The sequence below is a fragment of the Rattus rattus genome, chromosome 5 (assembly GCF_011064425.1).
Source record: "Rattus rattus isolate New Zealand chromosome 5, Rrattus_CSIRO_v1, whole genome shotgun sequence".
In the NCBI taxonomy this organism is placed as follows: domain Eukaryota; kingdom Metazoa; phylum Chordata; class Mammalia; order Rodentia; family Muridae; genus Rattus; species Rattus rattus.
In genome coordinates, this window is record NC_046158.1 from 8,088,158 (window position 1) to 8,209,303 (window position 121,146).

Here is a 121,146-nt window from a genome sequence, read left to right on the forward strand (position 1 = left end):
AGACTCCCTGATGTGTGCATTCGAGTGCCATGTATACCAAGGAAATCACCAAACTAGGCTTCGGTTATCATGGAGGATTCCCGGGGAAGTTAAAGCTTACACATAAACCTAAAGGTGAAGAGAAGCTGACAGCTAGGTGGTGGAGGGAAGAGGGGTTGGGGATCCACTGCGACAGGAACAGTATGAGATCTGTTTCTAAGGTCATGTTTCTATCATAAGGAGAAGAGATTACAGCTGAAAACCGAAAGTGTTACTACATTGGAAGAGGGTGTTAACTGAGGCTCCATAGAGTTTAGTATTTTGCCTTTTTTGGGGGGAGAGCTGAGGACTGAACCCATGGCCTTGCGCTTGCTAGGCAAGTGCTCTACCACTGAGCTTAATCCCCCCCCCCCATGTAGTTTAGAAGCAGCTTTGTAGGCTCAGTCAGAGGTAGGAGCACCACGTTCAGCAAACAAAACATACCGACCAAGTCAGACCCGCATAGAACCAACAAGTGGTTAGCCTATGCTGCAAATTTTGCTAAGCAGGTGCTATACATACGTCCCGATATGGGATGCAATGTGCAACTAATATTTTACTGTCATCTCTGGAAGATAACAAAAAGGGCTCGGAAGTTTGTGTGTCAGACTCACAGAGGTGTGAGGATAGGAAGCTGTCAATTTGTTAATTTGCAATTACACTCAGCAGTAAATGAGCATGCTACTTAGTCACGGTCTCCTTTCTGGAAAATTAAACCATCAGATGATGCTTGGAAAACAGGGATGACAAAAATACACATTGCAAGTTTTTCTCAGTGTGTAAAAAACTGTGAAGAGTCTCCTGGCTTCACCACCCAGGGTAGTGTAGTGGCAAAATGTGAGGCCGAATTGGAAAGGGTAGGCCAAGAACTACAACTCCTTTAGTTCAGTTGCTTTTCAGCGCACATTGCCAGTGTCTTTGTTAGCTGATGGCTCAGTGTGCTCAGAAGGGGATAGACAGTAGTTTAGCTGTAGAGTGCTGCTGCTCCAGAGGACCTAAGTTCAGTTCCTAGCATCCATGCTGGCAGCTTGTAGCCACCTGTAACTCCAGCTACAGAAGGTCAGGCACGATCACACACACACAGACATACACACACACACACACACACACACAAAGACATACACACACAGAGACATACACATACACACACAGAGACATACACACATACACACACGCACACATACACATACACACATACACACACAGATATACACATACATACACATACACATAGATACACACACACACACACACACACACACACACACACAGAGGTTTGGGTTCCTGGATGGGTATTCCAATCCAAATAATCATAAATACTTCACATCAGTTTGTGCTTTTCCTTTTTAAAATGCTGAACTGTCTAAACTTTGCAGATTTATTCTGCTTTAAATTTTTAAGAGATTAAAAATATATGGCTATGAGTGTTTTGCCTGTTTGTGAACCACATGCATGCCAGAAATATGTGTCAGATTTCCTGGAACTGGAGTCGCAGGCCATTTGGCCTCTTGCAGAGGAGCCAGTACTCAACCACTGAGCTATCTCCAGCCCCTATTGTGGCTTCCTAATCCAACAACAATGAGCTCTCTGACTGGGAGAAATCACTTTAGAAATCTGGGGTCTCCTAATATCCTCCAATGCACTTTCCAAAGTTCCTTCTCATAGCCACCTTCCTGCCCCCAGGATGCATCTCCTGCCTGAATTAGGCTGCCTTGTCTGAATCCACTTTTCGTCTTCCTAATCTATTCCTCCTCACAAGAGAAGTCTTTACCAGAAGAAGTGTGTCTGCCTCCTGCCCTGAGCTCAGGTCAGAATGCGTGTGGTGTGAGGAGAGCACTTGGTGCCCAATGACACAAGCCCATCATTCTTACACAGAATTCCCTCTAAGGGCGTTGTGCCTGGGCCATGGTGGCGCATGCCTTTAGGGACTACATAGAAAGATGAGAGAGAGAGAGAGAGAGAGAGAGAGAGAGAGAGAGAGAGAGAGAGAGAGAGAGAGAGAGAGAGAGAGAGAGAGAGAGACAGAGAGACAGAGAGAGACAGAGAGAGAGAGAGAGACAGAGAGACAGAGAGACAGAGAGGGAGGGAGGGAGGGAGGGAGGGAGGAAAAGAGGGAAAAATCCCGTGTTGCACACTGTGTCCTCAAGGGCAGGAAAGCTGCACCCATGAAATCTCAACAATACCAAAGTGGACGGGGAAAAATCTCACAAGGGCCCATCCCTAGATAAAGAGCTTCCGTCAATCAATGGCTACTGAGAGAATTCGCCTTCTCCACTGCTAAGACCCCTGATATCCAGTCTCAAGTGGTCAGCCCTAAATACATACACACAGAAGCAAGGCTAAAAAGACTCAGCAGACCGTTTTTGTTCGACAGCCGAAAACCACCTCACGGATGGGAGGCGGGCCAGAAGGCTCCTTGGACACGCCTTCAAGCTCTCATTGGACAGGACGTCCGGAAGAACCCGGTCAAATCCTGGTTGGGTCACACCCTCGTCTCGTCCCTTTGTCCAACCCTCTTCTTTTTAAAGTAAAAATCCTCTAGGCCGCTGTGGGGTCGCAAAATGAACCAGGTCGCCCTGGTTCCTGGAGGCCTTTGAGTCTCCCTGATTTAAGGAGACGCGAAAGGTAAGGAGGATCGGAACAATTCCTTCGCGGAACCATTGAGGTGAAGCCTAGAGGAGCCATTTGAGAGCGGACCGCGGCGGGCCGGGACCGGACTGGTAGGCATGGCGGCGGTGGAGTCGGATGCGGACCCGAAGGCCGCCATCCCTGTGGACCTGCAGCGGGAACGGCGACTGGTGTGCGTGGAGTACCCGGGCGTGGTGCAAAACGAAGATAAGATGCTACAGACTCTGGGCGGCGAGGAAGGCGTCTCTCGAGTAAGGAGCTGGGAAACTCCAGGACCGCGGGAAAGGAATCTACGTCTATCGAATGGGCGGGACCACCTGGCGGGAGAGTGGTTTCCTTGGCAACGGAGAGTTTAGGCATGCTCTAGGACCTGTTGTGAACAAGACATTGTTTTCTTTCTGTCCCCAAATGTGAGTGGCATGCTTAGCATTTGTCCCAGAACAGTGAGCTGCTCTGACCTTACTGCTCTCGGTAGAAAACCGAGGCACGGAAGGAAAGAGTTAAGAACTTTTGCACCACCTGTAGTTGAAACTAAAAGTGATAGAATTCGCTGACATTGTGTTCTGTGGTAAGCACGTACATACGAGTGAACAGGCCACACAACGTGAAACTCTGAGGGATCTTGGGATATTTCTTTAGAATGATTTCCCTCAACATCTTAGCACAAGTAGATTCTGTAGTTAGTATCTGGCTTTCCATTGATAATTACACTCAGACTTCAATTTGGTACATTTATTACCTGTTCATGTATTACATTTATTGGCCCTGGGACTGTAAACTCAGAGCTGGGACCTCTCTTGTTCTAATATCTGCTCCATTTTCTTTTTCTTTTTCTTAAAGGATTTATTTACCTTATGTATGAGTACACTGTTGCTATCTTCAGACACAGCAGAAGAGGGCATCAGATCCCATTACAGATAGTTGTGAGGAATTGAATTCAGGACCTGTGGAAGAGCAGCCTTTGCTCTTAACCACCAAGCCATCTCTCCAGCCCTCTGCTCCATTTTTTGATGAGTGTGGAAAAGAGCTGATGGAGCTAGTAGAGTTTCCATTATTCACGCTATGACATTGAGGGAATCCTTATTCTCCCTTGCCCCAGGGATGCCTGATAGCGACCTTTCTACATTCTACTTGGTTTTCTGGAGTACTCCTGATGTACTCCAGGCCATGTCTGGGCTCATCCCTGCTCTATTAGGTCAGAGCTGTGTGTTTTATGAGAAGGAGAGTTGAGCCTTATGTTTAATTGTGTAAACAGGTGATCGTGAAGGCCAGAAGAGGGTGTTGGATCTCTTTGAGCTGTGATTACAAGTGACTGCACTCTGCCCAGTGTTTGGGTGCTGGGAACTGAACTCCAGTCTTGGGAACTGCAGCGAGTGCTCTTAACTGCTGAGTGGTCTCTCCAGCCCCCAGGCTTCTTCTGACTTTCATGTTTTTCCTCGATTGCTACTGAGCACTTCATGAAGGCCCCTATCCTAAGTATTGGGAGTCAGGAGTTGAACTTGTGGGCGAGACGAGTGGATTGGGCCAGCGCACGCTGTTGGTTCACACACACACACACACACACACACACACACACACACACAGCTGACACTCACTGCATGTCTCTTACCAAATGTGGGGCAAACATCTGTTCACATGTAGGTGGCATGTGTTAGTACTTACCAGGAGTTAGGCACCACTCTTCTAATTTTAATACTTGTAACACTATGGTGCATGAGCTGGAAACTAGTCTTTGAGTTTTTGTTGGTTTCTCTTTCCTTTAAGGAGAAGGAACTGGGGCCTGGAAGGCCATTGGTAATAAAAATGACTGCCAGAGACTATCAATTGAGTCCTGGAGCAGGTGGGTAGTTTTTGGCCTGCGTAGCCCTACCCTAGTCAGTTCTGAAAGCTCTGCCTGTTCGGAAGTAAGTAGGACAGTAACCCTGCCTGTGGTATGGTACTAGGAGAGTCCCTTTGTGTATTGCACTTGATAGGTGATAGCACTTAATCTCTCTCACTTTGTAACCTATTGGAAGGAGGCTCTTTGACTTCATTCTCTTTACTCTTTAAACATGAATAAACTTGGGTTGAAAAAATGAGTCCTGGGCTGGAGAGATGGCTCAATGATTAAGAGCATTGACTGCTCTTCGGAAGTTCCTGAGTTCAATTCCCAGCAACCACATTGTGGCTCACAACCATCTGTAATGGGATCTGATGCCCTCTTGTGGTGTATCTGAGGACAGCAACAGTGTACTCATACATAAAACAAATATATCTTTAAAAACTGAATTTAAAAAACACCCATATGCATAAAATTTTTAAAAAGTGAGTCCTACTTGGTCCACAGAATCAACTAACCAGGGCTCGTGGGAACTCACAGAGACTGAAGGGACAGTCAGGGAGCCTGTCTGGGGCTGAGCCAGGTCCTCCGCATGTGTGTTATGGTTGTGTAGCTCGGTGCTCTTGTGGGATTCCCAACACTGGGAGCAGGGGCTGTTGCTGAGTCCTTGCCTGCTTGGGACCCACTTCCTCCTCCTGGGTTGCCTTGTCCATTTCGATATGACTCTTGTGCTTAGTCTTATTGTATCTTGTTATGCCATGTTCAGTTGATATTCCTGGGAGTTCTGCTCTTTTCTGACGGGTAACGGAGGAGTGAATATTGGAGAGAGGGGAGGTGGGAGGGAGGGCCTGGGAGGCCAAGAAGGAGGGAAAACAGCAGTCAGGATGTACTATATGGGAGAAGACTAAATTTAAAAAAAAAAAAAAAAAAAAAAAAAGAGTTTACTGGCATGAAGAGCTGGAAGTAGAGCATGCTCCCCGGGCCCTTCCTGAGTCGCTGTCAGCTGGGCATCGTGGGAGAGGAGCAGAACTCTGCTGGGTGTTCAGCTGCTTACCGCTTCCCTGTCTCCCTGGGCATTGCCACAGATCTACACTGACCCCACCAAGAGGCTGGAGCTCTACTTCCGGCCCAAGGACCCATACTGCCACCCAGTGTGTGCTAACCGCTTCAGTACCAGTAGCCTGCTGCTCCGTGTCCGGAAAAGAACAAGGCGTCGCAGAGGTGTCCCGGGAGACGAGGCCCACCCCCACGTCACGTTCGATCTGGAAATCCTTGGCACCATCTCCACAATTTACAAATTCCAGGGTAACTGCGACATCTCTAAGTGTACTGGGTGATCTCAGGGTAGCTGTGACATCTCTAGGTGTACTGGGTAATCTCAGGGTAACTGTGACATCTCTAGGTGTACCGGGTGATCTCAGGGTAACTGTGACATCTCTAGGTGTACTGGGTGATCTCAGGGCTCCATGTGAAGCCACATGGAAGTGGGATAGAGTGTGCCTGTGCCTGAGGCACAGCACAGCCGTTTCCCATTGTGGAAGCAGCCATTAGTCAACAGTCCTTTATGGATTGTGGGCACACTGCTTGGTGATGAAACACATGACAAAGCAGCATGGGAGAAAAGGGCTATTTCACTCACAGCTCCATATAACAGTTCATCAAAAGCAGTGAGGAACGCAAGCAGGGCGGGAGCTGATGTAAGAGGTTGGATGCTGCTTATTGCCTTGCTTCTCATGGCTTGCTCAATCTGATCTTACAGAAGCCAGGACCACCAGCCTAGGGGGTGCCACCCACAAGAGCTGGGCCCTCCCTCATCAATCACTGATTAGTAGATGTTACACAGGTCTGCCTACAGACTGATCTGAGGGAGGCATTTTCTTAATTGAATTCCCTCCTCTGTAGTGTGGAACAAGTTGGCATAAAACTAGCCAGCACACAGGGTTTCTCTGCATAGACCTGAGTGTCCTGAAGCTCTCTGTGTAGACCAGGCTGGCCTGAAACTCACAGAGATCTGCCTGCTTCTGCCTCCTGGATGCTGGGATTAAATACCTGTACCGCCATACCTGGTTTTCTCTCTCTCTTTTTATGTTTATTTTCTGTTGTTATATGTGGATATTCCACATGTAAGTGCATGTAAATGTCTGAAGGAAGGGTCCAATTCCCTGGAGGTGGAATTACAGGCAGTTATGAGTCATCTGATGTGGGAAGTAAATGTAAGTCCTTGGAAAATCAGGAAGTGTTCCTAACCCCTGAATCTTGTCTCCAGCCCCAACATTTTATACACTTAAGAGAAGCTAACAGGCTGGAGAGATGCCTTAGCAGTTAGGACCACTGGCTGCTCTTCCAAAGGACCTGGGTTCAATTCCCCAGCACCCACATAGTACTCAAGACCCTCTGTAACTCCAGTTCCAGGGGATCTGACACCCTCACACAGACATACATTCAGGCAAAACACCAATGCACATGAAATAAAAATAATGATTAAAGAAGAGAGAGAGAAGCTAGGAATCTAGAGTTCTGTGAGAAACCTTCCAATTTTAAGATAAACTGTTGTGTGGGACCAGATCAAACTATTGGTCAGATCTCCAGTCTGAGACAACCGTGTTTTGGGATCTTCTCCCAAGCTGGCCTTAAACTCTACGCCCACTGAGCCTCTATATCAGCCTCCCAAATGGTGCAGTTGCAGCACCGTGACACTGTCTGCCTCCCCAGCAAGTTTCCCCAGCTGACTGGATGCCTTGTTAGGATCCTCATTCAGAATTGCTCTTTCCAGGAACTGTGGGGAGGAAGCAGGAACTGGAAAGGCAGCGCCCAAGAACATTTACTTTGGAATTGTGGTTTATAAGCCCTGGCTGCCTGTTACCAAACTTTAAGTTAGCGTGTACAGTAATGAGCTTCCCTGTAAGGTTTTCACACAGGTGTGTCACTGTATTTGTTCTCCCACACACCCCACTCCCCAGTTTCTCTAGCCCTTATCTGTGTACTAGGGCTACAGAGCCAGCATTCAGTAGGCTCTGGAGAAGATTCACAGAGACGGTGGAAAATCTGAAAAGACTAGTGAGAAAAGAGAATCCAAAGAGAGAAAAGGAGCAGGAGTGGAGTCTGAGGCCAGCCTTGGTTACAGGAAAATCATGTCTCAAACATGGAACAAAGGGAGACTAGGACCTGGACCTGGGGTCCCTTGGGCTGGGCATTGATGTACATCACCCTGAGTGTTCACCACGAGGATTGTCCTTCCAGAGGGAAAGTTGTTCCTAATGTAGCACAGTTCTGTTTCTCTAATTTGCCAACACCCTGCTGCGCAGTGTGGCTCTGGACCAGCAGCCCCTGCAGCATGGCGGAAATACTGAATTAGAAGCAGAGGTTCACTGTGTTTTATGGACTAGCTCCCTGGGCTTTTCCCTGCTGGGCCATGGCTTCCCTGTCTCCCCCAAGCCATTCTTACTGCACAGCCCATTTGGCACCTCCCTGAGAGGGTTTGGGTGTCAGCATAGCAGCGCCAGAGCCTGAGGGAGAGTCTGCCATCTGCTCTCTGTCTTTCCAGGAATGTCTGACTTCCAGTACTTGGCAGTGCACACAGAGACTGACGGCACGCATGTGTCCATGTACGACAGAGTGCTCATGTGCAAGCCTGAGAAGGAGGAGTTCTTCCATCAGGAGCTGCCACTCTACATCCCCCCGCCCATCTTCTCCAGGCTGGACACCCCTGTGGACTATTTCTATCGCCCTGAGACACAGCACCGGTAGGCAGCCCCCAGCCTCACCCAGGCCTCAGAGCAGCAGAAGGCTTGCAGCCAAGGCATCAGGATTAAATTCAGAAGGGGAGCGCCCTAAGCAGTGGCCTGGTGGTCACACACTGGCTTCATTCCCAACATACAGTGAACTAGTGGGACTCAGAGCACCTGATGAGAAGTGCTCTCTGGTTTTGACCCCCTGGTCACTGCTGACAAGCCTCTCTTTGGACCTTGCAGTCACCGGTAATAGTGCTACCTGTGAAATGCCATATTCGAGCATCCCACACCAACCCAGGGGCCTTTTTTGTCTTCTCTGTCCATCTCATGGCCTCCTGGTTCCTGTCCTAGCAGAGTGCCTTCTGCCATCTCCCTGCAGAAGCTCAGCCTATTTGTCCCCTTAGCTACCTCCCTGTCTGCACACATGGCTGGAGGGAGCTGCCAGCACTATCCAGCACTCACCTATCTGCTGGGCCCTCCCTCTGAGCTGATGATGGCTGTCTCTGAATCCTGCTCACTGAGTACGGGCTGTGTTCTGTGTTCTGAGGATGGGCTGCAGGTATCTCAGTCAGCGGTGGGTATCTCTTGCACTCAGGGTTGTAAAGTCCCAAATAAGACCACATGCAACTCAAGCGAGATGAGTCATTTAGTTTTACACAATCTGGACAGAATGGGGCTGTTGAAAAGGCAGGTCTCAGGCATTGTCAAATGTGGGCTTTTCTCTGGAGGCATCTGTACATTGGCACAGAGGAAGAAGAGTTCCTGTGTATAAGAGCCAGGACTGACTAATGTAGAAGAAATTAATTTGAACACTCAATATGAGATTAGTAGTGCTCACCAGCTGTGGTGAGGTACGGAGCCTGCATTTGCTCTCTCTCCTCCCAACACTTGACAGTTCTTTGTCATCCCCATTTATAAAGGGTGTAGATGAGACTTGGGGTCTCCAGGCTACACAGGAGGCTCTGTGTCTGGCCTTGCCCAGTCCTTGGGCCTTGCCCAATCCTTAGTCTCACACTGTTCCTACTATTACGCTTGTGATATTTAGAGAAAAGGTCTATCTCTGTAGCCCAGGCTGGCCCAGAGCAAATCGCAACATCCAGGCTAGCTTCAGAATTGCAGCCTCTCTGGCCTTAGCTTCCCAAGTGCTAGGGTCATAGGTTAAAGTCACCATGCCTGTTACTTTTTTAAAATGACATACGCAAAGACAGCCTTTCTCGTTGTGCTGTACGCTTCCCAGGGCAGTGCTTTGGCTGGCTTTGCTCTCTCCTATAACCAGGGTTCTGGGCCAAGTGCTGCCAATGGCTGGGGCCCGGTGGCAGGAGCCTTGGGAAGCAGGTCAGCACACAGATAAGCCAGAAGAGGAAGGCAGCTTGGAAGCCAGCCTGCGGTTGGTCTCCCGTGTTCTTTGAGGAGACTGTTGGCTGTGCGCAGTCTTCAGAAGGTCCAGCTCGAGGGCTGACATGGCACGTGGTGGGTCCTGGGCAGGTGCTGGAACATATACTGTGGTGTAAAACAAGTGGTAGTGTGAGGGACAGCAGAGGCCTGGGATGGTCCAGGAGGTGTGTCCAGGGTGGCCATGTTTGGATGGGGTAGGACAGAAACTCTGACACAGTCCTGTGGTGACCCATAGGACTTGGTGTCAACAGATTACATGGCAGGGAGGTTTGTTCTAGGTTGGAGGCTGGGAAGCAGGGCAGAATGTGAGCAAATGCATGAGTGCATTAAATGCATTGTGAGGGCGGCTGGGGTCCAGAAGCCATTAAGGAGCTAGCTGTAGGGGTTGGGGATTTAGATCAGTGGTAGAGCGTTTGCCTAGCAAGCGCAAGGCCCTGGGTTCAGTCCCCAGCTCCGAAAAAAAGAAAAGAGCAAAAAAAAAAAGGAGCTAGCTGTAGAAATGAGTGATGGAGGACCAAGGCAAGAAAGTGTTCAGAGAGAACATTCTAGACTAAACCTGGAGCCCGTGCAGAGGAGGCATGAGGAGCTGCCACCTCCAAAGCCTCTGTGTGTGTGTGTGTGTGTGTGTGTGTGTGTGTGTGTGTGTGTGTGTGTGTCACACACAGAGAGAGAGAGAGAGAGAAAGAGAGAGAGAGAGAGAGAGAGAGAGAGAGACAGAGACAGAGAGACAGAGAGAGAGAGAAGAGAGAGGAGAGAGGGATTGATTGATTGATTGATTTGGGCCTGGCCTGGCTTTTAAAACCTCAGAACCCCTCCAGTGGTACACTTCCTCTAACAAGGCCACGCCTCCTCATCCTTCTAATCCTTCTCAAAAGGTTCCATCCTCTGAATAAGCATTCACATATATGAGTCCATGGGGCCCATTTTAATTCAGGTTAAAATCCCTAGGCTGTTGCAGCAGGCTTAGATCTCACCCCAAAAAGCATATTATTCCCTGCTTTAAAAAGCTGCTCTGAGGAGGATTTGGTGGTGTATGCCTTTAATCTTAGCACATGGGAGGCAGAGACAAGGGAATTTCTGTCTGTGTGTTCAAGGCTACCCTGGTTTTCAAATCCAGTTCCTGGACAGCCAGGGCTGTTAGAGAAAACCCTGCCTTGAAACAAAAAAGCCCACATGAGCTGGAGGTGCAATAGTGTATGCCCATACTCCAGTTCCCGGGAAAGCCGAAGCAGGGCACTCACCTGAGCCCAGGAGCTTCGGACTAGCCTGGGCAACAGAGAGTTTGTCTCAAATAAGTACAACTGCTGGGATTATAGATTCACACGCTGGTAATCCCAGCACTCAGAAAGTTGAGGGTCACAAGTTTTAAGGCCACCCTGAGCTGACTTAAACGAAAGCAGAGAATGGTGGTGGTGCACAGTTTTAACCCCACCACTCGGGAGGCTGAGGCAGGCAGAACTCTGAGGTTGAGGACAGCCTGGACTACAGAGTGAGTTTCAGGACATCCAGGGGTACACACAGAAACCACGCCTCAAAAAACAAAAAAGGGAAGAGGCTTCCGTGCCTTTCGTGGTGCTCTTCAATGCCTTCTTCCAGGGCTGTTTGGTCTGTCGCTTTCCCTGCTCTGCTGGTTGTTTTCATTGTGAAAGTAAGTTGTGCTTGTTAAGAAACAAGTGTTAAGAAAAGAATCAACCACAGAGCATAAGTGCCACTGCCTTCCTGCTGAAACCCTTCCACTGCACTGTCGAGTGCCTGGCGGGAGAGTGTGAGCCCCGCATTGGGTAGGATTATTTATCTAACTAGAAGTGCGTGTGTGCGTGCATGCGTGCTTGCGTGAGTGTGTGTCCGTCCATCCATCTGTCTGTGTGTGTGTCTGTGTGTCCCCATGTGTTTGCACCACTATGCTTGACTGCCTCGCCTCTTTTTCAAAATTTCTGATGTGCTTACAGAGTAAGCTTACTCTTACAAAGTACCTGGCACCTGTAGTTGGAAGAACACTACACAGAAGACTAAAGCCCATGGGCTGTGCTCTGCACAGAGGGGCTGGTAGGCAGCTGTCCACACTTCTGGAGTAGGTCGTGGCTTGGGGCCAGCTGTCTTTGGGCCCATGGGTATGACCCTTTTTCTTCCTTATGTGATTGGGCAGATTCCTAGCACACGGAAAGAACCTGCTTTTCTTCCCAGGCACTATTGATTTTGGGGACTTGTCTGGCCAGGGGAGGAGGGCCTGGCTGTCTGCCCTCTGGGGTTGGATGTCCTATAGGCTGGGGTTACAGAGGGGAGGCTGGCAGGGTGTTGAGCCCCTTCTGCTTCTACCAGTGGTTCTCCACAGATTTAGGGTCACTGTGGTCAGTAGAGCTAGCCAGAGAGAGCCCTGAGGTCCTTCCCTTACGCCCCTCTCTAAAATGAAGGCCAGCCACCTACTTCTCTTCTTGAGGGTGTTGGGGGCTGAGGGGGAAAGTCTTTAAAGCAGGATAGGAATGTACCTACCTGGTATGGCTCCTGAAAGGCACATTTGAAAAGAAAAAAAACCCACAGACTTGACCCCTTGTTTCATATTTTGTTTGCCAATGGAAAAATCACTTATTTGTTTTTTAAGTTTACGGTTGATATGCATGTGTGGAGAAAAGTAGGGTAAAGTGCAAACTGGATGGGGTTGAGCAGGATTGCTTGAGCCTAGGAATTCTAGACCAGCCTGCGTTCGTAGCAGCATACTGTTCTTATAAAAGGGTGACGGGGCTGAGGTGGCCCAGTGGTGGCAGCATTTGTTGCTCTTCCAGAGAACCAGAGTTTGGTTCCCAGCACTCACATCAGGTGGCTCACAACTTCTGGCCTCCTCAAAATCCATACATATGTTACACAAACATATAGACACGTCCACATAAAAAGGAGATGACTGTGTGGACGGGACTGTGGCATCCTGGACACACAGTAAAATGTACTTGTGGTGCTGTGGGGTAGGACTGGTATGGGGGAAACACAGGCTGAAACTGAGGGTTCCTGAAACTGCTGTCTCTGGGCCTGCGGCTTCTGCCAGCTATCCTTAAAGAGTCGCCCTAAGAACCTTAGGAGCCATCTCCTGGGCAGGCTCTATGCTGCTAATACAGGTAAATGCGTGTTCGCAAACTGCTGCTTTAGCCGGGAGTGGTGGTGTTCGCATTTGATCCCATCACTCAGGAGGCAGAGGCAGAGGCAGACAGATCTCTGTGAGTTTTAGGCCAGCCTGGTCTACAAAGTGAGCTCTAGGACAGCCAGGGCTACACTGAGAAACCCTGTCTCCAAAACAACAACAACAAAAAAAAAATCAAAAAACTATTTTTTAAGGTTCTTGGCAAACTGAGGAAGGTATAGCTCTCTGCCCCTGTGTATGAGAAACACTGCTCACCCACCTCTCAACCCTCCCATGCACACACAGATCACCGCCACACAGGGTGCAGTTCACTTGGGTCCTTCGTGGGTTGGACGCTATGGGGTGGATAGATAGGACCCTGGCTTACCCTCTGGGCTTTGGTGACACCATCTGGCTACATCCTTTTCATTCTTCTGTGCTGCCCAGATGCTTCTGAGCCAAGTTGCTGTCTGCTCAGTAGAAGACCAGTTGGCTCAGGTAGCTGCAGCTAGGCTTCTTGGGGCTAAGGCCCAGCTTCTAGCAGGAGAGATAAGTGGGTCATGTAAGTAGGCAGAGTCCACCACGACCCTGTCCACGTGCAGCTGATGGGCATTTGGATGGTGTCTCTGCACTGGCCAGATGTTGTGTGGCTCTGCACTGGCTGGCTGGTGTCGTGTGGGGCTAGATGAAGTTGCAGTTGAGAGACCACCAGCCTTTCGATGGTGCCCTTTCCCATACCCAGCTCTGAGACATAGGGGCCTTGCCCTCCTTCAGGGCCACGGGCCCCAGAGTTTCCGAGAGCCACTGCAGGCTGTTACAACCCAGTCTTACCCTTGATGGAAACCTAAGGGCATGTGCTTTTCCAGTAGGTAGTAGTGGGCGTCCCTCCACTGAATCCAGAGAAAGGCATGTGGGTGTGGTCTACTGGTGATTCCTGCTGGATCCTCTGCCTGCCTGACCAGGCCTGTGCCTCACAGGTAATCTAATCGTCTCTCTCTGCCCACAGAGAAGGCTATCACAATCCCTCTATCTCAGGAGAGAACCTGATTGGACTGAGTAGAGCCCGGCGCCCTCACAATGCCATCTTTGTCAACTTTGAGGACACTGAGGTCCCTGAACAGCCGTTGGAGGCTGCAGTGCAGACATGGAAGAAAGCCTGCACCAACCCCATCGATCAGAAGGTGGAGGAGGAGCTGAGGAAGGTGAGCTCATGCCCACCTAGCCTGCTGGGCCACCGCACTGCACCACCACGGCTGGCTCCGTTAGCACCTCCAGCTGTTACATCTAAAAGCTGTGTCAGAAGCTGGACTTGGTGGCCCAGCCTATTAGCCCAGGAGCAGGGGTAGTTGGCTGGTAGAGTGAGATTGGGACTAGCCTTGACAATTAGACAATTACTGTAAGTAAAATAAAAAGAGGGCGGGAATCACTGTGCTGGGGCAAGGCTGAGTGCTCAGGACCTCAGAAGCCCCGCATTTCCAAAGTTGAAAATGGTCCCTAGAGTTTTTAAAAGTCCCTTAGGGGTGCCAGAGGTGGGTCGTTGCTGAGATGTGGCTAGAGTGTGGCGCTGGTCTGACAGTCTGTGTAGACCTATTACTTGTAACAAATGCACGGAAACTGGCCATGTGCCAGGCTATGGTGCCTTCACCCTGGGTGTAACTGAAAGCCTGTCACAGGACACTGCCTTCTGGTTTCCAGTGCTCTGTGGCAGTGGCTGGATCTCTGCTGGGTGTACTGTCCTAAATAGCAGGTTCACATGGGGCTTTCTATTTTGAAGCTAGAGTCACCCTGCTCAAGGACCAGGTCCTTCAGAGACTGCAGTCCTTGCTGAACCTCAGTAGTCACCTGAGGCTTTCCCTGTGGCTCACAGTGCCTAGTACAGCCTCCCCCAGACCAGGCCATCCCCTCACCTCCTTCAGGTCCCACCTCCAGCACGTGCCTTCGAGGCTGGCAGTGATCAGGGCTCTGGGGTTTCAGCGTGTGATGCTCAGCCCTGGTGCTGCACTGTACTGTGAACCATGTAAGGTCGTGTCCAAGAGGTATAATCCATGCCTCTAAGGGATTGGGGTAAGGAGGAAGGGGTCATGAGTGACTGGTCAGTGTGGTGGGTTCCAGATACACAGGGACAGCTGATGTAGAAGCCAGTAGCTGTTGGTGTTTATCTCAAACTCTGTCCTTGACTTTCCCCAGCTCTTTGACATCCGTCCCATCTGGTCACGAAATGCTGTCAAGTCTAACGTCAGTGTCCATCCTGACAAGCTTAAGATCTTGCTTCCCTATATGGCTTATTACATGGTAAGTCTAGTCTCTCCCACCAGTGTGGTCCATGATCCCTGCTGGGACATATTAGAGCCATGCCAACAGAAGGCATACATACTTCCTAGCATCCCTCTTACCTGACACCTTGAGAAAACTTGTTAAAACTATTTACAGAGCTGGGAAGATGGCTCAGTGGGTAAAGTGCTTGCTACAGTGGCTTGAGGGTTCCCAACACCCATGTGGTAGCATGTGCCTGTGACCCCAACACTGAGTAGGTAGAGTTGGGCAGGTCCTGGGGAATTGTATCTTAAAAATAAGGTGAAGAGTGAAAGAGACAACCAACCACACCCTCTAGTACTTGATGCACACACACACACACACACACACACACACACACACACACCACACCACATCACATCACATACACACACACACACACACACACACCACATCACATACACACACACATCACACACACACATCACATCACATACACACATCACACACACACACACATCACATCACATACCCCACAACCATGCGCACACACACACACACAGAGACGTATACCCACACATGTGAACACACACCAAGACCTATACACATGGACGCCAAAAAAGAAACAGAAAGATTTCAAAGCCCCTAGGTCTACCACAACTTTCCAATCAGGCTGTGTGTGGATGACTTTAAAGGAAGAAGTATCACCTGAGTCTTAGGTAAGCCTTCTGTGCATAGTGATGTTGTAGTGAGAAATTCCTGAGGGCCTGGCACTCACTGCCTTCATTCCTCCTGGAGGTGGCAGTAAGAGTCCATTCTTACTTCTGAGGGAAAGCTGGGCTCAGGGCCTTGACATGTCATGTCTTCGTTCTGCAGCCAATGAGTGGCAGAGTTACCTGAGGCCTCCCAAGAGAGGATGGAGATAGGGGTGGGGGTGGGGTGGTCCAGAGCTTCTTACAAGTTCAGAAGGAAGGGGGTCCTACCTGCCAGCATAAAACATAACCATAGAGGTTGATGCTGGACAGAGGCACTGTTGGCCTCTAGCCTGGAAAGCCACCTTCTCTCACTGAACATGACTTCTTAGTCTAACTGTCATGGGAGAAACAGTTGGGTACCACGAACAGTGGTAGAAACTCCTGATCTCACTTTATCCTCATAGAACCCCATCAACGGGTGAAGCCTAAGGCCATGCTTTCAGAGCTCAGGGGCTCCTGCTGCCTCACTATAGGGCTTGGCCCCACCTATGGACTAGAGGATCCTCACACTCAGTTTCTTTTTGATCTCCAGATAACAGGCCCATGGAGAAGCTTGTGGATTCGATTTGGCTATGACCCTCGAAAGCACCCAGATGCCAAGATTTATCAAGTCCTTGACTTTCGAATCCGTTGTGGAATGAAATACGGTAAATATAAGTTTACTTTCTGTCCTTGTCTCTGTGTCCACCATTTCTAGCACTATCCTTACCAAAACAAACAAACAAACAAACAAAAATAAGACATCTGTGTGTGTATCTGTGTGCATCTGTGTTTTGAGTATCAGCAGCACGTGTGTGCAGGAGAGCGCTCCTGTTCATACACGTGGGAGCCAGAGACAGGGTTAGGGTCCTTGTCACTTTCTACCTAGCCCTTGAGGCAGAAGCTCTTTATGAACCTGGGGCTCACACTTTCTCAGTTGGCTAGAAGCCACACAATCCTGTCCCTGTCACACACCCAGGGCCTGGATTGGTAGGCATGCATGCAGGGTGTCCATCTTGCTGTGGAGGTGCTGGAATCCCAACTTGAATTCTTACGTTTGCACAGCACCTTTCCAGCCACCATTTCTAGCACCCTCTTCTGTTCCGGAGCTGAATGGGGATGGCTCAGCAGTTAAGAGTGCACACATGCTTACCGAGGGCCGTGTTTAATTCCCACCACCCATGTCAGACAATTCGAAGTGTCTGTAGCTACAGTTCCAGAGATACACCGCCTCTGGTCTCCATAGGCACCTGCATTTACATACACATACACATATACTATATAGCTAATGTTATATAATAAAACACTATATGCATTATATATAATTATGTATAGTATGTGTTTGCTTGTTTATTTTTAAAGAACCCATTTCCAGCAGGACAGAGTAGCACATACCTTTAATCCCAACATTCACAAGACAGAAGCCGTCAGATCTCTATGAGTTCAAGGCCAGCAGTCTTTATAGTGAATTCCCAGACAATCAAGGCTACATGGTGAAAATCTGTCTCCAAAAACTGAGTCTACTCCTGTGGAGCGACTAGGCTAGAAACCTTTCTGTGTCCCTAGCCGCGCCCACTACCGAGAGCCTATGGAACAACATAAAGAGCTTGGGACTGGAAACGCTGGCCCTTTGCTGGCTGTGCTATGCCTCTAGCCCATAAGCAAAGCCTGACATGGGTCCTCCTTAAGTATCCAGCCCAGGGTGCCAGGGAAACCACACAAGGAGATCAGTGCCAGATGAGCTGGCGTCCATCCTCCTGTAGGTGCAGGTGGAGCTGGCCACCGTGAGGTGGGTCCCCGGCCGCTTCCCAGATGGCTTTGGCACCCACTCCTGACACATGGCTCTTGCATGCAGGATATGGCTCCAGGGACATGCCCGTCAAAGCGAAGCGCAGCACATACAACTACAGCCTCCCCATCACCGTCAAGAAGACACGTAAGTGGCTGAATCGTCCACATCAGGATCCACAAGGGAGGTGGGCATCAGACTACCAGATGGGAGGGTCTGCCAGCCCTTCCTTACAGGCAGATGCAGAAGGTCAGGTGGGTGATCCCCACGCCTGTACCAAAGCACGGCCTTGTTTCCATGCAGCCAGCCAACCTGTCACCATGCATGACCTGAAGCAGGGCCTGGGCCCATCGGGAAGCGATGGCCCACGGAAACTGACCTACAATAAGTACAAGCTCAAGGTGAGTGCTCTCTGGCTCCGTGGACGCTCAGGTGGGGGCGCTGAAGTGTCACTGCAGGGCTGGGCACTTCTAAGTGACGCTGGGGTCTTCGACTCAGCTCTTCCTACCCAGTGCCTTTGCGTTACTCACCCCTTAGGACCCTCCACAAACAAAGTGAGAATCTGGGGTGCCATCTACCCAAGGTCATGGGCAACTAGAGCCGTCTGGGCAGAGGTGGTGTTGAGTCCTGAAGAGGGAAATTTGACCACAGCAGATATATGCAGCTGCCCCTTGGGAGCCTGGCTCCCTGAGGCCTATAACTGCTACTGGGATATGGGGGTCAGACATATACATGAGCAGGCCAAGCGAGAACATCTGCGGATCAGCTGTGGGGTGAAATGCATTATGGGATGCACACAGCCCTCCAGGGCTCACACTTTCATCAGCACAGCCCAGCAGGAGCTAGCATACTCCCACACCTCTGACCACTCCACAGTCCTGGGGAAGGCCAAGCAAGTGTGTCTCTACCCTGGAGTCACTGCTCAAGTAGCTGTGTCAGAAAATTCAAGTTGAGCAGAGACAAGTGACATGAGGAAAACAGCTATCCCCTAGTGCCATCATGCCTTGGCCACCGGTGTCTTGGGGGCCTTGTCCTTGACTCTAGGGCTATATTCCAAGTGGAAAAGGGGGGAAATGATACTCATTAAACCCTGCCTTCCTCCCCCAAAAGTGGCCAAGGGAACATGCAGGGTCCATAAAGTGACTGAGTAGAAACAGCCAGTGAGGAGCAACCTGGCTCCTTTTGGAAGATGCAGAAGGCAGAGCCCAGCATGGATCCCATGCTGTAAACTGAGGAGGGCCTTACTGCCTCCATCCTCCTAGCACCTCCTGGGGAGAGAGCTTTCTTTCTCCACATCTGCTGGCTGCCCTGGGCCCGGGGACAAGCCAACCCCTTAGACTTCCACGAAAGTCACAGCATGGGTGTCCCCTGCATTGTTAGACCTGGGGTACTCTGCAGCCATCCCATCTCTTCCCTCTTCCTCAGGATTCGGTCTACATCTTCCGGGAAGGGGCTCTGCCACCCTATCGACAGATGTTCTACCAGCTGTGTGATTTGAATGTGGAAGAGTATGTATGGGGCGTCCTGTGCCCAGGGATAGGCCCTGGATTCTGGGTTAGAACTCGCTCAGGACTAATGTTCTCTACAGCTCTTCCTGCAGCTGGGCTCTTAGGGAAGACTTGGCCACTGGGACGGGTGCAGCCTATGTATGCGTAGGTCCTGCGTATGTGGGCTGTAAGGCTCCTGACAACCGCAGGCTTGCACTGTGCCCTGTAGAAAGCAGCCTTGCTTGCTAGTAGCAGTCACTCCTTGCATGTGTGGTTCCTGATCCTGGGCCCCTTCAGCCTGTTTGTTCTCAACCACAGCTAAGAAACACCAAGAGTGGGCAACAGCACTAAAGGGGACACGCCGAACAAGGCAGCATGTGGGTGGGACCCAGGGAAAGCTGACTGTTAGCAGGAAAGCATCTCTGGGGGATACATCCAGCTTTGTGTAGGGTTTTATTTGGGGGGGGGGTGTTCAGAGACTACAGAAGTTAGGGAGCCCAGCTGAGACCATTCGCCCCTGCAAGCTCTCCATCACCCACTGCCTCTGAGACACCTGTCTGAGCACCGTTTCCTACGTAGAGACCATGTACAAGTCTCCCATTGGCCCCCTGTTTGCACAACCCCCCTGCCCATAGCCCTGTGTTAGAGCATCCCATGAGCCAGCGCACATGGAGTCCCACTCTGGGGCTCTGAACAAGCTCCCCACCGAGCCCTGTCCAGGGATTCTATCCATGCAGCTTTCTCGCCCACAGGTTACAGAAGATTGTTCACCGCAATGATGGGACAGAGAGTGTGTGCACAGAGAAAGATGGGTGGTGCCTCCCCAAGACCACAGACCACCTGAGAGACACTATGTCACTCATGATTCTACAGACCATCCGCTCCGAGAGGCCTGGTGAGAGCCACTGGCAGGGAAGCCTCAGACCTGTTCAAAACAGGTCTGACGAAAGCTGACAAGAAGCTCCAGAGACCTTCCTACTATCTCTATGGTAGAGGGGAGGTCTGTGAGCCAGCACTCAGCAGTGACACTGGACATGTGCCGACAGGAGGGAGATGCGACCTTCCCATACAGGAAGGACAGCTCTGCCCATCCTTTCCCATGGGGCTATGTGGCCCATGGCTCTGCACTGCATTCCTCAGCCTGTTGCTCAAAACAAAGCCTGAGCTAGCCCCTAGGGCACTGGAAAGTGAGTGTTTGCAAGGCAGGGATCTACAAGGGGACCTGAGAGCAATGAGAAGCTCTTGGGAGGGACTCCTTCCAAGCCGGGTAGCAGGCATCTGAGTAGAGCGGGCTTCCTGGCGGTGTTGGGGTGTAGGCTTCACTCTTGGGAGCCCAGGGAAGGCTTTGAAGCTTTTCTGGGAATAATGGTGTATGCCCTCTAGGTACACTGGGCCCCAGGCTGCTCATGGTTCTCTCCAGAACATGGATTCAAACATGCCTTACTTGTCTGCACCCCGCCCTCTTGGTCCCCGCCCTCATGCTTTGCGTACTGTTTGAGCCAGCTTCCTGTCACGGTGAGTGGGCTCTAGGCCACCTAGAAGCCTGCGTTGGAACACAGCCTTCTTTCCTTCTCGTGCAGCTCTGTTCTCCAACACAGGTAAGGCTGATCATGGGAAAGAGCAGCTGATGTTTGAATCTGGAGAGGAGGAGGAGGAGGAGGAGGAGGAGGAAGAGGAGGAGTTCAAGCCCTCAGATGGGAGCGAGAATGAGATGGAAACAGAGATTCTGGATTACGTGTGAGGAAGCACTGCTCCCGGGTGGCCAGGTGAGACCGGCAACTGTCCTCACAAAGACGCCAGAGCAAGGTCACGGAGGAGCCTAGAGGCTCCTCTGAAGAGAGCTGCTGTCCTAACCAGAGGCCCTGGCTCTGGCTATGTCTTGCTGCTTGGTACTATCTGCTCTTCTGTCCTGGGTGGAAGACTGCCATACAGATGACCCAAGGCTAAGACCAGCAAAAGCCCGAGGTAGATGTGGTAAACCTAGGGCACCCATCCTGGCCCTAGGGGTCTTGTGAATATAGTGACAGGGGCCTGAGGAGCCTGCTTGGCTAAACTGCCTTTTTGTTTGAGCACCATCTGTTTGGGGTGGCCTTGGTATAAGCCAAGACCAGCCCTAATTGTCCTGTTAATCAGTTTTCCTGGGTGTCTCAACATGGGGGGAGGTAAAGTTGGGAGTGCTTCTTTTGCTTGAGGCTTTAGCACCTCATTTCTTCCTTCCCTCCTTCAGGACATGCTGGTATGCCATGGTGGGACAGTTGGGACAGGCTTATGTCCCATCCAGAGTGGTGAGATGAGGACACTAGGCTGTATGCAGCCTGACTTCACCAAAGGACCAGCTCTTCAATTCCCTGAAAACACCCTGTCTCACAGCTTCCTTTTGTGCAACCAGAGACTGTCAAGTCCCTGCCAAGTGGGCCTCCATGGAAGGTCCCCTGTGCGTAACCTCCCCAGGGCAGCAGCACCACTTCCTGAGGGTGCTGAGCCAAAGATGGGCCATTGCCTTGTCTCTTTGTGGTCTCAGTGCCTTGAACAGCCTGGCACGCACAGTCCAGACACAGCCATTCACAGCCAAATGCCTTGAGCCAGCCCATCCTCCTGACAAGATTGAAGACCGTTGTTTGACTTGGCTCAAGTGATTCCCCAGCTCACTGGGGATCAGCCAGCCAGACCCGAGTCCTTGCTGACCCTGCTTCCTGCTGCTTCAAAGAACACTCAGCCCAAAGGCAGGAAGGAGCTCTTCCCCAAAGGCTCGCTAGCCTTGCCTGTCCCCAGAGGACTTCTTTCATAGTGGCTGCCAGGACACTTCAGCTGGGGGCTTTCCCACTCCTAATGACTGCCCATCCTTGTCCTTGGGGAGGAGACCTAGGTTCCGATCCCATCTCCCCAGGAATACTTTGACTCTGGATCTGAGGAGGGTGCTGAGGGAGGGACCCTACGCCCTCTAGAGGCCTCACCTGCACAGAGCCCAGGGCAATGGCCGTCTTGCCTTGGGTTGGCCAGACTAGAAGGACTTCCTGAAGTCTAGCCACACTTAGTAAAGTATTGTAATTCTCCTGAATTCCCATGTAAATAAAAGTGCTTTTAGTAAAAAAATAAATAAATAAATAAAAATAAACCCCCCTCAGAAGCAAGCACTGGTTCTCCATGTCCTGGCCACTGGCGTCTGACTTCATATTACTGAGTCTGTGTATTGCACCCTATATTGATTTGTTTTCCATTTGTGTTTTTCTGGGCGTGTTTGAGAAAGGCTGCACTTGTCTCCAGCAGAGCTGTAGTACTAAGAAACAAAAAGAACTACAGTACTTTGTGGCACTTGCTAGCCAAGACTCTCAAGAAGCGGAACAGTCAGGATTTATTGTAAGCAGTTGGCTCCTAGTTAAGGACAGGTCCACAGTCTTGGGGCATGGTATGGGGTGGAGATTCAGTCAAGAGCTGCAGTCAGATGCAACCTGCTGGCTGCACAATCCCACCCCCACCTCTGCTGCCCACCTTGTCTCAGCCCTGCAACAGGCTGTGCAGGCCTGTTGGAGGCCTAAGTGGTCTTGTCAGCACCCACTGACTTAAACAGCATTTCATCAAGAGCGCCTCACAGAAACATCTAAGATACTTGACCAGATGTTTCAAAGGTTGTCCTTGGTTGGCAGGTTTGTTTGAGACAGGCTCTCCTGTGTATCTGTCCTGGAACTTGCTGTGTGGACAAGGCTAATGTTGAACTTAAAAGGATCCTCCTGTCTCTGCTTCCTGGGTGCTAGATTGAAGATGTATACCCCCATGTCCACTTTGGCCAAATAACTGGGTACCATATTAGTCAGATTAATACATGAAATTGATCACCATCCTTGACACGATTCCCAGTTATTTCTAGTCCTTTCCAGTACCCCCCTCCCCAGCCTCTCAAGGCACCTGCATTCATGTGTATATACTCTAGAGACATAAATATACACATAATTTAAAATAAACCATTGGAGTGCATATGGTTTTTTTTTTTTTTTTTTTTTTTTTTTCTTTTTTGAGCTGGGGACCGAACCCAGGGCCTTTGCGCTTCCTAGGCAAGCGCTCTACCACTGAGCTAAATCCCCAACCCCGAGTGCATATGTTTAACAGTTGGTAAAGTACATACAAAGTTAGGGTCATTTTAGCCTCCGCTCCCTGTCCCGGGTGAGTTCTGCAGGCTGGTGTCTGAAGGAACTATGCTCACAGAGGCATTCAGTGACCCATGCTGGGCCTACTGCATCCTTTATGTCTCCTGAGAACTGCACGCCTTTGCCCTGCCTGGCAGGCTGGCAGCAGGCCTGGCCTTGGCTGTGGTGGCAATTCTGCTTTATTTGTCATCAAGGTTGGTGGGGTTTGGTTTTTGGTTTTGTTTTTTTTTTTTTTCCGGAGCTGGGGACCCAACCTAGGGCCTTGCGCTTACAGGCAAGCGCTCTACCACTGAGCTAAATCCCAACCCCTTTTTTTTTTTTTTTGCTTTTAGGAAAATTTTCTCTTGAACACATTCACCTGCCACTCTCCAAACCTACTTGCCTACGTCCTGGTGTGTTTGTGAGGTGGGGTTAGTTTTCTTTGTGGTCCCTCTGTCAGTTCGCTTTGAAGGCCCAGCCTTAAGATTGTGGGTTCTGAGCATCCAGCTGTGGCCCTGGAATCAAACACATTTATCCAGTGTCTGCAACAGCCAGCACCACAGGGCTGTGTGACAGAGAAGTGTCCTTCTGGGTATGTCACTGTAGAGAGTCACTCCGGTGCTGGTGAGTGGACATGGGGGCTCCCCTTCCTGATCAAGCTGGGTACAGAGAGGCCTCTTCTGCCCTAGGCCACCCACCTTGCTCAAGCCAGCACTCCCCAGTACTGCCTTTAGCACTGGTTCTCAGAATCAGCCCCAACATGTGTTTGGGCTGCTACCCCACCTCTGCTCTGTCCCAGCTTCCTACCTGCCCCCCTCCCCCACTCATCTGCACACCTACTGTGTGCCATGGAGACCTGCACACTGGGTTGGGCAGAGCACATGGACACACTAGTGGATGTGGTTCTGTAGTTCCCCCCAAACCCCATGCTCTGGCACAAGTGGAGCTATGATCTGAGCTGGGGACTTGAGCTCCCATAGGGGAGCAGCTACTGGCCTGGGAAGACTGGCTATGCCTGACCAGCTGCTGTGCCTTCTGGGTCTATCATAAAAAGCCGTTCCAAGGCAGCTGGACACCTTAAAGGGAGCCTCTTAAGACTTGGTTTATGGGCTGGCACCAGGATAACCTTTTCCTGGTAGCTAAGGTACACATCCCTAGGATCATGGCCTTCTCTCTGATGACCTCTTACTGGCCTTTGCTTCCAGGCCCATTACTTTCCTCTCCCAACCTCACTCCCTCCCTCGCTCGTTCCGTGCCTCTCTTCCTTCTAGGATTTCTCTCTGCCTGGGTGTGCTTGGTATTCCCAGGGAGCCCCACCCACCCCTAGTGAGCACAGACATGAAACATTACCCTTTCTCTGAAGGTGCCACCAAGCCCTGGTAAGTGAACCATGCCAGGTTTTCTCGGGGAGCTCCCATCTGTGCCACCATGTCCTCCCCCTGCCAGGATTCTGCCTCCTGCACCCAACTCAGCCTGCACTACTCCATACCTTAGTGCACTACTCCGTCTCTTGGGCTCTCTGAGTTACCAAGCATCAGCCACACCACCAGTGCCCAGTAGCACGCAGCCACCTCTGGCTCAGGAGTCCTTCATGGATTCCCCACTAAGGTAAGGAGCATTCAATGTCTCAAGATGAAGCCCACCCATTTTCCTGAAGGTGACACTAACTGAACCCTGAGAGGACCATGCAGAGCACCCAGCACTCAGCCAGCCCTCCCCCCACCCTTCCCCTACACGCAGCATCCATGCCACCTGCCTCTGCTCCCAGGTGGGCAGTTACCCACACAGGTGCACTCCGGGTTCCCAGGGCCAGCCTGGCCTGGGAAAAATGGCCCATCCCACACCTGTGTGTCTGTGTATACATGCTATGCACACACATGACCTTGGTTCCAGCTCCATAAATACTGGAGAAGAGGCGAGAAGGCTGCCTAGAGGCAGACACTCACTATGGGGCGCCTGGAGGTTCTGTTTCTTGGCCTCACCTGCTGCTTGGCAGCTGCTTGTGCTGCAAAGGTAAGCAAGTCAGAGACCTCCAGGGGACAACGGCTCTCTCTCTCTCATTCATTAAGATCTGAAAACTGGGACAGAGCCTGGAGGATGGGGACAGAGAGCACAGAAAGGGACTGAGTAAGAGGTCAGGGAACCCAATAGCACTCCGAGCTCTGGTCCTGCCCGAGATACCCCGTTTATCTTGTTCACATGAAGTCCAGTGCATCATGCAAAACTGCACCGGAATCAGACTCCAGCAGTGTGTTTATATAAGGACGTCCCATGCACTGTTTGAAAATTATACTAAGAAGCCCACTATTGCTCTGTGGTTTCAGGTGTGTCTAAGTCTGGCAAACCTCTCCACAGACCCTGACTTTTCCTTTTTCAGAGCCCCCCACCCTCCCAACAGAGAAGCAGCTTGCCTGACATTACACAGCAACCACATCCTGTTCTTGAACAGGAATCTGAAATGTCTGTTCCAAATCAGGGCCCTGGCTCCCAAGTAACTTCCATTTCCTGCTCCTCCTGAGAAGGGCCGAGACCTACCTGCTGTGTGCAAGGCTCTCCTCCAAGAGGAGGCTGCAGCAGCTCTTCTGGGGTGCCTGTAATGCCTGCCCTTTAACCGTCCTTCTCGGGGGTGTGAGGATGAGGACAAGTCACAGAAAGCTCAACAGGTGCAGGAAGATGGCACAGGTCTCTGCACAGGGACCCCAGCAATTCACACAGCTCTCCAGCTGTTGATTCTTCAGCCCTTGTCTTGCTCTCTTGGGCCCTGGAGCCCATCCTCCCTCTCCTGGAGCCTGGAAGTTGGGGTTCTGGTCTGGGGCTCCTGCCATGGGAAGGAAGTTTTCTTTCTTGGAAGAGATTTTTTTAGGGTGTTTGAAGAACCTAAACTGTCCCCCTACTACTCCACTACCAGCACGCCCATCCTGCCACTGGTCCAAACTCAGGCACTTAAGTCTACCACTACCACACAGACTCACTTCTGAGAGGTGACCTCTCTCTCTCTCTCTCTCTCTCTCTCTCTCTCTCTCTCTCTCTCTCTCTCGCGTGCACACACATGCGTGCGTGTGCGCACACACACACACACACACCTAAGCTGGCTTTCTGACTCCTACCTGCTGTGTGCAAGGAACACACAGTAATCAGGAGCCTTAGATGCCCCAATGCTCTGTGTAGTCTCCCTGGTTCCTCTCTTTCTCCAGTTTTCTTACCCAGTTAGGTCCATCAACCTGGACTTAAAGGGCTGCTGGGATCCCAGCTTGGGCCACCTACTTCCCCCTACCTGAATGCTCGCACAGGGGGGAAGCAGGTACCATCACTGCTGCCAAGTGAGCAGAACCTCCTGCATGTGCCCTGGACCGATGCAGGCAGGGTAGGAGGGGACATGCACTGCACAGAGGTTAGGCAGCCTCGTCAACAGAACTTCCGGTGGCAAAGCCTCTGCACGTCAGTTTGCAGGGACAGTGGGCAGATGAGAACCTGACTCCAGGCCTCTGGTTGAGGCTGGACACCAAGAAGCAATGCCGATTGGCCCTGTGAAGACTTGAACATGGGGCCACCAGCTCCATGCCCATCTTGCTAGGCAGATGGGAGGGGTGAGGGAAGGAGAGTGGGACCTCAGAAACCCGTGGCTATGTTAGAAACATCCTGGAAGCATTGAGCATCCACCACTGTCTGTAGATAAACAGGCCTTCCCTCTGACAGCCATCAAGCCTTAGGGGAAGGTGCTGTGGCCCATCTTACCTACCAGGAAACTGAGGCCCCAGGTTTTAGCCCAGATCTAGACCGTCACTCCAGTTGAGCAGACGTGTGCTGAAGTGGCCTCAGATAGCTAAGGAAGGATGTACCAGAGTCTGAGAGGAAAGGGAAACAGCCCCTCCAGCACTTGGCAGGGGATCTGCTGGCACCCTTGAGCTCCCTCAGTCAGCCACTCAGGATTCAGGCTGGCCCATCTGACGCTGTCCTGTCTCACCTACAGTTGGGTGCTGTGTACACAGAAGGCGGTTTTGTGGAGGGCGTCAACAAGAAGCTCAGTCTCTTGGGTGGTGACTCTGTTGACATCTTCAAGGGCATCCCCTTTGCTACCGCCAAGACCTTGGAGAATCCTCAGCGTCACCCTGGCTGGCAAGGTGGGTGCTGGGTGCTGGGTACTGGGTGCTAGGCTGACCTTGGCTGGTTCTCTTCACACCTTGTCCTTCTCTCACTGTAGGGACACTGAAGGCTACAGACTTCAAGAAACGATGTCTACAAGCCACCATCACTCAGGACGATACCTATGGGCAAGAAGACTGCCTCTATCTCAACATCTGGGTCCCTCAGGGCAGGAAGCAAGGTCTGGATCCCAGTTTCCCAGAAGATCCGCCCCACCCCCAACCCAGAGCTCCAACCCTGTTCTGGATTCAATTCAGTGCTGCCAAGCTGAACAGCCCTGAAATCAACATTGAGGGGAGGAGGGGGGCGCTCACTGTTGATCCTCACAGCCCAGGCTGAGCACCTGCTCCAATAGGGTTAGCCAGCTGGCTGGGGAGAGGGCCTGCTGGTGTCTTAAGTCCCCGTCTGCCCCTTTCAGTGTCTCATAACCTGCCTGTGATGGTCTGGATCTATGGAGGTGCCTTCCTCATGGGGTCTGGCCAGGGAGCCAATTTTCTCAAGAATTACCTGTATGACGGGGAAGAGATCGCCACTCGAGGCAATGTCATTGTGGTCACCTTCAACTACCGTGTCGGACCCTTGGGTTTCCTTAGCACCGGAGATGCTAACCTTCCAGGTATGTGGGAGCCTCTGACCATGAGAGCAAGAATAATAAATATGCAGGACCCTGTGAACTCTGACCCTAGCAGATGGATGCACTTCAGAAGCTTCCAACTTGACAGCTGTGGAAAGGCCCAGAACCTTCTACACAGAGTTGGGATACTGGAGCTAAACTGTGAGACGTAGGAGCCTGAGGCAGCTATCAGGAAATGAGAGGGGACAGACAGAATGACAGAGAGGCAAGTTGAGTCCCAGAGACCGATAGGAAAGCCAAAGTAGACACAGATGCCAAGGAAAGACAGATAGGAGGAAGAAACGTGTGCAGAATGGAGTCCGGCCAAGCCACTGGTGGTTGTACCTCCCATGCCTCCCACCCATCCCACCTTTCTGACCCCTCCACCCGTCCCTCCCCTCCCTCCCCTGGTATTCCCCTTTAAGCTCAGCCTCCTGGAGATCCACCATTTGCCCTCCTGGGCACTGGTTGCTTCCTGTTCACACTGACTCTGTGTAATGTGAACTCATCTCTAGGCTCCTTCAGCTGTAGTGGAGGGCCCTCCTGATGAAGGCTCTCCCCTCACCCTCAGGTAACTTTGGACTTCGAGATCAGCACATGGCTATTGCCTGGGTGAAGAGGAACATTGCAGCCTTTGGAGGAGACCCCGATAACATCACCATCTTTGGGGAATCTGCTGGAGCTGCCAGTGTCTCTCTGCAGGTCTGAGGCCCTCTGGTGTGGAGGGTCTGACCCCAAGGTTAAGAGGTTAAGGGAGGGAACCAAGGGGGCCTAGGATAATGGTCAGAGCAGGGTGTAGCTGGGAGCCCTGGACCCAGGTACAGCCTGCTGATAGAACTTCTGGGTGTTGCAGACCCTCTCTCCATACAACAAGGGCCTCATCCGGCGAGCCATCAGTCAGAGTGGTGTGGCACTGAGCCCCTGGGCCATCCAGAAGAATCCACTTTTCTGGGCCAAAAAGGTGAGCACACAGGGGCAGGAGTAGGCAGCGTGGGGACCTGTTTCATTTCCATGCCACCCAGACCTCCATGCTGTCCCAGACCTTCTACTTGCCCTTAGTCATTCCAAGCCTCACCACCGGCCTTCTCTAACCTCCTGCCTCTGCCTTTCCCTAGATCGCTAAGAAGGTGGGATGCCCCACAGAGGATACCGCCAAGATGGCTGGGTGTCTGAAGATCACAGATCCCCGGGCCTTGACACTGGCCTACAGGTTGCCCTTGAAAAGCCAGGAGTGTGAGTGGCGCTCCTGGGCGGGAGGCATGTAGGGTGGAGGAGGAAGGCCCTTGTAAGACAAGGCTGAGCTCCTGGACAAGACAGAAAGGTGCCACACTGGGCCTGCCTCTTCCCTCTAGCAGGCCCCAATGGTAAAGAGGTGTCCCCCAGTACTCCAGGGACTTTTAAGAAGCCATATATGGCCAGGCACACACCCGTAATCGCAGCAGAAAGGAGGCAGAAGCAGGCAGATCTCCGTGGGTTCAAAGCTGGTCTGTTCTACACAGTGAGAGGACAGCCAGAGCTACACAGTGGGACTATCTTAAAAAAAAAACAAAAGAGGAAGTTAGGGAGGGAGGGATAGAAGGAATGAGGAAAGGACAGAGGGAGGGAGAAGAGGAGAGGAGTCAAACATTAGGTCAAACAGCAGAAACCCATACGCAGTTTCTGGGAGATATGTGGACCCAGACCCAGGGCCACTATGCTGGATGGCTCTGAAGCTTCCTTGTAAATGTGGCAATCATTTGTAAATTTCCGAACACCTCCTGTGGCATTTGGTCCTTCCAGCTGGGGCATGAAGAACCAGCCTGCTGGCCTAGGACACGGGACTTGTTCTCTGCTTACCCTTCCGAAGCAAACCAGGCAGTCTGAGCATCCACACCTTCCACCTTTCTTTTTTCTTTCCATGCCATAGACCAAGCCCAGAGTCTGTGCTCTGCCTCCGAGCACCTCTGCCACCCAAATGGGCGATTTTATTTGGAGAGCCACTGAAGAAAACCTGGCTGTGCTGGCCCCAAGGGAAGCCAGGGTGTCTGCAAGTCTAGAGGGCAGGCAGGCCACACACAGCGGCCAGCAGGCCACCGTATCCCTGGTGTAGGTTCAATAAGGAAAGGGCGAGCAGCCGTGGGTGCTCAAGCAGGAGGACAGACAGCCGTGGTCCTCAGAGCAGTGGGCTCTCCACGTGGTCGTGAGACAAAGTCTGGGAATGCACCCGGAAGTGTGCCAGTGACATCTAGCAGGTTACACTAGGGACACTGCTTAGCACCCCACACGGAGACAGTCACCCCTGTCACTAGCTGACTGTGGCCAAAGGTCCCTGGGGCTGGGGTTGAGGAACCTTGGTCTGGTAAGAAAAGAAAAAGGTCGGGGCTGGGATTTAGCTCAGCGGTAGAGCGCTTTACCTAGGGCATAGGCCCTGGGTTCGATCCCCAGCTCCGAAAAAAAAAAAAAAAAAAAAAAAAAAAAAAAGAGGTCAAGTCTAGTACAAAAGGCCAAGAGGAGGAAGAGGCAGGCACTTGAAGGTGTTGGCTCTCCCACCCAGACCCCATTGTGCACTACCTGGCCTTCATCCCGGTCGTCGATGGTGACTTCATTCCTGATGATCCCATCAACCTGTACGACAACGCTGCTGACATTGACTACTTAGCGGGTATTAATGACATGGATGGCCACCTGTTTGCTACCGTTGACATGCCCGCCGTCGACAAGGCCAAGCAGGATATCACAGAGTGAGCGGGGTGTAGCGGGGGCAGGATGAGAGGGAGGGAGGAGGGTGCTGTGTTGGGGAGAGCAGGGGCAGACGTGCTCCGGTCCACACCAGGGCAGTCCTCCATGTTTGATCATTCCCATGCAGGGAGGACTTCTACAGGCTAGTCAGTGGACACACTGTCGCCAAGGGGCTTAAAGGCACGCAAGCCACCTTTGACATCTACACTGAGTCCTGGGCCCAGGACCCGTCCCAGGAGAACATGAAGAAGACAGTGGTGGCCTTTGAGACTGACATACTCTTCCTGATCCCCACAGAGATGGCTCTGGCCCAGCACAGAGCCCATGCCAAGTGAGGTTCTGGGAAGGGGTTGGCTGCAGAGGCTCTTGAGAGGGCTGCCTAGGCTTCTTGGCTAACTAAACAATGACCATAGCTCTGGGCTTCCTATCAGTCAAGGTTAAAAGTGTAATAGGAATGGGGTTGGGGATTTAGCTCAGCGGTAGAGCGCTTGCCTAGGAAGCGCAAGGCCCTGGGTTCGGTACCCAGCTCCGAAAAAAAAAAAAAAAAAGTGTAATAGGAGTATATACTTTGTCTAATCATGTGAGAAATGTGAGTTTAGGTGGAAAATGAATGACCCTTGACCCTGGATTATGGGAAGAAGGAGGCTTCTGAATATTGTAGGGTGGAGACACGAACATTGAATGTGGGCTATGGTGTTTCTTTCCCTTACTATCAAGAACTTCAGTTCAGAGCTGGGGGTGGTGCCACATACTTTTAATCCCAGCACTCACAAGGCTGATCTCTGTGAGTTCAAGACCAGTCTGGTCTATATAGTAAGTTCAAGGCCGGCCAAGGCTACATAAAAAGACCCTGTCTTAAACAAACGAACAAACAAACAAACAAGCCCTAGTTTTTTGGTGAGTCTCACGGGTCCCCTCAGGCCCTGCTCTGTTCCTCCTGACTTCTCTCCAGGGCCCACCTCCCAAGGGAGGCCCCTACCACCCAGCTGCCTCTGCTTCCCACAGGAGTGCCAAGACCTACTCTTACCTGTTTTCCCACCCTTCACGGATGCCTATCTACCCAAAATGGATGGGGGCAGACCACGCTGATGACCTCCAGTACGTCTTTGGAAAGCCCTTTGCCACCCCACTGGGCTACCGGGCCCAAGACAGGACTGTCTCCAAGGCCATGATTGCCTACTGGACCAACTTTGCCAAGAGTGGGTAAGATGTGTGGTGGAGTCCAGGACCAAGGGCAGCAGGCTTGAGGGCTCCTGCATCGCTTTGGCCCTGTAGGCCTGTTCTCTCACTTGGGCAAACTTCTTATCCTCAAGCCTCAGTAGCTTGCACATGAGCAGAAGAGCTTCAGCCCTAGGCCCAGCCCCAGGGCCGAGCACATGCTCTCCACGACAGCCTCGAGAGGTTGGCTAGGATGGCCAAGCTGTCTGTGCAGAGCTGTCTGGGAGCACAGGCCTCCAGTCTCATTGCAGGCCCCTGCTCATTCTCTTCTTACTCTGCAGGGACCCCAACATGGGCAACTCACCCGTGCCCACACACTGGTACCCTTATACCACGGAGAATGGTAACTACCTGGACATCAATAAGAAAATAACCAGCACCTCCATGAAGGAGCACCTGAGGGAAAATTTCCTCAAGTACTGGGCTGTGACATTCGAGATGCTGCCCACTGTGGTTGGTGACCACACTCCCCCTGAGGATGACTCAGAGGCTGCCCCCGTCCCACCTACAGACGACTCCCAGGTTGTTCCTGTCCCACCTACAGATGACGCTCAGACAACACCGGTGCCCCCAACAGACAACTCTCAGGCTGGTGGCTCTGTGGAGGCTCAGATGCCTGTCGCCATTGGCTTCTAAAGTCCTATAAACCGGGGCTAGAGAGATGGCTCAGGAGCTAAGAGCACCCACTGTTCTTCTGAAGGTCCTGTGTTCAATTCCCAGCACCCACATTGCTGCTTACAGCTGTCTGATTCCGTCTACTGGTGTGCAGATGTACACGCAGACAAAGTGCCCATATATAGAAAATTCGTACATAAATAAAGTCTTATAAGCCTTGGTCCCAGGGTTCTCCTCTTATTAGCTCTCCCTCAAGAAAGCCTCAGCCATCACCATCTGGTATCTGGTTTGCTCCTAAAACAGCCTGGAGGAAGGAGGGACACCCTGTGAATGGTGACAGGCACTTGGCCCATTCCCTCCGAGCCCAAGGCTGCACGAGTCAAAGGACTCTCTTTGGGGATGGGTCAGTAGCAGTGTAGTGGGGAGCGAGGGGAGGCTTTTTCAGGCCACGAGCAACACCCTGGGATTCTGGAGGATCCCATCTATGAAGGGCATCCTGCAGCCCTGGCCAGCATGTGTGGCAGAGAGGCGGGGCCATCTGAGGCACAGGCAGCTATAGAAAGCTGGAACCTGCTTCATAGGCCACAGGGATGCTAACGGGAAGAGGCACCCTATGGCCTTAAGCACTGCACTCTGGCTTTCCCAAGCATGGTGCAGCAGGAGACGGACCCCTAAGGTTATCTGAGGGATTCCCACATGTCTGCAGGTAATCCTCCTCCTTAGACTTTTACAAAGGACTTTGAAGTTTACTTGTCCCTAAACTGTGACCAAATTCTCCACAGGTGTGGGGCGGCTTTCTCTTGGTCAGGAAACCATCCTCTCAAGAGGCTTTTGTCTGGAACCCAGGTCTTACAGTATTGCCCACGCTGGTCTCAAACGCTGGGCTCTTGGGCTCCTCTGCCAACAGCTTTCTGAGAAGCTGGGCCTAGGAACTATAGCTTAGAATAATTACGTACATTAAATGAGATAATTATGTTTCAAGCCAGAGTTTTGCCCTCTCTCTCACTCAGGTTAGCTTCCAACTCATGATCCTCCTGCCTCTGCCCCCACATGCTGCCATCTCAGGGATGCGACGTTGTGTTCAGCCTGCATGTGTCAAATTCCTAAAACCGTGCTAAACAGGTCAGCACGGCGGCTGAGTGGGGAAGGTGCCTTGTGGAAGCCTGACATTTAGTGTTCCAGCCCCAGAATCCACACAAAGGTGGAAAGAGAGAACCCGCTCCATCAAGTTGTCCTCTGACGTCCACACAGGTACACTCCCCAGTGAGAAATGCTCATTGGCAAGGTGTGACAGCACACGTGTCTCAGGCTAATTGGACCGTTTTCAGAAGAATTACACATGTGTCACTGTTGTAAAAACATAAAAAAATAAAAAGGGTATCTTTTATCCCCACTAGATCCGGCACCACAGTGCCTCAAGATATCTGCTGGATATCTTAAGCCTCAGTCAGCAAAGCCTCTCATCGCTTTGGTCCATCCCATATCACACTGCCGAAGGCCTCTCTCTAAGCCTGGCAGCCATCTCTCTACCTCTCTAGTTCCCAAGGCAGGTGTCCATGCCAGAACCACACATCCCAATTCTGTGGTGGCCCAGACCAGCCGCCCCACACTCCATTACACTTAAATTGCTACATGAAAGAACACGCAACACAATAGCCTCTGATCCAATTGGTAAGATATAATTGCCCACCTAGACACACAAAGCCCTGCACACATCCATCCCTTAAGAACATTCATAACAACCTGTAAAGGTACAGCGGGGAATCTTTTTTTTTTTTTTTTTGGTTCTTTTTTTCGGAGCTGGGGACCGAACCCAGGGCCTTGCTTCCAAGGCAAGCGCTCTGCCACTGAGCTAAATCCCCAACCCCTACAGCGGGGAATCTTAACGCCAGCCTCCATATTCTCTCTTGGCGGCTTCTCCTAGTCTCCTCCTCTCTTCCGTTCCTTTCTCCTCTTCCTTAAAACTTTCTCCCGCCCATCTTTTCTTCTAGTCCAACGACAGGCCTCATTCTATCTTGTACCTGCCTCACTGTGACATCATCCCACATGTCATCAATGCCACTACCTGCTTCTAAAACCCAGATAGGCGCTGGACCCTCTGAACAGCAAGCTTCCGCCTCCCTTCCCCAGCCCCTTGTGACCCGCTGTTTCGGCATCGTTTCAGATGCTTGTGTAGGGTGATGGGGGAAGCACTCGAGACCTGTCCACGGTCTCCAGCCCTGCTCCTGGCTGAGCACACCCCTGGTCTCTGGCTGGTGTCTGAGGATGCTGGGTACTCCTTTTGACTGATGCATAGTTGACAACGATGCTCTTGCTTCCAAATCGGAGCGACTCAGGTCCTCTACTTTTCTTTGCTGATCTAACTAAAGGCTTGTTAGTTTTGTTCATCTTTCCAAAGAACAGATGGTTCTCTATTCCATCCCTCTCTGGCGTGTATTTTCCCCATGTTCGTGCATGTGGTGTGTGCATTTGCATAGGTGTGGTGCATTCATACAGAGGCCAAAGGTTGATGTCAGTAACCTTCCTAGATTTTCTTCTGTGGTCCAGATCGAACCCAGGGCCCTTCCCCATGAATACAGGACATGTCTCCGGCACCCAGATCCTGCTTGTTTTTAAAGATTGATTTATTTTTATGTGGACGAGGTTTTACTTACATGTGTTCATGTGCCACATGTGTACCTGGAGGCCAGAACAGGGCACCAGATTTTCTAGAAGATACATGTGGTGGTGAGCCGCCATGTGGAATCCAATTCTGTCCTCTGCAAGACCAACGCACAAAAGCTCCTTCCAGACCCTCTTTCTAAAAATTATAAACACGTATTAACTCGTTTAAGAACACGCGCACACATGTTCTGACTTTTCACCACCATGCTGGTCCTAGGAAGCAGACTTGGGTTGTCAGGCTTAGTAATGAGGGCTTTCACCTGCTGAGCGTCTTACTGGCTTATGACCTGCCATTCCCTTCCCTTTAAAGTTCTATTAAGTTCGTTCTATCATCTATCTATCTATCTATCTATCTATCTATCTATCTATCTATCACCTATCATTTACCCATCCATCCGTCTATTGTCTGTCTGTCTATCTGTCTATCTCCTATCATCTACCCATCCATCCGTCCGTCCGTCTATCTTTTTTTTTTTTTTTTTCCCCCGGGGCTGGGGACTGAACCCAGGACCTTGTGCTTCCTAGGTAAGCACTCTACCACTGAGCCAAATCCCCAACCCCCGTCTATCTTCTATCTATCTGTCTGTCTATCTAATGTGCACGAGTGTTGGCTGCATGTGTTCCAGTGCCTGAAGAGTCAGATCCCCTGGAGCTGGGATTACAGGTGGTTGAGAGCTGTCGAATGCGGGTGCTGGGAACCAAACCCAGGTCCTCCCCAAGAACAGAAGCCTGCCTCTGGGCTCTGTCCTTCACACACGTCCCTGCCCCCTCCCCATATGTGTGTGGTCTTAGCTGTAGAGCCATCTCTCGGCCCCATCTCACTCCCCAATCTCCCATCTCTATAGAAACCATTGTCTGACGCCAGCCGTTCAGGAGCCACGGGGGATGTAGCTCAGTGGTAGAGCGCTTGCCTAGCAAGCGCAAGGCCCTGGGTTCGGTCCCCAGCTCCGAAAAAAAGAAAAGAAAAAACAAAACAAAACAAGAACAACAAAACCAGTGACCAGGCCATAGTAGAAACGGGATTTTAATATAATATTCAAGTCTAGCATTTTCTATTTACAACAAATAAATATTGCCCCACCCCAATCAGTAAACTTTTTACGTTTTATACAAATATCCAGTCGTCTTCCCCTCCCCACAAACCTCCCATTGCATGTAGTCTTGTACACCCGGGACGCAGCGGTGGTGAATGGCACTTTCAGTGGTATGGGGTTCAATGCCAACCAGGCGGTCCATGAGAGGGCTTCTCTCTCTGATCCATGGGAGGGCTTGGGCTCAGGGTGGGCGAGACTCCTTCACTCTATAGGCCCTGAAGGTGGAATCTTTGGTGCAGCCTAAGAAAGGCTAGGACCTCCATGAAGGTCCCAGGCCAGTGCCTATGGGCACAAGGAGAGAACGCAGTTGGCAGCCCCGCTGGGTGTGTGGGTGTCCTGGAGCATCTGGGAGCATGGGTGGCAGTGATCTGCACCTGGGGAGGTGACAGGAAAGTGTGGTGGACATTGTCCAGGGCAGGCGAGGCTCCATGCCCAGCTGGCAGCACCCCTTGGCAAAGTCAGCTAGTCCTCTGGTTGCAGAGAGCAGAAGGCACCTAAGGCGGTGAGCGGTCCCCGGAGGCCAGGTCAGCCTGTCAGTGGCAGGTGTCAATCCCGGCAGCAGGACAGGTTCGGGGTGAAAGTGGAGTCTGGGAGTAGCCTGGGCTGGCAGGAGGGCAGAGGTACCTGTGTGGCCTGGGCCACTCTAGTCTGTAAGTGCTTAGTCCCCAGCCAGCCAGCCAGCCCCTGGGAGACGTCCTTAGAAGATGCCTCTGGCAATCCTGAGTCCCTTCTGCTTCATTCGAGGGAGAGTGGAGCTGGCTCCATGCTTGACTTTAGCCCCCTTAGTGAAGGCCCGCTTCTTTAGGATGAAGTCATAGTTGGCGGCAGAGTTCATGGCATAGAACACATTGGCGTTCTCTGGAATTTTCAGCTCTGGTGAGAGAAGGACAGGGAGGGGTGCTTATGTGGCTGGGATGCCCCCACCACTGGAGAGCCTCCTCCCAGCAAGTCCTGAGGGTCCTCCAATCCAGCTCCAACAAGGACTGTGACTCCATTAGAGACTGATGACAGCCTAAGGAAGTCTCCCCACACCACCCTGTGGCTGTCGCTCCTGACTGGGACCTCCAGCCAGAGCAGGCTTCCTGGAATCCACACTGCCTTCCTTGGTGCTCCACTGCTACTCAGAAAGGCTTCAAGGACCAGCAGAGGGCAGAACCTTCCTCTGGGTTCCATTCCCACTAGTCACCTCTGACACAGAATCTGTCCATCCTTGCCAAGCTGGACTTGCTGCTCCTGCCGACCCTGTGTCTGTCTAGCTCCTTAGCCTCTGAGGCCTGCTTTCTGGGTGGGTGGTCTCCTCACCCTGAGCATATAACTGAAACAGTGTAAGAAGCTGAGAGAAGGTTTACACTATAACATCTAGATGTCCTGGAAGTTACTGCAGATGGGCAAATAGTGGGGGTGTTCAGCTTACATCAGCAGTGTCTGCAGCGACAACATGCGTGGGTGGCCTCTGTGGTGATGTCTCTCTCTAGCATTAACCTGCTGGGCATAGACACAGAGCCCCTGAAATTCTCCAAGATCCTTGAGAACGGCCTGGTTCTTTGATTTATCTTTTTAATTACGGACATGCGTCTATGGAGGTCCACAGGAGGTTGTCAGCCAGCTGGTGTGTGCTGGGATCTTCTGCAAGAACATTACACACTGATGGCATTATAAGTGGTTGCAAGTCTCCGTGTGGGTGCTTAGGAACTGAACTCAGGTCCTCTGGAAGAGCAGCAAGTTCTAACCGCTGAACCATCTCTCCAGCACACGGTCTATGCTCTCTAACCACCGAGCCAGCACCTTAGCCCAGGCTTATTTTTGACTCTATCTTTCTCCTGTCTAGAAGACTGACTTGTCTGTGTGCTTTTTGCATCTTATGTGTGGATTTTTTAAAAAAAGATTTATTTATTACATATAAGTACACTGTCACTATCTTCAGACAACCAGAAGAGGGCATCAGATCCCATTACAGATGATTGTGAGCCACCGTGTGGTTGCTGGGATTTGAACTCAGGACCTCTAGAAGAGTGCTCTTAACCACTGAGCCATCTCTCCAGACTGCGTGTGTGGATTTTTTTTATAAAAGACTTACTTATTTTTATTTTATGTGCGTCAGTGTTTTGCCTGCATGTATGACTGCGAAGATGACAGATCTCTACAAACTGAAGCTAGACAGTGATGAGCTGCAATGTGGGTGTTGGGAATTGAACCTGGGTTCCCTGAAAGAGCAGCCAGTGCTCTTAACTGCTAAGCTATCTCTCCAGTCTCTCGTGTTTGGATTTTAACACGTGAATATTATTCCTGATGTGCCTGATTTCTTATTGACAATGTCCCCTCAGGCAGACCCATGCATGAGCCTCTCTCAACTCTTGCCTCCTGTGGGGAGGCCCAGCAGCAGATGCTGGGTCAGGGAGGAGACCCTGGGTGCCAAGGGCTGCCAATAGTTTGCGGTGAGCACCATGGCCACACTTGGCTGCTACTGTGCGTTCTAGGGTCCTGGCCTTGGAGCTGGGGCAGGTGCTGGTGCTGACCTGCCCCTCGGGCACTGGCCTGCAGTTTGACGGACTTACTGTGGTCCTCTGAGATGATCTGCAGCAGCTCATAGTCCTCGGGCTCGTCCTCATCTAGGTTGTGTTTGTCCATGGCTTTCCGGATGACGGTTGGAGCCTTATCCTGGCTGGTCACCTGAATTAGAATGGGGAGCAGGCTATCAGGACAGGGTACAGTGGCCTAAAACAGCCTGCCACCAACTCCCACACAGCCTTGGGGAGCTGTGTGCCCTTGAAAGCGAGAGGATCTGTTGATCCGGGAGAAGCAATAGTTTCCACTCCATGGTAAGGAGGAAGCAACCAATGCTCACCAATGCTTACTGCCTCCTATGTCTTGCCCTGCCCTGAGGCTGTGATGGTGGTAGCACAGGCTAGCTCATGGGGCTCGGTCATGGCCTCTCCCAGGTGAATGAGACTTAGCACCCTCCCAGCTCCTGGCACAGGGGGGCCAAGGCTCCATTGGGGTGGAGTACGGTAGGGCACCTGACCCAGTGCAGCAGCCGTCTGCAGTCCAAGCCCTGGCAGGTGGGAAAGGTCCTCCCTGTGTGCCCATCCATAATCTTAGTGGATCCACTGGTTCCATGTTCAAATAACATCCACACCTTGACGCCTGTGACTCTGCCCATGGCCATCAGCCTGCTTTGGCCCCTGCGTTCCTGAGCCTGGACTGCAACGGCCTCCTTTTTTTTTTTTTTTTTTTTTTTTTCGGAGCTGGGGGCCGAACCCAGGGCCTTGCCCTTGCTAGGCAAGCGCTCTACCACTGAGCTAAATCCCCAACCCCTCCTTTTTTTTTTTAAAAAAAAAAAATTTATTCATTTATTATATATAAGTACACTGTAGCTGTCTTCAGACACACCAGAAGAGGGCATCGGATCTCTTTACAGATGGTTGTGAGCCACCATGTGGTTGCTGGGATTTAAATTCAGGACCTCTGGAAGAGTAGTCGGTGCTCTTAACCGCTGAGCCATCTCTCCAGCCCTGCAACCGCCTCCTAAGCAGTCGGCCTCTGCCTTGGTCACCACCAGCCTCTGTTTCAGCCTCCAACAGAAAGTCAAGGGCCTTACAGGTCAGTGGGGTCCTGACTGACTCTGACTCCCTGCCCTACTGCCTCGGCCCTGGTGCGCTGTGGGCCATAGTTCCCTGGGGGCCTGGGTATCTGTGCATGTCAGCCGCTCAGCCAAGCCGGGCCCCATACGGACAGGGGCTGCCACTCACCAGGATGCTCTTGTACATGTTGCCGTTGTCCACGTCCAGGCTGACCCTGATGATGCAGCAGTCGCCCACCTGCTGGTTGTAGAGTGGCAGTGAGGAGCTGTAGCTGCAGACCCCTGAGACAGAGCGCTTGTGGGTGCGTGTGGTAGACACCGGCGTGGTAGAGGCTGACGAAGAGGAGGTGCTGCTGAGGCCGAGCTGATGCCAGAGGTCTCTGGGGACGACTGGGAGGCTGACTCCCAGAACTGTGGGCGACAGCAGTGTCAACAGCAGCCTGAATCATGAAGGGCCCCGAAGGCCAGCAGCCAGCTTTGGGGAGGAGGGGCCGGAGGAGGAGGGAGCATGGGTGGTCACCTTCTTTTCCTGGCCATCAGGAGACTCTGGGACAAAGCTCATGTTGATCTCCTCCACATCAGAGCTGGATGAACCAGCTGAGTGCACACTGAGTGCGTCCGTGATGTCCCCGCTGCTGAGGTAGGGGCTGCACCGGAGCTGGTCACATGACTTGGAGTGTGCACTGCTACTGGTGCTGAGCTCCGTGCTGGGAGCCTGGCGGCTGCAGGAAGAAGCTGGCTTACTCTAGGGGTCTTCCCAGGGATGCCGACTCTCACTGCTCTCAGTTCCAGCCCACCAGTCCTGCCTTCCCTGGATATCTGAGGGATCACCCCATCTCACAGAGGTGAAAACCAAGGCCCAGACTGCTGATTCAGCTCCCACCATGGCTGGCTGGTGGGTGCTAGGGTGGGGCCCAACACATACTCGCTCCAGCGCTTGACGATGGCTGTGCTTTTCTTGCTCCTCAGGGTGTTGCTGGCCGACTCAGACGGGGGCTCCAGCTCACACGACAGGTTGTAGCTAAGGTAGAGGTGGCTGTGAGGCTACCAGGGGCCAAGCTGGGGCTCCCATCGGGGCTAGCAGCTATCAGCAGGCACCAGTGAAGACACCATGACACCCCCCACCAGCCAGCGCCCTCACCTCTCAGCCTCGCTGAGCCGTCCCATGGCTCGGAACCAGGCTCCAAAGTGCTCCTCGGGAACAATGCTGTAGTTGTTGCAGGCCGACTGGAGCAACTTGATCTGGGCGATGACTTCGAACTCCTGGATCAACAGTCAACAGCGTGGTGATGGGCCTATGAGGGTCTTTATCTACTCCCCCACTTACACCCACTCAGGCCCCTCCCTGTTTTCACAGTCCAAACAGCCAGTGTCTGGACTTGCACGCAGGAGGCTATCCTGGATGTTATCACCCCAGCTCCCTTCCTATGGAATAGCCTCTGAAGAGTGTCCCAAATATCACCATAAATCAACACGTGCCTTGCCCAGTCCATGTCCCCCTCCCCATCCCCTGAGGGCGGCAGCTCCTCACCTTCCTCCTCTTTTCAAAGTTGATCAGTCTCCCCTAGAAGACAGACAGCCAATGTCCGTAAGAAAACAGCCACCTTCCACCACTCAAGTCCTGCCTACCTTCTGCACTACCACAGACACCCACTAGGGGGCAGGAAGCATCCACACCTGGTTCTAGGCACTAGCACAGGGGAAACCTGAGGGCGGAGGGTAGACATTTCTGTCCAACCCACTCTGTTAGAAGCCCCTGCTTGGCCCACATGCTGTCTGACCTTGGAGTGCCAAGCTTCACTCTCTTGCCCAGAGCCATCATCTGAGGGTCATACACAACTACTCTGGCCAACCCTCTCCTCAGTTCTGCTGTCAGAACTCTGGAAAGTCCCCAAAGGGGCAGCTTTCAAGCTCTCAAGAGAACCAGGGCTCAGGGGTCAGTAGGGGGCTCTGTTCTCCCAGGCCTCAGGCCCTGCCCCTCAGACCCCACCTCGGTCCCGGGTTCACTCACATATAGATAGTCCTTCATGGCTGTGTCCAGCATCACCAGGTCAGTGAGGAATGTGCCCAGGTAGGGGACAGTGCCCTGGATGACACCCTGGGGCATCAGGTGGGAAAGAAGCAAGCCTCAGGGCCCTCTCCACTACTCACCTGACCCCAGCCCCACCAGGGCTTTCCACGTAGAACAACCCAAGAACCTTTGCTGCTTCCTTCCCAGGGTTCCCTGCTGCCCCCATCCCAGGCTAGCAACATCTATGACCCCTGCTCATTCATACCCTCCCCAAAGAGCTCTGCCAAGCCCCATCTCTGATAGAGCAACTGGTTCTCGTCCCCAAAGACATAGCTGGTCACCTTGCCACGGGAGCTAAGGGCCAAGGGAACCCCTTCCTCTCCCAACCAACAGGTCACTCACTGTCTCCTTCTGCCGCCTCTGGGTTCTTCTAGGGTTCATCTCCAGCGTGGCAAACTTGGAGGTTCCTTCCTGCCAGAGTCGAATACGAAGTCAATGAGAATTTCTTCCTCTCCTGAGCCAACCTGTGCTCCAATCCTGGGCCTGGCTGGGCCAATGTGTCTGGCTGCCACATTGGTATTTCTAAATCAGTGTCCTATTCTAACACACACGGGGTAGGGGAGGGAGACCTGGGTCTGGCCTTGGTGCACCTCACCTTCGAAGTTCTTGGGGACAGAAGGGCTCAATTCCTGGTCCCTAGTGCCATTTTGACTGGCTTCCTGCAGCCTGGTGACCTCCTGCACACCCCTCATTTCCCTCAGACCTCATCGCCTCCTGTGGGCTCAGACCCTCCATTGGCAGCATCTTGCATGGAATCCCACGAGGACCCAAAGGAGTGCAGCCTACTGACTGGCAGGATGGTCTCTAACTGAGCTCTGTCATAACAGGAGACGGATAAGGTGTCTCTAGCTCCTTGCTCCTTAGCAGGTGCTTTGTTCTCTAAGGACCCTGGGCCCTGCAGGGCCACCTTAGCCTGACCTGTTCAGCAAAAGCAGGACCCACTGATAATACTGTTTTTGTTTTTATGTGGAAGCTTCTAGGGTGAGAGAGAAAAGTGACTTCATTAGTCCCTGATATGTCTGAGCTGCCTGGGCACCTGTGGCCTCAAGGGACACAGCAAGTCCACCACCGTTCCTCATGCTGGCTAGCAGTTGCTGCCTCAGGCCAGAGGGAGAGCCACCTATGCAAGCACAGCTGCACCTTGGGACCAGATGTTTGGATGGAGGATGACCCCCATCCCAGGTAGCCTCTCCCCTGGGACAAGCCTGGCACCACAGAGACAGAACGGGCTGGCTCAGGGAAGTTGCCCCCTCTTCCATTGGCCATCGGTCTGCCAGTGGCTAAGGCCCAGCAGGAAGCTGCAGACCTGCTAATCCGGCTGCTTCATCTTCCCGCAGCAGCCTGGCTGGCTGTCCCCACTACATCAGATCACCAGAGGCCTACCGTTCCACCAAATGCCTGCCACCTGTCCAAGGAACAAAGCCATCCTCCCCTCCTGTCCAGTCCTGACAGGACTGGAAGTCGGCCAAAAGCTTGCAGTGAGGAACTGAAACCCTGCCATCTCCTGCCTGCCCCCCCTTCCCCGACACTGTGGCTGCCACCTCACCTTGATGAGCAGCTCTCTGCTCAAGGAGTAGTTGTTCTCATCAGAGAAGATTTCTGACAGTTTCTGGAACACTCGAAAGCTGCCCCTGGAGGAGGCACAGAGTGAAGGCAATGGTTGGGAAGAGCGCGCACCAGGGCAAAAGGGTGGGGAGCCCGTTTTCCCGTACAGCAAAGATTCTGAGCTGCTGGAGAAGAATCCTAAACGTGGTTCCACTGAAGACCACCTGAGTATGCAAAGCTGTGTTTTGCTTCTAGCTGGACAGCTCTGTGGCTGTGTGCAAGCACGAGACACTTGCCTGGCTCTAATCAGGGTGTGCACCCATCAGTGGACCCCTCCCTCCATCTTTGCTGCTGGGCCTCGCTGAAGGCAGAGACAGCCTGGGGTACAGTAGGGGTTGGGGACAGGGAGGCCTACCTGGAGACCTCTTCCCATGTCTTCTTTAGGCGGTGGATGGCGTTGCTCTGTAGGGCAGAGAGGATGGCGTAGAGGGAGGAGAAGTTCTTGAGCACCCTGCACTCCTGGGGACAAGGAGTCTGTGAGTGGAGCCCATGGACGAGCTTCCTTAATGGCAGGAAGCTCCCATAGGGCATGTCAGGGACACACGCTCACACAGCACCCAAGTGTACAGTTCCAGGAGTGAGTGCGTGCAGGCTGTGCGGCCCTGAGGTCCCCAGGACCCCCCTGTAGCCTACCCTGGCCACCTCGATCCAGTGTTCCACCACCCGGGCCCTGTCCGAAGCCTTCATACTCTGGTCCCCGAGGCAGGTGGTGATGACACAGTTGGCCACGTTGTTGAACTGGGCGACAGTGGCGCGGATGGTGGGCGCGAGGTGCTCCTTGCCCTTCTTGTCCCGCTGGGACCAGATGGAGCCCAGGCAGTGGTAGGGCACAACTTTCTTGAATAGCTCCTAGGGAGGGGATCAGTGTCACTGGGCCCTGCACAGCCCAAGGCAAAGGCTGCAGCACTTAAGAGTGAGGATGCGTCTGAGCCTGTGTGACTCTCGCCCCTCCATCTGACTTCTGAGGGCACCCAGCGCAAGGCAAAGTAGGAAAATGAAGGGGAGAAGAAACATACACACAGCAGTGGCTCCTGCCTCTCATCTCAGAGAGCATCTGCTGCCCCTCCCCAGTGGGCACGTCACAGCCTGCCCTGTGTCCCAGTCTCCCGTGCACGGCGAGCACTTCACAACGCTGAGGTTAGGGGTGGAATGGAGGAGGGTGGCCCAGGCGCACCTCAGCAAGCACTCCTCCATCCCTAAGAGGTCAGCACGCAACACGCACTCACACACGCATTCACGCGCGCGCGCACACACACACACACACACACACACACACACACACACACACACACACACACACACACTCCATGACCACCATGGGGGTGGGAAATCAATGCTTTGGGTTAAGTAGAATGCCCTAATCACATGTTTGTTAAGAGTGGAGCTAGGACTTGCCCTGGGACAGAGGCTCTGAACCAGAAAACAGGTCTAGACAGCAGAGGACAAAAGGAGGCCTGCCCCGCCCCGCCCCCGTGAGCCACTCACTGCGTCCATCAGCGTAAACTGTTCAGCCACCAAGTCTGGAGGGAACAGCAGGAGGTGAGGCTTTGCACACAGTCCATTCTCCGTGGTTTCAGGCAGAGGCCAGGAAGGCTCTAATGCAGGAGCGGCGGGAGTGGGCTCGAGGTGGAGGCTCTGTGAGACAGTGGGGTCCAGCTCTGGAGCAGGTGCGAGGGTTGGCTCAGGGTCTAGAGGCGGCTCCGGAGCTGGTTCTAGCTCAGAGGCTGGTGCCACCACCGGGCTGGATGCCAGTACTGGCACCGGGGCTGGCTCTCGTACTGGAGTGGATGCCACCGCTCGGCTGGGCGTCAGAAGCAGGGCGGGAGCTGGTTCTAGCTGTGAAGCTGGTTTCAGAGACAGCACTGGAGCTGGGGACAGGGCTGCAGGAGAGAAGATGTCCACTATGGCAGCCTTGTCCAGAGCATTTTCAAGACAGAGAATCACCAACTACCAGAGAACAAAGCCCTGTTCCCACGACAAGAGGCTACCCCAGACTATGGTATACTACCCACTGGGTGGGTCCCGGGCTGGCTCTTGCTCCTGGCCCAGTGGTTGGAGCCTCTTTGTGGTAGAAACAATTACTGACCCCTCCTAGCAGGTTCTGTGTAGCTACCCCTGGCTCCTCACCCTCAGGCTCAACCTCACTGGGCTCCAGGTCCTCCAGCTGGGCCAGGAGAAGGTGAGCACGGCGCTCCAGGTCTGAGCCAGGCATGTTGAGCTGCACGTAAGCCACCAGCTGCTTGAGGCAGGGAAAGTCCGGGGGCTGACAGAAGTCCTCGGAGTATTGGTCCAGCCAGGTGCCCAGGATGGAGGAGATGGCACTGGGGACGGGCAACAGAGTCAGAGGCATGGTTTCTCCTCCCATCCTCCCACAGCACCTGATGTGCCCCCACCCACGTAACTAGACAGAGGCTACAGAGGATCCTACAGGAGAGAGCGAAGGCTCATCAATGGAATGGGGGGCTCTCCTGGTTCTTTAGGGAACCGTCCCCACTCCTGCTGGAACACAGATGCCTCAAGGGCCTGTCCTCGAGTCTGCCATTCACCCAGCGGCGAGGGTTACCTCAGCACCTATTTTTTTTTGAGCTGGGTGTGGGTTGCATTTTCCTGAGGGACACGGGGACCAGCTAAACGCCCATTCCTAAGGAGTGAGGCTGCATGTCTATTGAGATAGGCTATACAAGGGAAGGATTTTCACAGTGACTGCTTCTCTCTCTGTCTCATCTGTCTGTCTGTCTGTCTGTCTGTCTGTCTCTCTCTCTCTCTCTACACACACACACACACACACACACACACACACACACACACACACACACCCCTCCACTCAGCTCCTTGAAAGTGCAGTATCATCCTGAACTCTATCTTCCTTTGGATACAGGAAGAGCCTTAGACCTCAGCCCAGCAGCAGGAACCAGATGTGTGTGGGGCCTATAGTTTGCTCGGCCCTTGTTCCCCAAACCTCCCCTCCGGACTAAAAGCCTACTTACTTTTTGAGTTGGTCCTGTGGTCCGCCGTCCTCACTGGAGTAGGGAAGGATGCAGCCATATCTAGAGGAGGCCGTGAGGGCGTCACATCTACCGTACCTGCTTACGATGTCTAGTGTTACTGGTCAACTCCCTGATGGGAATGGAGCCCAGGGAGGCAGGGGCTGACTCTCTGCTCTCGTCACAGAGTTAAGTGCCTGGCAGCATGGCTAAGCACAGCAGATGTTCTAGAAGCTCAGGCATTTCAGCAGACCTGGGGCCTCTCAGTCGACTACCACAGGGCCATCCTTGCTCTGTGTATATCTAGGTTGAGGCCTCCTTCCTTTCTAGGTAGGGAACCCACTTAGCCTGAGGCTGAGGAGAGAAAGCTTCTCCACAGAGGAAGGGAAAGTCATATAAATCCCATAGGCCTGGACAGCCCAGGCTGGGGCCGTCCTGGCAGGGCCCATCTAGCTATGAGGATGCTTACCATCAAACTGGGGCTCAGAGAGACACAAGGCATCCCCAAGATGTAGCCAGGAGGAAGGGTGTCCCTGGGTCTGGAGGGGGTGCTCACCTTTTGAACAGCAGGTCCAGCACCTGCTGAGTGGTTGTGAAGGCTCTGTAGGTGCACAGGAATACGGTGACGTAGGAAAGGTCACTGCCCTGGAAGGCAGGCACCAGGTGCTCCACCAGCTTCTCCAGAGTACCGGCCTTCACCGTGCGCACCTTGCAGGTCTCGTAGAGGTTCAGAGCTGACTCGTTCTCGCACTGGGGGAGCAAGAGAAAGGCACGGTCAGTGGCAGGGTCATATTCTCAGGGAAGCTCTGGAGGCTGGAGCTCGGATCGTTTCCTGTAAACCCTCCGTAGAATGTGGCCAAAGCCGGGACAAGAGGGTCTCTGGTTTTAAAAAGCCTTGTATTTTCAAGCAGAATTTGAAGTGTTGAACCCTTCAGGGTAGTTTCTTAGGTGACGACATTCTCTAACACACGCTTGGGGAGGGGAGGGTGGGATGTTCCAGCCTATCCTAGAGGTGGAAAGACTGGCTTACTCCAGGGTCAGGGGGTTGGTCTATCCTATCAAGACCCAGAACATTCCCTGGATGGGTTCAGTGCCACAGGGAAGAATCACGCTGGGAGTAACAGCAGTGATGCACGGCAGCTGTGGTGACAGGGCTGTCTTCTGGAATATCATGTGGCTGGGTCAGGCTCAGCTTCTTAGCTCAAGGGGTCCAAAGACGACCTCTGAGTCAGAAAGGTGCAGAGCACTGTATGTTGAAGAATTTTGTCAACTTGATGTATCTGACAAAACTAGAGTCATCTGAGAGAAGGGAACCCCAACAGAGAGATTTATGCCGCCATTAGACTGCTGTGTACAAGGCAGGGAGGCATTTCTTAATTAGTGATTGATGTGGGAGGGCCCAGCCATTGTGGGTAGGGCCATCCCTGGGCTGGTGGCCCTGGGTTCTATAAGACAGCAGGCTGAGCAAACCAGCAAGCAGCACCCTTCATGGCTCTTGCGTCAGGCCCTGCCTCCAGGTTCCAGCTCTGTATGAGCTCCTGTCCCGACTTCCTTCAGTGATGGACTGTGATGTAGAAATGTGAACCCATGAAACCTTTTCTCCCCAGCCTGCTTTTGGCCATGGTGTTTCTTTAGAGCAACAGTAACCCTAAGACAGGAGGAAGTTTACGAAACCTAAACTTCCATTCACTGGGGGTAAAGGGTAGCCTTACAATGTGAGAGGATTTCGGACTAGGAGGAAAGAGGGGAAGAGTGACATGTGAGGACAGGCATTAAACCCAGCAAAATATTTGAATATGCACTGCCTTATGGGAAATGAGAAGCAAAGTCAATGGTGTCTCCTCTCCCCTGTAGGTAGGTATGTTCACAGAACCTTTGAGTATGGGCTGGGGAAGGGAGGGAGGGTCAGCCCAGAGGGACTGAGACCCTCAAACAGAAAACCCTGGAAAGGAGTTGCCAGGGCCACCCTCCTGGTGTCCGCTCCATACTTACCCCTAGCCAGCGCTGGCCCTTGGTGGCTCCTGGGTGTAGCTGAACCTTGCGCAGGGAGATGGAGTAGATGACCCCGTTGATCAGCTCCTCCCCAATCTCCTGCGTAGAGCTCTGGAAAGACAAGGTCCGGGAGTCAGGCCAGGACATCAGGGGTCTGCTGCAGGGAGACGGCACAGACGGGGCTCCTGGACTTCCAGGGTAAAGAAAATGGAGAGCCCAGGGCTTTCCTCCCCACCTGGCTCCTCATGATCATAAGGCCAACACCTCAGGAACCTGCTCCTGCCTCGTCCTGGACAGCCCTACCCCAGTGTACCTGAACAGGTACTGTTATTCACCCATTTCAGAGAAGGGTAAGTGGAGGCCGAGGTAGTCAAACTGTCTTGTGTATATGACAGATCCCCTATCCCAAGGCCTTAGTATGGTCACAGGTGGCACTGACCCTCAGAAGGACCTAGTCCCCAGAGCCCAGGGCTCGGGTCACCCGCACTCTCATCTCTGTGCAGTCTGAGGTTCCAGGCTGACCAAGCACCATCAGGCAGCTCTTTCCAGCCCAGCGCTCGAGTCAGCATAATGGGTCTAGGCAAGGTGCGGATGCTGACCACATCTGAGGCCACTTCCTTCCCCTTCTGCTCATTCATGCTTCTGACACTTGTTGAGCAACAAGGGGGTTCCCAGCTGGCTGTTCTTGCTCACGTGAGTAGGGAACAGCAACAGTGCTGGGGATCCACAGAACCCCAAATCACAAGGCCTATTTGGGGAAGGAGGGAGTCATGTGGCTGCCTAGAGCTTAGAGCAGAAAGGAAACACTCGCTTCCCCTAAACCCCAGGCTTTCTCCTATTCCTGCCACCTGGGGAAGGGTTATAACTAAGATGGAGGGGCTCTGATTCCTGGAAGCCAGTGGCTAACAAGAAGGCTCACGACCCTAAGCAATCCTGGCCCACAGCCCAGGGAACTTCCCTTCAGAGGCCAGTGGCACTGTCATCAGCTAACCTCTGACCCACATGTAGAAAGTCTTTCAGCAGAGAAAAAGGAGACACCGGCTCAGGCTGGAAGAGCCCTCCTTTCCCAAGGAGACTGGCTATACCTGGCATCAACCGCAGAGTCGAGTCACACGTGAAGCTCCTACCACGAGACGCTGGATTTCAGCCCAGCGAACCCCAGAACAAGGCTAGTTTGCAACAGGTTTTTATTGATGCCCACAGGACAGAACTCTGCCCTAGCCAGGCACACTGCAGGAGTAGCTGGATGCAAGCAGAAGCCGCCATCCCTGAGCAGGGATCAAGGCAAGGCTTTGCTCAGCCCCAGCTTCTGCTGATAGCCCAGCAGCTGGCCTGGGCCCTGTGGGAGTGTCATGTGATCCCTGCACCCTTCCCCCACCTGAGGGGGGCCATTCTGCCAGCTGGATGGGGGTGGGGGTGCAGACAGACGCTGGGCGCCATGCATGCCTTCCTCTGGGGAGTTGACACCCTGTTGCACAGATGGGAACTGTTCCGGCCTGAGGAGCTAACCCCATGCACTCCGTTTCCTTCAAACAACCACAGCAGGAATGAACCAGGCCACCTCACCATACAGAGTGTAGGCCCCTTTTGCCTACACCCAGAGAAGGCAGAGATGCTCAGGTCTGGTTAGAAAGCAACAGAGAAGAGCTTCTCCCCCAAGTCCAAGGTCCCTCTGAGGTTGGAAGGGCAGGGACCACGTAACCTAAGGCCACCTTGGGCTACTTTTGTAGCAGGCAGCCTATGTAGGAAGCATCCCAGGAATACTCAAGCAGTCCAGGGAGAAGAGGGGGGAAGCTGGCCTGGCAAACAGCTGAAACAGCAAAAATGTCTGCCTGTCTGTCTGCCTGCCTGGGGCAGGCATCCAAGGAGCCTTTGAGCTCCAAGGGAGGAATGCCACATGGTTGGCTGTGTCCTTAGAGAGAATCATCCCCTCCCACCCCCCAACCTCCCAAATGTGCAAGGCCCCCAGGGACCTGGGATGAAGCTGGTGGCTGTGTCTAACACACTTGGGGGTGAAAGTGTCCCCAGGAGTCCTGGGAGCAAGCTGCCCCCACAACCACAGTCTCTTGAGCATAGCCTAGAGCTCTCAGAATGGGGTGTGTCACCTGATCAGAGTTCTCAGGGTGGCAAGCTAATAGGATATATGTGACCAGCTAAAAGCGAGGGCATTGCAGGCCAAGCCCAGGACAGCAAGTAGCAAGGGGCTCAATAAGAATGGGATGCTAGGCCTGTGTCATCTGTCCAGTCAGACACAGGAAGCCTTAGCAGATACGTTGAAGCACAAGATCACAACTTCTCTCTCCATGTGCAGAGGCTCAGGAGATCACAACTTGTCTCTCCATGTGCAGAGGCTCAGCCTACTTGGTGAGCCGAGGCGATTGCAACCTCACCATATCTACCTGGACCATCGAGTCACTCGGGTACCCCAGCGCTCCAGCAGGTACTGCAGACCTCCTACAGCTCTGGACACACAGGGGCCCCAGGAGCAGCCCCATGCCCTGTATCTCAGGAGGAGTCTCACTCCCTAGCTTGGCTTAGTAAGCTGGCCTTGGGCTGAGAGAGAACAGAGCAGCTAGCAGGTGACACAGCGGGGGTTGCAGCTGACCAAGGATGGCAGACAACACCTGGTACAGCACAGGAACTGGTGATGTATGAGTGCTGCACCTTTCAGAGGACCACTGACCACCCGGGACTACCGGACCCAGATGGCAGCTCACTCAGAGTCCTGGCTCTTGCTTGGAATGGACCTTCCGGAACAGAGAGGGGGCAGTCCAGATGCCAGCGAGCAATCTCAGGCTCTTATCACGGTGGGAGAGCACCTTTCCCGTTTTACAGGTGGAAACCAAGGTTCAGGGGAGGGGCCAAATAGACAGTGTCCAGGGAGAGGTGAGAACCCAAGACTTCTCAAGCTCAAGCCATGAGCTCTGACAGAGGGATGAGATGAAAACATGAAGCATTAGAGCCCTCCATGCCAGCTCCAGCACTGGGTGGACAGCCTGGATGCTGAGCCCTCATGGCAACCCTCGGCCACCAGGGGAAGCCTCAGCTAGGGAGTGTACAAGGTGCCTGGTTGCCATGGCGGCAGGGGAGCACCAAGCCCTCAGAAAGAAGTGTCTTGGGCCTGTGCAGAACTACCAGAGAGTCAGATTCAGGTCCCAGGAACCCTCCCTGTCAGCCTGAGTTCTGCTATTGGCCAAGTTAGCATTTCAGGAAAGAAAACTAGGCTCGAATGGGAGAGGGGAGACCCACCCCTTCAGTAATCTAAAGCCTTGTACCCCCCACCCCGCTGTCCATTTGCAATGGCCACCATCAGGCCAGGCCTGAAAGGGGGCATGCCCCAGTCCTCACAAGGTATAAAACAGACCCAGCTGAAGTCAGACTCACACCATACCATCCCGTTAACACGGGCACTTCCTGTCCCAGGTCCTCTGTACACTTAGTGCATGTAGCTCGCCCAGTATGGTGCCTGGTAGATGAAGGAACACCCAGGTAGGGACAGGCAGAAGCCAGCTCAAGTAGAGCTAGGAAACAGCAGTCAGGACCAGGATTTATCCCTGGCCTGTGAGGACACACCCAGAGCTGGCTGCTGCTTCTGTCAGGGCAGGGTCCAGCCACGGTACACAGATGCAGGGGAGAGGCTGAAGACAGAAATGACTTCCTTGGGCTAGAAAGCAGGTGGAAGGTGGCCAGGCCGGTGGTGTCACACCCGTGCCTCTGAGCAGAAGCTTAAGGACATGCCCAGGGGAATGGCTCTGCCGCCGAGGCTAGCTTCACTACCGGCTGTTAGTCTCACGTGGTCCACTCCGGAACTCCTTTTTTTGTTTTTGTTTTTGTTTTGTTTTGTTTTGTTTTTTAGACAGGGTTTCTCTGCGCAGCCCTGGCTGTCCCAGAACTCATTCTATAGATCAGGCTGGTCTCAAACTCATGATCTGCCTGCCTCTGCTTCCTGGGATTAAAGATGTTGCACCACCACTGCCTGGCAACATGTCCGTTCTACAGGTGAAGAAACTCTGGGGCTCAGAGGGGCTAGGCTGGCATTCCAGCACAGAGGCCTTCCATAGAGCTCAGAGCTCAAGCTCTGTGCCTCTTGGGTTCCACAGGACAGACTGCCTGCAGGTGTGACCCATAGGACAACGGCTGCCGGCAAAGGCATCAGAAGGAGGGGAGCGTGCCAACAGAACAGCCACAGCCAGCAGTTCTGGTCCCTGTGCCCTGCTCGGGTGAGCAGCCCTCAGGTTGTCCTTTCTCTGGAGAACTGAGTTTGCTTGGAGCCTTAGCTCCAGCGTTAGGAAGCAATTCATGTCGATCTCTGTCAGTCTCACTGTGCTGAGGTGGCTCCCTCCCTTGGGGTACACGCCTGAGAACATAGCATTTGTGAGCGCATCAGAAGTCCGACTCAGGGTAGGTTCCAAAGTATGAGCTCTTCAGAGCGCTGTTGAAGCCCCTCCAGAAGCTTCCTCAGAGCTGAGGGTCAGTGAGAGGTCTACCTACAATCCTGAAAACTGTCCGACCACCTCCTGGACAGTCAGTCCCTGCTAGCAATCCGGTTCCTCCTGCTTCCAGAGCTGCCCGGAGGCTCCCAGGAAATAGGCCAGCATGTCACTCTCAGTGTCCCAGACTGGAGACAGAGGACCAGTACCAGCCATCTGGGCCTCCTCATCCTTGTCTACTGTGCCTCTGAGGAACGCAATCATAGGAGAAGGAGATCCTGGGGGCATAGCTTTGATGGCAAGTCTCCTCATGAACATAACAGACTCTGAAGTTCCTGAAGGCTGCCCTTTTAGAGTCAGCCAGAAAGTACCTCTGGAGGATTATCTTGTGTACACACACATACACACACACACACACACACACACACACATAGGCACATACACGCACACACATACACATACATACATACACACACATACACACGCACACACATGCACACACACATACACACACATACGCACACACATGCACACACACATGCACACACACACACACCCTATGTACCTATATCTCTGAGTTTTCAGTGTCCAGGGGAACAAAAGAACCCTGGGGTAAACTAAGAGCTGCACACAGTATGATCAAGAAACCAGACAGCCCAGAGGAAGAATCCCTGGCCTCACTGTGTCCAACCCACACAGCCTTCAGGCATCACAGGCAAGTTGCCAGGGTAAGAAGCCCGCCTGGCCTCCCTCTGCAGTTGACCAGTTTGCTGAGCGCAATCTAATTAGTTGTTTCATTGGTTAAATGGGCTATTAATAGCCCTGACCCCCCCAAAGGACAACATGCATGCAAATTATTTAGCCTAGGCTCTGCTACCAAGCCCTAGCGGCTGTTAGCCATTATGTTAGGCCCCTGGTTCCACTGGTCCCAAGGGCTCAAAATCTGGGGTACTTTCACCTTCTCCTGGACTCTAAATAAACCTCTCCGTATCTCACTTGACCAAAGCCTTTTTTGCAGTGCCTGGGTCAAGCTCTATCCATAGCCTTTGCTGGCTTCTACCGCTCACGAGCCATCTCTGCTGTGTCCTGCTCACAGCTCTTACATGGAGCAGGCACCCCAACCCGATCCCAGGGAACACAACAGTTCGTGCTCAAGTCCCGTCTGCGACCCTTGCTGACGATGTATTCATCTAGGTCAGGGACTTCACCTCTCTGCCTCCAGCCTCTTGGCAGATGGCGCTGGCATCTAAACTGGAGGTCTGTGTGAGCCGGGGAACATGGTACCGGTGCCTGCTCCCTGTAAATGCTCCAGATCCACAGATCCTTGCCAGGATGAAGCTGAAGTAAGCCTGTAGCGGAAGCATGAACCTTATGACCTTCCTAAAGCAGGCTGGAGCAGGTCAAGCTAGGTCAGTGGTGGCTTGACTTAGAATTGAGAGGGCAGGCAGATGCCCAGATGTGTGAAGACATCTGGCAACCCCAGGCTTAAGGGGACAAATGACGGAAGAAGAAGGCAGAGACAGAGAGTGAGGGGACTTCAGGCCGTAGACCGGGTCTGCTACCAGGAAATCAGCCTCAGGATGGGGATGGGAGGAAATTATTGGCAAAATACAGGGATTTCCCTGCCCCTCCCCCAGGCGAATGCTAAATGGTCATTGTGTTCAGTTTCCGGCTGTGGCCTCCTCTCCTGCCAGGACCCTGGCTTTCCTGCCCCAGCCAGAAGCTTCCCCTCTGATTTCTAAACAGTGAGCAGGTTGCATGACAACACAGAGGCCTGGAGAGAGGGGTGGCGGAGGAGGCACGGACAGCAGCTACCTGTGCAGGGACAGAACCTTTCGTTAGCCCTGCCACAAAGGGTCCTCAGGCATGAGGTCAGACAGAGCCAGAGAGAAGCCTGACACCCCCTCCAGGAGTGATCAGGCCAGGCCCTTCCAGCACACAAAGCCGGAGACTCTGCCAGACATAATGAAAGCCAGATGAGTGCAGGGCTGGTGGCGGGCCGCCCACTACCAAGCTCCCCGGAGTCCCTCCCCAGCCGCAATGAAGATGAGGCCATTGGGTGAATGAGAAGCCTGGCTTGGGACACCTGCCAAGCACAGGAGGCCTCCCAGGCCTGGGGCTCCATGACCAAAAGCTCCCAAGCATGCTTTGTCCAGACCCTCTCTAGGCAGAGCAGGATAGAGGGCTGCCTTAGGGTTCCACTACCTCTGGAGCATGGTGGGTGGTGCACACTAAGTGGAAGGAAGAGGGCACTGCTCCTACCCACATTGATTACTCCCACCTCCCACATGTAACGGCATGGTCTCCCTTCTCTGAATCCTCCCAAACTCTTACAAAGTCCCGGTATCAGCACATTTTCTAATCGGGCAGAAATGAATCAAAGGTTACCGTGATTGAACACCTTACACCCTCTTACTGACTGAACACTTGGTTCCACGCATTGGAGATCAGCCCGTTCCACCCCCTTTCTTTCACTGCCTCCTCTGAGTAGCCTTCATGTTCCTGGGTTGTTAGACCTATGTCTGACTCAGTGATGGGTATTCAAAGGCCCCGAGGTTCCACTCACCTCTGGGGAGTCTAGGACTGTGTTACTACAACCATTTCCTGGTCCACTATATTGTGTGGCTTTCTTGTGTCACATGCCCCATTGACAAGAGTCTGAAATAAGGACAGGCCCTCGTGGTTGGAGCATTCATGCACCACAGAATTTGTAAATAGTGATAGCATGGATGGGCTTAAAGGTCTGATTGATTGCAGGGATTGGTTGGCGTTGTCACCCCTGTGATGGGTGGGCGCTGTACTGGGATAAATCGACGGGGTATGGAAATTCAGCTGTGATCCCAAACTATTGCTGAGCGTGTGCTTAAAGCTGTAATGCCCAACTGACTGTCCCGGGACTGGTGCAGCAGGGGGGATTTCTAAGGAAGAAATCCCCCACCCCCACACAATGCTGCAAAGGACGTTAGACCTCGGCTCACCCACCTCCAGGCGCGGCAGATCGGGGTCGAGCTGCGTGAAGCTGTGCAGCACCACCGGACAGCTGTCAGGGACGCCCACCTCCAGACGCACGGCGTCCCACACGCTGCGGCTGCGCCGGGAGCCGGGAAACAACGGCTCGGCGCCCCCTATGGGCCCGGACGCCTCGGCCCACATGCGCTGCACCATGGACGACTCCCGGTGGCGCGGGTGGCCGGCGGGCCGCGAGACCCGGGGCGGCGTGGGCGCAGGGCCGGCCGGCGCGGCTCCGCGCTGCCTGCGCTCTGCGCCCAGGGCCGGACTCGCTGATGTCAGCTGAGGGTGGGGACTGACTGATGGGGGCGTGGTTTCCGAGGGCCGTAAGCCTCCTCTAGTTGTTAGGCCTGGTGGATACCGCTGGCACTAGGCAGTCTGCGTTGTGTGGGCGGGCCCGTGATGCTGTTTTGCTGAAATCAGATCCACTTCCTGGGAATTCCAGTTACCACACCCCCTAGCTCTGTAGCCTCAGTTTCTTCAACTGGAAAGTATGGGTAATGAAAATGACTTCCTCCAAGAGTGACTAGGAGGGAGGATGTCATGAGGTCACTGGCTATGTGCTCATATACATATGGGGAAGGGTGACCCTGAGTATTTGGGCTGAGTGTCCAGAGGGCATTGGCATCCAGTCCAAGCTCCACTGGGAGAGGGGCGCCCAGCTGTGCACAAACTAGGCAGACCTACTGTGCAAAAGCAATGCTAGTTACCTCTAGGTGAGGCTGTATACTTTTAAAAGGTTTGTTCATTTTACTGAACGTGTACAGTTATTTGCTATGCAAGTGTGTACACCGCATATGTGCCTGGTGTCTGAGGGGAACGAACTGCCAGCGCCCATATGGGTGCTGGAAACGAAACCCAGGTCCTCTGAAGAACAGCAAGTACTCTTCAGTGCTAAGCCATCTCTCTGGCCCCAGGGCCTAATTTTCTCTGAAATGCTTAACTGTCAGAAAGTATTTTTAAGAGAAGGCTCCACTGATAAATATGATTTAAGAAAAAAAAAATAGGCAGATCTGGCTTGGGGCAGAGATCCCATCCCCTAAGGTTGCTGCTGGGGAAAGTCCAGGTGTGTGTGTGTTTGGGGGCGGAGGGGATATCACAGGAAGGCAGTGGCTTCCACACATTCTGTAGGTTTTCCTCAGCCCTATTCCTGGGCCAAGGACCCAGCTGGAAAGTCTGTTCGTGGCTATCTCGTGCACAGGTACAGAAACACACACATGTGTGGGCAGATGCACAGAGGGAGAAACAGACAAAGAAACTCCCTCCCACAGTCCAACAGTTCAAGCCTTTTTACTCTGACCCCCTTTCAGCAATGTAAGTGTCCTATGTCCCTGCGTGCTTCCTGAGACCCCACAGAGCTTACACCCTTAGCATCCTCAGCACCAGCTGTGACTTTCTAGATACTTCCAGAAAGCAAGCCCTCCCCAAGGCCTCCTAAGCTTCCCCTCATGATTACCCCAACCTTCGGGGCATGTCCTTTATGAAGAGCAGGTTGACCCTAAGAGAGGGGATAAGGACAATGTCCTGCAACCCACACCTAAATCCAACCATCACTCGGGGGAACGACAAGAGTCGGAAGGAGGACATCCTCCACACACCAGCAGCCTATAACCTACAGAAATCCAGCCTGTAAGACCAACAGGGGGTGGGGAGGTACACAGAAAGAGGAGATACCAGCCAGCGTGTGGTTTTGTGAACCTGAAATGCACAAACTGACTGCTGGGTAGCAAGGCCCCTCATACCAGAGAGTGATGCACTCTTAAGATACCCAGCAGGATATTGAAATAAGGGGAACAGTGAACTGTGCTAGGTCTCATAATGGTCACAGCAATGACCCAGGCAGCCAAGTGGCTCACTAGCAAGCAGAGTGTTTGGGTATAGTGGGCAAAGGGATGATTTCACGTCGGGGTCAGGGCGTGGGGAGGGAAGGCTTGATTTCATTAGGCTCCTCAGAACAGCAAGAGATTTGATTCTAGAAATTTCCAGTTACTATTGTTGGAGCAGGCTCAACCTTAGGTAGCTTAAGACTGCATATTGATGGCATTGAATAGGTAGCAATACTGCATATTGATGGCATTGGATATTGCTGCTGCTGCTGCTGCTGCTGCTGCTGCTCCTCCTCCTCCTCCTCCTCCGTTTTTCATTTTTGAGGCAGGGTTTCTCTGCATAGCCCTGGCTGTCCTGGAACTCAGAGATCTGCCTGCCTCTGCCTCCGAGTGCTGGGATTAAGGGCGTGTGCCCCATGCCTGGCTGGACATCTGGACTTGGCCGTTGTTTCTTAGCTGACACAATGGTACGGTTATTGTTAGGAGTTACATGGCGGCTGTGCCTGGGATTTGCGGAGGAACTTATTATCTTATTAAGCTGTATGCTGCCATATTCTCTACCTTGAGTCTATCTGGGATTGCTCCATGATAAAAGTTAAAAGAACAAAGGGGGCTTGGCTGAAGACTTCCCCACTAAGGCCCCTGGGGCTCCCAGCAGTCGCTAAGGGAGGGTTATAAGCTTTAGACCCTGGGCTAGATTTAAGCCATTTCCTATGTGCTTCACTCTGCCCAGTCACTGACAGGATCCTGAGAACAAAGCAGCCCCAGGCAGTGGGTCCCTGGGGAAACTGAGTCCTGATGCTCAGGGAGGCACGGGGGGGGGGGCAACCCTGGTGATCGAGGGAGGGTGAGTCTGAAACTCGAGGCTCACCTTAACCCTGATGCCTGGGCTGTCACACAGCACTGCTTTCCTCTGCAGGAGAAGGTTACAAGGAAGGAGCCTCTCTCCCCTTCCTCATCCCAGCCCTCCTGGGAGTGCAGCTGGCCCTCACTGGGAGGCACAACAAACCCCTCAAGAACAATGCTGACTTACACAGTCGGGTGATGTCCCTCAAAGAGCGAGGCTTTGAGCTGACAGTCGGAGACTAGAAGCAAGCCAAGAGCGCCTCACACATGTATTTTGTTTGGACTGCAAAGTGTTTTTAAATGTTTGAGCCAACAGTAAAAGGTCAGGTGATTTCACATAAAAATCCGAAATTCAGGCGTCTCCTGTAACTCTGGGTGACCCGACCACACCATCTGTGTTCCCGCACATGATTAGAGGCTGCGTGGGGGCTGAGCGGCACCTGTGGGCTTTACCCCTGGACACCATCCCTGATTCCCAAATGAGCCCCCAACTGCCTCGGTCCCTGGAGTCTGGCTTCCTGTCTTCTGAACCTCCCCTGAGTAGGATGAAAGTCCACCCTCACCCCACTTTGGTGAGCACTCACTAGCCCTTCAGGCTGCCAAAGCTGCCCTGTGATGGCTCCCAGGGTCCAGTTCCATGCTGCTGGGTATCAGACTGCCAGACCTGGACACCAGGCAATGTCAGAACAACCACAGAAATGAGTCAACACTTCTTCATACCCAAGCTAGGCCACAGCCAGTGAGGACAGCAGCCGGGTGAGCCCTGATAGAAATCCTTTTGTCTCTTGTCTAGGCACAGTGGCCAACACCTGCAACCCCAGCACTGGGGAGGCTGAAACAGGAAGATTATGAACTTGGAACCAGCCTAGGCCACAGAGCAAGGCCCTGCTTCACAACAGAAGACTTTTCACCTCCGGCTGGCAGGTGAAGGCCTGCCCGCTCATCTGTCTGTTGTTCTACATTTCCAGCTCATGGCGTTAGGTCACAGCTAGGGTGTGGCCCAGCTCATCTCCTCTGTCATTTCCCGACTAGGGCATCATCATTCCTGGCCTGCCTGGGTTCTGGGGTGGCCCTGCGTGGGCGTGTGAGCACACACCTTGGCGGGAGGTGACGCACCTGGGCCTGAGTGGCCCAGCTCTACCCTGTGCCCTGCAGTCGCCAGGAGCCTCCGTGGAGGAGGGAACTGAAGTAGCAACTCCCCCAGGAGGTCATACTGGGTGGAGGGATGTGACATGATTACCCCAAATCTCTGACCTCACATAGAGTTACTGCCCAAGGAAAACTGGAACAAACGCAGCCTGAAGCTCAGCGGATGCAGGCTCACTGCCAGATAGTGCAAGCCTGACTGTCTGAACCCAGCTCCGTTCCAGGGAAGCTGTCTCCTGTCCACCACACATGCACGGTGGCACACATGCCCACATACATCCCATGTATATGCATACACATAATAAATAAGAGGGGCTGGGGAGATAGCTCAACTGTTAAAAGCACTTACTGCCCTGGAGGAGGACCTAAGTTCAGCTCCCTGCATCCACTGCTAGCTCAAACTCCAGCGAGAGGGGACCTGATGCCCCTGACATCCCTGATATCGAATAGCTATACCCACACGCAGATGCACACATCTAAATATAATTAAAAATATTAAAAATGTCTGTATACAGGAACATGCTAAATGACTGTTACACACACACACCAAGAAACCTGGGGCAATGTTGATGGCCCATGTAAGGACACACATGATTCTGGATCAGCCTCTCTGGGTTCAGCTTCAAGGAATCCACACTCTGGATTTGCTCTCTGTCCCACCAGTGCAGTTCCACACTGGGAGCGCTCACGGTGGTGAAGCCCAGTCTAACTGGCACCATGAGAAGTGTTATTCATGGAGCAAGAACCAATGTCACCCTTATGGCTGCTCCCCCTAGTCACAAAATACCCACTGTGGTTGTTGACAACCCTGGGGATCAATAATGCTTCAGGTACCATGTGAGGTACATGGAGGCAGAGGAGAAAGCCAGTGGGGACACAAACACATAGAAATAGAGACTGAGACTCAGACCTGAGCCCCAGACAGAAAACTGAAGAGAGTAGGAGGCCCGAGGGGCAAACTCGGGCCTGTGTGGGCTGATCAGAGCAGTCAAGGGAACCACTGAGCACATGCAGAAGCTCCACATGTCCCACAGTCTCATCAGTCCCCCAGGACCCCAGAAGGCCCTGGCATCAGGCACCCATTCTCTCCCTTCCCTGAAGAGTGGTCAATAGGCTGCCAGCCCTGCCCTCCTCTTACTCTCAGCCAAGTGCCAGGCGGGAAGCATCCCGGGGATCTGGAACCCAGCTTTGAGCCCTACTCCCTGCTCCACATCCTCAGAGCCCCAGGCGCACCTCAGAGCTCAATGTCTCTGCCAGGAAGATAGAGGCACTAAGAAAACAATGAGGACAACATACCAGCTCTCCTCGGAGTCAAGCGTCAAGACACAAAAGCTGTGTAATCCAAGAAGCACCAGCCAATGTGAGCTGCTGAGACAGGCCCACAGGCACGCTGCCCTGGCTGGGGACAGGTGGCCAGCCAGAGCTCACACACAGCACCCCAGTCTCTGAGCTGACACTGGGTACAGGAGACTGAGTCTCCTGGTCCTTCTAACCAAACTCCTTCAACCAGTTCTGACAAGGAGAGTAAGGAGCCCTAAGGTGCCAACTCCCATGGCCCAGGCCAGGTCTTAGATGTGACCTGACAGCTTTTCCCAGCAACACTCACCTCAGCGGAGGGTACCAGCAGGGGTGCCAGACAAGGTGTCGGAGGCGTGGGAGGAGTGGGAGAGCAGGCAGTGGTGTGGCGGGCAATGGCCCACCGCCTGGCAGTCACCACTGAGACACAGGCAAAGAACACTGACCTCTTCCTTCCCCTGGGTCCAGGAGGCCTAGCATGGACCCGGTCTGCTTCCCGGGCCATAGTAGGGTGAGAACCCAGTGGGGGAGTGGGCTCTTTGGCCGGCTGTTGGATAGTGTGTCTGTGGTCCTCCTGCCCCAGTGGAGTTGAGCCCCAAGAGTGCCTAGGCCTGCTGTCACCTGCATGGCTGTCATACCTGCTGCTGTGACAGGCAGGGCCAGGAATTCCCGCTTGTACCAGCCACAGGGCAAGCAAGGATGAGTGGCCAGGACTCTGTTCTGGGCTGGCCCAGTAATCTAGCTCTAACTTACACCCCTTAGATGGCTCTCCTCCAAGCCTCTTTCCCCAAGACCTCATCCCACTGATCTCCCTTGGGGGCTGGAGGTCTCTACACTGGGATCAAAGCAGCCTTTGATAGGGCAGAGTCACCAAGTGGGCATAAGCCAGGTCTTGGAAGCCCTGCTTCCCCACTCTAAAAGCCTTTCCTGACCACCAAACTCAGAGCTCCTGTCCCGGGTATCTGGCATGGGCTTTTATTTTTTCTTTGAGATGGTGTCTTGTAGCCCAGGCTGACCTCTAACTTTCTATGAACAAGGATGACCTTGAACTCCTAATGCTGGGATTACAGGTGCTGCCAGCCAAGACCAAGTAGGGTGGTAAAAACTGAGTACCGGGGTTGGGGATTTAGCTCAGTGGTAGAGCGCTTGCCTGGCCAAGCGCAAGGCCCTGGGTTCGGTCCTCAGCTCCGAAAACAAAACAAAACACCAAAAACAAAAGAAAAACAACTGAGTACCACCATTGCCAGGATTTCGGAAAAGAGACCTCAGAAAAACTAGGTAGGGTGTCTGTCCAGTCAGAAGGGCAGCGGCAAAGCTGGTGTTAGACTTTAGAGCAACCCACCATCCTTTCCCTAATGTTACTGCAAAACAATCCCTGGAAGCCACTAAACGTGCTCAACACATCCATCGGACACACAGAATCAGGGTCAGGGGAGGAGGACTTGGCCAAGGTCTCACTGATCCTAAGGCAAAGCCCACCGATCCGATCCCCGATGAAGTCGGCAGAGGCCAGGCTGCATCTTTACCTCCTGGGACTCTGGCAAGGCAGGCATCCAGACAGGAGACAGGAAGCAAGGTGGGGGCCGCCAAATCTACAGCTCCCCCAGAGGCACTTCCATCCCCGGTGGGGGTGGTGGAGACCCAGCATACAGACTGGGCCCCACCAGCACCCTAGCTCTATCCTCTGAGCAATCTACAATCTTCCAGAGGTCTTCCTGTGCAGAGTGACAGACTGACAGCTGGCTCAAAGCCTTGAGGAGGGAAGATTGCAAGCACACCCCACACCACACTCCTCCATGTTGGTCCCTCTCTCTCCCGCACTGCCCACCTAGCCATTGGCATTAGCTGGTACAGGTTTACCAGTGAGAAAAGGGTCTCCCACAGAGGCCTGTGGAGGAAGTGGGAAGGGACCAGGAGGCGTTGTGTTAGTGCCTTTGAGGACAAGCATTTATATGGACTTTCTGACCACCAGGCCTGTGCAAGACACAATGCCCACCTCTGATGCACACTCCTTATTGCCTGACACTCCCTCATCCCTCCCAGCATTCCCCTGGCCTAGTACCCTCATTTCCCCATCAAGCCCCAACCTTTAGCTTAGGCTGCAGGGCTTGATCCTGGGGCTATTCTTATTCTCTGCCTGGGGCAGCAATACTGAGCAGGCTGAGAGGCCTGGAGGGCCTGAGTCACAGCCAGGTCAAAGAACAGCACCAGAAGGACCAGCTGCCACTCCAGAAGCTGGGGTTCCAGGAGGAGGGACCAAAGGGAGGGAGGAGCCAGTTGTCCTCCTGCCCCTCCTCCCGTCTAAACGCTCCCGGGCCCCACCCTGCCACAGGCTGGCCCGGGAGAGCAGGCCCTTTGTTCCAGGCCCTCAGGAGCCACGTGACACCTGTCACTGTCACTGCCTAGAACCGAGGATGGCCACAGGAGTTCCCAGAGCCACAAGAGTCGGTTCTAGGGGCCTGGGGCCGAGTACAGCCCCTGACACAGGGACAAAGCAGCACCCCTGCCTGCACACCAGCGTGTATGCTCCCACCCACTCTCTCAGGACACCCGTGTCATCTGCTCTGTTCTACACACCAGTGGCCCTGGGAGAAGGTACCTGGCCACTCACAGAAGTCTGTGTGGCGTCCCTTGGCCCAGGTGCTAGCATCTGTGGGGGTACTACAGCTGGGGGAGCGTCTTCCTGCCTTTCACAGGTGGGGGGCAGGCTCTGAAGGGTGAGAGCCCATTGTTTATAAACAACTGGTGGCTGTCGCTAGGAGCTGTGACTCAGCTGAGCGGTGACTTCCAGAGCTGTTTACTCCGTATAACATCCTGTCCAGGAGGCTGACTAGAGCCAAGTCTCTGTTCTTCTTTCCTGATGCCTGTTGACCTGATGCTTAGGGTCCTACAGGGAAGGGAGGGGTCAGTTCCTCTACCCCTTCCCCCCCACACCAGGAACTGGCTGTCATCGAGTCACCCCACACATGTTCTTGTGGTCCAGGCTTCAGGGGTTTGTCTGGGGCCAGTGGAGAGCGCAGGCCTCGGGTTAGGGGAGTATGCCTTAGCTCTCTGACCAAAAGGCCCTACCATCGGCTACCATTGTCTGTACTCCTCAGTCCCAAAACAAAATTTACCCATAGAGGGAATAGATACGGAAGCCCTGGTCCCCAGTCAGGCTGGGCTTTTAACTCTTCTTAGTGAACACAAAACATTTCCTATCCAGCCTGGGCCAGAATGCTGAAGCTGGCGTCATTATCTTCATAGTAAAGCTGGGAACATGGAAGCCCAGAGAGGGTAATCTTCCTGAGGTCACAAGGCCATGGAGATGCGCAGATCCTTTCAGTTCCCAGGGCTGCCTGCTTTCTTCTACTCTGAATCAAGTTAAAGGTCAGAAAATATTCCTTGTAGCACTGACAGGTAAATGGCTGCAGGGTTCATGTCCCTGAGAACGGTGGTCTGTCATGTGCATGAAGCCTGGGTTGGGATACTGATCTGTTTCCCCTGACCACTATCCCTAACCTGGTGGGTGCCTGCTGTCCCAACTATTAGGTCAGAAGGACAGGTCTTTTCCAACCATGCCGCAGTTCAGATTCATGATTTCAGGGAGCCCTCACTTAACAAAACACACCCCGTGTAGACATCACTGAATCACCACAAAGAGCCAGGCAAAAAGGCTCCCTCGGGGTTGAGCAGCAGAGCCAGTCTATCCAATGCTGCTGACTGTAGCTGTTGCTTCTAGCTGCTCCTTCCCAAAATCCCTTGCCTTTCTTAAAAAGACCAGGATGCCTTTGTCCTCACAGCGCCACCTATGGTCAGGGTGTCAGGGGAGTATTTCGGGAACTCCTGGGGTTTGAAAGAGCCAGAGCCTCCAAGTGACTTATGGGAAGCTTCATAGAGCCATGGGGTGTTTGTTGCCTTCTCCTGCTCTGGACTGGGGAGGCCAGGAGCACAGCAAGCACATGCCACACCTGCCCCAGCATGGACTAAGCCTAGGGGGACCAGGTTGGCAGCTGAGGCCCGCCCCAAGCACCTCACAAGAGACTGGCTCACCACAGGGCTTCCCTGTGCTGCTGGCTGCCTGGCTGCCAGGCCTTCTACCAGACCACTGAGTCATGCGGTTGCCAAGAGCGGGAGGACCTGAGAATAACTGCCTGCCCCAGCCACTCCCACTGGCGTTGGGCCCAGCAGGATCCAGCACTGCCAAGAGCTTGAAGCTCCTCTTGGGGGCAGCTGCAGTTAGCTCTGCCTCCTGCAGCCTGGGCCTAACCCCCATGATGTCCTGCAAGTAGCCTGCCTCCAACTGGAAAGATCCAAGTGGCAGCAGGGAGCTAGGACATGGACAAAATTCTAAGCCACCTGATGGCTGGGTAGGTCTTTTTCCTTTGTTGGTCCTAGCCCACAAAGAGCGAATTAATCTCTGCCTCACACAGGCTGCACATTTAAAATAAATATTCAGTGGAAACACGACAGGGCCTGGCGTGGGCCACTTGTTCAGAAGAAGGGCACCCCAAAACTGCTCAGCTGGTCCTTGGAAGAACCAGGCCAGGCGTTTTTTTGTTAATTAAGAGCCATGACACCTTTGCAAAATGTAACCAACATGGCTTTGGTGACAAATGCTACAGTTTCTAAACCTGGTCCGTGTCTATACTTAACTAGGAAGGTCACAGGATCTGACCATCTAAGACCACAGACCCCCACCCGCACCCCCACCCCCGGCCACACAGCAGCTTGCATTAACATCAGTCTGGTGACACTGTTCAAAAGCCGGTGATACACTAGCGAGCAGAGCAGACGCGAACCCACCTGTTCTAAGCTGGGGGACACTGCTCTGTTGATAGAGCCCAGTGTGCATGAGGCCCTGGATCGAGCCCCACAAATGCACAAACTGGACATGGTGGTGCACGCCTATCATCCTCCCACTTGGGAGTTTGGGACAAGGGAGTGGGGAATTCAAGGGCGTCTGTGGCTACATAGAGAGTTGGAGGCCAGTCAGGGTTACGTGAGACCCTATCTCAAAACAGACATGTCCCAACTCCCCTCAAAGATCCACCTCTGCTCCTAGGGCTTCACAAGTAAACTACATGTTTGAAATTGAGAATGGCGTAGCGGGGCGGGGGAAGAGCAGGGTGGGCACAGAGGAGGCCACGGCAACTGTCCACAAGCCAAGGGGCCCTAAGCTTTTTTTTTTTTTTTTTTTTTCTTTTTTTTTTTTTTTTTTTTTTCCGGAGCTGGGGACCGAACCCAGGGCCTTGCGCTTCCTAGGCAAGCGCTCTACCACTGAGCTAAATCCCCAACCCCCTGGGGCCCTAAGCTTTATGGGCACAGCAGCTGTGGTGTCCTGCGTCTCACCTATGTCCACGGCTAAAGTGTGCTTGAAGGCAGGGACTTCTCACAAGTATTGACAACTAAGGGGATGCACACACGTGTAACAGCACACACACCAGCACGGCTGGGTCAACCTGCAGGCTTCCTTCCTTCGACGCTGGAAGGGATGGGAGCTGGGTACCTGCCCCTGGAGGACCAGGACTCTGCTCCCGGTATGGTAGGTGCCTGACTCGGCACTGGTGAGTACCTGCATAGACAGGTGGACCTGAATGTCCTTGTGGCTCCTGTGGCTTCCAAATTCTTGGACTCTAGTCACAATTCCTCAGGACCATGAGAGCGAGCTTCACGGAGGAGGAAGGGTGCATTGTCTGCCCACCTGCTCCAGCAGACGCATTGTCTCGCCCCAGAGGAGAGTGAAGCAAAACACCAAAGCACGGGAAGGTAGGGGAGGTGGCAGCCAGGCTCTCTGGGAAACAGCCGCCCTTTTCCCTAGAACAAGAGCCAGGTTCTTCCCAGAAATCATCTTGCTCTGAGATGCCAAGTCAGCTCTGGTTCAGCACAAGGATCTTCCTTCTTTCCTGGCTGGCCAGAAGCAATTTTAGGCAGTGGCTCTCTGGCCATCGGCTAACTACAGGTTGTTCTGGTGCAGCTTGGCCCGAGCAGAGAAGCCCACACGAAGGGTCAGCGGAGAGCTGGGAGAGGCTGTGGGTGAGCAGAGCCCACAGCCAGGCTCTTGTGCCCAGCAGGGCATGGTCATCCAGGGTTCGGGAACCACAGGAGTCGGGACAAATGGGCCCTTGTGGTGCGGGGGGACTGTTTGCTGTGCCAGGGACACTGCGTGCCCAGAGCTGTCACCAGTCTGCAGCCCAGGGCTGGGAAGTAGACTACCCTTTCAGAAGGACCTCCTGAGTTGCCCTGACCTAAGAGGGCTCGGGACTGCAGCTGGATGCCAGGAGATGGCAGAGCTGGTGCCTGCTGCCCTCTTTCCCACAGAACTTTTCCAGCAAGGAAGTTCCCCAGCCTGGGGGCTGGTACTGCTTGGCTCCCCACCCCCAGCCCCAGCCCCCAGCTACCTGCTGGCTCTCTACCAACCCTAGAATTTTGTTCCTCCATTGGTGTCTTTCCAGAAGGCAAGACTCTCAGATGCTCATATCTGGGAACCTAACAGAAGAGCAAATTGCCAGGTCTCCTCTCCGGTTGGGGCCTGCCAGAGGCTGCCTGGTCTCCATGTCCCCATCTGGGATGAGCATGCACACCAGGCACTATGTAGAGCCCTTCCCAGCCATTGAAATGCCAGGTGAGCTGTGAATGGTTATCAACATAGGAACAGACCAGGAAACGGACACTGAGGCAGCTGAGGGCAAGGCTCACCTCCTCACCCCACAGCCAAGATGTGACAGGCCCTGCACACAGCTACTTGTCCCTTCACGTATATACACATTGGCTCAGTCACCTGTAGGTCTGTCCTGTCTGGGGACACACACACTAGTGGACCACAGTGACAAGGTCCTGGATTTGCTCAAACATGGGACGGGGAGATATTCCCGAGCCACTGGCATGCACACAGAGCACACACTGATCTGCATCCCGCACAAGGCAGCAAACGACACAGCTGCTCCATCTTGGAGCTGAGGCCGGGAAGGCACAGCATCTTTCGCACACACCTACCCAACAAGGACGGAGTGTGACCCGGTGGCTCGCTCTCCAGCGCCTACATCCAGCACCTGTTCCTGGCAGGGCTGCTGGGAGCAGTGCAGGAAGCGAGGGCTCCGAGAAGGGATTTCCCAGCCCTGGCTGCCAGGAAGGAAACACTCTTAGAAAGAATCCCAAGGCGTTTTGAGGCTATGAATCTTAACCCCTTCCTACTGGACTCTACCTGCCTGCATGCTCCCTCCAGCCTCCGGGTGTCACACCTCGCTCTTAAAGACCAATTCTGAGCATGGATGTTCAGTTCAGAGGCCAGTAATGGGCCCTTGGGAGGCAGTGGATGACGGCAAGGCCGCCTCAAATGCCTCAGATAATATACTCAACTTTTCAGGGTCTGTCTGGAAATATTTATGGATTCAATTCAAAGTCTGCAAGTATTCCTGCCTGTTGCCTGTTCCAAGGGCAGTCACTCCTGCATCTGTCAGGCCTGTAGAATCCTGTAGCGATCTGCCGTCAGACACTCCCTGTTCCTTTGGTGTCTGAGCACCTTCACGCATACTCCATGTCTTTAAGTCTGCAGGGGAGATCCTGGAGGCTCGGTGTTAAAGAGCCTGTCCAGGTCCAAGCCAGGATTCCCACCAGCCTGGATTCTTCCTCCCTTCTGACTTCCAGACCTGCTAGCACCTACCCCTCCTTGTGACAGGGGATAGAAGATGAGGCTGACAACCAGGGCTGGGCCTCAGCCAGGCATGGGTAGATTCCTTTAGAATGGATTCCTTTCAGGTGGGGAGAGCCCCAAGGCCTGAAAACCCTTTCTTCTCCGCCCTCCCAGTTTGAACTTTACGGGATATCTCACCACCGGCAGTCTCTTGGGACATGTTACCTAGGCTCAGGATGGAATTGTAGAAGAGATGGAAGGGGAGGTAGGTTAGACAGGCTCACTTCTCCTCATCTCCTTCGGTAGTAAAGGCACTACTCAAGAGAAATGGCTCAGCTCTTTGCAGGAGAGAAGACTCTGGGTTCCGACTCAGGTAGAGGAGAGCAGAGAGGACTCACTCCTCTCACCTAGCTCCAGAAGAACAAGAAGCCTCGGTTCCTTTAATTATGCACCCAGTCTAAAGGGCATGGCTACAAGGCCAGGGGGCACAGCTGTGCAGAGGGTAGGGTGCCCAAGCAGCGGTGGGCTGGGGCTCTAATTTCATTCCCTCCATGCTGGGATGGCATGAGCAGGGACAATCTTGGTCACTGTTTACCCCACTCTTCCCCTTGTTGAAGCCCCTACCACGGGCTTGCCCAAATTGTGCCTCTGTCCCTCCCAGAACAAGCAAGCTTTGCTCAGGTCAGAGGCCAGCCCATAGCCCAAGGTTATCCAGTAAGAGACTGAGCGACTGTGGCTCCTCCTGGGTCAAGGAGTAACCAACAGCTCACTCCCCGCTGCCACACCCAGATAGACTGTCTGGAGGTTGTATCCTCACATCTGCCCCTCCAAAAAGTCCACCAGCTCCTTTCTGCCCTCTCCTCTACGCTGCAAGGCCAGTCCAGGTGGTCAGAGGCCGCCTCTTGCTCGACTCTGTCCCCGGGCAGCCTTCTTCCAGCACGGGGTTGGGCTCCACAAATGAACTTAGCACCTAAGGGAACCTACAGTTACACAGTCCCTTGCAGGGAAGCCAGCGGTAGGAAATTCCTTGGAGAAGGGGGAAGAAGGAGAGAGAACAGTTAGGTTCTGAAGGATGGTGGCACTCATCTCTATCCCAGCATGTAGGAGGTAGACGCAGGTAGATCTCTGTATATTCAAGGCCAGCCTGATCTACATGGTGATGTCGTTCTCAAAAAAATATACAAATGAAAAACACGGACTAGCTTAGCAATCATCTCAGGATATTTAGTACTAAAGCCCTGAGCCTGGTGCCCAGCTGCACAGACAGTGTGCCGGAAGCCGGTTGCCTCAAGTTGAAGCCCTGGAATCTACTGGCTGAGGCAGACTCAGGCAAGTGCAGGCCCTGGGCCCGATTTCTCACATCCCATGCAAGTCCCCAAAAGTGACATTAACTTTCAGGGTAGCATTTATGTTTAAAGTGTTGAGCACACAGGAAGAGAGGCAAATGAGTCACAGGTGGAGAAACAGGCTAATAAGAATTATTATGCTGGGGTCACCTGGCCAGTTAGTCTCAAAGCTGGTTTAGGACAACAGCCTTGTACTCTAGGCGGTCCAGGGGACTCTCGGTCTTTGCCATATCCGAGATGCCATCTTGCCCCAGGACTAGGGAATCTGGGACTACAGGTGTTTGTGTATGGGCTGGGGTGTTGTTAAAACATCACACCTGTCCCTCTAGTATGGCTGGCACCAGGTTACAACTGACTGTAGCTCTGATTCTGAATTTTCTGCCATTCTCACACTGTCCACAGTCACGCAGACATTCAGAAAACGGCATTGGTTGCTAGGGGACTGGCCTGACGGTAGGCAGCTGCAGCCTGGGGTGACAGGAAGAGGGAGTAGACTGGGGTTTCTCTCAGAAACGATTCAGGGGGTGAAGGCTGCTAGGTCCTGTGTGGAGGTGTGGGTGAATCAACCTTAAGAGGTACCCAAGCAAACTCAGAGCTAAGAGCCACACACAGGCGGTGGGAAAACCCCTAGCTGGGAGCCTTCCTGCAGGTATTTTGGGGGACTGAGGTTGCTAAGCAACTGTACTAGGTTGCCATGGGAACTCTCCCTTCTTCTGGGACTTGTCATTTTTAAGGGGATGTCACGTTCCTTCCCATCTCTACCTCCTCAGGCTGTCTCAGCTACCTGTAAGGGGACCTGGAGGCTCCCCAAACCTACCTTGCCCACAAGGAAGCCACCTAGCCATACCTCTAAGAAAAGACTCTTGGATTTTTTGGGGGGGGAGGGGGAAACAGGTCCCACAATGTACCTCAGGATGACCTTGAACCCATAATTCTCCTGCCTCAGCTGCGATTAGAGGCGTGGGCCACCGTGACCCTCTAAGAGAGCCTCTTGAGGCCCCGGACCCAACACAGCACAGAAAGCAGAGCTAAGGCCCTCATTAAAATTAGGGGATGAGAAAACCGTCTCGGTTGGTTTGCATCTCCACTCCCGCTAACCACCACCTCAGGGCCTTCCCACCCTGCCAGGGCTCTGACTACCGGAAGCCCAGTATAACTAGAAAGCATTCCTGACACTAGCCCTGGTGCCTGGCCCCTCCCTGGCTTGTCTGTAAAGGAGTGTCACCTGGGGCTTGTCATTACCCAGCTAAGGGTTGTCCCCATGCCCAGCCAACCAGTGTCCCCACCCAGAAGTAAAGTGCCAGCCTGGAGGGAGAAGCGAACCTCACAGAGCTCTTGGCAGATGATTAGAGGCTAAAGTGCAGTCAAGGGCTGCCAGGACTCTCACCGCTCCCTGGCATGGGATCCTCACCCACCAGACTTCAGACGGCGGAGCTGAAGCTGAGCTCAGGTCCCGAGGCCTCCGTCATACCCTCTCCCATCAGACCAGCTCCTGGCCCCATATTCCTGCCCTGTGTTCCTCTTTATGACTTGTTTGGTGACAGGCTGAGGTGCTCTCCATGGGAGAACTGTTTGGAAACTGCAGTAGGCCAGGACAACTTACTGGTGAAGATCCAGAGGGAAGCGAAGTCCAGGCCCCAAGGTGTGTTTGTGTTGGAGAGAGGGGTGGGGGACGAGCTTAGGTCTCCTCCTCAACGGCTACCAGCAACACCCTGCGGCTCACCCACTTTGATTCTGATTTCCTTCAGTGTGTGTCACCAGTGACGACTCCTGACCTGTTTACAGTTTGCTTGGTCTCCTGGTAACCAGGTGAGCCTTTGTGGAAACTCAGTACCGGGCAGTGCAGTTCTGGACCTACACACCAGAAGTCACAGCGCCACCTACTGGTGCTACCCTTGGTAGCCTCCAAGCCTTCCTACAGGGGTGAAATTCCTGCCACATCCTCAAATGTCCCCTAAGACCTCAAGGAACCTGGCCTTCTCCATACCCTCACCCCAGGCTCAGTTGTGTCCTTCCAAAAGACCTTGGGTCCTGCAGATATAGTCAACACAAGGCTAGACTGGGATGGGTTAAATCAGGCAGAGTTCATACACACACACACACACACACACACACACACACACACACACACACACACAGAGGGAGAGGGAGAGGGAGAGGGGGAGGGGCAGTCCTGTGAAGGCAGAAGACTTGGAGTGACGTGTTTGGGCGGGGGGGATTTAAAAAGCTAAGGACTACATCCATGCCAGAGGCTGAATGGTTTCCTGGAGCCTGAGGACAGGACTCAGTCCTGCTTTTTAGGCCTCTAGAACCATGAGAGCAGGTTTCTGTTGCACAGGGTCATCCTGTAAATGGCATCTTGGCTAGAGCAGCCACGGGACACTAACACAATGTACCAGGTCTGTCACCTATTCATCACTGTCATGCTTACCTACTTGACTCCTGTCTCACTCCCTGACAGCTTTCTTCACTGCTCTTCCTGCCTTCTCTGGTGTGGCCAGCCTATGAGGTACGCAAAGCAAATGGATGAAGGGGTCTCTGTCTCTGCTCCATGTCCACTACTTCACCAAGTTCAGACGACCAGAAGAGTCAGAAGCTAGGGAGGTGGCCCAGGGGTTACAGGGCCGGGACTGACCCAGTCAAATGCCTGATGGGTGCAGCTATCCAGCTATAACTCTAGCCTCAAAGGGTAGAGACAGGGATCTCCAGAGCAGGCTGGACAGCAAGACTGGCTATATTAGTTGAGACCCTGCCTCAATGAATACAGCACCTACCATATTCGTGGCCCACACATGCGTCTAAGCCCGGCGTGATGGAGTTCCTGAGCACCCGGGGGAAGATCTCTGTGAGTTCTGGGGTCTAGAGAGTGAGGTGCAGGACAGCTAGTGCTATATAGAAACCCTGTCTCAAAACGAACAGACTAAAACTACGAAAAGCAAATGATCGAAACACATAACATGCATAACATACATGCACATATGCACACATACATGTGTAACACACATACATGAAAACGGAAAAAGAGTCAAGAGACAGCAGCATGCATGGAGCCCGGGATGACAGCAACGAACGCAACAGCAGGTGAGGAGGTGGCAGCTTCGTGCCGCTCATGGTCACCCTGGTGCGAGGACAACCGGTCTCTGTGTCCACATCCCTAGCCCTTCAATCTCAGGAGGTGAAAGGCCATATGGGTCACCCATCTCGGCCCTCTGTTTTCCTGGGGTAGCCATGGTGCCTCTCAGGGCCTGCCTGGTCTCCCATGAGCACAGTGGAGCGGGGGTGTTCATTCTGGCTGTGTGTGTATAAGATGACACCGTAACACTTGGGGGTTGCTGTCAGCTGTGACTAAAACACAACCTTAAGAATCATGGACGGGGATGGAAAGTGGCGGGGATATAACCCACAGCAATCCTGGCTCTGGGCAGGGTGCAGGGACAGTCATGCCCTTTTTGGTCCCGTCCCCTTGTCTACACACTGGAGGGTTGACAAAGTCAGGCAGTGCCACTCTGGCACATACCTCCCCGTGGCCTGCGTGCACGCTAAGTCTTCCAAAGCTCAGCCCATACCTCAACCCAGAATGCCTCCCGCATTCCCATCCCCTGAAGCGTGCTGGATCTGACCAGCTTCCAACCAGCAAGTACTGTGACCACAAGGTCACCACCAATATTCGGTTTAGAAGTGGAAGTATCTTGTGTCTTACTGGCTTTCTCTTGTTTCTTCCTGGCCCTCCATCTTCCCTGCCGGGTTCTGAGGAAGCAGGTTCTGAGGTTATGAGCTGTCCTACAGAAAGGCAGGTCCACGTGGCAAAGAACCCACAGAGGTATCATACCCATGGTCAACATGGATCTGAGGTCCAAGGCCCTACTGGATCCTACCAGTCACATCAGAATGAGCTTCAGGGTGGTTCTTCCCAGCTGAACCAGCGAGGGTCTTGTAACACGAAATGGATTATTTTCAAGGTCTGGGGGTCATTAGCTGTGAGTTAGGGGCAGACTCTCACACCCTGGAGGATAAGCAGAACTTCTGCTTGTCCTCTTGAATTCTTAGGAATTCTCAAAGAACCTATCTACAGCCATCATTTTAAGAGCCACACCCAGGAGCAAGGCAGCCACTGGTTAGAGTTCAGGCACGCAAGCTACATTACATGAAAGGACAAGAGGAAGCTGGGGTCCTTATACCCAGCTCACTCTGAGGACAGGGGTGCTAGTTGGGAGAGGCCTGGGAGAGTGGAACACACAACACCCAAAGAATGACTCTTGGAACTCTGCTCCCCCTCAAGTTGCTCCATTGAGTACAAGGACACTGCTGCCCCCCAGTGGCCAGTACCGACACTACAGCCCCCAGGCAAGGAACCCTGAAAACAAAACACAACCTTTTGTTTGCGTGTTGTCAAGGTAGCAAGTCTCCCAGGCCCCAGCTGGGCAAAAGAACAAGACCTGTAGGTTTCAGGGGTTACCACAAAGACCTCAGAAGCCTCATTTCTCCCCTCTTTCCTTCTGATGCCTCTGGGGCTCTGGCTCACTCAGGAGGCCTCCTCCTTCAGTCTAGGAAATGACTCGGACCCCATTTCCAAATAAGAACCACACATTCTAACGAGGGTGGTGGTCTTGTCCCTGGACTCTGGAGGAATGGTCTAGAGTTTTGCCTCCCTCTGAGTTACCCTGGCCTTTAAGTCACTCAAACCCTAAGGCCACTCGCTCTCTGCTCACCAAGTCCACCAGGGGGAAGGCATTTTCCTAGAATTCTTATGGGTCATTGAAGGACCAAAGCCAAAAGACATTCCACAAGCCCCTGGAACGCCCCCGGGGAGGGGGCGGTCCCAAAGGCTAAGCATCCTAACGTGCAAAGGAGGAAACTGAGGTCTCCTCCGCAGCCTCCTTCACACTAAAGACCTCCGCCCTGCCCTCCAGGCTAGTCTGAGGATGGCCCCTGACAAGCAGACCCTGGGAATCTTAGCATCTCTCTGTCCATCAGCGCCTGCCGTACAATAGGCACCCCCAATGTTGCTAGGAGACTGGACGCCTCAGCCCCAAGACAGAGCTGCCTCCTGCCTCTTCTTCCACCTCACCACACCACCTCCACTGTCCCACCCTCCTCGGAAACCTAAAAAGTCTGTAGAATCTATCGAGAGTGAGTAGGGGTGTGCGCTCGTGCCCGGGTGGGCTCCACGAGGAGGGGTTAGCCAGTGTTACCCAGGACCTCAGGAGACTCTCATTCCTCTCCCCGAGGTTAGAGCCCTGATGACCCCAGGAGCCGGAAGCCTTTCCTTCTCCGCTCGTCTCCGCCCACCTGGCGTGTTTCTTTCCAGACCTCAGTTTCTCGATTGTACTAAGACTGGTTGGAACAGCGTTAAGTGCACGCTCTGCGTGGATGCGGTCACTCTCGCTCTCCAAGTGGGTACGGGCCTTGTCCACGCCCACGGCTACAGGGCCCCACGCCAACTCACCTGGCAATCTACCATCATCCTCAGCCTCGGCAGCTCATCGCCAGCCCCAGGGCGCGGCCCGGGACTCGCAGAGGCCGCTCGCCTCGGCCCGCGCGCGGCGCAGCGGGGCGTCCGGCTGCGGGGCTCATGGCGCGGCCTCCGGTCCTCGCCAGGCCCGGAGCTCCGCGGCTCTCGCCAATGCCGCTCCCATTGTCTGCACCGCGCCTCGCCTCGCCGCGCTCACGGCCTTTGGGGCCTCGCTGCTCGGTTCCGCCGGAGCTCCCGGGGCTCGGGACGAGTGGGCGGAGACAGTGCAGCCCCGCCCCGGCCCCGCCCAGCTCGCCCGCAGGTGCGAGGGGCGGGCCCCGGTGAGCGAGCTCGGGGACGCGCTCGACCTCCTTCCTTGCCGGACGCTGAGGACTAGACCGGGGACGTCGGCCTGGTGTCCACGGTCCGGCGCGCGCACGTGACCCCGCCTAGCCGCGCGCACGCGCCGCGCACCGATCGCTTCACTGGGCTGGTCTCCCCTGTCTCTCAGGCTAGCTGCCTGCGTTGTACTCCAACCCGGGCAGAGTTTAGAATCACCATCACCGGTGCGGAGTCTGGGTGGACATGGAGATCCTAGACACTTTGTTACCCAGGTACCTTGTCGCCACCTGCAGGACTCAGCTTGGTGGCAGTAGACTCTGAGCCTGGCAGGAAAGTCAAGTCGCTCCTTCCAGTCCCTGGACCTCCATCTCTTCTATCCCTTTTTTTCCATGTCACTACAGACAATCAGGTTGCCTCTGGCTAGTATGAGGGTTAGGAGAGAACCTAAAAGGAGGTTCTTGTACCTGGGTATGTGCAGGTGTTGGGGTATGGAAAGTTTCTTCTACCAAGAAGTCCTTGACCACTCGGGATTAAGCCTCCTTTGAGGAGTTGGAGAGATGGTTCAGCTAGTAAGAATGATTGCTGCCTTTCCGGAGAGCCCAGGTTCAGTCAGCATCCATCCTGAAGCTCCAACACTGTCTTCTTGCTTCCATAGACACTAGCATACATTCACACATACACACATACACCTAAATAAAAATAATTCTTGCTGGGTGTGGTGATGCACACCTTAAATTCCTACTCTGGGGAGGCAGAGGCAGGCAGATCTCTGAGTATGAGGCCATCCTGGTCTACATAGTAAGTTTCATGCTAGCCAGGGCTACAGAGTGAGACCTTGTCTCCAGATAGATAAATTGCTTAAACAAAAAGCCTCACTTGTAATGAGCAGTGGCACCAATGTTCACGACTAACCAGCTGTGACCACCTCCGGCTTTGCCTGGGAGACTTAAATGCGGTCGGTATTCGGTATTCCTCCTCTGTCCTGGGTTGGGCCTTCCCCAGCCAGTTTATCTCCTGTCTCAGCCTTTGGAGGCTCTCCACTTCCCCGTTTTACTTTGAAGCAAGCTTACAGGGGTAGTCACTAACCCACTTTCTTTTCTGTTCTCTTTTTCAATTTGTTTTACTACTTATGTGTATGACACATTTCTGTAGGACTTCCGTGCAGTGTCCAAGGAATCCAGAAGAGGGTATCTGGTCCCTTGGATCTACCTTGTGGTTGCTGAGAATTGAACCACAATTCCTCTGGGTCCTCTGGAAGAGCAGCCAGTGCTCTCAACCCCTGAGCCATGTCTCCAGCCACTAACCCATTTTTCAACGTAAGAAACAGGCTTTCAGAAGTCACTGAGACCCTACCTGTCTCTGGTTATGATGAGGCCCAACTATGGCTTTGAAACAAGGTCAACAGGCCCCAAAGCTGTGTGTGTATGGGAACCCAGGAGGTGTGATGGGGGCTCTGAGGAACTAGGGCTTGGAGTGCCCAGTGATACCAGGCAAGGAGTTGAGGGCTACTGCAGGCTAGGGGTCCTGAACCCTGTTTAAGAACTCTCCTCAGAGCCAAGGCATGTTAGAGAGGATGGCTGGAGGTGTTGGGTGGGTATTGGTACCCTGACATGGACCCTAAGCATCTGTTTCATTGCCTTTCTGTGCCTCATGGAGCTATGAGCAGTTGAGTTTCCTCAAAGGTGCAGTCTACTGCCTGGATGGCCAAGGGCTGGAGTAGTCAAAATAGCTGTCCAGGAAGTGCACATGTCAAAAGGTCTAGCCATCATCACATATGACTGGGTTCTGACAGGTGGGCAACCTGCCCAACATTGCATAGATTCTAAAACAAACTCCTTTTTTTTTTCCTTCCGGAGCTGAGGACCGAACCCAGGGCCTTGTGCTTGCTAGGCAAGCACTCTATCACTGAGCTAAATCCCCAGCCCCCTAAAACAAACTCCTAAACTGATGTTCATCCTTCTGCATCTCAGAGAGCCACTCAGACTGTGGAGCGCTCCCTGGATGCCAGCTCAGCGGCTGTCCTGGAGCCCACTGCCCACAAGGACACTGCTTGGGATGGGGAATCAGCAGTGCAAATGATGCTTAGTGAGAATTTATGGGGAAGCAGGGAAGCGCCCACTCTAGAGAATAGCAGAAATCAAGGCAGGCTTCCAGGAAGATGTGTCAGTAGAAACAATAGCCAGTTGGTTCCAGGGTGCTGACCCACTCCAGCTCCCCTGCGCTAGGATAACAAGTGTGTACCACCACATCTGGCCTTTTCTAACTCTTCGGGATACCATCTGAGCACCGCGTTTACATCATCTTCTTACTCCAGTTCCTCCCATGTCTGTCCCACTCCTAAAACTCATGGCTTATTCGTTCAGTGGTTATCCTCAGACACACACAGTTTATCAGTACGGACTGCTGGGCTGGAGAGATGGCTCAGGGGTTAAGAGCACCAACTGCTCTTCCAGAGGTCCTGAGTTCAACTCCCAGCAACCACATGGTGGCTCACAACTGTCTATAATGGGATCTGATGCCCACTTTGGGCACAAAGGTATATATGTAGAGAGGGCTCTCGTATACATAAAATAAATAAATACATCTTTAAAAAACTAAATATATTCAACTGAGTTCATTTAATGTTGCTCATATGTGTTTAGAGCTAATCTTTTGGGATTGGCTACCTTATCAGGGAGTTTGTCCCCAAAGAAGACTGATTTGCCCTCTCCCAGCAAACATCAGTTACCTATAGTTCTCTCTCTAGGGGAGATGCCTGTGAGAATTTCCCTATTGTCTTAGGGTTTCATTGCTGTGAAAAGACAGCATGACCATGACAACCTTATAAAGGTCAACATTTAATCATGGCCGGCTCACAGTTTCAGAGGTTCAGTCCATTATCACCATGGTGGTAACCATGGCAGCATCCAGGCAGACATGGTGCTGGAGGAGCCTAGATCTGAGGGCAGTAGAATGGGACAGTCGCCCTCAGGCATCCAGGATGAGACTGTCTTCCACACTGGACAGAGCCTTAGCATAGGAAGCCTCAAAACCCACCTACACAGGGACACGCTTCCTCTAACAAGACCACACGTCCTCCAATAAGGCCACACCTCCTAATACTGGCAATCCCTGTGGCCTAGCATTCAAACATGAATCTATGGGGGTCAAACCTATTAAAACCATGACACTTCGTGTCTCTAACCCCCATAGGCTTGTAACTATAATATAATGCAAAATGTATTTAGGCCAACTTCAAAATTTCCATAGTCTATCATAGCCTCAACAGTGCTTAAAAGTTCAAAGTCTCTCGATGTGGTAATATTTTGAACCCGCTTTCAACTTCTTGACAGATGTTCATGTGGTTCCTCGCCACCCACTTCGACGTTTTGGATCCTAGATGGAAAGACACACAAGCTGGCGTGTGTGAGTGTGAGTGTGAGTGTGAGTGTGTATGTACGTGTGTGTTTTCATTTGTGAATCCAAAACACTTGGGCAGGTGTAGAGAAGGCGTGTGCACCCACCAGAAATCTAGAGCGGAATAACAATTTACCGCTTTAGTCTCTCCTAAATGCAACTTCTTAACTGTAATCCCCTATAAAACCAAAATAAAAACGCAGATCACAGATTTCCAACATCACAGGACATACATCACCATTTCAAAACATCATAGTGAGGAAATACTAGACCAAAATAAGACCAAAAACCAGGTGGGCAAACTCCAAACTCTGCCTCTCCATGTCTGATGTCCACCTTCTTTCAGCTTTGTTGAGGCCAACACAATTCCTTCTGTTGAGCTGGTTCCCTCCCTGTTAGCAGCTTTCCTCAGTAGGTGTCCCATGGCTCTGTCATCTCTAACATCTTGGAGTACCCAAGTCAACTTCGGCTTCACAGCTTCTTGTTCTGAAGGACCCTAGGGGCTTTTGCTAGCCTTACACTCACCCGCCTTAGGGCAAGGCTAGGCCAGGTTCAGCTTCCCGCCTCAGGTTGAGGCTAGGCCAAGTTCCATTCTCCACCCAAGGAACATTCTTGAGTAGAGAATTCTCAGAATGTACTGACTGATGCTTGCTAGCCAATACATTTAAAGGTCAATATGCTTAGCCAATAAGTTTGAACTGTAACCTTGCTAAGGTAAGCTGTGCCCCTAAAAAGTATAAAAACTGCTTGTAAAAGCCATTTAGGGGTCACCTTCTAGTCACTTGCCTTGAGGAACTAATTGAAAGTTGACCCTGATGTACCGGAAAATAAACCTCTTGCTTTTACATCGATCTGTGTCTCGGGGTGCACTCGAGGGCATCTCGAAGTAAGCACCACCGGCTGAGGGTCAGGTTTTACAGTTCCAATATCTGGGATCCACACGTGATCTTCTGGGCTCCTCCAAAGGGCTGGTGTCACTTCTCCAGCTCTGCCCTCTGTAGCACTCTGACTGTCTCCACTGAGGCTGCACCTTCACCAATGGCCTTTCCTGGCATTTCAGAGAGCCAAACCTTAGCTGCTCTCCCTGACCACTTCATGCCTTCAAGACCAGTCTACCTGGGTGACTCTTACACATTACCAAGTCGGACTAGCAGCATGATGTCTATCTCTGGAGCACAGCTTCTTTGTGCTCTCAGAGAACACTTTCCAGATGATTTTGTTTCAGAGATGCTGTCGTTTTCTTCACTCCAGCTAACAAGCACCAATTGTCCCACTAACCCCTTTTACTCTTGACTCTAAAGCCAGAGCCATGTGGCTGAAGCTGCCAGGTTCTGTGGAACATGGCCCCCTTGTCCTGTTACATCTTCACCAGTGTTCTGGTTTTGATTGTGGTTCCAGGTTCCACCTCTCCTCTCAGGATATGAGGACACTGCCAGTACACCAGCTCAGAGAGGACAAGGTGAAGTCTGGAACTAGTGGGGTCCACAGTCCACCCTTCCCTCCAGGGTATCAGACACTCTTGTCCTCCTCCAAGCTGGAAGTGGGAAGAGGATTCTAGAACAAGCCAGATACCAGTCAGTTAGGAGTGAGTGCCAGGAGGGTGGGGAGAAAGAGGGGCTTCTCCGAGAATCTCAGTGTTAATGGCTCTTTTAGGCGAGAGACTTCTCTGATGATCTTTAATGAAGCAGCTCTCTCAGATGATCTTAGGTTGCTTGTATTTTTTATTGGGAATGGGTTTGGCCATAGATACCTTATTTGGGGTGAACCAAGGGTTATATAATTTTGGGGAAGGGCATGAGAATATCCAGGGAAGGAAGGTCATTGGTACATAAGGCTTAGCATGGAGAAGAGGTGTTCCAGGTGTTGGGTATGTGACTGACTGCCTATGACAAGGAAGGGGCTGGTTCTACTCCTGCCAGTCTCAAGTTTTGGGATTTCTGGGGTTTGAACTTGCTCTACCTCACCAGCCCCATGCTGGTTCCTCTTGTGGCATGATTCATGAGCACCACATGCTCAGGAATGCTTGGCTGTTCTGGAACTTGCTCTATAGACTGATGTGTATAGACTTGCTGCTAAGGTTGAAGTCTGACATTACCAGAAGGCCCCGAGCTCAGTGCAAAATAGCAGACTTCCTTTACCTTTTCCTTCTCTGATGTTGCCCGACCTTGAAACCCCCACATCCTCTGTCTGGGGAATGCCACCTTGTAGCTTTGGTTAGATTGCAGCTTCAGCTTCCTCTCTCCTGATAAGGAACCTGTTAAGCAAGCATCCGAGATTCCTGGAATGCCTCCCTATGCTAATGAAGCATCTCAGTACCTTTGCCCACCCTGGATATTCCTACCCCCTTCCCTGAAACTATATAACCCTTGGTTCACCCTAAATAAAGTTGATCTGTCTCCCCAAGCTGATCCTGAGATGTGATCCTGAAATGTCACCACGTCATTTGTACTCATGAGCTGTCTAAAAGCCTTTTCGTAGACTCTGCTCTCTTTGTCCCCATGGGCCAGTGGCCAGTGACCCCAGGGGTGGGTCAGTGAGAGGACCACAGACTGGCCTTGAACTCAGAGATCTACAAGTTCTTGTTTCTTGAGTGCTGGGCTCAAAAGCATATACCACCAACACCTGGACCTAAGTTTTTCTTTACCTGGAACTTGCTCTGAACCAGGCTGGTTTTGAACTGAGAGATCTACTTGCCTTTCTCTCCTGGAGTTAAATGTGAGTAACAACTTTTCTGGACCTAAGCTTTTCTTCAATTCCTTTTCACAATATCTTTATAAGCATGACCATTATGCTTCAAGATCTGGGTCAAAAGCCCGTGTCTTTCGGCCTCAAGATCTGGATCAGAGGTGTGCCCTCCATTTGTGGATTGTAGTTCATTCCAAATATAGTCAAGTTGACAATTGAGACTAGCCATTGAAAGACCCCTGAAGTGGGGAGAGCCTCACTCAAGTCTCGGGAAGATGCGACCCCCCAAGAACTCACGAGAGACCATCCTTGCTGTATCACCTGTAGGTCTTTTAGCCTGGCATACAAATCATTATTACTATGACATGTTGGTTTAATAAAATCATCTAATATAGTCAAAGGAGCTGGGGTCCCATATAAGATCTCAAAGTGGGTATGGCTGAATCTGGAAGGGGTATTTCTTGCTCTGAAGAGAGCAAGAGGGAAGGAGTGCCACCCAGTCTGTGCCAGTTTGGTCAATTTGGTCAGAGTCTCTTTTTTTTTTTTTTTTTTCGGAGCTGGGGATTGAACCCAGGGCCTTGCGTTTGCTAGGCAAGCGCTCTACCACTGAGCTAAATCCCCAACCCCGGTCAGAGTCTCTTTTAGAGTTTTATTTATTCACTCTACCTGTCCTGAACTTTGAGGTCTGTAGATACAATGTAATTTCCAATCGACTTCTAAATATCTGGCCACACCCTGGTTTATCTTGGCATCGAAAGCAGGGCGGGTGTCTGACCCAATTACCTTGGGCACTCCAAACTGGGGAAGATTTCTTCCAGTATCTTCCTTTTTTTTTTTTTTAAAACCAAGGTGAAAGCCATCCTGTGTACTTCAACAAGGAGTCAACGCTTTTTTTTTTTTTTAAGGTGTATTTATTTTATTAATAGATGGCTGTGAGCCACCATGTGGTTGCTGGGATTTGAACTCAGGACCTCTGGAAGAGCAGTCAGTGCTCTTACCACTGAGCCATCTCTCCAGCCCTCCAGTATCTTCTTGATGACTACCGAGGCCATCTTTTGCTTGGTGGGGAAAGCTTCTATCTATTCCTGAAAAGGAATCTACAAGCACTAGGAGATACTTGTAACCATATTTTCCTGGTTTTATCTCAGTGAAGTTCACTTTGACTTCTCACTAAACTCCCTAGGTCTCTTTTCCCTGTTTGTTTGCTAAGTCTCGACCCCAGTGCACTGGTTCCTATCAATAAACCTCATGTGATTACAGCAAAGATGGTCTCTCATGAGTTCTTGGGGGGGTCACGTCACCCCGAGACTTGAGTGAGGGTATCCCCTCTCCAGGGATCTTTCACCATCACAATCTATCCTTGTCAATTTGACATACAATTATATCTCCTTATGTCCAAATTAAAATAATAACCAGGTCATAATAATGCCTGACATAATTCTCCCTTGTTGGACTGCAAACGAATAAATGTGCTTCCTAAAATAACAATACCAACGTCCAGACAGTACTCAGCTTTCTGCTGATACAGAAATCAACATTTGCATAATACAAACCATTATTGCCCTGAGGTCACCACTCCCTTAATTCCATTTAACATCCTTGAACACAGGGTTTAGCTCTATTCCACTTCCTGGTCCCCCTTTTATACTTGACCCATACATTTTGTATGTTTCCTTTCTAAGCTTGCTACATTTGGTCAAAACTCTCTTCAGAAGAGTGACCCACAGGGCAGAGTCTATGCTAGGCTGTTTTGAGGTTTCCTTCCTCAATACAGTTAATCTAAAACTCTTCAGTTTAGCACCAGACAGTGCTGGGATAATCTTCTTGTAAACTGTGTAAAGGTTGTTTTTGTATTATTCTTCTCCTCTGAAACCTCTTGAGCCAGGCCCCCACAGTTCAAATTATCTTGAGGTCAACAACTATCTTCCATGTTTCTACTAAGATAGCCCATTAAGCCCCACTTAAAGTATTCCACATTCCTCCAAATACATGGTCGAGCTCATCACACCAATACCCCAGTCTCTGGTACCAACTTCTGTCTTAGGGTTTCATTGTTGTGAGGGGACACCATGACTAAGGCGACTGTTCTAAAGGACAACATTTAATTGGCACTGACTTACAGTTTAGTCCATTGTCCATTGTCATCATGGCAGGAAGCATGGCAGCAGGCAGGCACACATGGTACTGAAGAAGCCCAAAGGCAGCAGAAGGGGATAATCATAGGAAGTCTCAAAACCCACCTATACAATGACACACTTCCTCCAACAAGGCCACTTGTACTCTAATAAGGCCACATCTCCTAACAGTGCCACTCCATACCGTCAAGCATTTAAGCAGATGAACCTGTGGGGTTCAAACCTAATGAGATCACCACATCCATCCTTGTGGCATAGCAACAGGTGGTGTTATTTTCTTTGTCTTATTAAGGCAAGAATATTGCTGTGATACTTCTGGGTGATGCTCCACTGGTAAACGTAAGACACTATCTCGAAGCAGGCAAACACCCATGTCCTGCCCTGGTCTTTTGGCTCTTCCAGTCTTTCCACACCCTCTTCTGTTTTTGTTTTTTTGTTTTTTTGTTTTTTCGGAGCTGGGGACCGAACTCAGGGCCTTGCGCATGCTAGGCAAGCGCTCTACCACTGAGCTAAATCCCCAACCCTCCACACCCTCTTCTGACATGGTCCCTGAGCCTTAGGTGTCAGGGTAGTATTTTAGATTTATCAACTGGGGTCTGGGCACCCCATGGTCAATTCTCTACAATTTGACCAGGTGTGGCTTTCCACAATGCTGCAAAAAGAAGCTTCTTTGGTGAGGGGTAAGAGCCACATTTATCTTTGGGTATGGCTAAGTATTTAGAATTCTGTTAGAAATTTTTATTGGTTTTGAAATGACCTCACCAGCCACAAGTAGTGGGTTACCTTTTTTTTTTTTTGTTTTTTTTTTTGTTTTTGAGACAGGGTTTCTCTGCGTAGCCTTGGCTGCTCTGGGACTCACTCTGTAGACCAGGCTGGCCTCAAACTCAGAGATCCACCTGCCTCTGCCTCCCAAGTGGTTAAAGACGTGAGCCACAATGCCTGGTACTGGTTTTTGGTTTTTGTTTTAAACAGCAAAACACAGTGTGCTGGATAGAGGCTACAGTCTGTTCCAGCTCCTCTGTTAGGAAGGCCCAGAGGCTCTCCTGCCAGGCTGTGCCCCTGCACCTGAGGCTTTGCCTGGCTACTCTCATAACCACCACTGCTTGGCAGATGAACTACAAGGTATAGAAAAACGGGCTCGGGGTAAGTCTCCAGTTTTGCCAGGGATGGGTGGGTTATGGGGCACCATCATGACTTCAGAGTATAGCCCCAATCCACACACTGCTTCCTTCCACAGAAAAGATGCTGCAGCCCAGGGAAGGCAGGCAGGCTCTTGATCAATATCCAATTCTGTCTTTGCCTGGACCTCAAGGGCCCTTGAGATTCTGGACCCAGACTGTTACACCCTCTGATCCTGTCCTATCTGTCCTACTGCCCTAGAACTGAGGGGTACAATGAGGCAGTTGAGCTTGCTACCCTCTAGGTGTGGCACATCTGTCCACAGGACCCCACCTTACCCAGGCTCCCAGAGCTGGAATGAGCAGTCCGTGGCAGCAGCCAGCTTTAGCTCTATCTCCTGGAATAACCATTGACCAATCTTCTCCCGATATGGATTGTTTGAAATCCATTCTGCTTGGATAGTTCCCCAGAACTATCTAGACTGGCAAAACAGTCCACCGTAAGGGTAAGAGCCTGGTCAGGATCTACTATACACCATCTTCATTGAAAGCTGCCTCAAACTGTGTAACAAAGTGGACATCTGGTCCCTGAGAGTATCGCTCGCTCACCATGGGATGCAGGGGACAGGGGGAAGCTAAGCCTGGTCTGCTTCAGAGGTAGCTCAGGAATCCAGAGTAAAGAGCAGCTGCCTGTGTGGGGTGCAGCACTGTACTTGGGAAGAGGTCTTTAACATGTGGGGCTGAGGATGGCTCAAAGGCAGGGCATTTCCCTTCCACGTGCCTGCCGCAGGTTTGATCCCCACTGTCGCAGATTAAAACGAAACTAAAAATCAGTACTTAACTAACAAGGGAAGGTAACAGCCCCCAGGTACCTTGATCAGAGCTGGATTCCCCAGCCTGCCGAGAGAAGGCACATCCATCCCTTGGGTAGGTGTGGGGAGGCCTGACAGGCCCTGTGTTTCGTGATGCCTTCCTCTTGTCCAACCAATCACGTGCTGGACTGCTGTGGGTACACACCCCTCACAGTTCACACCGTCTCTATATCCATTTTCCTGGTTGGACTCTCCTGGTGTACCGAGGTATGCAAGGGGTAGACTGGGCTTGGCATGGGGTGGGATCCGACAGGGCTCTGGGCGGGTCTTAGGTTGGTTGTTAGTTCCTCAGCCAGTTGGTGTCCTTCCCCACTGAGGAGAATCGGATAGTCTTCAGGTTTGGTGGCTGAGTCTTCCTGTCATCCCAGAGGTACTCATACACCCTGGCCACTTGTCTCCCAAAGACTGCCCCACCATAATAGAAGTCCCCCTCGCTGTCTGCCACAAAGGCAGAGGGAACTTGCCTGCATTCATAAGGGAGTTGCTGGTGAGGTACAGAAAAATACCTTGGGCGAATGGCAGCCACCAGATCCCTCAAGGTCTCAGGGCCCCATGGGTTACGGAAGACCATATCCACATCGACACAGAAGAGGTAATCCACTTGTGGGTCCTCTTGTCAATGTGTTTGTTGATGGTCTCCATTCAGCGCATAGAAATCTCCTCCCACTGGGAGGGACCCTGGATGGGGATGATGCTGAGGAGCCAACTGGGCCCAGGGGAACTCTGGGAACAGCTGCAGGATCATGGGTAAAGAGGTAATAGTGCACTTGGTACCCACGCATAAAGAACTCTTCAGCTGACTCCGGGAAGGACCTGAAGCAGGTGTACCTGGGAATGACAGTTCTGTTAACCACTGCTGTCCACCACTGTCCGGGTCCCCAGTATGCACTGAAGTCTACACACTAGTTCTCCACCTCAGGAAGTCATTGAGGTCTAACCTTGGGGTCCTTATCTGTCAGACTCCCACAGTCCTTATCAAAGTTGGACACCCCCATCTGAAAGCCCTGCTTCAGAGTTTTGGATTAAGATGTATTATTGTTGAAGTCTACACAAATTCTAAAGTCCGTACCGTGAGACACTTCCGGTCTAAATGTTTCTAATTAGGGATATCAGGGAGACTCAATGTGTAACAACCATTTGAGCCTGATCCTTAGTCACGTGTGCACACATGTCCCGGAGCTTGGTGCTGGGCATCGTCCTTGCTCGTGCTCTGGTTTTTGGTTTGTGTTTTTATTTTTGTGAGACAGGGATTTCCTGTGTAGCCCTGGCTGTCCTGGAACTAGCTCTGTAGACCAGGCTGGCCTCAAACTCACAGAGATCTTCCTGCCTCTGCCTCCCGAGTGCTGGGATTAAAGGCCTGCACCACCACCACCTTGGCAAGGCTCAGTGATGTTCCTATCTCTGCATCCCTGGTGTTGGGATTATAGGTGTGTGCTGTCTTTTTTTTTTTTAACATGGGTGCTGGGGATGGAACACAGGTCTTCATGTATGCATGAAAGCACCTTACTGACTGGTTGTCTTCCCCAGCGTGTAGTATGCGTCCTTAAATTAAAAATAGACATTTATTTATGTGTATGTGTGCACACAGAGGATAGCTGTGAGGAGTTATATCTTTCTTTCCACCCTGGGGATCGAACTGAGATCACTGGGCTTAGAGGCAAGCTCCTTTACCTACAGAGCCATCGATTTTGATTGATCATTTACTAATAGGAGTCCCATGATCTCTATTAGAGTATTAATGCTCTGCTCAGAAACGTGGCCATTTTATAGGAACACATATTGAACACCAGGAGGGTGAAGGCAGTTGAGAAGCTACCAGGGGTGGGAATCGAGGGAAGATGAACGCTAGACACTGGGGACATGAACGCTAGACACTGGGGACATACAGCAGAGTAGACGGCATGGATCCAGCCCTAAGACCAGGGGTCACCTGACGTGTGTGGTCCGTTTTTCATCTGGCCAGTATTTTAAGTCCCAGGGTCCAAACACAGTCCCAGATGGACTCAAAGGAGAAGGCTGGGTAGGGCCGAGGAGAGGCAGGGAGGACAAACCTCTCCCCAGACTTTGCTGATCCTTGCCCAGGCCTCTCGAATCTCCTTTTCCATGGCCTTACATCAGAAAGCTCTCCCACATCACTCTACAGCACTTGACCAGGCTGGCCTCTCTCTAGACCAGACACCCGTGTGTCTCAAGGAGACCGAGCCCCACCCCTGCCTTATCCATTACTCACTTCCCTATGGCAAACATGGTGACTCTGGTCAGGTTCAGTGGTTGATACATGTTCTTCAGAAGCTCTGGGTCGAAGGTTTCCGTGGAGACGATGGGTGCCAACCAGGGGGTAAATGTCAGCAGCTCTGTGGGTCTAGCACAGGGGAGGCTCAGGCCATGGAAGCCTCCCTGTTCAGAAGGCTGGGCAGCATCTTGGCGCTGTTTGCTGGGCCTCGGTTTCCCCATGTGGAAATGGGGATAATAACAGCTATCTCTAGCTAGGCTGGGAAGCCTGGGAGTTGGGGTGGACACACAGAGTGTCTAGGACAGTGGTTTTTAACCTGTGGGTCACAACCTCCACATGAGTGACATATCAGATATTTACACTTATGAATCATAACAGTAGCCAAATTACAGTCATGGAGTAGCAACAAAATATTTTTATGGTGTGTGTGTATGGGGGTCACCTCGACATGAGGAACTGCATGGGATCACAGCGTTAGGAAGGTTGAGAACCACTGCTCTGAAGGGTCCTAGCACTCCTATTGCAGATCAAGGGATGCCCATGAGATGACAGACTGTACCATGGTGACATGCCCCTTCTAAGTAAGGCATGTCCCACAGAGCCACCGTTTACCGTTCCAGCCTTCCACAAAGTAGGTAACGTATGATCTCACGAGGTAAAGCTCAGAGCAGATGGCCAACTGCTTAAGGTCACACAGCCAGTGATGGGTGGAGCTCGGCTCCCTGACTCTCTGGGGCTCAGGGTCCCTTCGCTATTGGTCCCTCCACCATCCTCACCTTCCTCTAGCTGGGTCTCTCTGGTCTCCCTCCCTGCCACTACCAAGTCACTCCCTGACACTTACCTTAGGCTGAGGGTACTGTAACCTGTAATCAAGAAGAACCAGTGCGAGGGAGGCAGCACCCACTCCTGGGGCCAGAACACAGGAAGAAAGGGTCTACTTACTGGGCCGCAGGCTGGAACAGTCCCTACCGCCTGAAGGGCAGCTTCATGTTGCGGGCGATAAAGAGAGAGGGGGACTTGGTAAGGACACCTCACTGTAAGCTTAAACACAAGCGCTGAGAGACAGAGAAGCATGGGAGAGGGGTCAAGGTGGAGGTGGGTTATAAGACACACCGGAGAGGATGGGAGAGGATGCATGTGTGCTCAAGGGAGAGTTGCCTCACCTTTCCTTCGAGAAAAGAAAAGTCTCTCGCTGGTTTGGAACTTTCCCAGTACGTTAGTTGGCTAGCAGCAAGCCCCAGAGAGCTACCTGTCTACTGTAAGGGAATCCACACCGCCATACCTGTGGCTTTCACAGCTTCTGGCGATCGAGCGCAAGGAAAGAACGTTACTGACTGAGCCCCCTTGATGGCTCTGCTTCACTTACGTTGCAGTGCAAAGCTCACTGGTGTGGCGGGGCAGCTGTCGCCATTACCTGTGTCAGGAATGTGTTCTTGGCAGAGCCACGGTGGCACACAACTTTAATCCCAGCATTCTGGAGCAGAGGCAGAGGGATTTCTGTGAGTTCAGTGCCAGCCTGGTAGAGAGGAGGAAGGAGAAGGGAGAGGGGAGAGGGGATAGGGAGAGGGAGAGGGAGAGGGAGAGGGAGAGGGAGAGGGAGAGGGAGGGAGGGAGGGAGGGAGGGGAAGAGGGAGAGGGAGAGGGAGAGGGAGAGGGAGAGGGAGAGAGAGAGAGAGAGAGAGAGAGAGAGAGAGAGAGAGAGAGAGAGAGATATTTTTTGTCATTCTAAAGACTGGTCTACTGATTTGTTTAGTGATATACTTAAAGCACTGCTCGAATTGCCTATTTGCCGAGCATGACTTCACTTGCTACCTAAAAAGCTACCAAAACAGGATGAGCCGGAGAAATAGCCAAACCAGTGCAGACTGGGACACTCGCTTACCGATGGGCTGTTGCTCTCAACCACCTGCAGACTGTGACATTCACATCTGCAAAATCTTGCTTGCTTGCCCACCTTGCCTTGTGGTGTTAGCGCATAAAATACAAACTGGGCCTCTTTCAGGAGACATCTCTCTTCCGGTCTCTGTGGTGTTGGAGTGCTTCTTCCAGGAAGGTATTCGACAATACTCTGAGTGCAAAGTCCCAGTAAAGTCAGGGACCAGACAAGGCTGCCCACTCTCTCCCTACCTATTCAATATAGTTCTCAAAGTCCTAGCCAGAGCAATCAGACAACAAAAGAAGGTCAAAGGGATACAAATTGGAAAGAGTGATTGGGGATTTAGCTCAGTGGTAGAGCGCTTGCCTAGGAAGCGCAAGGCCCTGGGTTCGGTCCCCAGCTCCGGAAAAAAAAAAAAAAATTGGAAAGAAAGAAGTCAAAATATAACCATTTGTAGCAGATGATATGATAATATATGTAAATGACCCCAAAATTCCAACAGAGAACTCCTGCAGTGGATAAAAAACTTCAGGAAAGTGGCTAGATATAAAATTAACTCAAACAAATCAGTAGCCTTCCCCTACTCAAAGGATGTATAGGCTGAGAAAGAAATTAGGGAAATGACACCCTTCACAATAGTCACAAACAATATAAAATACCTTGGTGTGACTCTAACCAAGCAAATGAAAGATTTGTATGACAAGAACTTCAAGTCTCTGTAGAAAGAAATTGAAGAAGATCTCAGAAGAGGTTAAGATCTCCCATGCTCATGGATTGGCAGGGTTAATGTAGTAAAAATGCCATCTTGCTGAAAGCAATCTACAGATTTAATACAGTCCCCATCAAAATTCCAGCTCAATTCTTCATAGATTTAGAAAGAGAAATTTGCAAATTCAATTGGAGTAACAAAAAAACCCAGATAGTGAAAACTATTCTCAACAATAAAAGAACTTCTGGGGGAACCACCATCCCTGACCTTAAGCAGTGTTACAGAGCAATAGTGATAAAAACTGTGTGGTATTGGTACAGAGACAGGCAGGTAGATCAATGGAATAGAATTGAAGACCCAGAAATGAATCTACACACCTATGGTCACTTGATCTTTGACAAAAAAGCTAAAAGCATCCAGTGGAAAAAAGACAGCATGTTTAACAAATGGTGCTGGTTCAACTGGTGGTCAGCATGGAGAAGAAAGCAAATCGATCCATGCTTATCACCTTGTACAGAGCTCAAGGCCAAGTGGATCAAACCAGATACACTGAAATTAATAGAAGAGAAAGTGGGGAAGAGCCTTGATCACATTGGAGAATTTCCTGAACAAAACACCAATGGCTTATGCTCTAAGATCAACAATAGACAAATGGGACCTCATAAAATTGCAAAGCTTCTGCAAGGCAAAGGAGACTGTCAATAGGACAAAATGGCAACCAACAGAGTGGGAAAAGATCTTTACCAATCCTACATCTGATAGAAGGCTAATATTCAATATATACAAAGAACTCAAGAAGTTAGACTCCAGAGACTCAAATAACCCTGTTAAAAATGGGGTACAGCTAAACAAAGAATTCTTAACTGAGGAATATAGAATGCCCATGAAGCACCTAAAGAGATGTTCAACATCCTTAGTCATCAGGGAAATGCCAATCAAAACAACCCTGAGATTCCACCTCACACCAGTCAGAATGGCTAAGATCAAAAACTCAGGTGAAAGCAGATGCTGGCGAGGATGTGGAGAAAGAGGAACACTCCTCCATTGTTGGTGCGATTGCAAGCTGGTACAACTACTCTGGAAATCAGTCTGGCGGTTCCTCAGAAAACTGGACATAGCACTACCTGAAGACCCAGCTATACCATGTCTGGGCATATACCCAAAAGATGCTCTAACATACAACAAGGACACATGTTCCACCATGTTCATAGCAGCCTTATTTATAATAGCCAGAAGCTGGAGAGAACTCAGATGTTCTCCAACAGAGGAATAGATACAGAAAATGTGGTACATCTATACAATGGAGTACACTCAGCTATCAAAAACAGCAACTTCATGAAATTCTTAGGAAAATGGATGGAACTAGAAAATATCATCCTGAGTGAGATAACCCAATCACAAAAGAACAGATATGATATGCAATCACTGATAAGTGGATATTAGCCCAAAAGCTAGGAATACCCAAGATACAATTCATAGACCACATGAAGTTAAGAAAAAGAAAGACCAAAGTATGGATGCTTCAGTCCTTCTTAGAAGGGGGGGGGACAAACATACTCACAGGAGGAAATACAGGGACAAAGAGTGGAGCAGAGACTGAAGGAAACATCATCCAGAGACTGCCACACATGGGGATCCATCCCCCATGGAGCCACCACACCCCAGACCAGTAGGCAACTATATGGGGCATTTCCCTGTTTAATAGTTGATGTGGGAAGGCCCAGCCAGTGTGGGCAGTGCCACCACTGGGCAGATGGTCCTGGATGGTATAAGAAAGCAGGCTGAGCTAGCCAGGGGAAGCAAGCCTGTAAGCGGCACTCCTCCATGGCCTCTGCGCCCAACTTCCTGCCTGACTTCCCTTTGGGCTGTGATGGACACATGTAAGCCAAGAAACTCTTTTCTCCCACACTGCTTTTGGTCATGCCATCATATTATAGTAAGTAGGACAGTGTGTGGTTTGAATAAGAATGGTCCCCACCGGGTCATAGAGGTGTGGACTTGATGGAGGTTTCAAAGTCCCATGCCAGCTCCAGTCTCTCTCTGCTGCCTGCAGACCATGATGTCGCTCTTAGCATCATATCTGCCTGTGTGCTGTCAAGCTCCCCGTCATGATAATGGATTAACTTCTGAAGCTGCAAGTAGGCCTCCAATTAAATGCTTTCCTTTGTAAGAGTTGCCTTGGTCACGGTGTCTCTTTAAAGCCGCAGGACAGTGACTAAGACACACAGCCTGAGCTGCATAAGATCCCGAATAGGAACTGAAGAGATGGCTCAGTGGTTAAGAGAACTGGCTGCTCTTCAGAGGAATTGTGTTTAACTCCCAATACCTACATGGTGGCTCACAATCACCTATATTTCAGTCCCAGGGCATCTGACACCCTCTTCTGGCCACTGGTGGCACCAGGCACATGGTACATAGACATGTAGACACTTAGACACATTAAAAAATAATAATAGCCAGGTGGCGCCATATGCCTTTAATCCCAGCACTTAGAAGGCAAAGGCAGATGGATCTCTGTGAGTTCAAGACCAGCTTCTTCTAAGACAGCCTCAGGGACTACTCAGAGAAATTCTGCTTCAAAATAATAAAAATAATAATAGCCAGGTGTGGTAATACAAACTACCTTTAAACCCAGGGAATAATAAATGAAGAATAAATTCAAATAATAATAAATTCAAGGTCAGCTTGGTTGATGTAGAGAGGAGCTCCAGGACAGGTAGACCCTGTCTCAAAAAGCAAAACAAAAACAACAAAAAAACCAAAGTAAAACAAAATTATCTTCAAAAAAAAAAAAAAAGGAGTCTAAAAAATACACACAAACCTCCATTTCTTAGCATACAATGAGAACTGTGGCGTCCTGTTATAAACACCTGGGCAAGGATTAAAACTGTGCTGTGTTCTGTTTTTAATAAAAGATGTGTCATACCAGGCAGTGGTGTGCACACCTTTAATCCCAGCACCCGGAAGGCAGAGGCAGGTGGATCTCTGAATTTGAGGCCAGCCTGGTCTACAGAGTAAGTTCCAACAGGCTATATCATATCCCCCATCCCCAATCACAAACTGTCGGATGCATTTTTCTCTGATAAAGACACACTGAATGAGAGATCATCGGGATCTGGTGAGGTATGATGGAAATCCATCTCTTCTAATTCCGGAGGTAAATCTGACAGCAGTGCCCACTGCTTTTCTTCATCATCAACTTTCATAGTGAGGATCAGGTTTCTACCGAAAGTCTGGAGCTTAAAATATTTTTGCTTTTGAATCTCTAGCTCATTTTCAATGAACCTGACTTCTTCGTTCCAAACTGTTTCACAGTCCACATTTAATGCAGTTGCAACAGCTTCAATCCTCTGTCTATATACAGAACCCCGGCTGGTCATACCATTGTCACAGTACTTCTCAAGAGCAGCCAAGTCTCGGTTGCTGGATTGAGTGCTGTCCCCTGGCTTGCTAATGCTCGTGCTGCCGCTGCCGCACACCTCCGTTTCTTGGTCCCAGGGGTCCTCCGCAATCCCAAACATTTTTGCTTTGTCAGAGGCTCCTCTGGGCTTGGATTTCTTCTGCATGTTGTCTCCGTCGAGCTGTTCTGTTTCTACTTTGTGCTACAGCAAGCCTGCCCCAGCCGTTTAGCTCAGTGAGCCAACCAGCTCGAGGAGTGGTTGTTGGCCAAAGGTGGTTCCAGGCCGTGTGCGCCATTTGCTGGCTTCTCTACCCTGTCAAGCCCGTGCCCAGCTGCAGGCTTTCACCTGTGAGCTCTTTTCTCAGACTCTAACCTTGGATTTTCTGCCCCATGTTAGGAGCAAAGATACCCACAGGCCTCTCTAAGCCTGCCCCACATCCTGAATAATGGCACTGGGAGCTCTACTTTTTATAAATGTTTGCCCGTATAGCAGGTGTTGTTTCTCACTAGCTCAGGACTCGGTTGTCCTGTTTGTACTAATCTAAGTTCTGCCACATGGCCGGCTAATTTCCTCTTTTTCCTTCTCGCTTGTTTCTCCCTTCATTCCCAGCTGACTCTTTCCCGTAGTTCCTCTCTCTCTCCAGAAGTCCCACTTTACTATTCTGCCTTTGCTATATAGGCCATAGGCTCTTTATTTTAATCAATTAGAAGATGTCCTGTGCAGGCAAGGAAGGACAGAGACACATATTCACACAGTGTGGAAAGCATCACTCCAACATGTAAGAACTACCCTGAACAGATCTAGATAGGAAGAAGGAGGATATCAAGTTTGTTTGCGTGGTGACAGAAGTTGCCACCATTGAAAACTGAGCATGCCAGTTACGGCCACTGAACTGGACTGGGGCCAAACTGCTTGTTGTAGCAGAGTGAGGATTTGATAACATATGAGCACATGGAGGAAGAGCGGAGGGGTTGCAAAATGAATTCCACCAAAGGGAGCTTTATACACTTCAAGTAGGAGCTGACAGACAAAAAAATGAAGCCCAGGAGGGCATAGAGAATCTCTGAGACTTCCATGGTGGAGCTGAGAGACAGAAGGGCAAGGTTTCAGAGGTCAGGGAAAGCTTAAGAAAGCTTCAGGACTTAGCCAGCAGCTCCTAGGGAGAGGAGGCAAAGGAACAGGGATGGGGGAAGTGGGGTTGTTCCAATACAGGGAGAGGAGCGAGTGTCTTAGCAACTAGAGAATTACTAACATGGTGGGGCCCCCAGAGAGAGGAGGGTATAACAGGCTCCAGGAGTCAGAGAGGACACCATGTAGGTGAATTGGTGAGGAGACACACAGAGTCATTGCTGGTGGGGAAAGAAGTTGCTGAAGAGGTGGTCTCTAGAGTTTGGAGTGGCTGGAGCCAGCAGACGCGGTGTCTGTACACATCTCCGGAGAGTCTCATCGGCACTTGAGTTGGTTGGAAATGGTAAGACGTCAGGTGGTGCTGCACACCTTCAGTTCTAACACTCATGAGGCAGAGTTTGGGGCAACCTGGTCTACAGAGTGAGTTCCAGGACATCAGGGCTTCACAGATAAACCCTGTCTCAAAAAAAAAAAAAAAAAAAAAAAAAAAAAAAAAAAAAAAAAAAAAAAAAGGGCTGGAGAGATGGCTCAGCGGTTAAGAGCACCTGACTGCTCTTTCAGAGGTCATTTCAATTCCCAGCAACCACATGGCGGCTCACAACCATCTGTAAAGAGATCTGATGCCCTCTTCTGGTGTGTCTGAAGACAGCTACAGTGTACTTAATAAATAATAATAAATGAATAAATCTTAAAAAAAAAAAAAGTTGAGGTATGGGCATGGCTTAAAGATAAGTGTGGCATCCTCTACCGAGAGAGAGAAATTAGGAAGAACGTTGTGTTTGGAGTCCCTTGTACGTTAGAAGATGGGATAGATAGTGAGGAGAGAACACAGAGTGAATGAGCGGAGGGTTAACTGTTGGGGTCCAGCCTCCACACAGGATGGGAGTTCTCAACGGGAAGCAGGGCTATCTGGAAGGCGCATAATAAATATACACAGACTACTCTTTGGGTACAAACTGACAGGCAATTTTTCAAGGCTTAAAGTTCCTCTCTTCTCACTCTCTGTCCTTTTTGTCTCGCTCAGTCGCATCTTGGCTGCACACACTCTGTATTCCCTTGAGCACTCTGCTTTCCTTTTGTGTGCTTTTCTTTTCTCGAACTCCCACACGCCTACATGCCTCTATTCATTCCCCTTTCCTTCTCACACACCCTCTTCATACACACCTCACACACATCTCACACACACCACGTGCACTCTCCTTTCACTGACACACACTTCTCCACACACCTCACATTCTCTCTTCACTCACTCTTCACATGCTCTCTCTCTCTCTCTCTCTCTCTCTCCCCCCTCCCCCTTCTCTCTCTCTCACAGCTTGCACACATGCACACACTCTGCATTCTCTTGCACACTCTGCTTTTCTCCATTGTGCTTTTCTTTTCTCGAACTCCCACACTCATGCACACCTCTGGTCATTCCCCTTTCCTTCTCACACACCCTCTTCATACACACCTCACACACATCTCACACACACCACGTGCACTCTCCTTTCACTGACACACACTTCTCCACACACCTCACATTCACTCTTCACATGCTCTTCACATGCTCTTCAAATGCTCTCTCTCTCTCTCTCTCTCTCTCTCTCTCTCTCTCACACACACACATCTCATACACACTTCATTCTCTCTACTTGCTCTCCACTCACTCTTCACATGCTCACACATGCTCACAATGTTCACAATGTTCACACATGCTCACACATGCTCACAATGTTCACACATGCTCACACATGCTCTCTCACTCGATCCCTAGCCTTTCTCTTGCCCGAGTCTTTTATTGATACTCCAAAAACAAGTAGAAAAAAGGACACTGTATAATCATTGCCAAATTAAATTCAAAAGAATAACCACATCACACAAAGTATTAAGAATTACAATTGTTCCCCAAAGTTTCAAGCTTCCCCTATTTCCAGGCCTGTAGCCAAAATAATAATAATCGCAAACTTACCATTATTTAAACTTTAACTTTTGTATACTTCAGAGTTCAGAGCTCCAAGGTCAACTACTTGCATTTTCCTGCGAAGTTCTAATGATAAATGACATGGGCAAAGCTGCCAGGCAGTGGCCAGAAAGAATGAAGTTAACCCTGAACTCAGTAGTTCCACTGGCTTCTGCTTCTGCACATTGCACAGGGTGACTCTCCTAAGAATCCCAGTGCTTTGACTTAGTTTTACTGCTATAAGATTTTATGCAGTCTATACTTACTTATTCAGGAACCACTCTCAAACGTTGTGCAAAACTTATTTCATAACGTCAATAGTTTTTTTTTTTCCTTTTTTGGGGTCACAATGTTGGCTCTAATTCATTTTCTAATATTTTCTTCAAACTTTCTTTGCAAGTCAAGCATTAATCTGGAACTACCATTGTGCAGCTATTGCATTGTTTCCAAGACGAGAACACATAGCATGCACCTGGGCCGTTAGGGCTGTGCTGTGCCCCTATGCCTCAATTTCCAATTGTTTAAGAATCATTACATCAAGGAACATCTAGTTTCACAGAATCACCAGAGCAGAAGGAGAAAGAAATAGGAAAGTCAGATATAATAGAGTAATTTTGCACACCAAGGCCAACTGAAAAACAGTCATGCACAAATGAAATCTATATAGGGTTGTCTAGGGCTAAGGTTAGGAGAAATGGGAATAACTATTTTTTTTTTTTACAAAGATCTGCTGCAGGCTACTGAGATGTCTTCATCCTGGCCTACTGCAGGCAGTCCCTTATTTCAGATGGCGGGTTCCCTGGAGGGATGTGTCTCCTGCTTCTCAGGGTCCCAGATACCATCTATTTTTACAAGGAACTGCTGTGGGCTTCTGAGATGTCTCCATCCTGGCCTACTGCAGGGCAGTTCCTGTCATGGTATGCTGTCCCCAGCAGTTAACCTTTTTTTTTTTTAAAAAGACTTATTTATTTAATGTATGTGAGTACACGGTCACCATCTTCAGGTACACCAGAAGAGGGCATCGGATCCCATTACAGATGGTTGTGAGCCACCATGTGGTTGCTGGGAATTGAACTCAGGATCTCTGGAAGAGCAGCCAGTGCTCTTAACCCCTGAGCCATCTCTCCAGCCTGCAGTTAACCTTTCTTATTTGAGTATAAGAGGTTCAGATGCAGGCCATTCAAGTTAGCTCAGAGGTACAGCACTTGCCTGGCATGCATAATAAGGCCCTAGGTTCTATCCCTAGCATTGTCAAAAGCAAAAAATGAAGTGTTTTTGTTTTTGTTTTTTTTTTTTATTTTAAAGAGGTTTGGATGTGGCCAGAGCACACAGGCAAGGGGGCCCAAAGATTAGTTCTAATTTTTTCAATAAGTATGCAACATAGACAAAAAGTCCTAGGCGGTGACCCAGGTCCCTGCAGGTTTCTCTCTCCTTTCCTGTGACATAGAGAGAGAGGAAGCAAGTTAAGTTTGGAAGATGTAGGGCCAGGGTCTGCTGCAGAGCCTGTTGAAGCTTATGAAAGAGTTTGGAAGTGGGAGTGACTAGATTAGGTATTTCCTACCAAGGATGAAAACCTCTCTAAGCAAAGATAGTCCTCCTCATATCATCCAACTACAGAACTCTTTCGCTCCTGGCCAGGGCAAAAGCAAGACCTTGCCTGTCCACCTGGTCCTGGTTGTTTGGAAAGTTTCGTCTGTTTGTTTTATGTGTGCAGATGTGTCTGTGTTTTCCAGTTTTGGGGCAAACATCAGAACTGAGATGTCAGTGGTTCAGTTGACTGTATGAAGGATGATGGCTACCATGTTTTGTTACTGCCTCGTCTTTGGGCGTGTGAGCCTTTTGTCATCTAAGTTTTTGGTTTTGGTTTTGCTTTCTCTGCTGCTGCCAGTCACCTGTTACCACCACTAACGGCTGTAGCTGGCCTTTGCTCCCTTGGGGTTCTTCTTTTTCCCCACCTTTTATCCCCTCCACCCCCAGTTTCATCCCCTATCATTAAATAGGGGAGAACGAATGGTAGAGGGGTGGGGGAGAGAGAGATCCCTGAATCTATTTTTTCTCCTTGTTTCTTCTTTGAGCATGACTACCAACGAACCAATGAACTACAACCAACACCACCACCCCACAATCAACAATCCCACCGCTGACGGGGGCTCTTAGCATCTATAGACACTGAAAAATGTCCAGAATTCCAAACACCAAACAATCACAGAAACTGTCAGCTGCTGGCAAAGCCACGCCTCTGCCAGAGCACGAGGCAAATCACAGTCAGCTGCTGTGAAGCAGCCCCATGTCCCCACACCTGCAGTTAAACAACGTATTCTTACAATATTTCTGTGTTGTTTTTTTTTTTTTTTAAGAAACCAAACCTCCAGAATTGTCACTACATCTCTCCCCATTCTGTTTTAAGCCATTAATTATGATGGGTGTAATGGGAAATTGTTAGCAGATATTTTCAATGATCTAAAAATGAAACAAAAGGCTCTCTGGATCCCTCTCCTACTCAATTCTAAACTCTATCAGTTTTAATGGTATAATTTCCTGTGGAAATATAAACAAATTCATGTCCCCAACACAAAACTTTCACTGGCTTCCATTCTGATGTTAACACATCCTTATAGTACATATTGTGATTTAACCCCAAAGGTTTTTTTTTTAATTTTTTTAACTATAATCCAGTGTGTCTCAGTTGTTATTCCTTTCTCATTAACATTCAGAAAAATTAAAGCACTATTTAGTCTATCTCTGGGGGTCTTCATTCACTCTTTTGGTTTTATAAGCATTTCCTTTAAGGTACAAGTAGATCTTTCTACAGCTGTTTGTCCTGTAGGATAGTGTGGTTCACCTGTAATTTGCTTTATATTCCAACATGCAAAGAATTGCTCATCTTACTGGAGACATGCGTGGGGCACTGTCAGTCTTGATTTGTACAGGTGTCCCCGTAACAGCCATAACTTCCAGGAATGTGGACTGACAGAATCCACCTCCTCAGATCTCAAAGCCCATTGGAACCCTGAATATGTATCCATGATATGGAGCGTAAACTGTAGTTTTCTAAATTCTGCAAAATGAAACACATCTGTCTGTCAGATTTCATTTCTTTTGTGACCCCCTAGGGTTACTCCCAGTGGGCAATGGAGTTTGGCTATAGGAAGAACAAGTAGGACATTTTCTTATAATTTTCTTGGCTGTTGCCAGAAGATTGAATTTTTTTTAAAGATTTATCTATTTATTATATATGAGTACATTGTAGCTGTCCTCAGACACACCAGAAGAGGGCATCAGATCCCATTACAGATGATTGTGAGCCACCATGTGGTTGCTGGGAATTGAACTCAGGACCTCTGGAAGAGCAGTCAGTGCTCCTAACCACTGAGCCACCTCTCCAGCCCGAATTTTTTTCTTTAAACATTTACTGTTAACATGGTGGTTTTACATGAAACTTTGAGGGTTTTAACACATTTCCTATTAATAATTGATCAATTTCTTCATTTCCTCGTGCAGAGGACCTGGCAATATAGTGGGTTGGCCTAACGCTGCTTGTATTCTAATGCTAATCTGGGGCCCCCAAAACTGGTTGCTCCAGAGATGAGAGAGTCCACATGTAAGCTGCTGAGTGACCCTGCCCCCAAGTTATTTCCGATTGGTAAATAAAGATGCCAACACCCAATAGTTGGGCAGAAGAGACATAGGTGGGGTTTAGGTTTCATAGGCTTGGGGCTGGAGGGGGCCACAGGGAAAGAGGAAAGGTAAGGAGGAGGAAGGAGAAGCTACCATGGGTTAGGAGTCAAGAGAACATGACCTATGGGCTGGCCAAGTTAAGTTTAGAGCAGCCCAGATGAAACAGCACAGAGTAACTCGGGGTTATTGATGGGAAAGTAGATTCTAACAGCACAGAGAGTAGTAGCTGTTCTTGTGTTGTTTAAGGCTTATTGTAAACATGAAGGATGTGTGTGTGTGTGTGTGTGTGTGTGTGTGTGTGCGCGCCTGTGCGTGTGCGCGCCTGTGCGTGTGTCTGTGGGTTTCATCCAGGAACTGAAGGGGCAAAGGCGGGGTAGAAACCTTGGGCCGAGATTGAAATAATTTCTGAAACACTGGCAAGCCTATATGAGACAGAATATGGGGAATGTACACTGGAGAGCTTCTATTTCTGACTGTGTGCAGCTGTATAAGCAACCAGGTTAATTGTGAATCACCCAGAGTAAACGCAGCAGTTTCTATACGCAGAACAACTCTTTCTGCACATTGAGAGTCAGCGACTGTTTTAAGAGATTCGGGGGCTTGGGGATTTAGCTCAGTGGTAGAGCGCTTGCCTAGGAAGCGCAAGGCCCTAGGTTCGGTCCCCAGCTCCGGAAAAAAGAACCAAAAAAAAAAAAAAAAAAAAAAAAAGAGATTCGGGAAACCTAATGAAACCATAGACTCCACCCAGCCCTGATTTCTCCCTCAACTGTATGGTTTTGGATTATTTTGCTCATTTTGTCTGACTTATTGCTTGTCATTCCCTACTCATTTGCATCAGTTTGCAATGAGTGCGAACTGTAGGTGCCTCGGGAGTTGCCATTCCTTTTAAAATGTATGGGAGAATCCAATTAGTTCTTTTTATACACTGAAGATGTCTGCTTTTAGGGTATTTACTGTTATTTCTCCAAAACAGTTGCTACAAGCTCTTTGCCAGTCTTCATTGATTACCCGCAATGACACAATCTCAGCATTGTTGTTGTTTGTGGTACTAAGATTTCTTTTAACCATTTTTAAAGATTTATTTATTACATATAAGCACACTGTAGCTGTCTTCAGCTACACACCAGAAGAGGACATCAGATCCCATTACAGTTGGTTGTGAGCCACCATGTGGTTGCTGGGAATTGAACTCAGGATCTCTGGAAGAGCAGTCAGTGCTCTTAACCGCTGAGCCATCTCTCTAGCCCCAGTACTAAGATTTCTACCTGTTCCTGACAACTGACATAGTCTTATTCTAACTTTTATGATTAAATTAGAAATGCTTTCTATGTAATTCTTTAATGTTTTACTTTGTGTGTTAAGAAAATCCATTTTCGGGGTTGGGGATTTAGCTCAGTGGTAGAGCGCTTGCCTAGCAAGCACAAGGCCCTGGGTTCGGTCCTCAGCTCCAGAAAAAAAGAAAAGAAAAGAAAATCCATTTTCTCTTAGCAAAATGAGCCCAGGAGAAGAATGAGTTAAAGGCAAAATAACCAAAATATAATCAAGTTTGGGATCTATGCAATCCACATATGTGTCTTACAGTCTCTGTTCTACTAGAGTTCTCTCTCTCTCTCTCTCTCTCTCTCTCTCTCTCTCTCTCTCTCTCTCTCTCTCTGCTTCAGCTGTTAACCATTTTGGACTGTTTAAGTCCAAATCTCCTTATAACATTTGAAACTAATTACTTAAATATTGAGTAGTTAATCCAGTGGTAGGCCATAGCCACTTAATATCTCCTATTAATCTTTGAAAATCATTAAGAGCTTGCAACTGATCTCTTCTGATCTGTACCTTTTGTGATTGAATTTTTAGTTGACTTATTTTATAACTCAAGTAGTTGAAAGGATCTCCTCTCCGTAGTTTTTCGGGACTATTCTCTATTCTGTAGCCCCCAACATGGCAGAATTCTTTGTGTTTCCTTAAGTATCTGCATACGAATCAGCCAACAAAATATCGCTCATTTACTGATAAATAAAAGACTGAGAAATACTAATTATTTCTAGTGGTTGTCACAAAATATCGACATAAAGTAGGACTGTGTAACATTCCCTGTGGAAGGGCTTTCTACTGAGACCTTTTTACAGGTTGCGTATTGTTATTAAGTAGGCACTGTGAAAGGAAAGCAAACCTTCCCTCTCCTGCTCATGCAAGAGGATAGCAAAAAAAAATAATAATCATTTAAATCAATTACTATCAGAGGCCATGATTTAGGTAGTAAAGGAATTCCAGGCTATAACGAACCTGCTCTTAAATCTGTTAACAGCCTCCATTTTCCTCGTTTACTTTTTTTATAAACAACCACAGGGGAATTCCTCCAGCTGCTCTTGTACTAGCTGCTCAAGTGCCTGTAATCTTTTCCTTTGCTCTACCACACAGGCTTGTCAATCAACTATTTTAAGGGTAGGGCTGTTGGTACTTCCACTGGCCTCCATTATAAATTTGGAAACTCAACCCCTGTGTGTTTGAACAATTGGCAATGCCTGTTTTGGTTCTTTTGGTTTTGCTTTTGATGACCTATATCAATACCTTCCCTAGGTACATCTACCATTTCACTCCTTATTTCATTATGGGCTTTCTCTGGGATTTCAGGAATGCTAATCTGAGTATTCTACTATCTTAAAAAAAAATCCCTTCCCCATAAATGTATGGGTATTTCAGTGACCTACAGCTTTTAATTTTATTTTTTTGACCTTATAGTCCCACACGTTTAACCTATTACACACTTTGATTTATCTGAGATAACTTTCCAATTCCTAAACACTGGGCATACACCTTTTGAAGGGCCGGTTCTGAATGCCAAGATTTTTGTGGAATGATAGTCCCAGCAGCTCCTGTATCCACCAAGCCTTCTGTTTCGATACCATTTACTCGATATTTTAATTTGGCCTCTGATCATCTATTTTCCAGAACGCATGTTTTCCAGTACTTCCAAACCCCCCTGCTCTTTCTACTGGAATGGCACAGAAACAGTTAAATTGCTAAAATTGTTAAATTGCACCTCTCCTTTTACCCAGGCCATGGTTTTAACTTCTCCTTTGAAATCTTCATCTATAATTCCTGGATGCACAATGAATCCTTGGGAAGTCAATCTCCTCCTTCCTAAGATCATCCCTACTGTCTCTGAGGGTAAAGGATATAAGTGAATTGTGGGGCTCTTAGCATCTATAGACTTCTGAAATTTTCCAAGAGTTCCAAACATCACACAATTGCAGAAACTGTCTGCAGTTGGCAAAACCAGGCCTCTGCTAGAGCACGAAGCAAATCAGACAGCTGCTGTGAAGCAGCCCCACATCCCCATACCTGGGATTAAAATGAAAAATTCTTATATTTCTCTTTCTCTCTCTCTCTCTCTCTCTCTCTCTCTCTGTGTTTAAGAAACCAAAATTCCGGGGCTGGAGAAATGGCTCAGCGGTTAAGAGCTCCGACTGCTCTTCCAGAGGTCCTGAGTTCAATTCCCAGCAACCACATGGTGGCTTACACCATCTGTAATGAGGTCTGGTGTGTCTGAAGACAGCTACAGTGTACTCGTATACATTAAATAAATAAATAATTCTTAAAAAAAAAAAAAAGAAACCAAAATTCCAGGACCCTTACCACAAATAGTGTTTGCTTTGGCTGCTTTGGTGGTCAGGCCAGGGCTTAGAATTCATCTCTGGGTTTTCTGGTCACTCGATTCAGTACAGCAGGGATTCAAATGTCTTTTGAGGATAGATAATATTCAAGTTATTTTAAACTTCTTGTTTAATATTCAGACTTTAATATTTAAAGTTTAGTATTTTAACTTCTTGTCTAGATATCTTCAACAACAGATCCAAAAGATATCTATCCAGATTTTTTTTTTTTTTTTTTTTTGGTTCTTTTTTTTGGAGCTGGGGTCCGAACCCAGGGCCTTGCGCTTCCTAGGCAAGCACTCTACCACTGAGCTAAATCCCCACCCCCTCTATCCAGATTTTTAATCAGTTGCTATTACAGGATTACCAGCTCCAAGCTACAGAGCCAAGAGTCTGCAACTCCTGATTATATCCTTATAGTGAAGATCAAGCCCAAGACCAGGGCCAAGAAACAGAATCCCACCTCTCTCTGAGCTGGCCAAGAATTCCACTAATCCTTGAGTGCCCCCAAATCAGGCCATATAATCCCTCGGTTGGGGAACCTTGCTATTAAGGTACCAGTCCTCCACGACTGAATGGCTTCCTGAACTTGGCACAGAATGGGGGACTTCCATTCTAAGCGGGGCTTCCCTGTCTCTGCCTGTCTTTGGAGAGTGTCATTGAACACAGGTGGCTGGCCTTGTCTAGAAAGTTACCTTTGCAAGGATGCATAACTTAGCATACATGTCTCACTCTGGCTTCCTGCACACAGGATAATTTGAGAGTTCTGGAATTTTAATTAAAAAAAAACAAAAATATTATAAGAATATGTTTTCATTTTAATTCCAGGCATGGGGCTGCTTCTGACTGTCGACAGCAGCTGACTGTGATTTGCTTGGTGCTCTAGCAGAGGTGTGGTTTTGCCCGCTGCATATGGTTTCTGCAGTTGTGTGACATTCGCATGGGGGACTGCTACCTTAATAGCAACATTCTCCAACAGAGGGGTTATATGGCCTGATTTGGGGGCAAGCTCAGGGATTGGTGGGATTCTGTTTCTCGGACCTGGTCCTGGGCTTGATCTTCACTATAAGGATATAATCAGGAGTTGCAGACTCTTGAATCTGTAGTTAGGTGCTGGACTGCCGCAGACCACCCAGGGGAGTGTGTCAGCAGAGGGACCAAGGCTTGGATTTCAGGTAGAGAGCGGATTCGGCACGACAGACAGACACAAACTTGAGGTGTGTGCTGCTGCAAAAAGCTTTACTTCTTGGCACAGATTTAAGCAGTTAGAACAGGTACATCATAATTGGCAGTCACCCAGCTCTTATTCATCACCCCACCAATGTCCCTTGCAAGGAGGAAAGCTAAACATACAGTCTAGGAAACAATTCTCAACTGCAAACAATGGTTTAAAAAACTGCAGTTATACTGCCAGATTTGTGGGCACCAGGTATGTATTCATTATTTATCTTTGTCATAATAAAGTTTAAACTCTATATTTATGGCCCCTCAGATAGTAAGGGGACTTTTGTAACCATAGTTAACTCTTGATAAGTTTGTTCAACTTGTTGGAACTTGTCTATGATCTTTCTAAAAGAATCATTACTATTTTGAATCATGTTAAACAAAACTTTTCCAAAAGGGGGGAAAGGCTTTTTTGGAATAGTCATGTTGTTAGTAACTGCAATAATTCCTCTCATATTTGCTGGGAGCTAATGGATACAGCAGTTGAATTCATCGCAGCTGTTGAGTTTATCAGGATCATGATGGTGTGAGACGTTTCCGTCTCTGAACTTTCAGTTCCTGAGACATCTAAAGGTACATGACCATCTTCCCACACTGCTATATTCTTAAAATCAGATATTGTTGACAGGCTTAAAGTTACTAAGATCACCAAGGCTAGAACACAGAAGGCACCTCCATCGCAAGCATAGACCCTAGTCATCATCTATTTGTAGGGAGACTGCCAGGACCTCCAGGAGGCCAAGCCATTCCAGGCACGGCTCTGTTCTGGATGGAAACGAAGCACAAGAGCTTCATGTCACACAGACTCCACTGGAGTGGGCGTGGCACTGGACTATAACCAATCAGCTCTTTCTGCTTGCTTGATGTCATGACCAATTATCCCTTCCCACCTGTACTCCTTATATACCCTACTCCCCAAACAATAGACTTCTCTCTCTGCATCAGTCTCCAACAGCCATTCTGTCTCCTTGCAGCTGTGCAAACCCTGCTCTCTATCTCTGCTCCTTTTCTCCCCTCAGGCTGTTGGGAGGTGAAAATGGGGACAGACACATCCCTCCACTTCCCAGCCACCCTGGAAAGCAACTCTTTCCAAGAAACCCTGTATAAACTCTGCCTCTGCTCAGTTCCCTGCTGTTTCTCGATGCTGAACAGATGCGGCTACTCTCCTGGGTTTCTTCCTGCCCCCAATAAATCTCTTGTGTGGAGTTGCTGTGTGGCTGGACTTTGTGGTATTCCTCGGCTCCCGGTTGCCAGGATACCTCTAATAGCAGAGCTGCCACACTTTCACTGGGGAAGCCTCTCCTTGCCAGAACAGGAGAACAGTTACTCTTCCATTAGGAAAATTTCCCCTACAGTGGGACAGAGTGCAACGCTTTTGTAGAGGGAGCCTTGTCCTTTCAGAGCTGCAATACTTACGTTTTGGTATCTTGACTGAGGCTGGATGTTTTCTATCTAGGCTGATGGCCTTGAGAATTGGAGCAATAGCTAATCCCAGATAAGTAACCTGAGGGGTGGGGGCCCCTACATCCCTAGCTGGACAGAAAGTTTAATAAGGTAGAGGTGTCTACCTGGCTAACTTGTGCTGTGTGACTTTGTGGTTCTTCCTTGGCTCCTGAATGCCAGGTTAACTTTACATTCTGAGCTCTAACGTCTGCACTGGGGAAACCCTTCCCCTTAGAGTTTCACACTTGTAAGTCTGTAAAGGGCTGATCACACACAAGGGGGAGGAGAGCTGAAAAGGGCTCCCATGACTTATATGCCAATATCTAGGGTAAGAGAAACTGCGTGTGCACTCGGGAAGTGGGTGGGAGAGAGTGCATTTGCCCTTTTTAGGGGGGAGTTGTAGCTGGTCTTTGCTATTTTGTGGGTTGTTCTTTTTCCCAACTCTTTCCCCTGGTTTTACCTCCTATCACTAAGCAAGAGAGAAAGGACGGAGGAGAGAGATCCTTGAATCTAATTTCTTTTTTAAGCATGACTCCTAACAAACTACAATCCCCTCTGCCCCCTACCTCCCAAAGAACCACCTCCTGGGGCCCTAGCATTTATATAACCTCTGAAAAGTTCCCAGAATTCTAAATGTCACACAACTGCAGAAACTATATGCAGTTGGCAAAACCATGCCTCTGCTAGAGCACCAGGCAAATCATAGTCAGCTGCTGCCGACAGTCTGAAGCAGCCCCACGCCTGGAATTAAAATGAAAACATTCTTATAATATTTTTGTGTTTTTTTTTCTTTTTTTCGGAGCTGGGATATTTTTGTGTTTTTTTAAAGGAAATAAAATTCCAGAATTCTCAAAAATGTGACTACATGTATATGTGTAGGGGTAGGGGTGTTATTGTTTGTTTGGTTTGGTTTCCTTTTTTTTTTTTTAAGATAGGTTCTCATTGTGTAACAGCCCTCACCCCTCACTGTCCTGGATGTCACTGGTAGACCAGGCTGGCCTTGAACCTACGGAGATCTACCTGCCTCTACTTCCCAAGTGTTGAAATTAAAGGCATGTGCTACCACACCCAGCTTGGCCTTTTTGTTGGAGCGCAAGTGTGACCTGAAATGGTACTTGGGCAGACATAGAAATGTTCAAGGTAACTAGCATGAGGGCCAGAAAGATCAAAACAAGATACAGGCAAAGGGAGCCATTCCTTCTCTGCCACTCTTGGCACAGAAACATACACATGCACATATGCACCGTTTACATCTTTGTATATGTATATGTGTGTGTAGTGTATATACATGTTTTCATGTGTATGTGTTGTGTGTTGAGTGTGTTGTGTGTGCACACACTCACATGCATGTGGAAGCCCAAGGTTGACATCAGGCATCTTCCATTGCTCTCCGCCTTAAACACTGAGGAAGATTTTGGGTTTTCTTTCTTTCGCATCCTCTGATGTGCATGTGTTACTGATGAGTCCAAAGTGGTTGCTACCTCCAGCTTGCTTGGTCCAGTCAGCATAATTTCATTGAGATAGTGCACCAATGTGACATTTTGTGGAAGAGACAAATGACCAAGATCCCTTCTAACTAAATTATATAACATGGGGCTGGAGAGTAAATATGACGTTGAGATAAAACTGGTCTTGCCAACTGAGAGCAAGTTGTTTCTAATGGTCCTCATGGACAGAGACTGAGAAAAAGGCATTTGATAGATCAACAGTTGCATACCATGCACCAGGAGAGGTGTTAATCTGCTCAAGCAAGGAGGACACATTTGGTACAACAGCTGCAATCAGAATCACTACCTGTTTTCCATAGTCAACTGTCATTCTCCATGATCTGTCTTCTGCACTGGCCAGACAGGAGAGTTGAGGAAGCTGTGGTGGGAACCATCACTCTTGAGTCCTTTAAGTCCTTGAGGGTGGCATTAATTTCTGCAATTCTTCTAGGGCTGCGATACTGGTTTGATTCTCTAAGTTGCCAGTGGCAACTTTAAAGGCTTCCATTTAGTCTTTCCAACCATAAAATCCTTCACTCTACAGGTCAGGGAACCAATGTGAGAATTCTGCCAACCTCAAGTTCTAAGTGTCTCTATCCCAAATATACCTTCTGGGACTGGGGTTAATAACCACAGGATGAGTTCTGGGACCCATTGGACCTACTATGAGTTGGACATTAGCCAAAACTCCATTCCTCAGTTGACCTCCATAAGCCCCTACTTTAACTGGAGGGCCACAATGTCTCCTAGGATCAGTATCCAGCAGACCCTGGAGAGTCTGATTCTTTCCTTTTCCATAGTGTAGGAGCTCTTGTCAAAGGCTGTAGTACTCCCTGGAGAAGGCTAACAGTGGAACCTTTAGGTATTTTATCAAGGTCCTCCCTCAAGAGAACCTGGCCAACACTTCACTGTGGGTCTCCAAACTGGAAATTGGTTCCTGGATTGAGAATCTCTTTTGCGCTGATCCCGTGTATCCTTGCTGATTTGTTTGAGAATTTTCCCACTTAACCCAGATGCAACAAAAATTCACTGCGGTTCTTTTCTATTTAATGTCTGGAAACACTGTGACGGATTAGCTAGTTCCAAAGTCCCATACAAATCATGCCTCTATCAAATTCACTTTTCCTGTGCTGACCGTCACAGGTCAGGCCAGTATGGCAAAGCTTTGTCTGTGCTGTTTATGGTGATAACTGTGATCGCCTTGCTTTCGGTGACTCAGTGCTGCCACCTGGCCCCCGCTTCTTCAGGAGGCCCACATAAACCCACCACATTTAATTCTCCAACAGAGCATCTCCAACCCTAAGGTCTAGTACAAGGAAAAGGGCAACAGCATAGCTCCTCAAATGTGTTGGTGCCCCTCTTACCGATCAGTGAAAAGGCTTGTCCTCTGAGCCTTGCCGTCATAGAGGATTAGGTTTTAGAGTGTACCACTCTAGCATTACAATTTCCCTGAGCCTTAGAAGCCCTTCATCACTGCTAAGCCAAGAGATTTCCCGTATCTCCAACCACTTTTCAGCAGGCTTTGGGTGGTCCCTGCGGGAAAATAAAGTGTGAAAGGCAAGAAAGAAAACTTGCCCGACTTAGTTTGTGCTGCTTCAAAGTTCTAGAGTCTGACACCATGTAGTTTATTATAAACATATTAAAACCATACAATTTTGGAAAAGAGCTTCCTGGTGTAATACAACCCCAGGTAGAAGAGGCATAATTACATCAAAACTCAGCTCAAAGTACACATGACCACAAAGGTGGGTCTTATAGCTTAAGGGCCTAGGATTGGTATGGTCTCTTGATATCTCCCCTACGGATGGGTTCTATTGGTGGAGAAACCAAGCTAAAAGTAAAGGTCTAGGAAAGGAAAAGTCCGAGATAAGCATTTAGGGGATTTGGGTAAGGTCTGACTCCACAGATAGCAAAGGTCACCAGGTCATTAACAACAGTCACTCCCAGTCCTCTGGGTGCAAAACAGGCATTGATTTCCCTTCTTTGAGGAGACAACCCTATGTGACTAACATGCCTGGTTTTCTTGGTGATCTGTGGGCTCAAGGACTTTGGTGCTCCCAGCAGTAGGCTCTTTTAAGAAAGACTTCAGCCAAACATTCAAACTTTTGACACCGTTTTTCACTATCAGAGTTTCCGTTTTAAACATAGATCTCTACTCAGAGGGCCCATATCAATAAACTCGTCCTGATTTCAATTTTATGTTCCTCCAACCATTACCCCACCTTTAAAATCCATTCCTACACATATTTCCCAGACTTCTGCTTGAATGGGTTAGCAAACTCCTAAGTTCTTTAGTAGTGTATCACAACACATGGACTGTACTTCCATCTCCCCTCTGGGAGCCTGCTTACTTAGCCCTATGTCTGGTTGCAGGTCTAGAGGCAACTACTGGGGTTCCTGAGGGACATCAATATTGTCTTACATGGAATTTTCTTCAGAGAATGAAGGATTAATTAGCAGATAATGAAAGATTAATTTCTAACTGAAAAGAGAAGCCAAATGGAACCCACGTGAGACAGATCTACTTCTGAAGTGGAAGTAAGACCTAGGAGAGTGAGAGAGAGGGAGATGGGGGAGGGGGAGCGAGAGAGGGAAAGGGGGAGAGGGAGGGAGGGAGAGATCCGCTTGGCTAGCTATGTTCAAATCTTAATAGATGCAAGAGGCCATGTGGATATGCACTTTACCTGAGTTTGTTCCCAGAAAAGAGACAGACCAGGGTTAGCTCAAGATGATTGAACTTTGGGGTGGCCATATCTAGGGAATATAGGACTGTGGTGCTGATGCTGAGGATGGAGAATGGGGACATAGACCAGGGTTGGACAAGGACCTTCCTGCTCAGAAGAGGCCTGGCTATCTAGGGTGGGAGAAGGGCTTTCTGTCATGGGGAATGACTTTGATCAGGTGCAGAGGCTGTCCCACTGCCCTCGGACCCCTTGGGACTCTGCAGCCGATGGAGGGCCTCCATCTGCCTCCTCTTCTCCTTGGCCCTGTTGATGGTTGTCCGGAAGAGCTTGCAGAAGAGCTGGATAGCTTGGGGTGAGTCATCATTGCCAGGGATAGGGTAAGTGATGAGGCATGGGTTGCAGTTGGTGTCCACAATGCCCACTGTGGGGATGTTCATCTTGGCCGCATCCCTCACGGCCACATGGGGTTCAAAGACATTGTTGAGTGTGTGCAGGAAGACGATGAGGTCCGGCAGGCGGACTGTAGGCCCAAAGAGGAGTTGTGCGTTAGTCAGCAAGCCACCCTTGAAGTAGCGGGTGTGGGCATACTCCCCGCAGGCTTGGGCTGTAGTCTCAATTAAGTGAGAGAATTGACGATTCCGGCTCACAAACAGGATGATGCCCTTGCGGTAGGCCACATGGGCGGTGAAGTTCAAAGCCAGTTGGAGATTCAAGGCGGTCTGATCCAGATCAATGATATCTTGGCCCAGGCGGTTCCCAAAGATGTATGGCTCCATAAACCTGCCCCAAAATCCCCAAGGTAAGTGAAACAGTGTTCGTGAAGTTGCCCTTCCCCTTCCACAGACGCCTATCCCCAATGTAGGCTTTTATATGAGGGCACTGCAGGCCGAATGGCACTATTTACACTTACTGACCCCCACTACCCCATGTCTAGGGACAAGGGACACAGTTGTAGAGTTAAGCTAGCATCAGGTTTGTGGCTCAACTGTCTCGCCTTCTCCCTGTGGAGATTTGAGAACCAACTACAGATAAACATGAACCCAACCAAGGTGTTCTGTTTACTGGAGCACTCTATGGCCACTTCTGTTCTATAAAGCAGGACCTCTCAGGAGGGGTCCCCAGTCAGCAATGACCCTCAATTTTCACCATGTCTGTGAACAGCATCAATATTAGTACTTGGTGTTGCTCCAGACACCCCCACCCAGCCTCACTTCCGACCTTGACCCAATCCTACCACTCTGCCCGCACTGCCTGTGCCAACTACCTATGGCGGCAACCGGCTTTATGTCCCAGGTGTACTCGGGCCTCGAAGAGGCTCTTCACAGAAAACAGCTCCTTGACATTGAAGAAATCTGAATGTTGTAACGGCACATCTAGTATCCTGCTCTGGAAATCTGAAAAAGGGAGGACGGACAGACACTGTGGCCCATCACCACCAACCAAAGACTCACCAGTCTCCTGGGAGTGGGAACCTTAAATCTGCGGAAGAGAAACACCAGGAAAGATCTAGAAGACATAGGAGCATTTTTATATCACCGAGAGGCTAGTGTCAAGGTCTGATTGACTGTGTGAGGAAAGCCTGGTCAGCTTTCTTCCTTTAGTCTCCAAAGACGTAAGAGAAAAACGAGTCGGGGGCCTCATTGACTTCGGCCTTAAATGCCCCGCCAGAAGACCAGCAAGATGGACAGATAAAAAAAACTAGTCTTCGTGGTCTTGAAAGCTACCAGGCCACAGGGGTTCTATTCTCCCTCCACTCTTAGATTGGTACTGGGCTCGTTTGGGGATCCTGCAATGACAACCTCTCCACGATTCCGCGCCTTGACCCAGCTCCACCCGCTGGCCTTTACCGTCGCCGTCCTGGGGCTCGCTGACCGCGGGGACCGGGGCTCCCGTGACCTTCCTTCCATTCTGCCCCGCTGGGCCCCGAGCCGCCTTCTGCAGGAAACCTGGCCAGCGCCGCAAACCTGCGGGGAGAGAGCCGGTGGGGCCACGCCCAGCTCACGTCCCTGTCCTCCTTCTCGGATCCCCGGGTCCCTCCCGTCTCCGGGATCCTCTGCGCTCACCTGCACACTGAAGCCGGGTCAGCACGGCCGGAGCGGGCGCCATGGTAGGCGCGTGGACTGAGATGCCGCAGAGACTCTTCCTGCCTGGCAGAGCGCCTCCCGGGTCAAGCGCACGGGGCCGCAGCGCCGCTCGCTGGCTCGGAGGACCGACTCCCGCTGTGCACCGCTCGCTGCGCCTGCGTCTTTGTAAATGGGCGAGTTGGTACTGTGGTTGGTGCTCTGCTAGGAGGTAAGGACGAGCGGACTCTCAGCTCGTTCCTCTCGGTAAAATTACAGCATCCTCTGGAGGAGACCATCCTCTTATTCAAAATTGTTTTTTAGTGGGGGAGAGGTTGTTGTTTGGTTTTCTTTGTTTTTGTTTTCGTTTTTTCCTGAGACAGGGTTTCTCTGTGTAGCCTTGACTGTCATGGAATTCACTCTGTAGATCAGGCTGGCTTGAACTCAGAGAGCCGGCTGCCTCTGCCTCTGGAGAGCTGGGATTAAAGGCATGCCCTACTACCGCCCCGTTTATTGTTTGGTTTTTAATTGCATTCTTTTCTTTTTTAACATTTATTTTAGATTTACTGATTTTTTTTTTTTGGCCTATATGTATTTATATGCACCTTGTGAGTGCCTGGTCCCCGTGGAGATCAGAAGAAGGTGTCTGACCTCCAGGAGCTAGAGTTAAAGATGTTTGAGTCACCTTGTAGGCTCTGGGAATTGAACCCAGGTTCAATTTGTCGCAAGAGCGACAAATGCCCTTAAGTGCTGAGCCATCTCTCCATCTCCAAATTACACTAAACAGTGATGACGACGACGACAAACCAATCTTCCTGACTGGCCAGACATTCATAGAGATCTGACTGCCTCTATCTCCTGGGCGTTGGAATTATTGGTGCACACCACCATACTCTGCCTCAAGTAGTTTTTATTGTTTGTTTTAAAATTATTTATTGTTATTATTGTTGTTAAGACAGGGTCTCGATATATACCCCTGACCGGTCTAGACCTCTCTTCGTAAACCAGGCTGGTCTCGAACTCAGAGAGCTGCCTGCTGGCATTGCACTAGCACTTCATTGACGCAGTCACTCTTGGCGTCTGAGCTTCCATGTGAACTACGTGCATGGCTCGCAAGCTCATTTGCTGTATTTCAACGGTATTTGGCCTGGGATTCCCTAAATTTAGTAACATCTCACATCTAGATTTAGGCTGAGTTGTTGGGGGTATGGGGTGTTGGAGGCCAAGGAGAAGCCATGGCCAGTACAGTAAACGACAGACTAGTGAGGACTTGCTCAGGTAGAGCTTAGAAGCCGCTAATCCCTGCCTATTGGCTGGTGAACTCCCAGGATCTAAGGTTTCATTAGCCGGGATCTACTTCCTAGTGCATTTTGGGATGATACAGGGTTGTTCCCACAGTCCCAGAAAGAGACCAGCGGAACTCCCAGAGGAGCGGCAAGTGGACGCTTGGAATTCCTTGCTTAGAACTCACGGTCTCCTTTGTTATTCGCCCTCTGGAAGATTCTAGACTTGACTACAGCTCCTAGCCAAAAAACTCACAAAAGACTACAAAAGACCATTCCGCCTCCTGGTCAGGTGACTTCGTTGCCTAGCAACAGGACGCCCTGCCGCAGTAGCAACAGACTTGACTGTCCTGGGCTAGTTTCCTGTGGGAGGCCAAATGTCTGAAGAAAACCCCCAAGAGTGCGCCGAGCCGGTGGAGCCCAAGGCTAAGCCTGCCCCAGAGAAAACGAGCGACTACTACCGCATTAGCGAGAAGCTCCCAGACAGGTTCAACAACCCGGGGTGGTTTCATGGCTACAGGTAAGGCCCTAGCTTTGGCCATGCGTGTGAGAACTCCCAAGTGCCTGGCTGCTGAGGTCAAAAGAAGTCAGACATGAACCCTGCGCCCGTGTCACCTACTATTAGGGTCCTGCTGACTGAGCACCACAAGAGTGAAAGTGTGTGAATGTAGCCTTGTTGCAGGCAGGGGGTGTCTCCAGTTTTAAAGCTTCCCTGAAAGTTATACCCTGTACAGAGCAGCCTGTCTCTCTTGAAAATAAGGATGGAAGCCGTTGACTTCTGTGAAGCAGGTACAGGCACGCCCCCTTTCTACACAGCTTGCTTGAGGCCTCCGGTGTGGAGAAGAGCTGCTGGTAGCCTCTCTGTCACAGACCACAGCCTCACACACTAGATTTCCTTCCTCCTCTCCACCTGACAGAAGCTCTGTAAGGTTGGAGCTCAAAAGCAGAGGGGTTCCTGAGTGATAGGGGTCTGGAAACCGAGATGTCCCTGAGGTAGCTAACAAACCTGGCAGTGGCAGTCTGTGCCAAGGTTCCACCAAGACCCCTCCTCCAGCATTTGCATATCCTGAAGGGGTTCCCTTTGGAAGGATCAGGGGCCACAGCCAGCAGAGGAGGCCAGAGAGGCAGGCCTGATGGGAGAGGGTATTGTCTACGGGGACATGGCCCTAAAAGTTCCATCAATCAAATTCTTCCAGGCTATGACTTGGCTGATTTATTTTGAGGCTGGATGGAAAACAGTGTATCTCTCTTCCACAGTACCAATGAAGCTGTTTCCATGTACAGGACCAGTAACCAAACCTATGGGAGCAGAGCTCCCACAGCCCACGAGATGCCGGTAAGTGCAAGCCACATATGCCAGGACAAAGTACCATCTGGAAGAGCGGATCCCCACGTTGTAAATGCATGGCACTTCAAATCGCAATCGAGTTAGAACAAGGCAGGGCAGAGAAATGATAGAATACAAATTCGAAGCAAAATATATTGTAGAAAGAGAAGTCCAGGTAAACTTGCTTCCACAGTCTCCTCCTCATCAGACAGGCATGCACTTCTTCACATGGGCACATACACCTTTGCAGGGGCACCCAAAAGCAAATTAGTGAAGCCCAGTGTTCGTATGAGTGGCAGAACTCCTCTGAAGAGCATGTCCACTAAAAGATCTTCTGGACTCAGTGTTCCAAGACCAGATGCAAGGTGTCTCTGAGGGAAGCAGGAACATGGGTTCTGCTGTCCATGCAGTCTTTTTTTTTCCGGAGCTGGGGACCGAACCCAGGGCCTTGCACTTGCTAGGCAAGCGCCCTATCACTGAGCTAAATCCCCAACCCTGCCCATGCAGTCTTAAATTGCATTTGCCTTGTCTTGATGTGGGGGTGCACCATGGCACACAAGTATGGAGGTCAGAGGACCACTTGGAAGAGTCGGTTCTTGAGGTGGCTCTCCTCAGTAGTTAAGAGCACTGGCTGCTCTTCCAGAGGTCCTGAGTTCAAATCCCAGCAACCACTTGGTGGCTCACAACCATCTGTAATGGGATCTGATGCCCTCTTCTGGTGTGTCTGAAGACAGCTACAGTGTACTTATATACAATAAATAAATAAATCTTTAAACAAAAAAGAAAAAAAAAAGGAAAGAAAATACACTGTACCTTAAAAAAATAAAGAAAAAGAAAAGAAAAGGAGTCGGTTCTCCTTTCACCAGGCTCAGCAATTAAGGGCCTTTAGCTTTTTTCTTTGAGACATGGTCTCAAGATAGCCAGAGCTAGTTCTGAATCAGTTCAAAGCTTTGAACTCCTGAACCCCCTGCCTCCACCTCCCAAGTGCTGGGTTTGAGGTATGCTCTCCCACATCCTGTTTCATGAAGTGCCAGGGCTTTGCAAATGTTAGACATCATGTTCTACCCAGTGAGCAACAGCCCCGGCTTCTGCTTCTGCCTTTGTAAAAAGGCCACTGAGAAGAGGCCGCTCTTTTTAACGCTAGGTGCTTTACAGCCAGGTTAGCAGGCCATGATGGGCCACAGGCTGCACGCAGGTATCCGAGGCAAGCTAGGAGGTAGGTATTCCCTGCTTCTTAGTCCTGTTCTCGGGGGTTGGCTTTTCAGCTTTCTGACTCAGTCTGACTGCACTCTGTGAACAGCTCTTAGTATTAGTCTCTATGACACTACAATGGTGGATTTTATTATTATAGACCTGTCAGAATGCACTGATTGTCCACCCGAGTGCTCAGTGCATAGCCCAATAGCAGTATTGGCTCAGATAGATCAGGTCCACCTGCAATACACCATGCGAACAATGGGGGGAGCTGTGTGTATTGGAATGGTATTGGAACACTTTCCCTCCCCCTTTTTCTGAGACAGAGGTTCTCTTGTAACAGCCCTGACTGTCCTTGACTCTTTGTAGACCAGGCTGGCTTTGAACTCACAGAGATCCGCCTGGCTCTACCTCCCACGTGCTGTGGTTAAAGATGTGCTCCATCTCACCTGGCCTTGGACACTATATTTTATGTTCAGTTTTCCGGGAGGTCGCAAACGTGCTTCTTTAAAAATGCCTGAAATCATTTCTCTTTATTTGTACCTCCTGCCAAAGAGAGAAGGCAGGAGGTGAGCCTGACCCAGGGTGGTCCGAGGACAGGTCATCTGACCAGGACACCACTACCTGGTGGAGGTCAGTCTGCACACGTCAGACATCCCCCTGTCATCTCATGATTCCGTCTGGCTGGGCAGGTTCTCACTGGAGCTCCTGGACTCAAACTATTCGCACTTTCAGCAAGAACTGAGTGCTTCAGGCCTCAGCAGGGCAACCCCTTCCATACACTGGGCTGGTGGTGCATCATGCCCTGGAGTCTTTTTAAAGCACTTGACGGAGGATTTTGGCTCCAGGCTAGAAGCTCATTGCTAAGGCCTAGAGGAGTTGACCCCAAAAGGTCTGTGTGTTAAAGACAGGGTTACTAGTGTGTGCTTTTGGGACGTGGGACATTATAGGAGTTTTCAGGGTTCTGGAGAGGGATCCTGGGATCCAGCCCGGCCAATCTCTGCTCCTCTTCATGGCCCATGGTGTTTGCTCTCATCACAGTCACCCAGCAACCCCAGCCAAGGGCCAGCAACCACATGGTGGCTCACAACCATCTGTAATGGGATCTGATGCCCTCTTCTGGTGTGTCTGAAGACAGCCACAGTGTACTTATATATAATAAACAAACAAATCTTTAAAAAAAAGAGAGAGAGATTGCAAACACAGAGGAGAAGGTTGAAGCTTATGTAGGCCCTAGTGGCTTCGCTTGTGTGGCATGGCTAGCAGGAGTAGACTTTGGTGTGTGTGCGTATTTAGGGGTATAACTGACCTACCCCCAGGTATGATGGTTGTCACACCTGTGGCAGGCAGACGATCCCGTAACTTCTCTCGTTGTCCATGTAGTGTGGAAAGGGGAGGTGTTACGTATATTAGATGCAAGCACAAACTGAGATGGTGGGAGCGCCTTGCTCACCTTCTGGGCTTCCTCTCACCAGAGGCTATAGTTTCTCACAGATTCATCCTCTTTGTCCAAACAGGAGGTCCGTCTGCCTGCTTGAGTGTTACCACTAATCCTCTTGTCTGTTTGTTTGACTTTCAGAAAGCATATTATCCATCTTCAAATAAGTTTTCCACACAACACGCAACTTTCGGAATGTTCCGGAGACATAATATGAATGTCTGCCTGGATAAGAGCCTCGTGACTGGGCCGGACAATCACGTCACCCGCTACGACCCCTTAAACTTTCACCCCAGTTACAACGTCAACAGGCCATCCATCTGTGACTAAGGAAGCTGGCTGCCTGTCGGTCGGGGCTGTCCTGACTCAGGGCTGCTGTAGGGAGCACGGATGCCCCTGATCCTTGACAAGTGCCCCATTCTAAAGGCACAGAGCTCACTGCCTTCTCAGAAAACACTTTTCCTTTCCAGAGGAGAAAATTATGTAAATAGGGTCATCATGTCTTGTGTTCTGCATTTCACACAGGAAGGATGCTGACAGAATCTTTGTTTTATTAAAAAGTTGCCACGGCTTCAATTTCTGTCGTGCTTCATATTTGTCCTGAAGTAGCAGGGGACCCGCACATCTTGGAACCCGAGTCTCGGTTTGCAACGTGGGGTGTTCTAGGGAGTGCCACAAAGCGTCTTTATTTGGGAGCTGTTGCCATATGTGTGACTGTACTGGGATAAAGTCTGCACAGACCCCAGAGAGTGTGGTGTGCCCCACCTGGTAGGACAAGTGTCAAGTGAACCTCCTTCAGCCACAGCGAGGGGCGGGGAGGAACATATGCCATGCACCAAGGTTGACTATGATTGTCATGGTGGAGGTTGCAGGGTTCCCATCCAAGTCCATCCAGGTCTGACCACATTTAGCTTCCCAGGTTGGAAATGCTCAGGTTTACTCAAACATGCTCTCTGGTCTTTTTTTTTTTTTAAGATTTTATTTTAAAATGTGTGTGTGTGTGTGTGTGTGTGTGTGTGTGTGTGTGTGTGTGTGCCTGAGGAGTCCAGAAGAGGATGTTAGATTTCCTGGGGTCCCAGGAGGTAGAAAACTGTCCCAAATGGGTACAGGGACCTGAACTTGGGTTCTTTATAAGAACAGTATTAACTCTCCATCTCTGATTTTCTCTTAACTCTTTTTTTCTGTCAGGCTTGTCAGCAAGTGCTTCGTTCAACCTGCTAGCCATTTTGCTGATTGCCTTAGTTAGGGTTTTTTTTTTCTTTAAGATTTATTTATTATACATTACAGATGGTTGTGAGCCACCATGGGGATGCTGGGATTTGAACTCAGGACCTCTGGAAGAGCAGTCAGTGCTCTTAAGCACTGAGCCATCTCTCTAGCCCTTTGTTAGGTTTTTTATTGCTGCAAGGAAACTATATGACCAAAACAACTACGTGACCAAAAAGCAAATTGGTGAGGACAGTGTTTATCCAACTTATACTTCCACATTCCAAAGGATGGCAGGCCAGGAACTCAAGCAGGATAGGAACCTGGAGACAGGAGCCGATGCAGAGACCATGGATGAGTGCCGCTTACTGGCTTGTTTTCCCTGGCTTGCTCAGCCTGCTTTCTTATAGACCCCAGGACCACCAGCCAAGGGATGGCAGCATCCATCCATAATGGGTGGGGCCTTCCTGGAATGATCACTAAGTGAGGAAATGCCTTACAGGTAGATCTCATGGAGGCATTTCCTCAACTGAGGCTTCCTCCTCTCCGATGACTCCAGCTTGTGTCAAGTTGACACAAAGAGCCAGTGCACTGAGCTTGATTAGTGTTTTCAGTGCATGTGTGCTCCTTCACCTGGATGTACACAGTGAGGCTGTATTCTGCCATGTGTGCGTGTGTGCATGTGTGCATATGTGTGTGCATGTGTGCATGTGTGCATGCCAGAGGCTGACATCTGTTGTCTTCTGTTATTGCTCTTCACCTTGTCCTGAGACAGGGTCCCTCACAGAACCTGGAGCCTGGAGATCCAGTTTTGGCTGGACTGACTGGCCAGTGAATCCCCTGCATCAGCTGGTGTTTGTCTTTCAGTGTTAGGGTTAGAGATGTATGCCTCTGTGCCCACCTGGGAATCCAAACTCAGGTCCCCAGGTTTGTGAGACAAACGCTTTACCCACTGAACCACCTCTCCACTCCTGATTGTTTTTTTCAAACTTCATTCCCAAAAATGAGGTCTTCTCACTACTGGAAATCTGGGAAGGGTTAAGCTCAGAAAGAAGAAATCCTAACACACAGTCATTAATGTTTTGTTCACAGAAATTAAACACCCTGGTTTTTTCTCTTCAGTATTATTAATGCACAAAGTAAAGCTTTGGCAACAGTCTTAATGTCTAACTTGGAGTGGAAATGCTTTCCAGAAAGAAAATCGATTGGTTTAATTAAAAAGCTATGAGCTGAGGCCGATGCCAGGATCTTCAGACTGCCCCTCTGAGGTAGAAACCAGGAAGCTAGGGTGTCC

The 121,146-nt window shown here is 50.7% G+C and overlaps 6 protein-coding genes across 7 annotated transcripts; 3 read left to right on the forward strand and 3 right to left on the reverse strand.

Annotated features, from left to right (window-relative positions):
- Positions 1 to 2,503: 2,503 nt before the first annotated feature.
- Gtf3c5 (general transcription factor IIIC subunit 5) lies at positions 2,504 to 22,094 on the forward strand. 2 transcript variants are annotated; one of them, XM_032902965.1, is made up of 12 exons: positions 2,504 to 2,897; positions 5,551 to 5,770; positions 8,010 to 8,208; positions 13,707 to 13,902; positions 14,888 to 14,992; positions 16,241 to 16,355; positions 17,543 to 17,623; positions 17,780 to 17,877; positions 18,902 to 18,984; positions 19,716 to 19,858; positions 20,544 to 20,729; positions 21,191 to 22,094. In XM_032902965.1, exons 1-11 carry the CDS (start codon positions 2,745 to 2,747, stop codon positions 20,702 to 20,704), a joined length of 1,554 nt encoding a protein of 517 aa, XP_032758856.1. In that variant the 5' UTR covers positions 2,504 to 2,744; the 3' UTR covers positions 20,705 to 20,729; positions 21,191 to 22,094. The 2 variants fall into 2 exon arrangements, with proteins under 2 accessions (XP_032758856.1, XP_032758857.1); XM_032902966.1 differs by having other exon boundaries at positions 2,505 to 2,897; positions 20,562 to 20,729.
- Positions 22,095 to 25,025: 2,931 nt separating this feature from the next.
- Cel (carboxyl ester lipase) lies at positions 25,026 to 32,430 on the forward strand. Its single transcript, XM_032901857.1, has 11 exons — positions 25,026 to 25,097; positions 27,055 to 27,205; positions 27,286 to 27,408; positions 27,646 to 27,843; positions 28,412 to 28,542; positions 28,694 to 28,801; positions 28,956 to 29,073; positions 30,374 to 30,560; positions 30,686 to 30,889; positions 31,564 to 31,761; positions 32,058 to 32,430. Exons 1-11 carry the CDS (start codon positions 25,032 to 25,034, stop codon positions 32,410 to 32,412), a joined length of 1,839 nt encoding a protein of 612 aa, XP_032757748.1. The 5' UTR covers positions 25,026 to 25,031; the 3' UTR covers positions 32,413 to 32,430.
- A 3,631-nt stretch (positions 32,431 to 36,061) lies between these two features.
- On the reverse strand, positions 36,062 to 56,080 carry Ralgds (ral guanine nucleotide dissociation stimulator). The gene is given in 19 exon segments (XM_032902967.1): positions 36,062 to 37,022; positions 38,705 to 38,819; positions 39,899 to 40,086; positions 40,089 to 40,140; positions 40,250 to 40,451; positions 40,655 to 40,750; positions 40,871 to 40,992; positions 41,261 to 41,293; positions 41,741 to 41,827; positions 42,143 to 42,211; positions 43,347 to 43,431; positions 43,761 to 43,864; positions 44,039 to 44,254; positions 44,891 to 45,285; positions 45,533 to 45,726; positions 46,393 to 46,452; positions 46,946 to 47,139; positions 48,382 to 48,492; positions 55,794 to 56,080. Coding segments are annotated over 19 exon segments (2,682 nt in total). The 5' UTR covers positions 55,977 to 56,080; the 3' UTR covers positions 36,062 to 36,846.
- A 30,092-nt stretch (positions 56,081 to 86,172) lies between these two features.
- Positions 86,173 to 94,276, reverse strand: Gbgt1 (globoside alpha-1,3-N-acetylgalactosaminyltransferase 1 (FORS blood group)). Its single transcript, XM_032901810.1, is given in 6 exon segments — positions 86,173 to 86,492; positions 86,495 to 86,599; positions 86,602 to 86,720; positions 88,123 to 88,254; positions 88,967 to 88,988; positions 94,093 to 94,276. Coding segments are annotated over 6 exon segments (882 nt in total).
- Positions 94,277 to 110,261: 15,985 nt separating this feature from the next.
- On the reverse strand, positions 110,262 to 113,480 carry Mrps2 (mitochondrial ribosomal protein S2). The gene is made up of 4 exons (XM_032902968.1): positions 113,408 to 113,480; positions 113,192 to 113,308; positions 112,609 to 112,738; positions 110,262 to 112,124 (listed from the first exon to the last, which is right to left on the reverse strand). The coding sequence occupies exons 1-4, from the start codon at positions 113,448 to 113,450 to the stop codon at positions 111,539 to 111,541; spliced, it is 876 nt and encodes a 291-aa protein (XP_032758859.1). The 5' UTR covers positions 113,451 to 113,480; the 3' UTR covers positions 110,262 to 111,538.
- Positions 113,481 to 114,385: 905 nt separating this feature from the next.
- Positions 114,386 to 119,222, forward strand: C5H9orf116 (chromosome 5 C9orf116 homolog). Its single transcript, XM_032901858.1, has 3 exons — positions 114,386 to 115,207; positions 115,945 to 116,023; positions 118,788 to 119,222. The coding sequence occupies exons 1-3, from the start codon at positions 115,065 to 115,067 to the stop codon at positions 118,974 to 118,976; spliced, it is 411 nt and encodes a 136-aa protein (XP_032757749.1). The 5' UTR covers positions 114,386 to 115,064; the 3' UTR covers positions 118,977 to 119,222.
- Positions 119,223 to 121,146: the final 1,924 nt, after the last annotated feature.

Coding starts and splice junctions, on each gene's coding strand:
- Gtf3c5 (XM_032902965.1), top strand. CDS start 2,745: ATGGCGGCGGTGGAGTCGGATGCGGACCCGAAGGCCGCCATCCCTGTG. Junction 13,903..14,887: donor TGGAGGAGGAGCTGAGGAAG/GTGAGCTCATGC, acceptor GACTTTCCCCAG/CTCTTTGACATCCGTCCCAT. Junction 17,878..18,901: donor ACAATAAGTACAAGCTCAAG/GTGAGTGCTCTC, acceptor CCTCTTCCTCAG/GATTCGGTCTACATCTTCCG.
- Cel (XM_032901857.1), top strand. CDS start 25,032: ATGGGGCGCCTGGAGGTTCTGTTTCTTGGCCTCACCTGCTGCTTGGCA. Junction 30,561..30,685: donor GCCAAGCAGGATATCACAGA/GTGAGCGGGGTG, acceptor ATTCCCATGCAG/GGAGGACTTCTACAGGCTAG. Junction 31,762..32,057: donor ACCAACTTTGCCAAGAGTGG/GTAAGATGTGTG, acceptor CTTACTCTGCAG/GGACCCCAACATGGGCAACT.
- Mrps2 (XM_032902968.1), bottom strand. CDS start 113,450: ATGGCGCCCGCTCCGGCCGTGCTGACCCGGCTTCAGTGTGCAG. Junction 113,309..113,407: donor GACCCGGCTTCAGTGTGCAG/GTGAGCGCAGAG, acceptor CTCTCCCCGCAG/GTTTGCGGCGCTGGCCAGGT. Junction 112,739..113,191: donor CGAGCCCCAGGACGGCGACG/GTAAAGGCCAGC, acceptor TCCCTTTTTCAG/ATTTCCAGAGCAGGATACTA.
- C5H9orf116 (XM_032901858.1), top strand. CDS start 115,065: ATGTCTGAAGAAAACCCCCAAGAGTGCGCCGAGCCGGTGGAGCCCAAG. Junction 115,208..115,944: donor GGGTGGTTTCATGGCTACAG/GTAAGGCCCTAG, acceptor TCTCTTCCACAG/TACCAATGAAGCTGTTTCCA. Junction 116,024..118,787: donor CCACAGCCCACGAGATGCCG/GTAAGTGCAAGC, acceptor TTTGACTTTCAG/AAAGCATATTATCCATCTTC.